The sequence below is a fragment of the Podarcis erhardii genome (genome assembly GCF_964252035.2).
Source record: "Podarcis erhardii genome assembly, chromosome: 14".
Lineage (NCBI taxonomy): Eukaryota > Metazoa > Chordata > Lepidosauria > Squamata > Lacertidae > Podarcis > Podarcis erhardii.
In genome coordinates, this window is record NC_138503.1 from 36,053,306 (window position 1) to 36,194,895 (window position 141,590).

At 46.3% G+C, this 141,590-nt stretch overlaps 6 protein-coding genes across 15 annotated transcripts in view; 1 reads left to right on the forward strand and 5 right to left on the reverse strand.

Moving 5' to 3' along the window:
- Window positions 1-320: 320 nt before the first annotated feature.
- LOC309329294 (uncharacterized protein) lies at window positions 321-20,279 on the reverse strand. Of its 6 annotated transcripts, XR_014151068.1 has the most exons (7): window positions 20,146-20,279; window positions 18,367-18,507; window positions 17,309-17,402; window positions 16,426-16,585; window positions 14,119-14,271; window positions 1,615-1,847; window positions 321-637 (listed from the first exon to the last, which is right to left on the reverse strand). XR_014151068.1 is itself a non-coding variant. In XM_081840088.1 (6 exons), exons 2-6 carry the CDS (start codon window positions 18,495-18,497, stop codon window positions 1,792-1,794), a joined length of 594 nt encoding a protein of 197 aa, XP_081696214.1. In that variant the 5' UTR covers window positions 18,498-18,507; window positions 20,146-20,279; the 3' UTR covers window positions 947-1,791. The 6 variants fall into 6 exon arrangements, 5 of the variants coding, with proteins under 5 accessions (XP_081696214.1, XP_081696215.1, XP_081696211.1 ...); XM_081840088.1 differs by lacking the exon at window positions 321-637 and having other exon boundaries at window positions 947-1,847; XM_081840089.1 differs by lacking the exons at window positions 321-637; window positions 1,615-1,847 and adding an exon at window positions 4,106-4,507.
- A 276-nt stretch (window positions 20,280-20,555) lies between these two features.
- STUB1 (STIP1 homology and U-box containing protein 1) lies at window positions 20,556-34,267 on the forward strand (the record flags this gene model as incomplete). Its single annotated transcript, XM_081840044.1, has 7 exons — window positions 20,556-20,798; window positions 24,030-24,228; window positions 25,341-25,506; window positions 27,270-27,360; window positions 28,751-28,807; window positions 30,354-30,470; window positions 33,192-34,267. The coding sequence occupies 7 exons, from the start codon at window positions 20,556-20,558 to the stop codon at window positions 33,315-33,317; spliced, it is 999 nt and encodes a 332-aa protein (XP_081696170.1). The 3' UTR covers window positions 33,318-34,267.
- Window positions 34,268-35,562: 1,295 nt separating this feature from the next.
- JMJD8 (jumonji domain containing 8) lies at window positions 35,563-48,962 on the reverse strand. Of its 2 annotated transcripts, none has more exons than XM_081840052.1 (10): window positions 48,853-48,962; window positions 47,816-48,037; window positions 46,710-46,802; window positions 45,257-45,305; window positions 44,754-44,850; window positions 42,283-42,351; window positions 41,157-41,276; window positions 39,174-39,241; window positions 38,800-38,934; window positions 35,563-37,944 (listed from the first exon to the last, which is right to left on the reverse strand). In XM_081840052.1, exons 2-10 carry the CDS (start codon window positions 47,929-47,931, stop codon window positions 37,864-37,866), a joined length of 828 nt encoding a protein of 275 aa, XP_081696178.1. In that variant the 5' UTR covers window positions 47,932-48,037; window positions 48,853-48,962; the 3' UTR covers window positions 35,563-37,863. The 2 variants fall into 2 exon arrangements, with proteins under 2 accessions (XP_081696178.1, XP_081696179.1); XM_081840053.1 differs by having other exon boundaries at window positions 48,827-48,856.
- A 3,921-nt stretch (window positions 48,963-52,883) lies between these two features.
- KLHL10 (kelch like family member 10) lies at window positions 52,884-64,172 on the reverse strand. Of its 2 annotated transcripts, XM_081839758.1 has the most exons (5): window positions 63,026-64,166; window positions 60,782-61,271; window positions 58,525-59,142; window positions 55,403-55,552; window positions 52,884-53,300 (listed from the first exon to the last, which is right to left on the reverse strand). In XM_081839758.1, the coding sequence occupies exons 1-5, from the start codon at window positions 63,211-63,213 to the stop codon at window positions 52,926-52,928; spliced, it is 1,821 nt and encodes a 606-aa protein (XP_081695884.1). In that variant the 5' UTR covers window positions 63,214-64,166; the 3' UTR covers window positions 52,884-52,925. The 2 variants fall into 2 exon arrangements, with proteins under 2 accessions (XP_081695884.1, XP_081695885.1); XM_081839759.1 differs by lacking the exon at window positions 55,403-55,552 and having other exon boundaries at window positions 63,026-64,172.
- Window positions 64,173-64,517: 345 nt separating this feature from the next.
- Window positions 64,518-74,978, reverse strand: WDR24 (WD repeat domain 24). Of its 3 annotated transcripts, none has more exons than XM_081839701.1 (10): window positions 74,835-74,978; window positions 72,191-73,100; window positions 71,732-71,909; window positions 70,162-70,834; window positions 68,882-68,997; window positions 68,321-68,442; window positions 68,111-68,215; window positions 67,655-67,992; window positions 66,698-66,882; window positions 64,518-65,062 (listed from the first exon to the last, which is right to left on the reverse strand). In XM_081839701.1, exons 2-10 carry the CDS (start codon window positions 72,669-72,671, stop codon window positions 64,894-64,896), a joined length of 2,367 nt encoding a protein of 788 aa, XP_081695827.1. In that variant the 5' UTR covers window positions 72,672-73,100; window positions 74,835-74,978; the 3' UTR covers window positions 64,518-64,893. The 3 variants fall into 3 exon arrangements, with proteins under 3 accessions (XP_081695827.1, XP_081695828.1, XP_081695829.1); XM_081839702.1 differs by lacking the exon at window positions 74,835-74,978 and adding an exon at window positions 74,666-74,792; XM_081839703.1 differs by lacking the exon at window positions 74,835-74,978 and adding an exon at window positions 74,672-74,785.
- An 11,312-nt stretch (window positions 74,979-86,290) lies between these two features.
- FBXL16 (F-box and leucine rich repeat protein 16) overlaps window positions 86,291-141,590 on the reverse strand; it is a 60,290-nt gene continuing 4,990 nt past the window's right edge. The window contains exons 2-6 of the mRNA XM_081839865.1: window positions 102,049-102,770; window positions 97,978-98,486; window positions 94,279-94,363; window positions 92,778-92,841; window positions 86,291-91,696 (exon numbers count right to left, since the gene is read on the reverse strand). Of these exons, the coding sequence (XP_081695991.1) occupies window positions 91,548-91,696; window positions 92,778-92,841; window positions 94,279-94,363; window positions 97,978-98,486; window positions 102,049-102,756 (1,515 nt within the window). The 5' untranslated portion in view covers window positions 102,757-102,770 and the 3' untranslated portion in view covers window positions 86,291-91,547. The remainder of the gene's footprint in view (window positions 91,697-92,777; window positions 92,842-94,278; window positions 94,364-97,977; window positions 98,487-102,048; window positions 102,771-141,590) is intronic.

Here is a 141,590-nt window from a genome sequence, read left to right on the forward strand (position 1 = left end):
TCCATTTCTCTCTCCCCATCACCAGTCTGAGTTTCTGCAGTCCTGCTCTGAAACAGCCCCCTGAATCACCAGTAATGGGTTACGCCCCCACAATCTATTGGGACACACACACAAAATAATCAAAAATTTTACAGCACTAGACAGTCTTGTGGTATTTGGCGCTATGGCTTCTGTATCTTGGAGGCCTTCCTTTGCACACACAAGTATGCCAGTCAAACAAGCCCCAACCCTGTGTGTTGCTCTTTGCAGCTGTGGTTGCCGTGATATGTGTGGGAGTGGGAGCAAACAGCGTGCATCTCTCCATGTGGGTGGTTTGGGTTTTTTTGAAAAAAAATATTGTAGTTTATTTTGCCTGTGTGCGTGGGTGGACCCAGGAAGATAACAGGGTTCATGATGTGGGGTTTCTGAGATGCGGTCTGACAGGTAATAATTCCAACTAAGACAGATGCCTGAGATGCTGGGAATCCATAAAAACACTCTCCTGCTCCCACAGTGGGAGGGGAGGCCTTTTTGAAACACATTCCCCACCCCCTGGGATTCTTAAGGGGTGAGCTTTGCGACCCAGGGCAGAAAGTGTCCTTTCCAGAAGGAGGCAGAAGACAGCCTGGCGACCAGAGAACACATGAGAAGACCTGTGCTGAAAGGGAAATGGCAGGGTTTTAGGGAGCAGAGTGTTACATTTCAATCTAGCAGAATTTTGGCATCATTGGATCTTTCCGGCTTTCACTAAACACCTGCCCCAGATTTCTGGCAAGGCCTGGCCTCTCTGTGTCACGATCAGTGCTCTTTCTTTTCTGCTGCAGTTCAGTTTCTGACAAATAGTACTTTGTTTACCTTGTCGTTCACTACTTAATGTAAGCAATACATTTATTTTATTTTATTTTATTTTATTTTATTTTTCCTTTTATATCCCACCTTTCCGCCAAAGAGCTCAATGGGGCTTCCCACCTTTTGACATGGTTTTATTTTACATATATTTACCACCCAGTCTTCACCAGCTCATGGGCGGATTACAGAATAGGAAAAAGAGATAACCAAACAACCAAAAAAATAACACTGACACAAAAGACTATTGTCTTTGTTATCTCCTGCTCTGAAGGACCTAAAATGCATCAGGTGGAAGCAGAGATTGGTCCATTAGGGCAAAGGACTCACCAACCTCAGTCTACTCTCAGCAGGTCTCCACCAGCCCGCCTTCTTTCTTACAACCAAAATAAAAAAATTCCTTCCAGGAGCACCTTAGAGACCAACTAAGTTTGTTATTGGTATGAGCTTTTGTGTGCATGCACACTTCTTACAACCAGTTTGGGGTCCCCATGTGGCGGAAGGAGGCTGTCTGGCTGTCAGCTTCCTCCTCCTCCTCACTTTCAGTGTTGCCCCTTGTGGAACTCAGCAAGGAGGAACAAAACTAGAATTCGTTGGCTCTGCCTGTCATTAGCTCTGGCGCCCCCTACTGTTGGGCTCCCTGCCATCCAGCCCACCAGTCCCAATGAGGACTAGCCATCACTGCTGTTAAGGATGGTTCAGTGTATGAAAGATGGAAAGGCCATAATGGGCAAATGACTTGACTGCTTTTGCCATGTATGAGGTTCTCTTGAAGCTGCCCTCCTTTACCTGGTTGGGAGCTGCGCAGGAGGGCAACACCTTTAAGAGCTTCTGTCTCTTCCAGCTGCGTCATCCTCATTCAGTTCCTTCTTTTGCTGGTGTCAGGAGTGCTCAGCCTGCTAATGCTAGATTTTCTGTTTACTCCTCCAGCCAGTGGGCATGTGACAAAGCCATACACTGCCAGCGTCATCCTGTGGCAGAGTCCATGGCTTGAGCAGGCACTGCTGAACTTAGGATATGTGCTGGAAGAAAAGAAGAAGAGGAAGAAGAAGAGGAGAGGGCCACATGAACCAACATAAGCTCCCTACATAAGAAACAGAACTGGGATACCTTTTAAGATATATAATGCTACAAGAGACACAAAAGCCTCCTGTGGCAGGGAGTTCCACAGTCTGAGCCTTCGGCACTCAAACCAACCATGCCTCCCTCACTAACATCCCTTCTGATGCAAATAGTCTGCTGAGATTTAGTTTGGCCCTTAGACTGCAAATCTAAACACACCTCCTAGGGTTGGAATAGGGCAACCTTTGGCTTTTCACATGCTGTTGGGCTCCAACTCCCATCCCTGCCCTTTGACTGTGCCAGCTGCAGCTGATGGGAACAGGAGTCCAACATCTGAAGGGCCACAGGTTCCCTACCCTCAGGTCTATTGATTTCAATGGGTAGGCTCTGAATAATAATAATAATAATAATAATAATAATAATAATAATAATAATAATAATTTATTTATACCTGCCCTTCCCGGTTCAAAAACCGGGCTCAGGGCGGCTAACAACAAATTTAAAACACTTAATTGATGCAACAAAAAACAGCATAAAATACAGTATAAAACGTGAATTCAGAATTCAAAAATCAATTTAGGGGGGAAATCCATCCAATAAACATTAGATGATCACCAGGGTTAGCTGGCTAAATTAGTCCTATTTGGGCCAGCATGGAGACCAGGGGAGAATTAGCTGTGGGATCCCAGAGCAGGTAATGCCCTAAGTCACTTTATCAACCGTATTTGCTTGTAGGTCAAATAAATTTGCTGAATTCCATAGTTTTTTAAATTAATAAAAAGTATTTTTAAATTATGTAATAAAGGATGAACCCCTGAAAACCACTGGGAGGGGGGAGGGAACCTCCCCATGCAGAAAACCACTTGAAAGGTATGTAAAGAGGCACAGAAGAGACTGCTTTAGATGAAAAGGCAAAAGATGTTCCAGGAGGAACATAGAATGCAGCTGGATACAACCCACTGTCAAATCAGACCTAAGGCTATTGAGAAGCTGCATGGTGTAGAAGAGGCATCAGCAGGAACATCACGGGAGGAGTGCGTCCAACTACCACACCTCTGGCCTTCGGAAGCATTGACGCTGCCTGAAGGGTAATGCCAAAAAGCCAGTGACCCTTTGAGGAAGCTGAGACCTTGATATTTGATCAGACTAACTGCATTCTCAGCTAATTTGTAGTGGGCACAGAAGCTATTTCTATTTCTAGGAGGTGCAATGTTATTACATTTGTTGTTTTTGTTGCATGTTGTTGTTTCATTATAGCTGTTATCATGAAATTGTTATTGTGCCTGTTGATTTTTCAGTGATGTATCACTGCTTTCATTGCTGAAAGCTGCTCTGAGCACAATTATTTTGTGGAAAGACAGCGTACGAATAAAAGGAGGAGGAGGAGGAGGCTGGAATGACCTTTGGTTGCCAGCTCCCCTTTGCCCTTGCCATTCGATCGAGAGAGGCTTTGGTTTTTCCCCCCTGCACAGCAGTCACTTGGCAGCACTCTGACTTTTAACAGCTACCCGGAGAATGGAGAGACCTAATTATTCATGGTGAAAGTGGCAATCGGGTCACAGCGAGGTTACGGGAAAGGGAAACAAAACACAGGGCATCTCAGCTGACTGCACACACTGGGATGTGGTCTGGTGTAAGTGCCGGTTTTATTCGAATGTATTCTATTTCTTAGCTGGTTTCAAAAAGAACAAAAAACAAAAATATGAAGTAACCCAAAGCGACTTCCAACATAGTCCAACTTTCTTTCTTTCTTTCTTTCTTTTGGTAGTTCCTATGTTTTTATTGATGATAGCTGAGAAGAGAATGGATAAATTAACATGCACTGGGTAAGCGACAGCTTTTGTGGCTGATGGGAAAGGCAACTGGGCTTAATCAAGGTTTTGTAACACTGACTTTATCCTTAAAGAATAGTGTATAGATAGAAGTACCCGGCCCCAAAATGCTAACTGAGCTATCTTTATCATTAAGTACAGTGGGTTACTGCTGTGTACATTCATACAGGTTTGCCTGTTATTTGATTTTTTAAAATGTAGATTTCATAAGTTCTATTCATTAAATGCACAAAGCTTCCTTGGGAAGGTCCCCCCCCCAACAGATGCATCAATAATAAAAACCATAGTCCAACTTTAAAACTTAATTTTAAAAAAACTGGAACAGAATAAAAACCTCAAAACACACCCACAACATAGCCTTCATTTGCACTATACATTTAAAGCAGTATTGTACCTCTTCAAAGTCATGGCTCTCCCCAAAGATTCCTGGGACAAGTTTTGGCACAGCACTAGGAGTGCTTAAGAATTTAAGAAGAGCCTGCAGGGTCAGGCCAATGGCCCGTCTAGTCCAGCATCCTGTTCTCGCAGTGGCCAACCAGATGCTTGTGGGGTCTGAGCACAACCCCAGACTCCCCATTCATGAGTCCCAGTAATTGGCATTCGGAGCCATAATGCGTCCAACAGTGGAGGCACAACATCATGGCTGGTAGCCCCTGATACTTATCCTCCATTCATTTGTCTGATCCTCATTTAAAGCCATTCAAACTTCCCAACATGGAGAGGCAGTGATGGAGGGTGGGGAGGGGAGAGAGAATCTGCCCTTGCTGATTTTCCTACCCGTCATAAGGCTGTAAAAGGAGCAGGAACATCTGTCCATTAAAAGGCAGCAACCCTAAATCACGATAGTCAGTACCGGTCTAGATGACAGATAAGTCTGCCAGCAGCTGTTAACTGTGTTTTGCTAAATACCACTTTCATGCACTGAAGCAATCTATGTCTTCTTTTTCAGATCAGATTTATTTAGAAAAAGTAAAACAAAAACAAAAAAGGCCATCCATTGCAACCGAATGAAATTAAATCTAATTTCATGATGCAATTTAACTATATCTAATACACCCCATAGGCTTACATTTAACACAGCCCAGAAAATAGCCCAAATATCCCTGTGAATATTTTACTGGAGTTTGGTGTTGTTCCAGTACAGTTATACCTCGGGTTACAGATGCTTCAGGTTGCGCGTTTTCGGGTTGCGCACTGAGCCGAACATGGAAGTACCGGAACGGGTTACTTTTGGGTTTCGGCGCTTTGCGCACACACCGAAACGCGACCCACATGTGCGCAGAAGCGGTACTACGGGTTGCGAACACTGCAGGTTGCGAACGTGCCTCCCGCACGGATCATGTTCGCAACCCGAGCGTCCACTGTATCTAAAAAACTGGAGCCCATTCTATAATTAAGAGTCATTCCTCTAGTATAAACCTTTCCACTTATCATCATCATTTATACTTTTGATGATCCGAGTGTGAATAACGTTCCTTACATAGGTAAGATGCAGCTGTCTTGCATTTCTCTATCAGCAGACTTCAGGGTGGGGAGACCCGGAGGATTACAGAACAAGAACAAAAAACCTTTTAGAAAAAGACACACCCTCCACAAACCCAGTCTCATTAAGGACTGGACATGGTAACTGATCATTGCCTCTTGACTGCTGGAGGGAGGTGGGGAATGAAAGCAGGGTGGTAGTGGAATGGAGACGCTAGAATCCTGAACAGGAGCGCTCCACACTGCAACATTTTGTTGCAGATCCCGTCTGCAGAACTTCTAATAACTGAGAACTCTGCTGCAATTGCAGGTGATGTGGGGAAAAGGCCCACCCACTTGTCTCTATAGCAACAGGGCAAGCTCTTTGGATATGTAAATAGAGGTACTTGGCTGGCCAGCTCAGGGCATTATCTTGAAGGGGAACATGGTTAATAAGGCCTAGAAAGGCTACAATCTTACAAAGAAATGGTCTCTAACAGATTGTAACCTCACAGATCACAGGTTTGGGAAGGGACCCACAGGTATCATTCAGACTGACCCCACAATGTTACAACAATGTGTTAAAGCAGTTGAAGGTATCCAATAATTTTTTAATAAATAAACGTCCGGGGGGAGGTTTCTCATTCTGACCATTCACAACGCTGGTCCAGATGCACCTGGGATCTAATGTGGGATCAACCAGCTTTCTCTGTGCGCATACGCAGTTGTGGTTTCCGACACAGTCTTGGGCCTTTGGGATCTGTGATACCTTAATCTGCGGCATCCTTCTCAAAACAGAACAACATTGTTAATTGCTTCTGATTTCCCCTCAACAAAACGCAGCCACCATAGAGGGGACGGATGGGGAACGGAATGTATCAACATCACATAATCCTTTCGATTCTCAGTGAGGATTAGGGAAAGTAATGCATTGGGGGATCCTCTGGGACTCTGTGTGTGGCTCGGCATTTCAGTGTGACAAACTAATTGCTTGATGTGATTGTGAATAATTTACTCAATGCTGCTCTTTCCACCCCCATGCAAAGTCCCCAGCTTTTCTTTAATTGCGGGTGTTGTGTGGAGGGATCTCTTTTAAAGATGGAGACAAGGGTGGATAGAAAGACGGAAAGATGCTGGCTGTCTCTCAAACAACAGCTGGAGAAAAAGGAACGCAAATGCCAAGAACAAGACACTTTTGATGAATGAATAACGAAACGGGGCCTTTAACAGTGGAAAACATCCTACCCACCATGCTCTGCAGTTGGGACTTCTGCATGTCTGGTAGAAGGGGCTCCGCAGCCACACTCAAGAGCAGGGGTAGGCAAACTAAGGCCCGGGGGCCGGATCCGGCTCAATCGCCTTCTCAATCCGGCCTACAGACAGTCCAGGAATCAGCATGTTTTACGTGAGTAGAATGTGTCCTTTTATTTCAAATGCATCTCTGGTGTGATGGCCTGGGAATCAGATTCAGAGGCTGAACCTGAGGAATCCCAGCCTGCACAGGAGTCCCCGCCTCCAGAACCAGCTGAGCCAGGGCTGGGGCTTGAACCTGAAGGGTCCTCACCTGTGCCGGGTCCTCAGGTGCAGGCACCAGCTGAGTCTGCTCTGGCTCCAGAGGTGATCAAGGACCCATTGCCTGCAGGTGCTCCACTCTCAGCCCTGTCAGGGGAAGGTGAGTCTCCCCCTGGGTCCAGTAACCCTCCAGCCTCTCCTGAGCTGCAGAGGCTCAGGGCAGAGAGGCGGAGGGAACTAAGTTCTTGCAGGAGGAGTGCTCGCCTCCAGGCCAGGAGAGGCGAGTCACCTGTGGACTGGGGCCGCCCTATGCCTCGGGGCAAATAAAAGCCAGCCAGCCCAGTCCCAGGTTGTGGGTGCAACATTGTTGGTAACCTGTTCCTGCTGGCACCCTGTCCTGCTCTTCTGTCAGAGTTCCTGACCACACCCGACTCCTTGCCTTGGACCCTGCTTCAGCCTTGACGGACAGCCTCCATACCACACCCTTGACCTCAGACTAGACCCGAACCATGCCGCACGGTAACCCCCTGGGACCAGCACATCTGGGTTATTTGTGGGGCATAGGAATTTGTTCATTTTTTTTTTATTTTTTCAAAATATAGTCCGGCCCCCCACAAGATCTGAGGCACAGTGGACCAGCCCCCTGCTGAAAAAGTTTGCTGACCCCTGCTCAAGAGTGCGCCAGGTGCAGCAGGGGTGAGCTAGCTTTTTCATCCCGAGGGCCACATTCCCTTTTGGACTGCCTTCCAGGGGCCTCATGCCAGTCGCAGGTGGGAGCAGAGCCAAAAGTGGACAGAGCAACATTGGCACCATTATTGCACCTATGCAAAGTAGAGCGGTTTATACTCGTCCTGCATCTCAATCCTCCATCCAGGTGAGCAAGAGGCAATATGAGAGCTAGGCCACAAACTTCTGGGAGGCTGTGAATTGGGGCAAGCCAGAGATGTGGCCAGGGCATGGCTAGGAAGGAAGTGTGGCCTGTGGATAGTCCCATGGTCCTTAGAGAGAGGGCTGCATCTGGCCTTCCAGAGCTGAGATAGAGTGAGGGGAGAGTGCTGTTGAACTCAGGTCCTGCTTGTGTGTCTCCTGGTTGGCCCCTGTGAGAACAGGATGGTGGACTAGATGGGCTTTGGGCCTGATCCAGAGGGATCTTTTTACGCTCTTGTTAATTTTCGGTGGCAGAAGAAGCAGAAAATGGGCAACCCTGACTGCAGCAGCAGCAGCAGCAGGTCACTCCAGGGAAGCCTGCTGTGTATTCAGTGACAGCAGACATGTGGAACGGCCCAAAATAAGGGATGAACAAAGCGCAGAAGAGGTCATGGGACACCTGCTTGCAGACTTGACGCCCGCGCTGGATGTCGGGGTTCCTTGCTGGAAAGGGTGATAGGAAGAGGGCTGGGAGCAAAGTGTCAGCGAAGCAATACCTGAGGGGTGGAGAGAGCCACACTTCTGCTAGCTCAAAACTAGGTCAGTTGCTCCGCTGTGTTAAAAACTAGTGCAACCCCCGGTGTTGACATGTTTGCAGCACCCAGCTTTCCCTGCGTCAAGCCTCCTGCTTGAACTAACACTGCAGCTCCAACGGTAGCTGAGCTGAAGGCAAGATGCCGCTCTGCGGGGGTGCCCTTCTCCGTTTCTGGGAGGGGAAAGCAGTGCAGCATCCCAGATACTGAAGCTGCAAGATTACTGACGGCAGAGGAGCTTCTGGGTCGTTGTCCCCGTCCCCCCCCCCACTCCCTTGGTCCTTCCCAATGAGGCCCCCAGACTATGAAATTCCACAAGTCCTCTTACCTGTTTATTTGAAATCAGCACACAATTTCCATTCAATTATTTTAGGACTCAGCATGCCAGACCTGCAACAGAATGTTGCCGTGTGTAAACCCGCCTCCCAAGACTTGTGCTTTTGTTTTGGGACTCCAGCCGGACAGTTAAGACCTTCCTCCAAAATATTCAGTTCCACTGCCCATGTTTTATGCAGAAGCCCATCCACATTGGCAAGCCATGGCTTTTGAGATGCTTAATTCAATTTAGAATGATTTCTAAAATGGGCTGCTGATTTTTTTTTAGGGTTGACGGTTGGTTTTTTGTTTGTTTTGTTACTTCTGCAAAACCTCAGTGTTTCCCCAGTGGATGTCAATATCCCTCCCTTGTTTTAGTGCCAATGCTGTCGGCACTCAACACCAGAGGTTGGTTTGGCTTTTTTGTTGTTGTTTTTTTGCTCTTGGGGTACTTAACTACAGTGGTACCTTAGGTTAAGTACTTAATTCGTTCCGGAGGTACGTACTTAACCTGAAACTGTTCTTAACCTGAAGCACCACTTTAGCTAATGGGGCCTCCTGCTGCTGCTGCGTCGCCGGAACACAATTTCTGTTCTCATCCTGAAGCACTATTTCTAGGTTAGCGGTGTCTGTAACCTGAAGCATATGTAACCTGAGGTACCACAGTATTTGCTTTGATGCTTAACGATGTGTTGCTCTTTAAAGGGGGCAGAACTGGAAACTAAATGCTGGGTTAGGAGGATCTTTTGTCTCTTATATAGCCAGCCCAATAGTCTATTGGAAAGCTAATCAGTGCAAGACTCACTAAAACAAAGGGAAGGTTCCCAGGGACACTGAGCTTCCCATGGTGCATCTGCAGCAGCACAACCAGGCGCCTTCATCTACCCCACCTGCAACAAAACATCTCTCTCCTGTATCCGTCCCCATAGCAACGCTGTAACTCTCCAATGGTTTGACTTCACTCCCAGAGGCACACTCCTCCATTGTCTCCCATGACCGACGGATGCCAACCCAACCCTAGTGCACAAGGATCGGATGGGGGCTGGCTACTTGAATGGGGGGGGGGCACCCTCAGGTTGTGATTTCAAGATCATTCCCCAGCAGTGACTGGCAAAGCATTTCACTCTCACTTTCTATTCCTGCTCTCGGGAAGCTTTCCCCACCCAGGACTCACAAAAGAAATACAAAAGCACACAGTCAAAAAAACAACAAGAGCAAAATTTCCAGGCTGTGCGAAGGACAGAAAACGGGGGACTGCAGGCACGGGGACTTTTAAGCATCCAAGGAAAAAAATTACTGGAGCAGAAAAACTCAAGCCAGCACAAAGCCAGCCAGAAGGCAAATTCCTGGGCTGCAGCAGCAAGCTTTGCTAACCCTTGGCACGGGGAGGGGGGGGAAAGCCAGACGTTTCGACATGGCAGAAGAGATATCTGAGGGGTTCCACTCCATGGCCAAGGGCTCCAGCAAAATGAGGCTGCACACCACTGCCTAGAGGGCCCGTGGCCTATTTTAGAGAACCCTCACAGCACAATGCTATAAACCCATCGACTCAGAACTAAGTTCAGCGAGGCTAACTCTCAAGGGAAATGCATTCAGGATTAGAGTCCAACTTGCCCCCCCCCTTTTTCTGGTTTGCCTTTTTGACGTGGGAGGGGTCCATTTCCAGTCAAAGAAAGCGCCACATGCCATTCCCATTTTTTTCAGCCAAGAGATCCTTTGTACATCTGCTAAGGAACTACTGTGCGGTGCAAAGGATTGTGAGGGGCTCTCACACACAGCTTGGCCAAGGCACCAATCCAGCTAGGCCTCACCCTACCCCTGAGTGAATTAAGAGGGTGCTACACAAGGACCTACCGCCGCCCTGCGTCGCAAAGAAAGACGGGTGTAGAAGTCAGAGGGAGGTCACAGAAATGGAGGTGGTCAATAGTCTATCCAAATTGATGTGTTCCGGAAGATCATATTTTGAACGGCTGGCAGACTTCCGGAAGGCTTCTGGCTGACCATTGGGAGAACATGGGCCACTGGCCTGATCCGCCAGCCAGGCACTTCTTAGGTTGTTAGAAACAACAAGTAAATTTGTAGGAAAATAAGGACTTTATTTGAAAAGAAATACAATGAGAAATGCTAGGATAATATTCAGAAATATAGCTTCCCTCTGTTGTAATGCAGCTGGGCACATATCTCATATTCACTGTGTGTGAGAGTGTGAGGGAGAGACTATGGATGATAATGTATTTAATTCTTGTTGCTAATAGCTTAAATATCTATTTTGCTAATATAAAACTTGATTTCGTAAAGCAAAATCGGATTCCGAAAATAAATTGTGCTTTGGTTGTGTTTATTTCACTAGCAGCGACAGAGCTGGGGAGGCAAAGAGGATAGTCAGTCAAACACCTCCGCTTCGCTACATGTCAGAGAATCTGGATAGCAGAGATTTCATCCATTAATCCGTTCAAAGTAGACTAGAGTAGACCACAATCTTACAGAATGCTTGCAGGGGAGGGGAGTTTAGAAGGGAGGGCATTTCCAGTGGAGGTGCTCCCCCTAGTGGTACCCAAGGAGCAAATTGCTCCTGACGACACAAGTCAGCCAAACCTTACATTACATGGAAAGATAATCACTAGATAGGCGTCAAACTGGAGGCAAAACTCCTCCCCACCCACAAATATAAAGCTCATCCCAGATCCTGAGCAGCTGTGAGGCTCCAGCCATAAACCACAAGCTTAACATCAGGATGCCCAATCTGTTTTATGAGTGACTTACCATTCTCGAATTATTTGGGGTGGGGCGGGCGGGGAGGAAGGCTGATCTACATTTTGCCATGTGCTGCTCCACATTGTAGGCAGTGAAAGAGAGTCCTGAGAGGGAAGACCAGTTTTCCACAGCTACGCTATTTGCTCCAGAGGTTCAAAGGTCTTGAATGATCACTGGTGCAGACTCTCCTGGCGATTTGTCCTGGTGATCCAGGATAACAGCACGGCCTTTTCGTGTGTGTGTGTGTGTGTGTGTGTGTGTGTGTGTGTGTGTAGTTCAGCTTCAGTATTCATGCACCAAGGAGCAAAGGTCAATTCTAAAGCCGCAGCCCTGGAATCCTGGAATTTTTCATGATGTTTTCCTTTTCTTCTTAGGCCTGCCTGCTTCTGCCCCGTCCCCTGCCTTTGCGCCCTCTCCGCCTAGAGCCTGCAACGAAGGCAGCTGCAGCTTGCTGCCAACGGCCCAAGCCCAGAGGCACATCTCCACATGGTGAGGCATCCAGGCCTGTTCTGCATCAACTAGGAAATGGATCAAGAACGAGGAATCGGTTGAGCTGTGTGCTTTGAGGATGTAGAAACCCTGAGACTGGGTGACAGCGCCCCTTCCCAAATCATGCCCCTCACTGGCCCTGCCCTGAGCCCTGCTTGGGTTCTGCTGCACAACTGGAATTTGTCCTTGAGCTGTGATCTGGCTTCTTGTTTGCCTGGACGGAGGCGGGGGGGGGGTGTAGAAAGAAACACACCCTTTGTGAGCACTGCTCACTTCTGCCTCTGGCTCAGTCCCCAGAAGGTTGTCTACAAGGGAATATGGCTCTCTGACTGAAAAAGGTTTCCCCAAGAAATACTACCGAGCTAAATGTTTTTTTTTTTTTTAATAATATTTATTAAAATTTTCCAATTAGTTACAAATTAATAAAACATCCAATTTCAAATCTTTTTCCAATTACATCCTTTCAGGACTTCCCCTTCCCTCCCCCCCTTGTATTCCAAATCTCTCAAATGATCTCAACAAGTTCTTCTCCTCAATTCAGACTTGTTATCCTTAACCCAAATTTTTTTTTTCTTTAAAAAAAAAACATTATTTTCCATTCCCCTAAAATCGGCTTATTCCCACCACGAGTTCCCCACTTTAGAATACCATGTAGATGTATATAGCCTAAATAAAACATAGTTTACGCCCTTTGGATTCCACATTTCCCGCCCCCCCTTTTCCCGGTTGCGTTCCCAATGTTCCTCAATGACCGATATTTCCACGTCTCTCTAGGTCATAGTCCTTTGCCAGTCCTCTTTAGTTTCGAATGTCCAATCATGGAAGGATTCTGTCTCAAAGAGAGGCCCATTTTTTCCATCCAGATTTTTATATCCAGGAGTGAAAAACTCCAAATTATAATCCTTAAACTTGTCAAATCTGGATGTCCCAAATGTCCCCACTTTTGACTTGGTCCAATTCTTGTTGTTTTGTTGTTCTTATTGATCACACTCCTCTTTCTATTTCTTTCTGTCCCTGTTTTCCTGCACAAATGTCCTAATTCCAAAAGTTAGTTCCTTTACAGAGGCCTGTTATTCAGAAACAAAACATTACGTCAAGTTCCTTTCATTCCACAACAGATGATTCCATTGTCTTCTTCGGTGTAGTGGCCTCTGTAGTCATAATAATGTTCCATTTCTGCAGTTTCCCAGGAGATAAACAGTTCAGTTCCAATTTCCAGCTAAAACCACTTGTAATATCCCTCGGCTCCTCTAGGTGGATTGCAAAAACTGAGTTCTCTTCCAGATCACGTCCATTAGCCCTAGTAACTTTATAATCCTTATTTAAAACAATTTGTATCCAATTTATAACAAATATAACCAGCAAAGTCCTTGTGACATAGTCTCTATCTTATTTTCCGCTTTGACAGCTCTTTGACAGCTGTCAAAACTTGCCTTTCTCCTCTCCAAACTCCGTCATCGATCGCTCCCGGGGTTCCAGGGGGGGTTGTTTTTAAGTCCAAATTCTACTTTCCTCCTCCAGCTCAATCTCATATTCTTCACTCGTGAGGTTAAAAACTTGCCAAAATGATGTTACTCCGATCTTAGTTATCAGATCCTTTGCTTTGACCCTTCTACAATGGAGGGGGTGGCTGACTTCCTTTTTTGCGCCTCCCCCGCTCGCTCCGAAATTTTTTAAAATTTTTGTCCCTCTTTTTAGTCCAAGTTCCAATTACTTACGGGTTGTTCTTTTAGGTCCGAATTTTCAAAGGAAAAAGCCAGCGCTCTCCGCCGAATGGCATGCGGCTTCGCACGGCAGGGATAGCAGAGGACTCAAAACACCACGCTTCTCCCCGGCACCCGATCCGTAGCCTTTAAAAAGGCTCCTTCACGAGTCGGGAGGGCGCTAACGGTGTCAGCCGAGTCTCCATGTCCACGGCCCCCGTGGCCGTGGTTTTTAAGGGTCCCCGCATCGCCGGTGCGGTAGGACCCAGCCCCTGCCGTGCAGGCTCCCTCCGGAGCTCGGAGGGAGTCCGCCATTCGGCGATGGCGCCGACCCGGAAGTGCTACTACCGAGCTAAATGGACCAACGGTCGGATTCAACATAAGGCAACTTTCTATGGGAACTGGACAAAAAGCCGGAAACACACAGGAACAAATAACTGCAGAACCAGAAGAAACTTGACTTGTCTTGAAGCTTTAAAATAATTATTATTTTAAGTGAAGAGGCGGGGCTTTAAAGGTGGAGACAGAATCCTATTGGTGGGCAGAGAGGAAGGGTTTCTTCCTGGCATATATGGTAGCAATGGAATGCACATAGGTTTCTGTGAGCTGGAAGTCTGTGTTCAGTGTTCTAGCTCACAAGGAGAACCCTCCACATCCAGCAGGCATCCCTACCTGTTCAGAGTGTCCCAACTTCTCCCGCCTTACCTTCGTTTAGCTTCTTGACACAGCTCTGGATTCCATCAAGGTAGAGCAGGTAGTGCTTGAGGGTGTACTGGACAGGGACAAGGCCTGGCAGAGACTCTACTGCTTCATCGGCCATAAAGGCAGCTGCTTCCGGGGCTCCGGAAGTCAGAATCGCTGCAATGGGAGCAAAGGCAGATGTTGGGAAGGATGGCAGGAGAGCAATATCACACATGAACCTTGAGCTCTCAACACCTTCAGGGTACTTCCGAAGCTACAAGATTCTTAAAGAGGGAGAAGGAAATACGAGCAGAAGAATCTGCATTATGCAGAGTAGGACCATCCTGTCAACTCCATCCAAAGCAGGTTGAATCCTCCCTTCATGACTCCTAAGGATCCAAGTCTCACTGTCCCCTCCTCAGGCCATGCCCCGCCCTCGAGTGCTGTTGCCTGGCTGGAGTGCCTCCTTCAGCTGCAATCATAATACCTCTTCCTTGCTTGACTTTTGTGTGGCTGGGATGTTCAAAATCTGACTTTGTATAAGGCAGCCTCTTACACCCCCAGCAGTCCCAGTCAGCATGACTAGCCGTCAGGGATGACGGTCCTCGTAGCCTAACAACATCTGGAGGGTCACAGATTATCCACCCCTGCCCTCAAAAGGCTGGAATTATTTTTATTTGTAAAGCACCGCTGCTGCTGCTCATACAGCTTGACAAGATTAAACCCCGTGGATCCTGGCTGAAAGCTTAAACAAACAAGCAAAAAATTTAGACCAATATGTAGCAGTCTGTAATAAACATGGGGCAAGAATATGCCATCTGGAATACGAAACTCCACTCAGGCAGAGCAGGGTGGACTAGGCAGCCACATTCTTGGTTGTGGTCCCATCTACCTCATTATGCTACTTTAAACAGCCACGGCTTTCCCCAAAGAATTCTGGGAACTGTAGTTTCTTAAGGATGCTGAGAGCTGTTAGGAGACCCCAGTCCCAGAGTGGTTTCACAGTCAATTCCTCTCCTCATGGAACTCTGGGAATTGCAGCTCTGTGAGCAGAATTGGGATCTCCTAGCAACTCTCCACACCCTTAACTAATTCCCAGGATGCTTTGGGGGAAGCCATGACTGTTTAAAGTGGTATGAAACAGCTTTAAATGTAAGGTGCAGATGTGGCCTTAGACAAGGTTAGGTGAGGAATGAGGGAAGCTCTTGATATTAATTTGAGCCCTATTCATGTTACTTCTGCATAGGGCATACATGGGCAGAGTGGGACCCCCTCTTGTTCTTTCACTAAGCATGTATGTGTTGTGTGCAAAAAAAAATATAAAGCCCAACATGCAAGATCCAGATACTTAATTATTCAGGTTTTCCAGTAGCATAGAATCCCTGCTCATGAAGAAGCAGCAACCCTGCAGGCTTTCTCATTTTCTTTTTTAAAGCTGTGGAACACATGCTGTCAAACAGGCAAGCCACTGTTTATTTCTGTATCCCTCTTGTTGGGGGAAAAATGTTACTACCTCCACTCCCAATAATAATAATAATTCTTTTCAGGGGTTGTGAATGAAGTGATCCAAATTTGCATTATGTGCGTATAATTTTAATTCAACTGCACTGACTTTCTTTCTTTCTTCTTGTATGTTATAGAAGTGTCTGCCCTTTCTTAAATAAATAAAAAATCAAGAGAAAGAGAGAAATTCAAGTTCTGAAGAATCACAGTTCCTTAGATCATCAAAGACAGGCAAGCTTCTCTGAAGGGTGGCTTCCCTCTTGCGGAGCAGGTGCTACCTTGCCTTGTATAGCCACAGAAGACTGTTGTGTTGGTTCTATAGGAGACCTGGCAGGCCATCATCCCAGAATCCTCTGTACCACACAAGAGTTTGGTGGCAGAGAGGTGGGGGAGCTTCAGGAGGCAAATGGCTTTGAAAAAAATCACAGGATTGCACAAGTGTTTGAGAAAACCCAGGCAGCACTCGGGCCAGGCCGAGCTGAGCTAATGGAAGGGGCCTTGCTGTGTCTGCAAATGCTCTTCCACATGGGATCAGTATCTGGATCAGTATTGCCAACACTGGATCTATCTGGATCAGTATTGCCAACACTGGTTGGCAGCAAATCTCCAGGTTTCAGAGTGGGAACGTGAAGCTGGGGCCTTCTGTGTGCAAGGCAGATGTTCCTCCACTGAGCTACCACCGTTCAAGAAGAAATGTTTTGCTGTGATCACGTTAAGAGAACGTTGGGTGAATGAAAGAGAACAATCATTGCTCAAACGCCTTTCAGGATGTGTAGGCAAAGAAATACAGGAAATAAACAAACCTGCAGGCTTCAGGGCCTTTCCTACCTGAAGCTGTGGCGGGCCCCACAGCCTTGAGTTTGCACAGCTCAGTCATGGCAGCTGCTACGTCAGGGAGGAGCTGGAAGGCTTTTCTGGTGCAACTCTCCACCATCTCACTGGAGTTAGTGGCCACCAGCTGCTGGAGTCGAGGGCGAAACTTGCCTCTCTGCAGGGAAGAGAGAAGGCAGTCATTCCCACTTGGGCCTACACTGCTGACTTAAAATTAGTTCTGAGTCTCATATGCTCACTCAGGACAGAGCTACGCTATAGAATGCTCTCCCCAGTGAGGTCTGCCAGGCGCCTTTATTGTGCTGCCAGCTTTGCAGTGCCAAGACCTGCCCCCCCCAGGCTTCTGAATAACTGAGCTGGTGCTATTTTCCTGTTATTGGGGCACTTTGTGTGTGTAAAATATAAAGAGAAATTGCAGGTCTTCTGGATGAGTTCTGTTAATGGTATAGTATATTCATGCTTATGATTTTAAATGTTTTTTTTAATCTCTCAGAGACCTTTTGGAAACAAATTATAAAGTCCAAAAAGTAAAAATATATTACCATTATTATAATGTGATTACTGTTATTTCATTTCACAGGCATTTCCCGTTACCTAAACAGTCAGTGAGTATTTCTATTTTATTTTTAACTTCCGTGAGCAGATGGGGTGCGTGAGGGGTAGACATTCTAAAACAGGGATGGGGAACGTGGCCCTCCAGCTGCTGTTGGTCTCCAACTCCCATCAGGCCCTGCCAGCGTGGTCCGTGAGCAGGGATGGTGGGAGCTGTGGTCCAGCTGTATCTGGAGGGCTGCAAGTTCCTGTGACTAAGCACGATCATGCCCCTGGGTCCATGCTGCCTCTGCTCCACATGGCAACCGACTCTGGCAGAATTACTTACGGAAAGCTTCCATTCCATCAGCCTCACCAGCTCTTCTTTTGTCAAGTGTTTGTCCTTCCGCCCGGAAACAGCAATTGGCAGCTCCTCTTGATACCTGCAAATGGTAACACAGGGAAGGGAGTAAAAACAATAAAATGGTTTTGAATAGCACTGAAAAGATCAGAGAGGAGAAACACATTTCCCCCCTTCTTCAATTAAATTGATTCGGGAAAAGCTCACAAGAGACAAAAAGAGAAGAACTGCACAGGCCAGAGACTTGTCCAATTCATTGTTCTGGGGACTGGCACTGCTCTGCTGCAGAAGTCATATTGGACTATACGATTGGCAGGGGAGAACTTGGTGGCTCTGTTGCTGCTGCCCCCAAGAAGGGCCTTTTCAGTGGTGATTCCCTGGATGTGTAATGCCTTCCCTAGTGAGGTGTGCCTGTCTCCATTATCATTAGCTTTCAGGAGGAATTTAAAAACATTCATGTTTACCCAAGCATCGGGTGGCTAAAGAATTCTGTTCCTAGCAACCTTGAGATCACTGGATACAGGAATGTTTTTAACAGAAGCTGATTTTAGATTGGATTAATTGTAATCGTTTCAGAATGCTTTTGCTTTGTTTTTAATTGTGCTTCTGTTTGCCACCCTGGGCTCCTTGGGAAGGAAGGGTGGGATATCAATTCAATAAATTAGCAGTTCAATAAATAATCTTAGCAAGAGGCCCATTCAGTACGACATAAAAATCAGAGGGGGCAAGTAAGGATACACATAAAACAAAGTGATAAAAATATTAAGGGCACGAATAAGAAACAAGTGTCATAAGATTCTCCAGCTCTGCTGCCAGTTATGAAAAATCATCACAGTGTTAAGGCTGCAACTGAAGCATCAAAACATAAGAAGAGTCCGGAGGCCATCACTATACATCTTCCATAGTTTATGTGTTAAGAAGGCTTTCCTTTTGTGTGTCCCAAATCTTCCAGTGTTCTGCTTCACTGAATGTACGAAGAGAGAGGGAACCCCCCAGACGCTCTTTGCTGTAGCAGGTGTGCTCTGCTACCTGCTGAAAACGTTTACCATTTATCCAAGGCAATGGTTTTCCCCTTCTTGCTCGCTTTGGCCATGACCACATCCTGGTAAACATTCAAAACCGCTCTCCAGTATGCAGGGTCATCACATCCATAAAGTCCTCCTTCCAGCCCCATCATTTAAGGTTTCCTGAAACCAAAGGCAAAAACAAAAGCAGGGAACTAAGCAGCAGGGCCTTGGAGAAAATAATAATAACAACAACAACAACAACAACAACAACAACAACAACAACAACAACGGCAGCATTTACACCTCACCTTTTTTCCAAAGAGCTCTAGATGGGCCTCCGCCTCTTAGTAACTAGATCCTATTTTAATGCCTGATGGCAGTTTGCTATTTTATTGGTTATAATGTGTATTTTATTTGAGATTATAATATTGGAACAGGCATTTTATTTGCTTTTTGTTTACCAGCTACTTAGAGAGGCCATTGTACTGTAGGGCAGACTTAACCTTTTAAAAAATCCTTAACATAATAAAAAAACGGATTGCACTGCAAATTTGCATATATGAAAGTGACCTTACCCTGAAAACTATGGGGCTCCCCCCTCAATGATCCTGCTTGGGAAGAAGGTGGCCGTTTACCGACCAAGGATGTAAACCTAGCGGAGATCCAACTTCAGGTTGTATCCAATGGTAGTCATACTCAGAGTAGACCCATTGCAACTACTAGACATGACTTATGCCCATTAATTTATATGTCTACTCTCAGTAGTAGTACTTAGCTAATACAACCTTTAGTCATACATACAAACACCCATATAAATCACGGTGTATATTATGGGTCTTTCCCCATCTAATTATGACTGAGACCGGATCCAACCTGAGGGGTTTATTCCCAGAGTAAACCGCCTTGCTGAAATCCTACACAGAATAGCAGTACTGTTTAAAAGTGACCTACCCCACTAAAATCACAGGTCTTCAACAGGACAGATCCAAACTTAAGCCATTCAGTAGGCTCACTGGCATCCTCATTAAAATCATAGGACTTGTGTGAGGTTTTCTCCAATGGGATGGATCCAATCGTAAGCCATTCTAATAAGCAGATTCATGGTAATCATGGGACTTCTCTCTAATTATGACTAAGACGAGATCCAACCTGAGGGCTTGACTCCCAGAGTAAACAGCCCTGCTGAAATCCACAGGGCTGTCATTTCCCTCCGTAAACCTACTTAGGAGGAGGAGGATAGCAGTAGTTTGTTAAGTTTACTTACCTGGATATCAGTCCCACGGAAACCACAGGATATATGGGTCTTTTCCAATGGGTAAGTCAAACTTACAGCATCGTGGGAATTTTGGGTCTTCCAATCTTAATCATGGCGAAGCTGGGACCCACCCTGAGGGGATGGCTGGGTCTTGGGATTCAACCTCCTTAAAATGCCAGAACTCGTGAGATCTTCCAACAGGTCGGATCCAAACGGGGTGATGTGGGTGCTTACTCCCCGAGTAAACAACCCCAGTGAAATCCAAGGGGCTTTCATTCCCCCCTTACTTGTACTGTGTTAAGTTTACTTACCCCCATTAAAACCCCACAACTTCTGGAATGGGAGGGATCCAGCCTTAAGCCATACTTACGAGCAGACTCACTGGCATCACGGGACTTGTGGGTCTTCCTATTTAACTAATATGACTGAGCCAGGATCCGACCTGAGGGGTTTACTCATGGGGTAAAGAGCCCTTGCTGGAATCCACGGGGCTTTCATTTCCGCTCCGTAAACCTAACTTGGAAGGAAGAAGCAGCAGCGGCGGCGGTTTAGCCTAGCCTCACCTAAGCGGGAGCCCTGGGTCAGCCAACGGGCCTTGCTCGCGAGTAGCCCCCCCCCCTTGCAGGATCGTGGCCGTTTGCCGCCTCCCGCCCCTCCCGGGCCCTCGGGCAGGCGCCGCCGTGCGTCCGGCCGGGGTCCAGGCGGCGCTCTCGCTCCGCGGGCCGCGCTTCCTCCGGCGCCTGGGCCCGGCCCTTTCCGTTCGCGCGGGCCCCTCCTCCCGCTCGGCCCGCCCTCCTTCCCCGGCTGCGTTGCCTGTGCTGCGGGCGGTGCTGCTGCTGCTGCTGCTGCTGCGGGCGATCGGGGCCCGGGCCGGGCTGTGGCGGTGCGGCGAGGCCGGGGCGATCGGTGCCCGCCGGGCTCCTCCGGGCGGGCCGGCAGCGGCGGCTGCTGCGGCTGCTTCTGCCTGGGCGGCATGAAGGGGAAGGAGGAGAAGGAGAAGGAGAAGGAGAAGGAGAAGGAGGGCGGCGGCGGAGGCGGAGGCGGCGGCGGCGCGGGGCTGCCGGGCGGCGGACCCGGTGTGGGGCTGGTCGGCGGCGGCCTCGGGGGCGGCAGCCCGGAGAAGAGCCGCAGCGCCCAGGAGTACAAAGAGCAGGGCAACCGGCTCTTCGTCAGCCGAAAGTACCCGGAGGCCGCCGCTTGCTACGGGCGGGCCATCGTGAGTCGGGCCTCTGTTGGGGGGGGGGGGGGAGGGCGGGCGGGCGGAGGAGGAGGACGGCGAGAGGGTCCGGGTGGCCTCTGAGCATGGGCAGAGTGCGCTCACTTGAGAGGCTTGGTCTCGCTTTCGAGGGGGCGAGAGGGGGCTTCGTTTGAGCTCAGGCCCCGGACATTACTCTGAGTCGGAGGGGGGCGAGTCGTGAAGAAAGGGAGTGTGTACCTCTGAGCATGGACTGAGGGCTGAGTGTTGTTGTTTAGAGGCTGGGCGGAGCGTGGGAGGGGCGGAGCGAGAGCTGGAGGAGGAGGCTCAGGCCCGTGAGCCTTATCCTGGGAGAATATATGAGAAGTGGGGAGAATGCCTCTCTGGGCATGTGCAGAGGGCCTGCTCTCCGGTATGGTGGCATAGGAAGCAAGCTGCAGGGTGACCAAGACTCAGTGTGAGTCTCCCAGCTGCTCCCCAGTGTTTTGGGTTTACCCCAAGAATAGCTGAAGGGGAGTAAGAAAAGAGCCCTCTGAACATGGGCAAAGTGCATGCTATGTAGAGCCTGGCATCAGTCTGCAGGGTAGGAGGACACTCAGATGATGCAATAGTGGTGTAGGAGGTAAGTGTCCTTTGGATCGCTGAGCCTTTTCCTTTGAGATATGAAGGGAGGTGTGACCAAACAAAATGGCCCTCTGAGCACCAGCAGAGTGCTTGCCCTCTTGAGACAGATGGGGGTGAGGTGGGGAGAGGAGATAAATTTAGGCTTACTCTAAAAATAATTTGAAGGTGCAACGCGGGGGGAAATGGCATGGGCACTTTTCTCTGAGCGTGGGCAGATTATTATTCTGGCCCTTGATTTGACGGGGGCAAGGTAGGGGGAACAGTGGACATTAAGAAACAAACCTGGGTGTGTGACCAGGGCTCTATTTTTGCCAAAGCTCATCCTTCTCTTCCCCCTGCCAAAAAAACTTGTTTTAATGCTCAGTTTTATCTCCAACAATGTGTGATAGGAGGCAGTGAGGAAAGGCAGCATTTCTGAGCATGGACAGAGAGCATGCTGCTTTTGGCATCGATTTGGGAGGCGACAGGGATGAAGCAAGCAAAGTGGGAAAGGGCCATAGCTCCGTGGTACAGCATTTGCTTGCATGCAGAAAGCCCCAATTTCAATCCTCAGGTTGGGTTTGCAGAGAACCCTGCCTGAAATCCTGGAGAGCTGCTGCCAGTCAGTGGAGACAGTACTGAGCCAGATGGACCAATGGTCGGACTCAGTATAAAGCAGCATCCTATTTGAACCTCCAGACTTGTTTTTCACTGCAAACTCACTTGGCGACCTTTTGCCAGCCACCCTTTTCTGTAAGCCTCAACCCTTCCTACTTTGGACAGTGCTGAATAAAGGTCCCGCCTTCCTTGTTTGAGGAATTAAAAATGAGTTCTTAGGTTGTCTTCAGCCAGATTTCACTACATGTGCCCCTGTCCATGGAGCAAGGCTGATAACACCACAGGTGCACATTTAACAATTAGCACTTAGTGGCACGTCTGTGGCTGCACATTATTTCTATTGGGACTCAGAATACATGATTCTCTGGTTGCAATCACTCTGTCTCCAGGGGTTTCCCTGAGATCTGCACCACTTCTCTTCACTGTTTTGAGTCCTGTGATCTACCTTTCAGATTAAGCTGCTGCACACTACTTTTTAAAAAATGGTAGCCGCCTGCCTGGAGAAATAATGATAAATAATCAGCTGCTCAAATGATACAACCTCACAGACAAGATGGGTAGCTCAGTCAGTAGAGCATGAGGTTCTTAATCTCAAGGTCATGGGTTCCAGTTGCAGGGGGTAGGATTAGATGATGCTTGTGATCCCTTCCACCTCTACAGTTCTGTGATTCTTTAAAGATATACTGGGGTTTAAGCCTTTTTGAAAGCCATGGCTTAGACTTGGCAGCCCTTTATCTGATTCTAAATGGATTGTAGGAAATGCACTCTGCCCATGCAAAACAAAACAAAAAGACAAAACACTACTCTTTGCAGGGTGGGGCAAACTCAAAATCTGACTGTCCTTAAACCACTCCCTGGTCCAAGTTGAGAGATCAGTAAGACGGAACTTGCCTCTCATTCTGTAGCGGTTGTAGCCTTGCCCCATACTTCAGTGGTTCCACTCTTCTAGGGCTGTTTCCAAGAGGTGGTCATGGGAAGCTGCTGTTCAGCGCCATTGGAGTTGTCCTGTGGTGTCCCGCAGGCTTCCCTCTTGTCCCCCATGCTATTTAACATCTATGTGAAGCCTCTGCGGACTGTCATCCAGAGATTTGGAGGGGAGTGCCACCAATATGCAGATGTCACCCAACTCGTATCTCTCGGTTCCATCTGAATCAGCAGAGGGAGTTGAGGTGTTAGGCCAGTGCTTGGAGGCAGTGATGGGCTGGATGTGGGCCCATAAACTGAAGCTGGATCCTGAAAAGACAGAGGTGTCATGTGCCCTGAGTTCTCACTTCTGGGAGGTTGGCTGCCCTGGATGGGGTTGCACTACTCCCCTAGAGGTGCATGTGGCACCTTCATTATACAGCTCCCAGTGAATGCTGAAGACACACCTCTTAACACTGACTTTTGACACTTGAGGTGTCTATTTTTAGAACCTTCCTTATTTTTGAAATTGTAAGGTGTTTTCAATTGTTTTTCATGTTGTGCTTTAATGCTGTAATCTGCCCTGGGACCTTAGGGTGAAGGGTGGGTAATAAACAACAACAACAACAATAATAATAATTTAAGAAGTAGAGACCCGCCTGAAAATATCAAGGATATGAAGCTGCCCTGTTTGACCATTTAGCTTGGTAGTGTCCACACTGACTGGCAGTGGCTCCTTTAGGATTTCTCTGGAGATTCCCCCCCCCCCCCCGCCTGAAGATGCTGGGGTTTGAACCCAGAACTTTCTGCATGTATAGCATGTGCTCTGCTTCTGGGCTATGACATGTCTACTAACAAATAAAGTAAGTTTCTAGTCCTCATGAAGAAAAGGCTGTATTAACCCGAAACCCAGGAAGCTGCCTTATACCAAGTTCGAGCAATGGCCCATCTAAGCCACACTGACTGGCAATTGCTCACCTGTGAATTTTAGATGAGGGTCTCTCCCAGTCCTACCTGGTGATTGGAGGGATTGAATCTGGGGCCTCACCTTCTCCCATAGATCCCTTGAGGGCTGTTTTCGTCTCCCATCTGGCCCCTCATGCTTATGTTCTCTTTCTTTCCTTTTAGAACCGGAATCCCTTAGTGGCAGTCTATTACACCAACCGCGCCTTATGCTTCCTTAAGATGCAGCAGCACGACAAGGCCCTGGCTGACTGTAAGCATGCCCTGGAGTTGGACAGCCAGTCCGTGAAGGCGCACTTCTTCCTGGGGCAGTGCCAGATGGAGATGGAGAACTACGACGAGGCCATTGCTAACCTTCAGAGAGGTAAGCTGGCTCTCGTTTCCAGGCTAGCCGAGTGGGTACGGGTGTGTCTTTCTAGGTACCGCCTTTCAGTGCAAGGTGGTCACAAGATGACCAATCAGTTGAATAGAATCAACCATAGCTGCCTTGCACTGAGCCAGACCATTGGTCAATCTAGCTCACTACTTTCTACACTGTCTGGCAGCCACTTTCCAGGATTTTAGGCAGGGATTTCCCCCAGCCTTTGCCAGGGTTTGAACCAGGCATCTGCCCAAGTCGAAATGAATTCTGTATTGCTTAACAATCCGGCAAGGACAGCTTTGTCTTTGGATAGCAGTTTTAGCCAAGGAGTCTAGAACAGCCACATGTCTTTGACTTGAGAGCAATTGTGGGGCCTAGCCTTTAGGCATCCAACTTGTACACAGTCAGAAACTGTGGTTTCTGTTTTCGTAGAATGAGCCAGGACCCAGCCATGCTTCCAGTCTGGCTTCTTCCGAAACCACAGCTTGAACAAGCTTCAGTTCCCTCAGTTCAGGCACCACCACCACCATCATCATTAATTAAATTTATATACCGCCCTATATCCGCAAGTCTCTGAGTGGTTCACAGGATAAAATCAGAATATAAAACCACAAAATATATAATCAAAACAAAAGCAACCCTGTAACAGCCCCCCCAACAAATTTTAAAAGGGCATAGGTTGTCAGTCAACCAAAGGCTTGGTTGGTTTGATTAAAGTAGAAGTGGAGTTTCTTTTCTCCTTAGAATTGTAGATTTGTAGAGTCATCTAGTCCACCCCCTGCAATGCAGAAATCTTTTGCCCAATGCAAGGCTCAAACCCACAACCCCGAGATCAAGAGTCTCCTCTTGTACCTACTGAGCTATCCACAGGGCTGAGAAAGAAAAAAGGAGCGGGGTATCAACTTGAAAGTCATTCAGGTTTGTTCATGTGTATGGGCAGTCAGTGCAGACTTTAGTGCCCTAGAGTGGCATGCCAGCAGTGGCCTGTCCCCATCAAGACAGCCTAGTTTTGCTCTAGCTGGAGCCTTTGGTGCAGGCCCACATAGAGCACACTGCATTGCAAGATCTTTATTTCGTCTCCTCCTCCTTGATATATATATTTCCCTCTACTCCAGCCTACAACTTAGCCAAAGAGCAACGACTGAACTTTGGGGACGACATCCCAAGCGCTTTGCGGATTGCGAAGAAGAAGCGCTGGAACAACATTGAGGAGAAGCGGATCAACCAGGAAAACGAGTTGCACTCCTATCTCACCAAGCTCATCATGGCAGAGAAAGAGAGGTAAAAGAGAGGATGAAAGAGAGGGAGTGATGGCAGATATGGGTGGAGAAACTCTTGAAGAACAAAGGGGACTTTGAGTGTGTTGGGTGCATAGCTTGTTTTATATACTACAGTGGTAGAGAAGCTTTTTCAGCCACACTCCTTTGTTGGGCAGCATCCAGGGGCCATATGCCAGAGGTGGGCAGAGCAATGGATGCAATGCGTAGCCTTTGTACAGCAGGTTGCGCTACAACCACCCAGAAGCCAGAGGTTTTTACACATCCACCAGGACACCCAGCTCTCCATCCAGGGAAGCAAGATGCACTGTCACAGTCCAAAGCCCCTTTCCAGGCACTTGAGGACCTTGCAGAGCACATCAGTGAAGGAGTGGCCTGGGGAGATGGAATGAGCAAGGGCGGGGTGGGGATCCTCAGTCCTCCAGATGTTGTGGGGCTACAACTCCCATCAGCCCCCGCCAGCATGGCCAGTAACCACGACTGGTGGAAGCTGTAGTCCAGAAGCATCTGGAGGGCCAGAGGTTCCCCACCTGTGACCTGAAGAGAGTCCTGAGGGCCTGACTGAGAGGTCTGAAGGGCCATATTCATCCGTGGGCCTGAGTGCCTCTTCCCCACGCAGCTTACTAACTACATTTCTGTGCCCGTCACTAGAGTCCTCTGATGGTGGTTTACAAGTAGAAGTTAAAACCATAAGATAAAAAGTGGAAATCTAGAACAGACTAACGTGGCACAGAGTGAAACCAAAGTAAAGCAGGTCTTTCACAACAACGTGAAAAAGGACTTGGAATTTTAAAAGCTGCCTCGGAAGTCGTAGGAGTTGTCTACTCCCACTGAAAGCAGCTATCTTGCTTCTCAGGGAGATGAGGTTCTTTCCCATCAGCCACTGAGTGTCATGGGCTGGAGCTGAAACCTTTGCATGTGCTGTGACCCCAAGCGACGGTGCCTTTCTACAACTTGCGGTGGCTTCTGACCTCCCTCTCCCAATCGCCGTGTTTCTTGATAAGTGACATAAGATGGGGACTCTAGATCAGGCCAGTGGTCTGACATCCTGTTCTCACAGTGGCCAACCAGATTCCTGTGGGAACTGGCAAGCAGGACCCAAGCACAAGAGACCTGCCCCCTCCTGTTCAGAAGGATTACTGCCTCCAGTGGTGGAGGTAGGGTATAGCCATCATGGCTGGTAGCCTTTGATAGCCTTGCCAAGCTCAAGGTGGAGAAAATCCCATCACTATTAGAATGGCAAAGCAATCTCTGTGAGTTTGTAGAAATAGCAAAATTGATGGCAATTATTAGAGGCCACTCAAATCAAAGAATAATTAGAGAGTGGGATGGAGTGAAGGAATACATGAAAAAATATGGTTCCGGAATTGAAATATTAATAGAGAATGTGTAAAACGTGCAGGGGTAAGCAAGAAAATAATAATAGAATCAATTGAATAATTATTAAATTATAACAACACAACAAGATGGAAGAAGTAAAATATTGAGATCACACATGGGTGAAGGGGAGTGGGGGTATATGGGAACCCATAATATCATTTATAATATAATTTGCTAATTGCGTTGTATTTACATATAGCCAAGGGAAGCCTAGAGCAATTAGATATATTTTAATTTAGGTAATCTATGTAATAGGCTGTTAGAAAATGAATATGGATTTTGAATTTCATGTTTGTAATTTTTTTTGGCTTTGAAATAATTTTTTTTTTAAAAAAAGATATCCTTGCCAAGCTCCATGAAGTTGCCAAATCCCCACTTCTCTTTTAGGGAGTTGGATGAATGTCGACGGGCGCAGGAAGAGGAGAACGTGGAGGAAAGTCGGAGCCGTGTGCAGCTGGCCAACATCGAAGCCAAACATGTGAGGACCCTTGTCAGTCTTTGCCTGGGCTCAGCCTCTCTATTTTAAGGGCCCTCGGTTGACGGTTTTGTTTGGGTTGTCACTGCTTGGTGTCAGCAGATGTGATGGGGTGAGACATCTGTCCCTCACCCCCATTAACTGGGGGGATCTGCCAGGGTTCAGCCCTGCTCTCACCTCAACCTGAGGGAGGAGCAAGGGAATTGGGACCCTTTGGCAGTTTTCTACACTGCCAGTGTCCCAGAAATGCCAGTGGAGTGTCTCTTGCTAAACGTTTGCTCCAAGTAGACCTACTGAAGTGGCTATTCAATGTTCATGATAGAATCCTAGAACTGTAGTGCTGGAAGGGACCACGAGGGTCATCTAGTCCAACCCCCTGCAATGCAGGAATCCTTGGCCAATGCGGGGCTTGAACCCACCACTTGGGAGTCTCATTCTCTACCAACTGAGCTATCCAACCCCCTACAATGCAGGAGCCACATCCCTGACAGATGGCCACCCCACTGCTGTTTAAAAACCTCAATTTCAGTGGGTTTGCTCTGAGTAAGCCTAATCTTGGCTGCAACCCAACAGATACAGGTAAATCCCTGTCCTAGGACTGGGTTGCTGTCCAGCCCCCTGGCCCCGAGATGTCCCCCACAGCCAAAAGTCAGGGGGAACTTAGCAGGATTGTATGGGGAGCTGTTGAAAAGCCCAGGATATGCTCAGGAGAAAGGTGTGACAGCATTCCACGCGCAATTTAGGAACACGAGTTTGGAACTGTACGGAACAGGTTACTATTGCGCAATTTGTACTGATACGGAAGAACCGGACATACCTGTCTCTTGTTTGTTCCCAAGGAAGGTGTCTAGAGTGGCACGTGGACTTCCTGTTCTGTTCAGGGATGTATACACAGGCTGGCATAGCTGAGCTGGCTGCAGTGTTTGCATCCCAAATTAAAACGCTTTGTAAGCAACTTTTGCAGCAGGAGTGGAAGAACCTGTGGGCCTCCTGATGTTGTCAGACTCCATCATTTCTGAGTGCTGGCCGTGCTGGTTGGGGCTGATGGGAGTTGGAATCTGACAACATCCGGAAGGCTGCAGATTTCTCCCGCCCCTGTTTTTACAGAAGTGCTAAGAGCTTTCAGTTTCTGTACTAATCTTGTTCGAATTTTTAACAATGGAAAAATGTATTGTTTAAGTTTTTTTTCTGTGTGTGTGTAAATTTGGAGATCTATGGGCCATTCATAAACTTGACCTGAGCTGCTGTTTTTTAAATTGTCCCTCCTGTTTGTCTGCGTTCATCATCCAGATATGACCGTTTGCCCCATCTATAGCTAACTGCTTAAGTCCCTCACCTGCTTTCTGCGTTGAGCCTCTGCTCCTTCCTGCTAAGGGATCTGTTTCTCTTTTAGGAAAAGTACCTAGCAGACATGGATGAGCTGTTCTCCCAGGTGGATGAGAAGCGAAAGGTGAGGGCAAGCTCAAGCAGAGGGCCATGCTCCCCGGCTCCATTTACGTATTTTCTCAGCTTTTATATTCCACCATTCTTCTGTTATGGAACCCAAGGCAGTGTCCATGGGGGTTCCCAGACAGCTTGGGAAGTTCATTTTTAAAAGGGACGAGTTCGACATGTCCAAAAAAGGAACAAATTCCAGTTGACTTTTGTCCCTTTACAAAATGAACTAATTTGGTTCATGTTTCATTCAAAGTTCAAATTCATCCAAGTTCATAGGAGGCCCCTAATCAAAGTTGATTAGTAGCATGAGTTTTGGCTGGCCCAACCTGGGTAAATCGGCACATCAGCCCTCTCAGATCGGCAAGTGAAGCCTTGTTGGTGTGGCTCTGACTTGTGATAGGGCCTTTTCAGTGCTGACTCCCCCGGTTGTGGAATGCCCTCTGTCTCCATCATTATTAACTTCCAGGAGAAATTTGAAAACATTTTTGTTCACCCAGGGATTTGATGGTTGAAGGACACTGTTTCTGCCAACCTTTAGATCATAGAATAATAGAGTTGGGACCCTGAGGGTCATCTAGTCCAACACCCTGCAATGCAGGGATCCTGCCCATAGCTCTCCCTGGGTGGGCTCAAATCCCCAGCCTTCTTGTTAACAGCCAGATGCACTAACCCATGAGAAAATGTTTTTAACTGATTTTAGAATTTGTTTTTAGAATGCATATATATAGGATGAGTTTGTCACCCTGGGTGCCCTCTTGGTAGAAGGACAGAATATTATCATCAACATACTTATTTCAGGCTGTTAAGATCAAATTTATTGTTAAGGCAGCCAAATACAGGATATAGCCAAACACAAACATAAAATATACATACATAAAATAATAAGAATTATACCTGAAAAACTGGACCTATACAATAAATAGAACGTTCATAGAAAACAGAATCTTAACTCTCGAGAGCGGCCCCATGACCTTGCCTAAGGTGAGCTGCCTTCACTGCTAATTCAGTCATATTAAACATTGCACACTTGTCTGAACCAAACAACAGATAGTTGATTTAATTTGACTGTTAGAAAAGAGCGAGCTTGACTTTAGATGATGTGCCCACATGTTGCAGGGACCATTCTCTTTCAAGAGCAATTCCCTCGTATGAGAGAAATAAGAGTGTGTGCCTGCTAACCACATTATTATATGAAATTCTTATGCTAAAATAATTTTTAAAGCTGCTATGTTATTGGAGGTCCCTTTTTAAACAGTCAAAAGGTTTGAGAGAATGACTGGCCCAAAGTCATCTGTAGCTGAACAGGAATTGGAAACCAGGCTTCTCCACTCCCCATCTCGCTGTTCCATCCAATACCCATCACATACCCTATAAGTGGAGATGGGGAACCTGTGGCCCCTCCAGATGTTGCTGAACTACAGCTCGCATCAGCCTTGACTATTGATCATGCTGACTGGAGCTAATGGAAGTTGGGCGTCCCAACAGCTGGAGGGCCAGAGGTTTCCCCTCCCTACTTGAAATCTGCCTAAGTTTAACTCTGGTTTTCTCCTTTGAGCCAGAAGCGTGACATCCCAGATTACCTGTGTGGGAAGATCAGCTTTGAACTGATGCGAGAACCCTGTATCACGCCCAGCGGGATCACGTATGACAGGAAAGACATTGAAGAGCACCTCCAGGTAATTCAGGCCTTTTGGCACGATGGTTGCGCAGGTGTGATGGTAGTGACAGGGTTCAGAAGGGGAGGTGCATTGACTTCCTAATATAGAACAAATGCAACAACAGCTTCCTAAGCCCCACAGCTTGTATTTGGAAGGAAAAGTTGAGTTTCTTGCCCAAAGAGCACAAAAGGGAAACTTTTGGCCCTCCAGCTGTTGCAGAACTACAACTCCCATATCATTGGGCATTGGCCATGCTTGCTAGGTGCTGATGGGAGTTGTAGTTCAGCAGCATCCGGAGCGGCAAAGGTTTCCGCCATGCCTGCCTTAGAGCTGAGAAGGTGGAGACTGCGAGAATTTCAGAAGCCAGGAGGGGAACTGGACAAGGGGACTGGTTTGGTAGGGTGAGCCTCAGTGCCCCGCCCAGGCGACTGGCAAGACCAGAGCAAATATAAGCGAGTTCTAATGTAAGACAAAATGCAAAGGCCACCAGAATAATTTCTGCAGAAGAGAGAAATGGGGGACAGCTGCATGGTTTTTATATTAGCTGTTAACCTTACATTCAATCAACAGAATTGCATCATATTTCTGTGCAGACACCAGCTATACCACAAATTGGTAGAAGGGGCTCGGATATCTCTCTCTCTCTCTCTCTCTCTCTCTCTCTCTCTCACACACACACACACACACACACACACACACTGAAAGGATGTGCAAGAGGGGCCACTCTGTCTCTGTATTCAGCTGGCTGCAAAGGGGTGTACATGCATGTAGATGTACATGTGTCAAGTTCCCCCACATGAGGGGATCCTGACTGGAGCAGGGTGTGTCTCTTCAGCCCCACTCCTTGTGTCAAGGAGCTCCACACGCATACATGGGTGTTGGATAATAAGGTGGTATGAGAAACATTTCACTTGGGTAAGCAAAGGCAGGAGCCCCAAGTGCCTGTCCCTAGAGAATGCCTGCAGTATCTCTGGATGAGTTACTGCTCTGGCCAGGAACCCTTCCAGGAGGCCTCTGAAGAATGCAGGCACTTCTGCCACAACTTTGCACCAGGTTTGATGGGAACGTTCTGTTATCCACAGTACAGGGATCCAGATGCAGCAGGGCTTTCTGCCCTCAGATAGTTCTCACCTCCCTCTGAGAATTGCACCTCCAGTCCTTTCAAAGATGAAAGAGAGGACATACCGTATTTTTCGCTCTATAACACGCACCTGACCATAACACGCACATCGTTTTTAGAGGAGGAAAACAAGGGAAAAAACATTCTGAATGAAACAGTGGATGTATCATTTTTGGGCTTCATGCTGTGGCCACAGACATGTGATCTGATGGTGAATTTGGGGTGACCCAATGCCAAAATCCTGAGAATTCCTGTGGATCCATGCTTTGTAACCACGTTTTTGCACCATTGCAGCCCCAGGCAACAGTGGGTGCGTGATTTTTTTGGTGCAGGCTGTAGCCATGGATATGCTATGTGATCTGATGGTGAATTTGGGGTGACCCAATGCAAAGATCCTGAGAATCCCTGTGGATCCATGCTTTGTAACCACGTTTTTGCACCATTGCAGCCCCAGGCAACAGTGGGTGCGTGATTTTTTTGGTGCAGGCTGTAGCCATGGACATGCTATGTGATGTGATGGTGAATTTGGGGTGACCCAATGCAAAGATCCTGAGAATCCCTGTGGATCCATGCTTTGTAACCACATTTTTGCACCATTGCAGCCCCAGGCAACAGTGGGTGCGTGATTTTTGGGGGGCAGGCTGTAGCCATGGACATGCTATGTGATCTGATGGTGAATTTGGGGTGACCCAATGCAAAGATCCTGAGGATCCATGTGGATCTATGCTTTGTAACCACATTTTAAGTGGGGAGCGAAGGAAAAACAAAGAAGGGACATTAGAGGGGTGTGCAGAGAAGCAGCTGGCTAAGAATGCAGGAGAGGGATTTAACGGGTTGGAGGAAAGAAAGGCAAAAGTTTCCCCCCACCCAAGCCAGCCATCTCTCTCTCTCTCTCTCTCTCTCTCTCTCTCTCTCTCTCTCTCTCTCCCTCCCTCCCCCTCCCTCCCCCCTCTCTCTCCCTCCCCCCTCTCTCTCTCTCCCTCTCCCCCAGCAGCACCGGAGCTTGCCTGGAGGGGAGGGGCTTTCCCTGCTCTTTGTTCCGTTTCAGCAAACACAGCAACGAAACAGAGGGTGGGCAGTAAGACCCTGAGGCAGAATGCAGGAAAGCAGCCGCTTCCTCTTTTCAGTTTTCCCTTTTCCTTGAAGCTTCTCGATGTGATTTTTGCCTGGTTTTTCGGCTCCAGGGACCACACATTCGCTCTATAACACGCACAGACATTTCCCCTTCCTTTTTAGGAGAAAAAATCTGCGTGTTATAGAGGGAAAAATACGGTAGTTTTTGAAAGGTCATCAAAGGCCTAAAAAAATAGGGTTGGTGTCCAGTGCTCAGGGTCAACCTGTTGAAATGAACAAACAGAACTTAGGTTTACTCATTTCAGCAGGCTTACCCTGATGAAACATTAGTTTACACCCTTAAACCGTTTTAGGGATTTTAAAAAATGTCTTTGATTTCAATCCAGGTAGGATGGGAACGCTGCCTTATGCAACAGATTTTGGGGGCAGAGGGGGCCCTGAATCTGACCATTTTGGGGCTGGTGGGAGCATTTTTGTTGCGGGAGGCGGGAGAGAGACGCTTCCTGGGCAGCCGCCTGACTGACTCTCTTCTGGGTTCTTTCCAGCGCGTCGGCCACTTTGACCCCGTGACCCGCAGCCCCCTGACCCAGGACCAGCTGATCCCCAACCTTGCCATGAAAGAGGTGATAGACGCATTCATATCGGAAAACGGCTGGGTAGAAGATTACTGACCACCGCAGGGGAGAGGCTGTGCTTGCAGCCTCCTCGTGGCGTCCCCCAGCCGCGGCAGCCAAGGCCACCGGACTGCTAGAGACTGGCTCTCTGAGCTTGCTGGGCCAGCGCCATGCCTTACTCACTGTCTGTCTCGCTTTCCCTCCTCTTCCTGCTCCGGCTGGCCGGGCCGCCTCATCCTGTGCCAGCTCGGGGCCCATCCGTCACCTCCCTGGGGTGGGCCAGAGCTGCAGAAAAGCCTCCTTGGCTTCGGCTTGGTCCCAGGCCGCTTTCCAATACGGGCAAAACCGGGAGCCTCAGGCCTGGCTCTGAGGTGGCGGGGAAGGCCAGCCCTGTTTCAAGAAGAGAGGCGAGGAGGGAGGCCTGCAGCAGCACTTTCCCTGAGGGCCACGAAATGCGTTGTGTGAGGGGCAGACACCCCACAGTGGCATATGAAGGATACCACGTCGGCCCCGCAAACTGCACCCCACAGCCCTCCAGCAGATGGACACATTTCCCTCAACACACACACACACACACACACATCCCTTCCCACTTTGACTATGCTGCAGTTGTTGGGCTCGGCCTTTGCAGCAAGCCACAAGCTGAAGGGGCTGGACTGCCCCCCTCCCGGTTCTCCCCAACCCCCCCCCCCAGCTTGGCTTTGAGCTTTCTTCCCACTCCTTTCTCTCTCTGTACAAAGTTTTAGGTTCCCCCCCTTCCCACCTCATTCCATTTTCCTGCCTGCCCAGGATAGTTGGGTTTATTTTTATTGTTTGGCCTCTTTACTCTGTAAATAAATAGCCACATATTTGGGGCTGGGTGGTGGAGGTGGGCACAGAGATCTAATAATTATTATACAGACGACTGGAATTTGGGTTTGGTTGGGGGAAGCACCTGCTTGTGTGGGAAGCTGAGCCCCCCGGCTCTGTTCCAGGTAGTTGTTTTCCCATTAAACCACTGAAAGTTCCTCCTTCTTGTTGTTGTTGTATTTAAAACTCCTCCCTAATAACAAAGGGATATTTTGAAGCATAGTTAATATTATTGCGGGGAGTTTTGGTCCTTTAAAAGGGGGCAGGGATTAACATGCAATCTCTCCAATTTTGGTTACACTGGTAAATAAATATCTGAGCATGAAATTTTGAGGAGGGTGGTGGTTTTGTGGGCGAGGGCAGTTTCTGTTTAAGGTGGATCTCTTGGCTAGCTGTTAGTGTGGTAGGTATCTCCCAGCTAATGTACAGTGGTACCTCGGGTTACTTAATTCGTTCCGGAGGTCGGTTCTTAACCTGAAACTGTTCTTAACCTGAGACACCACTTGAGCTAATGGGGCCTCATGCTGCCACCAGAGCACAATTTCTGTTCTCATCCTGAAGCAAAGTTCTTAACCTGAAGCACTATTTCTGGGTTAGCGTAGTCTGTAACCTGAAGCGTATGTAACCTGAGGTACCACAGTACACCCAACATTTCCTCACTAACATTATGAATGAGACTTGAGACAAACTGCTGCAGTGTGTGACAGGCTTTAGTTACAGGTTCCCGTCAGCCACACTGTCTTTTGGGGCCTCCATTACATTTCCCACTGTCCCATTTTCCCCCTCCGCAGTCTGCATCCTGTGCCCACTGCCGTTTTGGTTTTTTGAGGGGGGTACAATTGTACTTATGCAATCCATGGGGTTCCCCCAAACCTGCTGCTACCTCTCTGGTCTGGGTGCTGTTGTTTTGACTGTGCTTCAGTGGGGGGGGGGGGAATGAGTTTGTTCTTACACTCTAGGAAGCAAATGGAAATGGAGGGTGGGGTGGAATTTCTTGTAGGCCTTGCTTGAGAATCATCTACTAGCCCTCCCTATCTCTTTATCCTTTTCACCCCTTCTGTAAAGTGCTCCCGGTTTTGTTGGGCAAGCACTCCTATTATCTCTGACCATTTGGTGTGCTGGCTGGAGCTGCTGAAGTCTAACAATTTCCAAAGGGGTCACAGGTTCCCCATCCCTGCTGTAAAAAAAGAAAAGAAAAAAGCATGCAATTCTGCATTATTAAAAGAACTCCCTGTCTAGAAAGCCTTACCTCCCAACAATCACAACCTGTTTACTATATACTTGGAGATCAGAGTTCCTTTAGCATTCCTTTAAAACGCCCACACAAACCTCAGCAGTGCAGCCTCTCTTTAAAAACTGAGCACTGCCCTTGTTTTTAATGTATTTTCCCATTTATATCCTCCCCCCACTCAGCCCCCAGAATAAAACTACGTGAAGACCACTTTACAAACAGTTCAGGTTTTTGAAATATATTTTAAATCCAAAAATGAAGTTGACTGCTTTCAAGAAACAATTGCATTTGTTTTGTATCACTTGCAAAGAAAAAACAGTTCAGCGTGAGTCCAGACTCAACTTTCAAAAGCACTTCTTTGGAAATTGGTCCCATCCACTCCCTGCCCATCCCTCCACTGTTATTCCTAGGTCAGCATGAACAACAAGGATCATCCAGCAAATGCAGACAGTGAAGGCTCTCAAACTCTATTGCTGAGATTTTCCCCATACAAGCACACACATGTAGCCCAGCTGTTCTCTATAAAATGGGGGCACTCCGCTGGCAAATGTTCCACTTGCTGCCTTTGTTCCATCTTTTCTGAAAAGAACTTTGCAAAACAAAACCCGTTTTCTTTTTTATAAAAAGGTAAAACTTTGAGAAGCAAAATGGTGTTAGCAGATCTAATTTAATTTGAAGAGGGGTAAACCACACCTGGGGAACTTGTCGCCCTCTAGATTTTGTTGGGCTCCATCTTCCATCATCCCTCACCACCGGCTATGTTGGCTGGGGCTGCTGGGAGTTGGAGTCCAACGGCAGCTGGCTAGCCACAGGTTCACAACCCCTGGTGTAAACTGCCCTGCTGGAACGGCGGAGGCCCTTTTGGTCCTGCAGTTTATCACTTGAGCACCATGCTCAAGCTGAGAAGCCATGTAGGAACTCCATGGCAGCCACCTTCCGTTAAAAGGGCTGATGGGAAAGGCTCTTATCTGACTGATGGAGAGTTGCTGCCATTCACTCAACAATCCTGGGCTGGATGGGCACACAGCCTGACAACAGCTTCCCATGTTCCTATGAATGCATGTGAGTGACCTAAACCTGCAAATCCAATTTGGCATCAGAAGCAGGGCTGAGTCTGCCTTTATCGCAAACTAGTGAACTTTAGAGGCAAACGTGTTCCTGGAAAGTCTCATGTAGCTGGAGAAATCATTTAGACAGCATTTGTCCACAAAACACTAAATTGCAGCTTGGGGAATGCATGGCCCTCCAGCTGTCATTTAGCTAGAACTTTCATTATCTTTGACCACTTACCATGTTGGCTGGAACTGATGGAGCTGGGGGAGTCTCAATAGCAGCTGGAGGGCACAAGACCCCTCATCCCTGAGTTACACCTCTGCAAGTGCATTTGATGTGATCCCCGATTGCCTTGGACAGAGGTGTGAAACCTTTGGCCCTCCGGGTATTGCTGAGTTGGAGCTCTGTCATCACCCGAGACTATCGGCCATGCAGATGGGAGGCCCATGAACAACTGAAGGGCCAGAGGTTTCCTGCCAGAGACGATGAATGACAAACAAAAAATGGAACTGGGGCTTCATGGCAGGAAGCGAAGACGAGAGGAATCAACGGGGAAAACTTGGAATAGGTCATATTTTTGTGGTACAAAGAAGATCTGTAAAAACTCGAGTTTCCCCAAACCTTGCATTTGTGGGTGAGCCCTGCTCCCCTATCTAACATCAGCCTGATATGCAGAAATTCACCAGTGAAGCTTTTCTTAGCAGAGACCCAGCTGGTGGGAAAGAAAGAGAAACAACATCACCAGCTTAATTTTTTGCACCAGCTAAACCAGTTAGGAATAGGGCTTATTTAAAAAATAAATGGGCATCCAGCTGTAAAGAGCACCCTACTGTTGTTTATCACAGGTGACTACATGCAAAGAGCCTATTTAACTTCCTCTGAGGACTCTCAAAATTTCAACTCTTAAGTCATTTGGAAGTCACATTTCCTTCCTGGAATGTAAGGCTATAATTAGAGGACCTGCCTATTACAAAGGGTGGTCACTGGAAATTTCTGATTCATCATCATCTTGTCCATTTTTTACCCAGGAATGGGGAAACCCATGGCTACCCAGATTATGTTGGACAACAACCCTCCACATCAAACCCAGCTTACAGAACCAGTGGTCAAGGCTATTGGAAGATGCGTTCTAGTAGGTTCCAGATTAGAAAAGGCTACAGCAAGTCATCTTTCAGACGAGGGGTAGGTGACATTGTCCAAACATCTGGAGGGGATCAAGACTCCCATCAGCCCTAGCCAGCATTGTCAGTGGGCATGGATCATGGGAGTTGTAGTCCAAAACATTGGGAAGTCCACTAGCAGACCACCACCTGCCTTCTCCTTAATTCTGTGCTATGATCCAATGAGAGACTGGGGTGGCCCCACCATCACTAGCCCCAGATTCCCCAAATGTTGTCGACAAATCCTGCTTCTTCGTACACTATCGCAGTAGTGGCAAGAAGGCCAAGGAGGAGCCACCATGCAGATCTGCTAACCCAGGAACGTGGAGATGAAAACGCTGGTGTCCAGATTCAAGGTAGCATGCCACCATCGGTCTGGGAAGTACAGGACCTGTAGGGAAGGTAGAGAAAAGGGAGAGAACAAAGCAAGGACTAAAGGGGCCTGGCAACACCATGCCTTGCTAAAGTCCCTATTGTTACACACCCCTGCTGTGAGAGGTTTCAGGGGATTGTGCTATCACTTTTAGCTTCCTTGCAATGAAAGAACACTGGAGACTTGAAGCAAAAGTGGAAGCTAAGCAAGCAGTCCGAGACAAAGCAGATCTCCTAAAGAACAATCCAAGTCAACCTTCTGAGGCTGCAGAGCGAATTTCAGAGCAGGTGACAGCAGTGGGCCCAAGACACCTGACCAAAGATGCCACACAAGCTTGTGGCAGGCTAGGTAAAGGTAAAGGGACTCCTGACTATTAGGTCCAGTCGTGACCGACTCTGGGGTTGCAGTGCTCATCTCGCTTTATTGGCCAAGGGAGCCAGCGTACAGCTTCTGGGTCATCTGGCCAGCATGACTAAGCCGCTTTGGTGAGCCAGAGCAGCACACGGAAATGCCATTTACCTTCCCACCGGAGCGGTACCTATTGATCTACTTGCACTTTTTGGGGTGCTTTCGAACTGTTAGGTTGGCAGGAGCAGGGACCGAGCAACGGGAGCTCACCCCGTCGTGGGGATTCGAACCATCAACCTTCTGATTGGCAAGTCCTAGGCTCTGTGGTTTAACCCACAGCGCCACCCTAGAGTGCAGCAATTTGTGTAGATATGCACCAGCCAGGATTTCTGCCTGAAATTCTGGAGAAACACGGCCAGTCAGTGCAGGCAACACTGAGCAAGATGGACCAACAGTTTGACTTGGCCCTAGAGTAATGTAGGCAAGGGCCGGAACTTTGGAAAACGGGCCACAGCCGTGACTCACCTCTCCGGGGTGGATGGTGCACTCGAGCGGCTTCTCCCACGAAGGCAGAAAGGGGTATGTATCCAACAACCAAGACAGTGTTGTTCTGTTGGGATGGAACTCTGGCATTTTCTCTGGAGGATACAGAAACCAGCGCTATGGAGACAGAGAGAAGGGCTTAGCTGGCAGGAACAGTAAAAGGGATGGGGAACCTGTGGCCACCCAGATGGTGGGTGAACAGGCTCTTGAAGAGCATCCAGTCCAGTTGAGCCCCCCACCCCACCCCGCCCACGGCTGATGTCTCAAACAAGACCACCTAGCAGGTGCAGGCTGACCACCTGCATGCAAAGGTGGGCGATCACAGCCCCTCTCATTGCTCCAGCCGAAGCACTTACTTTCCTGCCGAAGATCACCTCTGAGTAACCTGGGCCGTGCCAATGGAATGGGACTCCCGAGCCGGGGCCTGCAAACGACCGCAGAAGGGAAAAAAAGGGAGGAAATTAGCATTTCTTTTCAAGGAGCATTACCATCAAGACATAGATCACAGAATTGTAGACTTGGAAGGGACCTTGAGGATCATCTAGTCTAGAGCTTTCCAAACTTTTCATGTTGGCGACACACTTTTTAGACACTTGTACTAGCAAACCAGAGGTTAAACTAACTCCTTCCCAGTCCAGCGCTCATGTCACACACTGCAGCCGACACACTTAACACAGGCATTGGCAAACTCTGGCCCTCCAGATGTTTGGGACTACAATTCCCATCACCCCTAGCTAACAGGACCAGGGGTCAAGGATGATGGGAATTATTGTTTGCCTATGCCTGCACTAACATGTCACGACACACAGTTTGGAAAGCTCTGATCTAGTCCAACTCCCCGTAATGCAGGAATATGCACCTGTCCCTTACAGGGATCGAACTTGCAACCTTGGCATTATTAGCACCATGCCCTAACCAACTGAGTTATGCAGGCTGATTCACGGTACCCAATGGCTGGGCTGCTTATAGACTATATTTCTGATTGACAGTGTGGTGCAGCGATTGGAGTGTTGCATTAGGGCCTTGGAGACATGGGTTCAAATCCATGCTCCACCATGAAGTTTGCTGACTGGCCTTGGGCCAGCCACTGGCTTTCAGTCCGTTTACTGATATTATTAGTTAATTCATTACCTGCCCATCTCCCTACTGTCCCAGGTCGGGTTACAGCAATTAAAACACAACATTAAAAGATCTGCCTCCTGGAGTTGTGACGACAAAATGGGGGTGGGGGTGGAGAACACTACACTGTAAATGTAAGAGCTACATATCTTGCTTTTCTTCCGCTACGAAACTCAAGGACTTGCCTCCAACCTGGGCTGAGTAGGATCCAGGTGTTCAGACCATTCCCTTGTCTCAGAGGAAGGCTGATGGCAGCAAATGCCACGGGAATAATCTTGCTGCTGCTTCAGGTTCTCTCTGCTCCCATTACCAGACTTGGATGTTTTGCTCTTGTTTTCTTCTTCACACCATAAGGTTTCGATATAGGAGGGTAGATTTCTCCTTTAGCCAAGCACTTCCCAGCACTGGAGAGTGTACCCACTGTTAGGGCTACACAGCTGCAGCTGCTGAGTTTTGCTGCACCACTATGACCTTGAACAATCCTGCAGCCGTCTCTCTGCCCAGGTGGCAAGATAACCAATTCACTGGCACTTTTCCCTCAGAAAGGCTATGCCCGGAATCCCATGACCATTAAAAGAAAAGCAAGCAAGAAGCCTTCAAGGACACATTCCACAGCCAGGCAAAAAAATTCAGGGAGAGTGCAAAGTAGCGTCGGTGAGAGGAATGGCCTGGAGGGAAGGGGCATGACCTGGAAAGAGTCCCAAGGGCCAGACAGAGAGTGTTGGAGGGCCACATTCGGCCCCAAGGTCTGAGTTTCCCTATCCCTATGGAAGACCGCGAAAGAAAGAAATCGAGGGTGAAGGCCTGGGGTCTGCCTTGAAACCAGCTGAAATTCACAGAAATGAAAACCCCAATAGAGCCTGAGAGGCAGTGTGGTGTAGTGGTTAGAGTGTTGGACTAGGAGCCGGGAGGCCAGGGTTCAAATCCCCACTCAGCCATGAAACCCGGTGAGCTTCGACCAGGTACTGCTTCTCGGCCTAGCCTACCTCACAGGGTTGTTGTGAGGAGAAAATGGAGAGGGAGGAGAAAGATGTATGCCACCTTGACCTCCTTGGAAGAAAAGTGGCGTATAAATAAAATAAAAATAAACAGAGCAATTGGGGCAAAATATCTACATGAGTAGGCTCGGGGTGAGGATCAGGCCCCTTCAAAGCACACATTGAATAACAATTCCCAAGTGCCGGCTGCCTTTCCATCCCTTTGATGCACCAGTGACTGACCTGCAATCCCAAAACTGTAGGCTCCAGTGGTGCCTGGGATCCGGAACGGTGGCGGAGTGTACTTCTGGAAGAGAGGGCCCCACTCCGTGAAGTTGTTGTCCCCAAAGAAGTAGAGTGTTTCTGCAAGGAGGACAGAGAGCACAACCGTAGACCTTTACTTAACAGAAAAAACATCCTGTAATCAATTTTGTGTCCCGTTCCGAAAGCAAACTGTTGGATTTTCATGACGGTGGGACATGTTCAGTCCCTTGAACAAAGAGCTGGGCTGAGAAGAGAAGCTTAGCCTTCCTGTTGCGCCAGCAGCAAGTGGAGCCTTGCTGTCTCAAGAGCAAAAAGGTGGCACTGCCAGTTGTGCAGGGAGGAGAGGGGGGAAGCAAGGGATCGGCCCCTGAATACGACCCACCAGGGACTGCATGGCAGGATGGAGGCCAAGCTCAGCTCTTGAGGCAGGAGTTAAAAAGCAGGGGAAGGAATTCTAGAGTAGGATTGCATCTATTAATCCTGTAGTTGGCAAGAGGAAAGCCAGGGCATGGGCAAGGTGGCTGGATTGGGGGCAAAAGAGGTTTGTGCAGCATCAGTAAAAACTAAAGGCAGCATATAGACAGGACAGCTAGGATTCATGGAGGGGCAGTATTAGCTGAAGGAGGCTAAGGGAGAGCAAGGAGGCTGCTCCAACTCTCCTGTGACTTCTGAGCTGTCCCTATATTCTCCCCTTAGCCTCCAAGAACAAAACAGTACCGAAGACCATAGGAAAAGCCTGCTGGATCAGACCAATGGCCCGTCTAGTTCAGCATCCTCGTCTCACAGTGGCCAACCTGTTGCCTATGTGAACGTCCCAGAGCCCTCTCCCCTCCTGAAATTTCCAGCAACTGGTATTCAGAAGCATTACTGGCTCTAGAAGTGGAGGCAGAGCTGAGCCACCATGTCTAGTAGCCATTGGGAATCTGCCCAATCCTCTTTTAAAGCCATCCAAGTTGCTGGCCTTCATTGCCTCCTATGGGGACAAGTTCCGTAGTTTCACTAGGCACTGCATGAGCAAGTCCTTCTTTTCATCCGCCCCGAATCTTCCAGCGTTCAGCTTCATCAGACAGTCCCGAGTTCTAGTGTTGTGGGAAGCCCTACTCACCACTCCCCAAAGAGGTCTGGTCCTGCGGCTCCAGCAATTGATCCACATACTCCTGGAAGGGCAGGTCAACTGCAAAAAGGAAGTCAGTGATGCTGAATGTAGGCAATGGGAATGCATCTCCCTCAAAGAGCTGTCCTACTTGGCACGAGACCAGAGATGGAGGAGACCTGTGGCCCTCCAGGTGTTTCTGAAAGCAACTATCACCTCTAAACTGAAGGAGCATCTCCAGCCCCATCGTTCCGCCCGGACACTGAGGTCCAGCGCAGAGGGCCTTCTGGCAGTTCCCTCACTGTGAGAAATGAAGCTACAGGGAACCAGGCAGAGGGCCTTCTCAGTAGTAGCGCCCGCCCTGTGGAACGCCCTCCCATCAGATGTCAAGGAAATAAACAACTATCTGACTTTTAGAAGACATCTGAAGGCAGCCCTGTTTAATGTTTGATACATTACTGTACAGTCATACCTCTTGTTACGTTTGCTTCATGTTACGTTCTTTCAGGTTACGTCCCGCAGCGACCCGGAAGTACTGGAAAGGGTTACTTCTGGGTTTTGCCGCTCACGCATGCGCAGATGCGCAAAATGACATCACACGCATGCGCAGATGCAGGTTGCATTCCTTTCATGTTGCAAATGGGCCTCTGGAATGGATCCCGTTCACAACCAGAGGTACCATTATATTTTAATATTTTGTTGGAAGCTGCCCAGAGTGGCTGGGGAAGCCCAGCTAGATGGGCGGGGTATAAATAATAAATTATTATTATTATAAATTATTATTATTAAACACTGGCGCTGCTGGCTGGGGATGATGGGACTTGGGAGTCCAACAACATCCAGAGAGCCACAGGTTCCCCACCTATGAACTACTGACCATTTTCCATTCACAGTGGAGCAACTGGCCTTCTGCAGGTCCACAGGCTGCAGCTTCAGAGCCAGTTTGTTGTAGTGGCGAGTGTCAGAATAGGACCTGGCAGACCAGAGTTCAAATCCCAGCACAGCCAGGAAACGAATTTGGTGACTTGGGCCAATCAGGCCTTCTCAGCCTAACCTCCCTAAGAAGGTTGTTGTGAAGATCACTAGAGAATGGGAGAGCCACGTAGGCCACCTTGAGCTCCTTTGGAAGAAAGGTGGTTGATCTAAATGTAATTGCAAACAAACCGTTCCTTAAGTCCGGCAGCAGTTTCAGGCTCCAAGCAGAATTACTACTGTAAAACTAACTCCAGGCCAGTGCTGGTGGCTTGATTCAACTGAAACAGAGGGAGGCTGAAAAAAGGTGTGTTTGGTGGCTGGGCGAGGTTGGAAGTCGGCTGCTAATTCCTATCCTCTTTACTTCATTATAGTTGCTTCTCTTCATATCATGCAACTCAATGGAACCAGGAAATTGACTAGACTAGACTGTAAACAGTCACCTTCACTCTTAAAGGGAACAATTGTATAGCTTTAACCAATTTTCATTTCCACTGTAACTGTGTTCTTTACACAGTGAATAGTGATTTGTGTAATTAAGTGGCAGAGAAATGTCCTAAATAAATAAAATACTACTACTACTACTACTAATAATAATAATAATAATAAGCACTTTTTAAAAGGTTCTTGAAAAAGGTTTGTTCATACTTTCACAGACTTAATATATATTTTTAAGCCCTTGAAAAACTGCTTCAGATGTGGAAAAGTATGAAGAAGCTGCAGGAAAGGCAAGAAAGGACATTGGGTCACGGACCACAAAAAGTTTCCTTTTCTGCCTCCACTCCTCCTCCACTCCTAGTAATTTCAAATAGCTTTCTTTAATTGAATTGCAAATGTTATTTTTATGATTGCTTTTATATGCAGCCTTGGAAAAGCAAACATTCAGCTTGGTGTGCATGCCTATTATCGCATGTGTTTGTAAGGGGTCCACAACCTTTGGGGCTCTGTGGAAAATTTAGAAATCTAAGGCCAATCTAAGAGTTAGGAATTTGGAAAAATAATCATTGTCATGGTTGGGTTTTGTTTTGTTTTTTTGCAATTGTCCTCAATGTTATGGAGTCTCTCATCTCTCTCATTTTGTGCTGCCAGCCACTTTTATCAATATATGAATACTGGCACCTCTTTTTTTTTTTTTTAACCAAAGAGCAGTAGTGGTAAATAGCAGGACTACTACTACTACTGCTTGTTGTTGTTGTTTAGTCGTTTAGTCGTGTCCGACTCTTTGTGACCCCATGGACCAGAGCACGCCAGGCACTCCTGTCTTCCACTGCCTCCCGCAGTTTGGTCAAACTCATGCTGGTAGCTTCGAGAACACTGTCCAACCATCTCGTCCTCTGTCATCCCCTTCTCCTTGTGCTACTACTACTACTACTACTACTAATAATAATAATAATATCAAGTAAGAACAGCGTCCTTTATAATGAGAGTGCCAGATCTGGGCCAAGCTGCACGGCTCAAGCCCAGCCCACTCCAGTTCCTTCCAGAAAGCATCTTGGCCACCCTGCCCTCACCTTTGCGGTAAGAATAGGTGTTGGCGGTGCTAAGACGGACAGGGCGGTCCCCAAACCTGGTCAGCAGCTTGTCCTTGGTACATTGGGCCTGGAACTCCTGTAGGTAACAGAAGGAGATAAGAGTAGAATCAGAGTTGGAAGGAATCTCGAAAAATCCCAGATTCAAATCCTGCATCTCCAGATACCACTGGGGGAAAACTCCTCTCTGAAAACTTGGCCAGCTGCTGACAGCATTGACAGTGCTGAGCCAGATGGACCGATGATCTACTTTGGCATAATAAGGCAACTTCCTGTGTTCCTAAAGGAAAGGGCCACAGCTCAGTAGCAGAGCATCTGTTTGCTTTGCATGCAGAAGATCTTAGGTTCAATCCCCAGAGATCTCCGGGTGCAGGACTGGGAGAGACACAGGCCTGAGACCTTGGAGATCCAGCTTATGAAATTCGGCCAGCACCAAGTCTTCTTTCTAATGTTTAACCCGAATGTGCAGTTTTGGGGACACTCACCGAGTTGTCTGTTATTCCTTGGAGTATAACTGGCCGAGAGAAGGCATACCTAAGAAGCAAATAAGACAGGTACAGCTGTTGTACGCAAAGGCAGATCTAGGGGGAAGTGACCAGTGCGATCTCACTGGGTGCAGAGCTTCTGGGGTGCTGCAGGGGGCGCCACAACTATGACATCCAACAGAAGGCAAGAGATGGCGGGGTGGCTTGCTGGATTTTGGCACTGCACAGGTGCCACTGAAATCTGAGACACCAATGTCAGCCACTGTTGTATATAACAGGCAGCTCTTATTTTCGTTTCATTTATGCACTGCCTATAAAACATCTCAAAGTGATTTAACAATAAAAACACAGTTCCAACAATCTTACATTTAAAAAACAATTGCATATATTAAAACATTTTCATGTCAAATGGGAAGGCATGCAAGAAGTCACAGGGTCAATCCAGGGAGGGCTAAAAATGCCCCCTGCTTGAAACCCAGCAGAGCCACTGCCAGCCAGTGTAGACAATATGGAGCTGGATGAACCAAGGAAACTGACTAGATATAAGGTAGCTTCCTATGTACAGATGCAGATGGGGATGAAAACCTCCACTTTCAAGAAGAAAAAGGAAGATTTTGAAGAGGCACCATAACAACAACAAAGACACGCCTGTCATTATTCCTGGCTGGAATTCAATCAAGTACATGCAAATTCATGTTGAGCAGATATAGCTGATTGGGAGGTCTTGTGGAACAGACCTGAGGAAGTTCAGTCTTTTTGAGATAAGCAAAGTGATGAGGAAATGTACTTGAAAGTATGGGATAACACTTGCTTATCTGGCTTATCACCAAACAGATCAGAATGAATGCTAATTAAATAGCCAACATCCTCTAATCTCTTGGCAAACAAATCAGGACGAATGCTCAGCCAACACATCATTCTGGAAGTTCCCTAAGATTCAACACTATATTTATAATAGGAACAAGGAACCTATGGCACCTCAGATGCTGTCCAAGGAATAAAGCAGGGTATCATGTGGCTACTCAGTGGGTCTTACTAATGAGTAGGCACGCACAGGACTGTGCTGCTCATAAACAGCAAAAAGGTCACCTGTGATAACCTTGTGTATATGTGGAAAAGGATGGAAACCCTCCAAGCCTGGATAGCCAGGCATTTAAAGGTTTTTGTCCTGGCAACCTTGAAATTATTAGTCTAAGAATAGGTGATTGCTTTTAGGAGTTATAAACTTCTTTTTAGATGGCTGTTTTGCACTGTTTCTTTTCTTTTTTAAAATTATCTGTGTTACTATTGATATGTTTGCTGTCCTGGCTCCTTTGAAGGAAGGTGCAGGTATAATGAAGATGATGATTTCACAGACCTCTCCCTCCCTCCCTTCCCAAGAATGTGGACCCCACCTCCAGCCCCCTGATTATGACCAAAACAGGTAAGCAGAAAAAACACCCCTGCCACTTACTGTTCAATGAACTGGGAGTAGGTTAGTGTGGCATCCCTCCTCTCAATGGTACAGCTGTCTTCTTCCATTAACGCAGAGTGGCTGCTTGTCAACCTGAGGGGAGAAGAGGTGGAGAAAGGCAGTCCTTAAAATACAGGATATTTTTCATATCCATTTATAGCAGGGGCGAGGAGCCTTTTTACAGCTGAGGGCCTCATTCTCTCAAGAGTAATCTTTCTGGGGGCAGCATGTTATTATTAGATTTTTTTTAAATAAAAAATTGTGTGTGCCACCCTTCATCCAAAGATCTCAGGATGGTTCACAGCATAAAAATACAGAAAACCCCCCCAGAGTACATAATAAAAACCAAGAACAGAAACAAAACAAAACAAAAACCTCCCCTCCCACAAATATATTTAAAAGGACACAGAGTGTTAGGCAGCCAAAGGCCTGGTTGAAGAGGAACTGTTTTCACCTGCTGCCTAAAGATGTATAATGAAGGCGCCAGGCGAGTCTCCCTGGGGAATGCATTCCACAAATGGGGAGCCACTGCAGAAAAGGCCAGTTTTCGTGTTGCCAGACCTCTTGTGGAGGAGGCACATGAAGAAGGGCCTCAGATGACGAATGCAGGGTGGGGGCAAGGCAAGGCCAAACCAATAAAAGGTGGATACAGAGCATTCCCCCCCCTCTCTTCCTGACACTCCCCATTCCCCTCCGACACCCCCTATTCTCTGACACCCCTATTCTCACTTCCCCTCTCTCTGACTCCCCCTGAATGAATCAGACCTGAGCACTTGAAAACCAGCTCCAGCTCATTCTTTGTTTCCACATTCTACAGGTCCTGCTTTCTCAAGGCTATTAACACAGTAACAACAAGGTCATGCTAAAGCGATCACAATTAAAGTTTAACAAATAAAGACACGGCCCTAAAGCGGGGAAAGAAGACTGTGCAACAATGAGTGAATTAAACAAACAAACAAACAGGCCATTGGTTGAAATTGAGGCAAAAATGTGATACAGGAGGATGGGAGCCTTTCAAAATGTGAGTTCATGCATGAAGGGATTATATACGAGGGAGAAGCCACCCAATTCTCACTGATCCATTTTTTGACTGTGTCCCTACTCACCAGCCTCCATCAGTGTCCAGCAATGCTAAATATCCAGGCAGAAGGAAGATCATCAAGAAGGGGAAGAGCAAAAAGTGCTGGCCCCTGGGTCCCATCTGCTCCAAAATCCTACACATCTGTCATTCCAAGCAGTGATCCTTTGCAGGCTGAGCTTGCAGTGGGAGAACCTTGTGATCAACCTCCTTCAGGAAAAATGCTTTAAGGCCAGGTGCTCAGCTGCATCTGGAAGATGGTAGAGTGCGGGGAGCAGTTTATACACAAGAAAAGATCCAGGTTCAAATCTACACTCAGCTGCGAAACTTGCTATAAGGAAGGCGGACCCTCTCGGCTGATACTGTACCACAAGGGGTGGTTGATAAGGTTGGACACAGGTTGACTGTTGCATGAGAATTGGCCACCTCACAGGATCATTCCAAAATACTCACCCAGCAGCCCTGGCTGCTTCAGTACACTGCTTAACACCTTTCCTTTTCCCATAACGAGGGGGATTAAAAAAGATGCAAAATTATAAAGTGCATGTAAGTGCATTACATTTTCATACCCATGCCAGAGCGTTCAGATTGTGATAGTGTGTGTCTGTGTGTCCCCTACTTTACAAAGGACAGCCCTCTGCTGAAGAGCTGCCTGGTCCCATTGTAGCTGAAAGGTAAAAAAAACAACCGCAAACCCCATCAGAAGCAAGAGCAGTGTGGGGAGGGCTTGAACTTGCCCACCCCCAAACCGCAGGCTGGCAGCTGACCTGTCCAGTTTCCCCCCACTATGGCGAGATGCGTTTTATTCCTGGTTTAAATTACAGCAATTATTTCTAAATTTGCATCTGTATGCATAAATTGCCACTTGCAAATTGTAGGCAAATCTGTATCCTCGTTTGCCCCAGGGCAATTCCCGGCGCTGCATTTCCTCTTTCTTAGAGACACGTAAGCGGCTTCATCGGACTGATGGCGAGCAGACGGTCTCTAGACGCTCCTCCCGCCTCTCTCCTCCCTGCATCCCTCCACCTGCTCGGCCCACCTGCGTCTCCATCCCTCCCGCTTTACCTCGCCTTCCTTTTACCACGCCGGTAAGCCCCCTGGAACGGGCAACCCTTCCTCGCCCCTTTGGATCTGGGAATTGTAGTCCGTACGTTGCAGCCACTCCGGGAAACGGAGTCCTCACCGTGAGAACCTCTCGACTTCCCAGCCAGGCAACACCCAACATTATTTCTCGCGACGCTGGCCGCTTTCCAAGTTGGAAATGTGCAAAAATTAATCCCAGCTGTAGCAGCGCAGGAAATGAGGAAGGACTACATTACCCAGCAGGCACAGGGGTAAGGCAAAGGGAGACCCCCCCCGCAAAAGAATGTCGAAAGCCGGCTGTTTTGGTATTGGATACAAGGGCTAAGACTACATCACCCACAAAGCATTGCAGCTGAAACGCGCACGCTTTCTTCTCTCGACGCACATGAGTTTTCCCTCTGTACTCTTACCAGAGAGGGTGGCGTTGTATGGAAGAGAACGTAGCATCCCAAAACCACACATTTTCTTTGCCCTGCTCGTCGTGTTAGAATGTGCCACGACTGTAAAGCCCACAGTCACGTTACCTCAGTGTGGGCTTGCTTCTCCTAACGCACACCTCCTGATAATTTGTGATTCAAATAAAAATTACATTGATGCTTTTGAATTATGTTGCTGGAGGAGACTCTTGAGAGTCCTATGGACTGCAAGATCAAACCTATCCATTCTGAAGGAAATCAGCCCTGAGTGCTCACTGGAAGGACAGATCGTGAAGCTGAGGCTCCAGTACTTTGGCCACTTCATGAGAAGAGAAGACTCCCTGGAAAAGACCCCGATGTTGGGAAAGATGGAGGGCACAGGGAGAAGGGGACGACAGAGGACGAGATGGTTGGACAGTGTTCTCAAAGCTACCAGCATGAGTTTGACCAAACTGCGGGAGGCAGTGGAAGACAGGAGTGCCTGGTGTGCTCTGGTCCATGGGGTCACGAAGAGTCGGACACGACTAAACGACTAAACAACAAGTTTGGGCCCATTGGGGGAGAAATCCAAACATTGAAGAAGTATAATCAAATAGTTTTGGGATCCCTTAAGACTTACACATTTATGGTATAGCCTGATGAATGAAGGTACAAATATACATGTTTGTGAGGATTGCAGTGAGGTCAGAGGGAAAGGAAGCACAGAAAAGTACAGGTGGTGACAATTGCCTTATTAACAGGTTAGACTACTGCAACACGTACATGGGGCTGCCTTTGAGGCTGGCTAGGAAACAACAGCTGGTGCAGGAAACAGCTGCTAGGCTGTTAACGGAGACAAAACATGAATGCTTAACTCTGGTTCTGGTCTGACTGCACTCTCCACCAATTTGTTTCTGGTCTCAAAAGTGCTGGTACTGTATTGACTTTTAGAGCCGTATATGGTTCAGAACACCAATAACCAAAGAGCTGCCTTTCCCTTTATGAATCCATATGGACCCTGAAATTGTCATATGCCATTTTTTGCATGCTTCCTCCAAGGGAGGTCTAGAGGGTAGCAATGATAGAACAAACCTTTTCTGTAGTAGATCCCCACCCCTAGGAAGTGCTCTCTCCGGGGAGGCTTTCCTGGAACCAACTTTGTCATTTTGGCAGCAAAGACATCACCCCCTGCAGTGGACATTCGGGTACCAGTGACTGGATGCTTACACATTTTTAGTATGTATTTTATTCTTTTCGTAGATCACTTGGAGGCTTTTCATCGTGACAAGCAATTAAAAAATGCAATAAACCTAAGCAAACCATTCTCACCCAAAATGTTTGATAGCACAATCCTTCATCAGTAACTCATTTAAGACATGTAGCATGATATAGTGTGTACACAGCCTTTATCTTTAAAACACATCCCCCCCCTCAAAAAATTATGGACCCTGTAGTTGGTTAAGGGGTTCTTGGGAATTGTAGCTCTGTGAGATATAAACTAGAGCCCTGAATTATTTGAGGAAAGAATGTGCTTTAAAGGGATAGTGGGCAGGTAGTTGTAGTCCTTCAGCCCACAAGTGATAGCACTGAACCTCTTGAAATACTGCAATTCAAAGGCTTCACAATCTGCCTTTGAAGTTCCTTTTCCCAGTAATGGTTACCTTCAGATCAGCTGCAGACTGTTCTGGGAGACTAAAATGCATAGCTGTCAACTTTTCCCTTTTCTTGTGAGGAATCCTATTGGGAATAAGGGAATTTCCCTTTAAAAAAGCAAAATGTTGACAGCTATGCTCAAATGTTCTCCCATTGGCTTTAATAGGGCCAAACAAAGTCACAACACAGAAGTGAGCAAGCTTTCAAGCTTCACAAAAGTCTTCCTCAGTTAAGATATATTACACAAAGCCAAAAGTGTGGGCAGGAGAGAAAAAAGATGTTCCTGGGCATGATGGAAAAGGCCAAGGCTACAATCTGCAACAGCTTTCCAAGGTGGAGCACTCCAGATATTTTAAACTACAATTCCCAACAGCATGAGTCAAATAATGAGTGACATTAACACCTGCAGTTGGAAGACCACTCTGTGCTCGCATTAGTGCTATTTGAAGAAAAGAGGTAGGAGGAACTAAAGCTGAACTTGAAGGTTTCTTTAGAGAACTAGGTATTACAAGCAGGGCCTGCAGCAAAATGTTGCATGGCATTCCCACCATCTTAAGTCAAGGATGGGGAAACTGTAGCCCCTTCAGAAGTTGATGGACTTCAACTCCCTTCATTGCTGACCATGGACCATATTGGCTTGATCAACACTATTCCCTATCCTTGCTCTAAGCAGAGAGCTGTTGTTCAGGGGCCCAACCAACTGAAACACAAGTTCTGTAGTCCTTTCCAGGCTCCGAAGGGAAGGAAATAGGACCCCCCCCCAACTGTCACAAAAAACCCTTCTCCTGCTGTGCTAAAAGGATCAGCTGGCAGGTGATGCGAAAAACTTATGCATGAAATTAGACAACCACAGCCAGGCAGAGTAGACAATGCCATGCTTGCGTTTGCTGATCTGTTATTGGAGTCTATGGGTGGTAGTCAAGGTTAGTCCTACTCAGAGTAGACCCACTGAAAGCCCACTTCTATACACTGAGCAGAAGGTCTGAAGGGGGGAATGGTATATGCACCTGCAAGCTCCCCACTTCATCAGACTTCCCGTCAAAGGCATGGAGGTCTGGAGAGAAGAGTGTAAGGACAGAGGATGAAGATACAGCAGGCAGGGCCAGCGCATACAGCCCAACTCCACCACCTACTCATGACCGGGAGGTCACACAAGCTGCAGTAATGCATATTGCTAGGGAAGAGGAGACAGAGCACAGGGTTGCTGTTTCAGCGGCAGATGCACATTCCCAGGAATGTTTTGGCTTAACTATTAGAAACATTCAGTGCTCCATACTTTTTCTGTTTATGAAGATTCTCCTAAGAAATTACACATCGTGCCAGAATTGCTGTATTTTGAAATTTTAAAAATAAAATCTGTTAAGTGCAACTAGGTAAGCCAAGTGTCTAAAGAAAACTACAGATTGTAACAGGGACATGTTGTGGAATGCCTGTTTTGCTTGGCAAGGTCTGTTACTGCTGTTCTCAATAAGAAATGGAAAATGGGTAGTCTGGCTGAATGGGTTTTATTGGATCAGCTTCTACTGCGGCAGGAATATGCAAGCTTCCTACTTACAAACGGCTCTTCATCTGGCAGAATGGAGAGTAGGAGTTATATCACTGGATACATATAAAGCAAGACTAACCCACAATCAACATTTTCCTAGTAGTAGCCTTTGCATGCTTTTCAGCATTTCTGAGTGCCTTGAGAGTCCTCCCCTACTACTCTTTTTTGTGTGTCAGAGCAATAGCAGCACAAATGGTAAATCCCTCTTTCCCCTTCGTGGCTCTTCTCTGAATCCCATCACTGTTCTCAACAGCTTTGTTCATATCCTATAGGTCAGCTCTATGACTTCCTAAAGGATAAAATAATGGGATTGGTTAAGGTCCTGAGCAGGGGAGGGACATATGCCACCAGCTCACCCACAAGGACCAGTCTCACAGCTTAAGGTGGAGGGGGAGAAAAAAGGTGAATCCACCTGTGCATATAGTTCTTGCTAGAGGGCTTTATTAGTCAAGGAGAGCTTTTCACACAGGTAGTGTACTTGTGGATGAGGAGTACTTGACCTCATCTCTCTGAGCTGACCCCACGTAGTTGTCCCGCCTGGCAGCGTACTCCCCAACGTTGGGCAGCCCTGGCACCACGCAGCAGCTCAGGGCACTGCGGTAGATACTCATGTCGTGGGCGTCGTACCACTCGTCCGTCTTCTCATCATAGCACTCAACGTTGAACGTTGTCGTGAAGCCGTTGAAGCCACCCACCACAAAGAGCAGGTCGTCCACCACTTCGATGCCAAAGTTGCTGCGAGGGTTGAACATGGTTGGGATGGTCCTCCAGGTGTTGGCGATGGGGTTGTAAGCTTCTGCGCTCCGAAGGCGGTTGGCTCCGTCAAATCCGCCCACCTGTGAGGCAGCAAAAAGACAGGGAGTCATTTAGAGGAGGAGGAGGAGGCGGCTGCTTCACACCAAGTCAGACCACTGATCCAGGCAGATTAGGGAGGCACCGTGCAGATGCTGGGCCCAAACTCCCATCAGTTCCATGCAATAGCAGTAGTCAGGGCTGGTGCAGAAGGACATTTTATTGCCCAAGATGAAGGACCAGATGGCACAAGAGGGAAGCTGCCATAGGGGCCAATGACCAGAGAAGAGAGTTGTTGTCATCTGATCAAGTCTTCTGTGCACACTGAAAGCTTGCATAGCACTAGTTTAAATCAACACAAATTGTTCCAGTAGAAGACTTCACAGAGGCATTTGACTCCCTACTTTAAATTACACCTCGGCATGGACTCACTACATGCCCTATATGCAAACTACAATTGTAGCCTTAACTTTACTGTGGGATAAAAGCAAAGACCTGCTATAGAGGGTTGCTGTACGGGTCACCAATACAGAACTTTAAATGCTTAAACTGGTGTACAACTGCTTGCAAATATGGTTATTCCATAGGCTACAAGAAATCAGCAGATGGATCCTAGAGCATCTGCACTGCATGCAGAAGGCCCCAGGTAACTCCAGGTAGGACTAAGAAGGAACCTTGCCTAAAACCGTGCAGAGTCTGTCAATGTAGACAATAGTGAGCTGGACAGAGCAATGGTCTCATTCAGAATAAGGCAGCTTCCTGTGTTCCTATGTAATCCATTACATCTGCACTCAGCTATTTGTTTTGACTTCCCCATTTCCTTCCTGGTGCAGCCCAAGCAGTATGAATCAAAGCCCTGTCAGGCTGAGGACTTTTTCACTGTGGCTTGGATTTCTGTGGTTTAAATTGTTTTGTACGTGTTTTGGAATTGTAAGTTATCAAGAAGAAACTTTAATGGATTTTTTAAAAAAAGAAACACCCTGATACATAAAAGCAATACGACATGGAGAGGCTGAAATTATTTAGGCAGAAGTCACAGGTAGCATTTAATTTTTTAAAAAAGAAATGTGGTATATGAGGACTTAAACTGACCAGTCATGTGCCCCTAATACAGGAGCCTAAGAAATGGCTTTGCCTTGATAAGGAAGGACAGTCACTCTGAACATGCTCAGAGGTTCTCTTCCTTCCATACAACCTGCAGGTTGAAACAGAAAAAGCCCCCCACAACACACACGTGGCAATGCATGGTAGTGTTGGGAGTGTGTGATTTAGGAGCTTGACTCCAACTTCAGTGAGAGACTGTGGAAGCAATAGTTGCAACCCTCAGCATCAAACTGATCTCTGGGAGAGGGTGGAACACTGTGAACTATGGACAGGCCACTGGAGGCCCTGCTTTCGGGTTTCCCTTGCTCTCAGTGTAGCCCCTGATCCCAAAGCCTCCTGAAAACATGCACTATTACACACATAGGCCATGCAGAAACACAGGCGATAAGCTGCCACATCTTGCCTAACAATAGGTGTAATATAAGGTATCTGATAATTGTAAAGGATGTGCGGGTACAGGTAATGTTGCTAGTTAGCATTAGTGATACCTGAGCTATATAATATGCACCAAACCAAGTAAAGTGTTCTTTGTTATTCAGTAATCTCAGAATGTGTGTCGGCAACTTCCTACATTGGCAACCTCCCACAACAGAACAGAACTTTGGTGTGAGTAGTGGGATGAGGATTCAGCAGAACCACCTGAAAGAATGGCCCAACATTGAGTGTAATTGCATATACTTAGTGATTACCAAATAATATGTATGTTACAGTAAGGCTGGCCCTGCTGCCATCACCACCAGGACAGCTGCAGCTTGGAGGTCTTAGTGCCAGGCATTGAGATCCCAGTAGCTGTCTGAAGATGCCAGCTGTTGATACCAGGCTGAGAAGATCGCCACACCCCTCAGAAGACCACTAAGATACAGCATTCTTGCCATTTTGTGCCTATCCACTTCCTTAAATATATGCAGTTCATGAACAACAGCTTGGCCAGCACTTGTTCTACACCAAACCAAAAGGAGGCAGCATTGTTCCAACGACTTTACCGCCAAAGGGTGCTGCAGGCTTGCCTGCCATTACGGGCACAAAAGGACCCTGGCCTTACTGCGTAGACGTGTTCTCCGTACGCTATCACGCCAATGCCGCTTCGCCTGCTTCTCATGGGTGCGATCAAGCTCCACTGATCAATCTTGGCGTCATACACTTCTGCTGTGAACAGGCACTCATTTCCGTTGAACCCACCACATATATAGACCTTTTTTAAAAATGGAAAGGAAAAAATAGGTTTGTGAAAATATTGTTGAAATAAATTCAATGCCATTGTAGAAAGAATTGTTGGCCCTGTCCACTTTACACGCATATCGGTCTGATGGCTTTTTAATTGTTATAGTATCCTCCAGAGGACCCTGGGGATTGTAGTTTGGTGAAAGCGCTGAGAATTCTCACAGGCTTCCTAGGCCTCCAGGTAAAACTACAGCTCCCATGATTCCTTGGGAGAAGGAATGACTGTTGTTAAGTGTGGATTATTAATTTTTTAATCTTGGCCTTCCTCCAAGCTCCTCAAAGCAATGTACGAGGTACCTCCCTTGTAATTCTTACAACAACACTGTGAGGCTAAGTTAGGCTGAGAGAGAGGGAATGGGACAAGGACACTCAGTGAGCTTTGTGGCTGAGTGGGGATTTGAAGCTTACTCTTAGTTCTACTATGACCACGAAACCCACACCAGCTCCTACCCTGGATACACTTAAAAGTTTGTATCAGGGTTTGGGAACCTGTGGCCCTCCAGATGTTGCTGGACTCCATCAGCCCCAGTTGGTATGTCCAATGGCCAAGGATGATGGCAGATGGAGTCCAACAACAGCTGGAGGACCACAGATTTTTCATCTCTGGTTTATATTAACAGAAACCAAGATTGTTTTTCCTGTTGAAATAGCTGGCTGGATAACCTCTCATTGCTTAAGATGTTAGAGCAGGCCTGCACAACCTGCAATTTATGCCTGATATGACGGTCCACCAGCAGCTTAATAGATGTTCTGGGTTACAGCCTGCCTGACACTGCAAAGCCAGCTGGGTTTATCCGGCACCTGGTAGGTCAGTTCATGCAGCCGGTGGGCTGTTTCCAGCCAGATGTGGCAGAAATCATGCAGGGATTACAACAAGCCAAATTGAAAAGGACGTTGGAAACTGCCTTACACTGAATCAGACTATTGGTCCATCTAGTTCAGTATTGTTTACACCGACTAGCTGTGGCTCTCCAGGGTTTCAGAGGTCTTTCCCAGTCCTACCTACAGATGCCTGGGATTGAATGGATGCTTCACCCCCCCCCCCAGTTACAGCCCTATTCCTTAAAATTATTTAAGATTCTTAAATATTCATGCTCAGTTTATGACCCTATATCAGAGGAACTGCTCAAGTATGGATACTGCACCGTGAGATTCACTAGACAAGGCATGTGTGGCTGGCAGTGCTTATTGTTATCTTTTTTCAAAAAAGATCTCAAGTGCTGATTTATTTCATTTCATTTCCAGAGAGATAGCTGCTGTACAAAAACAATGAAAGTCTTATGGTGTCTGATGAAGTAGGGCTCTAATTCATGACCACTCATGCCATAATACGCTTGTTAGGGTTTAAGATGCCACAAGTTGCCACCATTTATCTTGCTCTGCTCCTCATCTGACAGTGTTCCCAGAGCAGCGACCAATATAAGCAATAAAAAGTATATCCATCAATAAAACAATAATGCCAAGCAAACTATCACAATAATAAGCATTGCAAACAGATACTGAAGGTTTTAAAAATCTAACATAAAATACACACAGCATTAAAAGGCCTAGACAGATTTTCATCTGGTACCGAAAATAAAATAAAGATGTTTATTACTTCACTTGATGGTAGAGCAGGGATGACCTCAAAGGCTGGACAGCTTTTTGCACTGGGGCTCCAAGCTATTTAAGGATGTCTAGGTTAAAATCAGAACTTTCCATTCTGAACAGAAACAGTTAATGTAGCTGACTTAAGATTGACATAATATGTTCTACATGAGTGGTCCCAATTAATGAACATACTGCTATATTTTGCACTAAATGAGGCTTCAAAGCATCTTTGTGTACAGGACATTGCAGTGTTCTAAACAAGATGTGGCCAGTGTGTGGATAACTGTGGCCAAGCTATTGTCATCCAAGAGGGGTCACAGCTTGTACACCAGCCTCAGCTGGTAAAATGAATTTCAAGATGTAGAGGCCACTTGGGCCTCTCTAGATAAGGCCAAATCCAGCAACACTCCCCAAACTGCAGTGATCACCACCTCTCAGGTCACATGAACCACCAACTCACAACACCTTCATCTGAGGTTCAGTTTATGGATCCCTCATCCCCCCCGCCCCAGTTCAACTGTTTTGCATTTCCACAGCATTTCCACGTGGATTTGATGAAAAAGAAAAACAGAGCTTGGTGTCATTAACATTTTTGCTATTTTCCCTCTGTCCTCAAACCGTATCTGTATTGTTGTCATCTCTACAGAAAGGAACAAAGGCTGGAAAAGGGGGGTAGTTTACAAAGCAGCTCAGGATGGTGAGGGGCCTTGTGGACACCAGTCTAGCCTCGTTTCCTAATCTTCCCTTAAGATTTAATTTCTTCTCTGGAGGCAACCCCCCTAAGTTCTGGGCATCACAGTTGAAGAAGGACACTGACAAACTGGAACGTGTCCAGAGGAGGGCAACCAAAATGGTCAAAGGCCTGGAAACGATGCCTTATGAGGAACGGCTAAGGGAGCTGGGCCTGTTTAGCCTGGAGAAGAGGAGGTTAAGGGGTGATATGATAGCCATGTTCAAATATATAAAAGGATGTCACATAGAGGAGGGAGAAAGCTTGTTTTCTGCTGCTCCAGAGAAGCGGACACGGAGCAATGGTTCCAAACTACAAGAAAGAAGATTCCACCTAAACATTAGGAAGAACTTCCTGACAGTAAGAGCTGTTCGACAGTGGAATTTGCTGCCAAGGAGTGTGGTGGAGTCTCCTTCTTTGGAAGTCTTTAAGCAGAGGCTTGACAACCATATGTCAGGAGTGCTCTGATGGTGTTTCCTGCTTGGCAGGGGGTTGGACTCGATGGCCCTTGTGGTCTCATCCAACTCTATGATTCTATGAAGTTTCACATCCATCCCTGTGACCTGTCAGCCTTAGCAGCTGGTTACCTTTTATAAACACTGGCCTACTTTCATTCTCATTACCTTTCCATACAGGGTTGTAGCACTTGCATCACTCCTCTGCTCATGCATGGGGGCTATCAAGGTCCACTGGTTGGTCTCGGGCTCATACCTCTCAGCTGTGTTGAGACGCACATAGCCGTCAAAGCCACCCATGGCATAGATGAAGTTATCAAGGACGGTGACACTAACATAACAGCGTCGTGAGTGCATGGGTGCAACCTGGTGCCACGTCTTCTTGACGGGCTCAAATCGCTTGACGCTGTTGAAGTAGTCCACACTGTCAAACCCCCCAATGATGTAGACGTAGCCCTTTAAGTAGGCGGCACCATGGTACGCCCGGGGGCTCTCCTGCTGGCACGTGACGTTCACCCAGCGGTCTGCACGGGCGTCATACGTTTCGATAGCATTGGTTGGGCTCCCACCGCTCCAGCCGCCAATGGCAAACAAAATGGCATACGGCAGACGGGGTCTCGTCAGCGGGTTGGTGAAGTCGGAGCTAGATGGTCCGTTCATGTTGAGATCGTACATGGCTTTCAGGGCGTCGATAACAATGGGCTTGCACTCCTCGCTATCCTTCACATAGTCATGCATTTTGACATTGTTCATAAAATATTCAGCATGCATCAAGGCCAGGCGTACCTACAGAGAGGGGAGTGAAAGGACTGGTGCTAAACAAGAAGCCTAATAGGAACGAGGCACATTCCTGCCTTGTTACTCTCAAGTTCATGAGACAGGTCTGTTTCCCCACCATCACTCAGCCTGTGAACCTTGCCCACTGTGTTACAGGAGTCTTATTATGAAGTGGTATCCTCTCAGAAAGGTGGAGTATAACTAAAGCTGCATTTAACTGTCTAGCAGTGAGATCACGGGGAAGGTCTCCATGACATGAAGAAAAGCTATGTTATGCAGAGCTGATGCTATGATTCATAACATCCGAATCAATTAGGAGACCAGTTATGAACACTTTCTTTTTACTGTGATTAACGGCTGCCACTGGAGGATCCAGAGAGCAGCAATCCTCCTTCTACCAACGTAATAATTTTATTTTATTGCAGTACAGGCATTAGGACAGCAACTGTTTGGTGTTTGTCCAGCTGATGTTTTGGGACTCAGGAGCATCTCCAGGACGGTTGAAACCCTGGCTGCTGAGAATTCACTGGATCACCAACAGAAGATTCCACCAGCTGCATTAATTGCCGATTATTAGTTTTGCGATGTTATGTTTCAGTGATACTATATGGCTTATTGTATATTGTTATTGTACTACTGTATTTAGATTTAGATTTTTGCATGAACTGTTTTGAGAAGTGAGGGGTTGTGCATGTGATGCAGGTGCCCTCCCACTGAGCTACAGTGGTACCTTGGGTTAAGAACTTAATTCGTTCTGGAGGTCTGTTCTTAACCTGAAACACCACTTTAGCTAATGGGGCCTCCTGCTGCCGCCGCGCCACCTGAGCACGATTTCTGTTCTCATCCTGAAGCAAAGTTCTTAACCCGAGGTAATATTTCTGGGTTAGCGGAGTCTGTAACCTGAAGCGTATGTAACCCGAGGTACCACTGTACAGCTCTCCCCCAATTTATGACGCTTGTATCCTTGCGGTCAGCCAGTTGCCCCAACGGGAAGCCCACAAGCAGGACCTGAGTACAACAGCACTCTCCCCACTTGTGATTCCCAGTGACGGGTAGCAACATCAGCCTTTCAATAATAAATACATGAATGAAACTCATGGTGACATATGTAACAGACCAAGAGCCTCCTAGAGCAGGCCTATGGCCCATCTAATCCAGCATCCTGCTCTTACAGTGGCCAACCAGATGACGATGGGAAGCTTGCAAGCAGAGCCTGAGTGGAACAGCTCTCCCCACTTGTGATTCCCAGCAATTGGCATTCAGGAGGCATACAGCCTCTTGCACCAAAAGTAGTACACAGCCATTATATGAATCTGATTGGGAAGTTAGCCAGCACTGTAGATCTGGAGACACAAGGGGTTGGATTCAACACCACACTATTACAATCGTTCTGTCAGCTCACACAGTTCTGCTTGCCAGATGGAACGATTCCACCCTCTCCTCCCTGTGTGCCATTTTGGGGGTTCTCCCAAACCACCCCCAGAGCTTATGGAGGGAGGCACAGTGGGGAGAAGCGGGGGAAAGCCCTGTAGCGCTAATGGGAGTCCTTGCACTGGCTCCTGCTAGCACAAGTATTTAGTTAAATCTGGTCCTAGATACCTGAAGGACAGGGGATGGATGGACCCCCAAGATATTCAAAAGGGCTAACCTTAGGGAGCAGGACTGCCATGTGCTGCTTTCGGTTTGTGGGATCGTGGGCAATCCACTTGAGGATGGCCTCAAAGACGGCGTCTTCCTGTTTCACATTGAGTTCGTCCTTTTCAATGATGTCTTTAAACTCATTGACCGAGAGCTCCAGGAATTCAGTAGACGCTTTTACCATCTCCTCAAAGTTGTGCAAGATGAACATATAGGCCGCCTGCCGCAGCTCCGGACAGAAGTAGTACTCTGTGAATTTGCAGATACCAATACAGTTCTCCAGGCACAGCTGGCATTTCATGAAGTCAGAACAAGCCCTGACGATGCCCATCACATTAAATTGGTCAGCAGCCACAAGAAGCCTCTCCACATTGTCCACGGTGATGGGCACTGTCCTTGTGTAGGCGTATTCGATAATGAGTTTCATCATATCTGGAGTTATGCCAGGAATATTATATACTCTCTTCTCTGAGTTGTTCCAGCTACTGGTAAACAGAGCTCTGAAAAAGAACACAACTATTTCTCATTGGTCTTTGTTGCATCTTGGGGTCCTGTTCCTCAAGGGGATGGTGTTGGGTCCACCGGGATCCTCCAGCTAACCCACTGAACCTCTATAGCAATCCCCACAACTTTTTGGTGCTCAGGACAGCTGCAAGCCTCATATTGCTTCTAAAAGTTGAACAAGAATTGGCACTACTACGGGTGCTACGTAATACCCATTCGGCATTTGTAAGAACTCAATTGTTTAGTGTGGCAGCGCCTGCACTTTGGAACTCCTCGACTATTGAGATCAAGCAGACGCCTTCACAGTACTTGTTTTGGCACCTGCTAAAAACATTCTTGTTTAGACATGCCTACCCAGATGCTTAGAAAGTTGATGTGATCTGTTTTAGTATTTAGGGCACACCTGCCTGACTAGGAATTCAATGCAAGACTGAGCAACCTTGCACTAGTTCCTATGAACAGGCACCACCTGTCTACAATGCTGACACTGTAACCACACCCATCTTTAGGCCAGACTGCCAAAAAATAAATAAAAACTAAACAAAAAAAAAATATTCAGACCAGATTCTCTAACATCAGGTCTGGGGTGCAATAAAAGTTGCAACAGATGGAATGCCCATCAAGAGGCACATCATGGCTTCAGCCTCTGGACCTGGTTGCCAGTGTAAACTATTGTTGACAATGACAGCTCTTAAGTCATGCTGATGCACTGGCAGCTTATTATTTTAGTACTCTACATACCTCAACTGAAACATATTCCAGCTCACATTTGATAACTTCCTTGGGCTAGAAGAGTTAGGTCCTCAGTAGCTACTGGGCTGATAATGCGACAAGATTTTGCTCCTAAGGCAAGAAGTACGGTCACTTGACTGTATCAGCAAAATCTCAGAAACCGTTACTCAACAGAGCTAACCAGATATTAAACAAAAACCTTGTTTGCTCAAATAGCACTATGAGTCTCCCAATACTACAAGTCAGTAATGACTCAGAAGAAGTGTGGGCTCTGTATTTTATCCTAGATGGGCATGAAAAGCCAAGGATGGTAGGGTCTCATTATTCAAGCAAATCCTTGCTATGGAATCCACTGTTCAAACAAATTAGAAACCTAGACAATCTTACCCCCTCCTGTCTTTTCTACTTTATTCCTATCCTGTGGTGTTTCATTAACCTTCTTCTTGACTTATTTGGCTTTGATAAAAGACTCTGCTTCTGAATTATGCTTTTGGATGCCATTTGGCACCCCCTTGACTTGAAGACACAACCTGAAACTATTAATTGGTGGACATGAGTTAAGAACACACTCATTTACCTTTTAAGACAATTTGATTAAATGTTGCTGTAACAGAGAATGAAAGTTACATTACAATATGGTTCTCAACTATTCTGGTAGTTAAAAAATAAATAAATAAAATAGAAACCCTATTCTGGTAGTTTTTGTTTTACTAAATTTATCATTTAAATGGGAACCTATTCGGTGGTTTTCGCAATATGATCACTTGAGTTTAATTGATCAGTTAAAAGGCAGATGAACAACTAATAAATTTCAACTGTCTGTCAACCTACTAATTAGTGGATATGACTTCCACACAACTGCAATCTGGGATAGAGAGGGTGAACCAGCAGCCAACCACATCTTTGAAGACAGCAGGAACTCAAGCATCTATTACTGAATAAAATGAGCCCTTAAATCAAGACATATTCCTGGGAATTTTGCCAGAGAAACCAACTCTTGCCTGTTAGAAGCACTGACCTAAAATAGGAGCTACAGCTACAGAGGATGTTCTTGTGGGCATTGAACTCGCACCCATTGACCTTGATGATCACGTCACAGAGCTTCCCTTCCAGTCGAAGTTCGTTGAAGACTGTACAAGCCATCGCACTCATCTTCCTCTCCATGTGGCGGTGGGAGTACCCCGCCGAAGCAGAGGCATCATCCATTTTTTCAAGGTGGGGGGAGGCAGCACAAAGAGCTGCCAGGCCTTCCACTTAACCCTCCTCTTGGAAAAAGGGTGTGATTGGTTCAGAGGTTCCAGAATCCCTCCCATAATGAGACCCTTGACATGACCAGGTTCTAGAATCTTGGCTGTCCTCTGAAGCAAAGTGGCCCTGCTCACAGTCAACAGCAGCATCTGAGGTTTGGATACCCTTTCCCACACAATTTAAAATAAATTTAATTGATGCGCAGACAGCTTTTGACTCACAGTGGGCCACGATTTAAACATCTCAAACTGAGGGTGAACCAGAATGTAATCTGTTCATGATTGTCCTAATTTATATCCTGAGATATTAAAAACCATTTAAATAAAATGGCAGCACATTATATTAAACAGTTCTTTTGCATATGATATGAATGCTGGCTGCTTCTGACCTAATCCATATTTAATTTTTCAACTCACCAACAGATGATTATTTTTACATCTCCTAAGGGCATGGTATGAGATATAAAGCTTAGAGCAGCAGCATGGGCATAAGGTAGGAATAACTGGCCAGGCAAGCAGCACCAAGATTTAGGGATCATTTGGATCAATAAACTGAACTTGACCAACTATGCTATCCTGTAGCATGGAAGGCTGATGTTTCAGATTAAATGGAAAGAATAGCAGTACCAAAGACCAGGGGAAAACAACAATATGGTTTGACTTGGCACTTGTTAGATATTATGTGCAGTAGTTCCAATTTGCCTTATGTTAATCTATAAGTTGGTATTGACCTTTAAAGCCCTTCACAGTTTAGGACCAAGATCCTGTTGGATTGCCTATCTCCTCAAGAGACTAGGCACTGACATCATTAGGTGCTCCCACCACAGAAGATATAGCTGTACTTTTTGTCTTCTTATTGCTGCTAGGAAGACCAATATGCCAAACTAATGCACTGGGAGTAAACTCCACTGAACATCATGGGACTTACTTCTAAGTAATAGTCATAACCATTTGTTCCTTGACTTGCAGAAGCTCATTAAGATGATCTTTAGAGAACTCCAGTTCTTGCATTTTATCAGTCTGCAATTTACTACAAAGTTCTAAAAGTGGTAACAAATATAGTATTCCCTTGCTGGCCAGTGGTTTATGCTCTGCATCTGGGAGCAGGAAATTTAAATGTTGCTTAAAATTACACAGCTGAATACATATCCTGGAAAGAGATTTCCTCTTTGAGGAAGAAATTCAGATGCTGTGCCATAGCTCACTAATTTTAGGAGCATTTATGCAAAAGGATTCGGGAACTCTATAGAAAGCAGCAAGCAGTAAAGTTCACTGTGTTCTTTTAATTCAGTATAAAAAGTGGAATGAAACTCAAAAGTGTCTCATGGTGCCATCTTGGCTCATTAAGAAGTAGGTTTGTGCAGAATCGTGATAACAAAAAAAAAATATATTATGCAGCAGTAAAAAAGGGGGAGGATGTAAGTGACCAGAAGCTTTCAAGAAGAATCGCCTGAGCGTTTAAAGTTTCACTGCTTTTTGTGAAGTAACGAAGGTCACCTTTCCTTCACAGTATCCTACTCACTAAGTTCTCTTGTGCAACTATGCCTCTAATGCCTCCCATAAACAGAACTCAGTGCCAGTTCTAAGCAGCCAGTGCGTCAAGGTTTTGCTTTCCAGCGGACAAAGACTCCCATTAGGTTCAGGTGTATTCACAGAGGTGACCACAGCCTGCAGGGCAATGGGAACTGGTCTCCAGCCATTTCATGATGTGCTGCAGGTGGCCACCATGACTGCAGCCCTGGCACCACACGAACAGACCCTTCACTACGTGGTGGCACACAGCACACATGCTGGCACACTGCCGACATCTGAAACGAGACCACAGAATGAATCAACCAGAAGAAAATGTCTTATCTTAGCAGTCAAATGCAACACAGATTCTGGAACATAAGAATCCCAATGAGAGCTAATGTGATTACTGATGGACAAGGAGTAGGGAGACCCAGGTGCAAGTCCCTCACTCAGCCATGAAGCTCACTCATCCTTACTTACTTCAGAGGGTTGTGTGAATAAAATGGTGCATGGTCATGTGTGTGAGAGAGAAACATGCAGGCCAGCCTAAGCTCCTTGGAGCAAAAGTAGGAAATAATTGTAAGAAATACAAAAAATAAATAAAATGTGAAAAGCAGTTATAGTCTCTGCAGCTGGTAGGAGCATGGCTCACCTGAAATTATACACCAATTCATTTTTCACCACTATTGGGAGGTGCATTATTGGGATGCATAAAGTTCGCAAAAGGTATAGATATGAGATCCATTCTGACCCACTGAACCAGCACATCAGTCATGAATGGATAGGAGCCCATCAGGAGCTCAAAAAACTTCTGTTTTGCTGCCTTATGACCACATTGTAATCAGGTGCCTGGGATGTCTCTGTTGGCTTGATGTACCATAAATTGAGGAGGTCTGTTCTAAATTTCTGTATTCCACTATACTTCTTAAACTGCATGAAAAAGGATGTAAGAGTCATGAAGTGATTTTGTTTCCCAGGAATTTTTAAAAACACTTTTGCTACACCACTGTGTTGAACCAAAGGCGAGATGTTCCAGAAGCTCTGCAAACACCATCTTGGTAGTCAAGATAACGCTACAATTAATTAGTCGTTTTTGCAATAATGAGCTGATGTATGTTTATATTCACTTGCTCTGATATATGCAAATTGGCTTGCTTAAATGCTATGCTTATCTGTGGACCCTGGAATGCTGGGCTCTCGGCCCAGAGGGGAGCTATCTGTAAGCCTTGGATAACTGCTACCTATGGCCTCACCAGCCAGGTGTGATGTGAGGTTCAAGGTAAATTGACGTATGCTGCTTTGTGCATAAAGGATGTATATACACATTTGCTTGGGCGCTGACAAGTCATGACGACCTCTCACTGTTGTGGTGTCCATTCCGCATCTGTAAAGGCAGTGAGGCTCTGCACACTGTGCTGCAAATTTACACTTTTTAAAAATAAAGCACCCAAACTGGCCATTCTGGCGTTTTTTTCATCCTCTTTTGGGCATCCTTCAAGAATCAGTCCACTATCATAGGTCACATCATATGATCTTCTATAAAATGAGTAAGGCACACCTAGCTTCAAAAGCCTTCATGTAATCCTGAGTGTGGGGTGGTAAAATGATTTTTAGCTCCTGGAAAACAAAATCACTTCTAGCTTCACTTCAGGAAGTATGTATGCAAAGTGCTACTTAAAAGAGGGTCAATAATTTAAGATGCTTTGGGTGCAGGAGATCCCAGGTTCAATCCCCAGTCCTGAGGGTTGGAAAACATCCCTGCTTGTGATCTTAGAAAGCTACTGCCACCAGAGTAAGCAATTTCAGATCAGATGAACAGTTGTCTGACCTGGAATAAGGCAGATTCATATAATTATTCCCAGCATGCCACAAAACTAAAACCTCTATATGTGCATACATGCACACAGTGTGTCTCTGCACAGGCCGCTCACCTGTCACAAATCCAGCCTTTGTTGCTCATGGGTCTTTTGCAATTGCTGCAGTTGATGTGCAGTGTAGTGGAGGCCTGGTTGAGGCAGTTGATGGCTCTGCACGTGCTCAGTTTGATCACCTCATTGGAGATGTTCCACAGCTGGAAGCGCTGCAGCAAGTCAATGTATGAAGTGTACCAGTGTTCCTGTGGGGTTTTAAGGAATTGCACACAAGTCACTTACAGTATTCGTCTCCAGAAATCTCTTTCAACCTCTCTCTTGCGACTCAAACCCTTTATTTTATTGAAATACTCATATATTGCCTTTTCATTTTTTTAAAAAAAAGATGCACTCAAGTCTATGAACTCCTTTTTTTTTTTAAGAAGTCTATGAACAACTTCTAATGCAGGTGAAATAGAACTCAAAATTCATATGGATCTTTCAATGTTCCACAGATGGATATTTTAAAGTTGGCCCTGGCCCATCAAATTGGAAATAACTGGCAGGTGTTTTGATAGCCAGACAATCTAGACCAACTTCACTTAATATACTACCACAAGCATTAACATGAAGAGAGCTATTTTATTTCACACACTTGCTGCCTTTCAGTAAACATGGAATTCAAGGTGGAGTATAAATGGATCCTGGGAAGACTCCCATCCAGGCCTTCACCAGACCCAGACCTCCTCATGGCCACTACCCATTCCACATGCCTCTCCTTCTGTGCCTGATCAGCACCAGCTCTGATAGAGACAGAGGATAAGTTGTGCAGAGCTTACTACTCCTTCTCCTTGTATCTCTTGCTGCTTGCTCACTTGGGGAGGGCAGGTGAATAGGCAACAACAGTTAGGAGGAGGCGCAGCAGGATAGGAGTTTTTGTGGATTGGGATGGGCTCCTTATTGAGTGTGCAGCTTTCAGCAGGTATCTGGTAATTATGACCACCAATCCTAATCCTAAAATATAGAACAGGGAGGTACCTGTGCCTGGTCATCAATCTCCTTCCGGATACGATCCCCCAACACGATAAGTACAGACACCGCCATCTGCACATCCCCCTGCTCGGCATAGAAGAGCAACATGTCACGGACAATGGGGCTGAAGAAGTCAGCAGGCAGACGGCTGTCATACAGAGAGTGAGAGATGGAGATCAGGGAGAAAGATTCCACAGGTGTCAGCGACACAGTCTCTGCCTCATTGCCACTGACATGTGGGGAGTCTGCTTTGTCTTGTAAGTGATCCAGTGCAGAGGGATTGTCCACAATCTCATGACGCAAAGGGAAGGCCTCCTGGGGAAGGATGTACTCTTGCTCCTCAGCTGTTAAGAAAACATGGACCCATGAGAGGGAAGGCAGACGGGGAAAGATAAACAATTCCACCCAACACAGAAAGGGGAACAGGAAGGACCAACAGTTCTCAAGAGTATATATACTCACTGTGAGGATTCTCATGGTCTATCATGTACAGGTCATCTTCATCTCCTTCCACATCCCCAAGGAGATAATCTGCAGGGACATCACTGCCTTCAGTCTCTTCGTTCTCTAGACATCCAAGAGTAAAAAAAAAGAGGGAAGCAGAGAAGGAAGTGAGAAACGGTTCTCAGGTTTCTATGCAGTGTTGGGGGAGGGGTATGTCACCATTCTCACCATCGTTATTGATCAGTGTGGAGGAAGAATCCATGAGGATGTTTTCAGGTCGGTTCTCTCCCTTGCTCCTCTCCATCCTTGACTCACTGCCTATCCCAGAAGGAATATCTTTCAAGTTAAAGCTGGAAGGGAAACACAAATCTGTGTTACACCCAGGTAAAACCTGATGCTTCCAGCTTCCCTTCGACATCCTGGCACCCAAGTCCCCCACTGGTTGCAATTCCTGGTAACCAAGTAACCACACAAATATTGTATCATTAAGATTTTCAGTTCAATTTTTCTCACTGCTCACACGAGAACATACTGAGAGACCAGTAGCACTTCTGAACTTATCAGCAAGGTGCATTTTTTCTGCCCTGTTGTATGCCCTATTTCCAAGGGCTCAAGAGTAGAAATGCGAGTCTTCTCACTTTTATCCAGATGAACACTCTGCCTAATGCAAATGGTGCTGGTAATGTGTAAATGAGACCTCTCATGCAACCAGCCCACCTATATTTGCCACAGTCAACATTCTACCTCCCACCTCACAACCAAGATCAAGGATACTGAAGCCTTTTTTACCTGTTCATGAGTGGAAGGCTAGAACTACTCTTCCCAATGCTGTGATTAAGGTTTGAAGAGGGCACAGTGCTAGGGCTAGAGTAAATAATTCGGAGCATGGTCCATGTCTGAGCAACCTGAAAAACAAGAGAAAGAACAGAAAGAGTTAAACTATCAACAGCCATGTCTTTCAGCTAAGGAAAAGGAATAGAGGCAAATGAGACACAAAGAGTGAGGTATTGGGCTGGAGGCCACCACACACCACCAAAACAATTTCAGGTAATGTCTTATGGGAGAGGGGCTGAACATAGCCCTGGACTCCTCTTTACATGCCAGGAAACTCCTAGCTCTCTCTCAGGCATTTCAGGACTGAGACTTAGTTCACAGCAGAGGAATAACACATGCAACATCAGCCTCTACAACTGGTAAAGGTAAAGGGACCCCTGACCATTAGGTCCAGTTGTGGACAACTCTGGGGTTGCGGTGCTCATCTCTCTTTACTGGCCAAGGGAGCCGGCGTACAGCTTCCGGGTCATGTGGCCAGCATGACTAAGCCGCTTCTGGCGAACCAGAGCAGCGCACAGAAACGCCGTTTACCTTCCCGCTGGAGCGGTACCTATTTATCTACTTGCACTGTGTGCTTTTGAACTGCTAGGTGGGCAGGTGCTGGGACCAAACAATGGGAGCTCACCCCGTCGCGAGGATTCAAACCCCCAACCTTCTGATTGGCAACTGGTAGGAAGTATAATATCTCTGGATTGGTAAGGTCTCTTATAAAATACTACAAGTATAGACTTCTGCTCACTACACATTCTGCTTGTGCCACTTAAGGCATTAGGAATGGGAAACTTATGGCCCTCCATCAATTGCACTCAAGGCAGACTCACTGGAATTAAAATTAGTCTTGACTATTCATTTCAATGGGCTTATTCTAAGTAAAAGTTACTTGACTAGAGCCCCATGTGTTACTGGACAGTAACTCCCATTATCCTCAGCCACTGGCCACACTGGTTGAGGTTGATGGGAACTGGGAGTGCAACATCAGAAAAGCCATAGTCTCCCCGCACTTGACTTAAGGCTCTAATTCAGGCCCGTGTTCTGGCTTCATCACAAGCCACCAACCTCAGCAAAGAGACTTTTGGTACTCTGAGTTGAACATATATGCTGCAGGTTTGGATTCCAATACAATCAACCATGGCATCTCCTTCCTGGGTGCCCATTGGGACTAGGTTATGTTGTAGCCCCCTCCCCAAATCTACCAAAGTATAAGCGAGTAACTCCTGCACAAAGGGAGCCCTTACCTGGTTGCGCTTGAGCTCTTTGGCTACTTTGGCATTATGGTCACACAGCTCTGCCAGCGGTCTCCCTGTCAGCACATACTGCTTGGCGGTCCGCACAAACCAGTCCATGCTACCAGCATCACACTCTGTGTCCGCTTCAAATACACTTAGGGCACTGGAAGAGGAGATGAACTCAAACTGTTCTGTGGGGTCTAGCTTGCGCTTGAAGAAGATAGGATGGCGCCGATCACGCTTACGGTTAGAATCAGAGGAGATGAGGCTCTCCTTGGCAGCAAAAGCCAGGTCCCCAAAGAGGCTGTAACAAAGCCCCTCAGGGTTAGCCCGGTCAATAGGCTGGATGGCATCCTTGAAGATATGCTGGTAAAGAGTGCTATCCTTAGAGCCAGACAAGAGGAAGTAAGGATCGTGGAGATGACGCCACACAATCCCTGTGGTGACATCTTTGTGTTCCTCAAACATGGCAGAGGGGATGAAAGGCCGACGTACATCCCACACATAGATGTTGTGGTCCACCATCATGGAGCATGTGGCAATGTGGTGTTTGCATTCAGGCCGCCACTTGACCCTTGCCACAGAGGCTATTGTCTGCACACAGTATATCTCTTTGGCCCGGTTGGTGTTCATGTCCCAGACCTTTACCATCTTATCTCGGCCCCCTGTGGCCAACCAGCCCCTAGATGAAGAGAAGAGAAGCTTAAGTGGCCAGTAAACAGTTCAGCAACCACCACTTTTCTTATACATGATCTACACTGACCTTATACCCAGCTACCAACTCACAATACTGCTAAAGCATGAGGGGCTAACCTGTAGCCCTCCAAATATGTTCAACTACAACTCCCATCATGCCTGACCAGCAGTCATGCTGGCTGGAGCTGATGGGAATTGGACCCCCCATGTCTCTACTCCTGAGAGCTTATAGCGAAGTCATCAGTGACAGTGAGGGGTGGGGTGAGCACACATCCCGATCCTTGCTCTCACACAACTGTAAGTCTTCTTTACTTATCTGCATGACAAAACCCTCATACATCCCAAAATGCTGTTGGGCTACAGCTCCCATAAACCTTAGCCAGCATGGCCCCTAGTCAGGAATGACTAGAGCTAGACGTCAACAACACCTGAAGGGCCACAAGTTAGGAACCTGTGCTGCAGTTCTTAGCCTAGAATTTCAAATTTAGGAAAATAATTTATACAGCATACTAACAAAAACAAGTTCTTGGAGAAAGAGCTTTGAGTTTTCTAAGATGCATTTCTATAATATAATGCTTAAAAACAAAGCACTACACGGAAGATTTTTACTTGAGGAAGGCAATCTTAAGAACAGTAAGTTCTCCATGGCTGTCTAAAATAATGTTTAAAAATAGGAAGGGAAAACTGCATATTTAAGAAGGAAGAATGTTCCATGGGCAGGGAACAGAGAAAGATTAGCTACAGAACAGAGAATCCTAGTGCACAATGTGAGATGGCGCCAAAGGGAAAAAAGGAGCGTGCATAAGAATAAAGTGAGATGAGGATATGCTTGAAGACAAAGAACAAAATTTTAGTGCAGAATTCTAGCCCCTGCTGTCCATACCTGTCTTCCGGGTGCCAATCGCAACAGAATACGGGCCCATTATGGGCTGTGAACATCCTCTCGTAGCGGTCAGGCCGGCGGATGTCCCACAGCTGAACATTTCCATTCTCAAAGGTTGCAGCAAAGGTAAAGTAATCACGTATACTAAACTGGACGTCACGGACACTTTCTGATTGACCTGAAAGATAATGCAACAGACAGCATATTTAGCAAGTTTCATATCTGGCAGCTCATCTAGATGACATTCACCATTTGTAATCATACTCTAGCACAACAGATTTCAGGCTCAAGGCCCAAATCAGATTCTCTCTCAATAATTTGGTCACATCTTGCTTTCGGCCCAGCCCCAACAAACTCATAGCACTGCCCTTTGACTAGGTGTGACTAGAAAAAAGTACTCTTGACCATTGCTGAGAGTGTTAAGAGTCAGGCACGGCAAATTCAGAAATGACTCCTTACCTGAGAATGTGCTAACAGAATCTTTCTTGCGCAGGTCAAAGCATTTCATGTAGCCATCCTGGGAGCCACTGAGAAGCATGTACACCTCTGTGGGGTGGAAGCACACCTTGTTAACTGTTCGTTTGTGCTCGGTGAAGAGCTGGTCCTGCTTGTTACGAGATGGTTTGCCGAGGTTCCAGGTCACGACGACGCCATTGGTGGCTGCTGTGGCCAACAAGTTCTCATCCATCTGGTGCCACACCACGTCAGCACAGCTGAAGTTCAGGGATGGCTTGCGGCCAACACGCAAGTTCAGCTTCTCCACAAACTGGTCTTCTTCTATAGAGTAGATCTTAAAGATGTTACGCCCAGCTACCACTACCTGGGCAGCATCACGACATACACTAATGGCATTGGCAGGGGCATCCAGGTGGCAGAACATGGTCCGTCCAGTGATAGTATTGCCACCGAGGGCAGTGGTCACCCTAGCCATTTTCTCCATGGCTGCCTTCTGAGGGGATCTCTGTGGTTCTGAGGGATCTCCCAATGACCACAGAGCAGGAGTGTCTACAGCTATATCTTAATGGACAACTTCACAAAATTAAACTCAATCTTGCAAGCTCCTTATCACTAAAGCTTCATTTTAAAAAAAGGAATATTCAGCACTTGAAATAAGGTCCTACCCAGAAATGGGCAGCATCTTAACACAAGGAAATGTCATGAAGTGATCACATAAAGCCAACGCTTACAGCTCCAGAGTTAGTTGCAAGCTCTTCTAATTTGCATTGAAAGCTTACTTGGCTTTAGGTCTACCTTGTGTGGAAATTTCTTTGTAAACCATCAAGCACTTCTTTTCCTACTTTCAAGCAGACTCTTGACAGAAACTTTTCACTTGCAGGATAGCTTCTGGCCGAAGAAATTCAGCAAAGTTCTGCAATACAAGACAGAATTGTTCAGGATGCAGACTAACACACACACACACACACACACACACATAGAGAGAGAGAGAGAGAGAGAGAGAGAGAGAGAGAGAGAGAAAATTAGTTAAGCAATAAACATCTCTCTCAAAGCATTGGACACTGAAACAAGACCAGTACCCACCATTATAGAAGTTGCCATTTGCTTCTGAGAAGAACCTGCATAAAAGAAACTGACACACCACTAAAGGCAAATGTTTTAATGCCTTTCATATTTTATTTATTTGCTGCCATCCGTCTGTCTCAAGAGAGATGGAGTGCGCCTCCGGGGGGTGAAGTCAAACTGCTGGAGAATCACAGCACTTGCCGTGGCTGCAGAGACCAGCAATTAATAACTGCTGTCCGCCCCCATTCTTATTGTTGCATTAGCAGCACCAAAGTGACCTCCCTAGGGTACAAGCCTGGCCAGTGTGCAGTCCAGGAGGTCCTGGACTGCCTAGAGGACAAGACCGCCCTCTCTGCCTTGTTGATGTGGTCCAAAGGGAAGCAGAACAATACATTTGGCACCAGCTTGGCTGCAGGAGTTGCCAGAAAGTGTAGAAGACGACATCCCACCAACCGCCTTAGGGACTCCACTCTGGATTTGTGTAGGGTTTACTCCTTGGCCTTTTCTTTTCCCAAAGATGTCCTGCAAAGCAGCAGGTAATTTATTTATTTACTGAATATCCCACCTTTTCCTCACTTGAAACTAGAGCTGAAAACAAGCATTACCACCCCAGTTGAATATATTGCTGGGAGAGATCAATTTTAACTGGGAAGACTGACAGTTAATGGCACATGTATTTTTGGGATCATCCACACTAACCTTTTGCCCTGCGCTTTCCTGGTCCATGTCCAGGCACTTTTTTTTCTCTGCCACTTTCCCCAGGAAAACCCAATCCGTACCCCTAAATCGGAGCAAACGGCAATTCAGGTTTTAAGTGGATTCAGCACTAAAGAGCAGGTTTTTGCGGCTTGGACAGGAAGCTTTAAATTGTGGAGCCGTGCCTAGAAATGCAGAGCAAACGTTAAGTGTGGAAGAGTCCTAAATGTAACACGAGTCTCCTTATGATGCAATACATGTGCAGATCTGGACCACCGCTTTAATGGAAAGTGAACAAATTATACCTGAATGCTACACTATCAAAAAATAAAGCACAACTTTTTCTGAAGTTTGGCATCCGTTTATTGAATACATCAAATTAAAGCAACATGACCAGCAGCCGCTCTCTTCTCACGGTTTCCTTTGGAAAAAAAACTATTATTGGATAACACGCCTATGAAGAACAATAGTCTGGAATTCTAATGCTATTCTGTTGTAATACTACCCTCCTCTCTCCTCCCTTCACTCCCCGCCCCATATCGTTGTGACCATTGGTTTTTTGCGTATTGGAAATGAAAGCAAGAACGATTACAAAAAAATAAAATAAAAAAGCCAACACCACAGATTAAAGTTTGCTTTAAAACTGAGCTTTGGTTAATTTAAAAACAACAACAAACCAACCCGCCATGCAGTGTATTCAATCCAGCATTTCCTCACCCTTACATGTCTCGGGAGCTCAAAAAGATGCGCTGCGTATAGAGATACGCAGCAGTTTTCGTCCCGCGCGAGGCCTACCCAGCCTGGCCTGGCTTCCCGCAGCCTTTCACGGGCGAGCGCCGGGCGAGGCGCTGAGGGGAGAAGCCAAAGCAAACGGGCGGCAGCTCACCTGGCAGCGGGCCGAGGCCGCCAGGCCAACGGTTTCACCGATCGCTGCTCCCGCGGCCACTCCTGGCGGGGCCTCCGTCGCTCAAGGCAGCCGCCTCTCCTTCCGCCGCGGAAACCCGGCCCGCCTCGCCCGGCCCCTTCCGCCCCCGGCCCGGCCGCTCCGCCCTTGCTTGCCTTCCCGCCGGCCGGCCCCCCCCCACCCCCTGGCCGCGCCGCCTTCTCGGCCCTTCGCCGGCGAGCCCGCGGGGCGGGGGGCGGGAGGCTTCACCCGTCGCCCCCGGCTGCGTTTTCCCGCAGGATCGCGGGCGGGGGGCGGGGAAGTCGCGTTTTTCAATGCTCCCGTGTATTTTATTTATTGATAATCCTGCATGTAGAAAACTAGCACAGCAGGGAGTGGTCTGGGTTAGAATCGTTCTCCCGGACAGGCTGCCTTTCCAGAGCACGAAATCTAACTGTCCACTGGTTTTCACTGGTTTTACAGTTCCCACATTTTGGGTACCTGGATGCAATCCCCGCCCCAGGTTTAAACTGGGTTTACTTGGTAATTTCGTTATTCTGTATGGGACAATGACAATAAAGATTATCATATACAGTATAATGGTTGCCACCACACTGGATGAGAGCCTGATGGGAAGCTGTAAGGTACCTCTTACAGTTGCTTCTGGACGATGGTCACGCTTTGGAACACTTCGCCCCTGCCATCTCTGTCCGCTGTTGCTCCACCTGTATCAAGGAGTTTTGGGTTCTTTTCTCCCCTGAGATTCTGTTGCCCATGTTTTGATGGAGTGGGAGATCAACGCTACACTCAGGGGAAAGGCCTGAGCTTTGTATGCAGAAGATTCTAGGTTCAATCCCCCAGCATCTCTAGGCGTAGGACTGGGAGTCGCACAGTTCTGAAACCCTGGAGAACTGCTGACAGTCAGTGTAGTCAATACTGAGTTAGATGGACCAGCCTCCATCCTAGTCTGACTTGGCTTCCTACCAGACTTTTAAACGACATCTGAAGGCAGCCCTGTTTAGGGAAGCTTTTAATGTTTGATGCATTTCTTTATTTTAATATTGTGTTGGAAGCCGCCCAGAGTGGCTGGGGAAACCCAGCCAGATGGGTGGAGTATAAATAATAAATTATTATTACTACTATTACTATGTTCACAGGGCTTCAACACTCCAGGGGGACATATTGGGGAAATGCTGCATCCAAAATAGTGGCTTAATTTTGCAAGGAACCCTTTAGCCCCTTGCATTAGTGTGCCCCCTTATGCATACTGGGAACAGCTGTCATTGTGAGAGTCCTACAGTACACATTTTTGTGTAGGCAATAATATGCAAACCATGCATTGACGTAGGCAGGGAGGGGCAGCTGCCCCTCAAATCAATATAAATCAATAAAGGTACATAACAAACTGAGGTTCTGCCTCCCCAACAAAAGGCCTGCCCCTCCCCAACAAAAATCCTGGCTACACCCATGAAACAATGTGTGAATCATCACATGTGATGCTTACAGATGCATGTTTCCCACTGCATGGGCATTCATTTGGAAGTTGCACGTTCTTTCTAGCACAGGAAGTCCTCTTCCCCCCCCCTTTTATATAAATGTTTTGTGCAATGTTCTGCTGGGGATGCTGTACATTGAGCAGTAGGTTGGACGAGGGCTGCATACACATCAAATATTTAAAGCACATTACTTTTCCAAATAATCCTGGGAACAGTGGTTTGTTGAAGGTGCTGGGAATTTACCTCTGTGAGGGCTAAACTACAGTTCCCAGGATTCTGTAGAAATAAGTAATGCTCTTCAAATGTATGATGTGGACACAGGTGTCTTACAAGGCACCCGCCAACTCTCTGATTCAGCCCTGTGCTGTTAGATCTTGAATTTGCACAGGTAAGGTGGTCAGCTTCAAGTATATTTTTATATACATTACCATACAATGACGTGGGTGTAAAAAAGTAAATCAGATACTCTGTATTTTTAAATTTTTTAATATATATTTTTATAAACAGATCACGTGATAAAATAGCACAAGAAACACTTACCAAATATAAGGTTATATCTTCAGAATATACAGGAGAAGGAGGCTTGTATGTACAGTAAGAAAATGGTTTTCAGAATTTTATTTTTCTTTCCCCTTTTTATAGTAATTTGAAACATCTCAGCTTCAATAGCTTTAAATAATACTTTGGACTAATGGACACTTTAAAACAGGGGTGCTAAGGAGAACGGCAGGCACAACCCACTGAAGGTGTTCCTTTGCACAAGCCCGGCTAAAATGAATGAGCAATTCTCACTGGTGTCAATGCGGCTTGCCCAGGAGAAATTCCTAACGAGTTATGCCCTAAATTCGGACCGATACATTGTCAGAACTCTTGCATGAAGTGGAGTCACCTTTCTCAGGGAGCAATCCTATATCCACTTATTTGGGAGTAAGCTCTACTGAACTTAGTGGGACTTACTTAGTGGGATGCACTGTCACCCTGCTCCATAACACAAGTAAATCAGGATATTGCAGTTGTATAGAACAAGTGACTGATCTTAAGCACATTTCTATCCTTCATATCTTTCCCTTACAATTCCCCCCCACCTCCGTGTCTCTGCCTGATACCTTTCCTCATCTCTTCTTTCAATGAAGGCCCAACAGTGCACATGGAATGTTCCCCATCTCCTAACCATATTTAAGAGAACATTTCCCTATGTTTATGAGAATATTTTGCTTTCCTGTTAATTACGCTTCTCTAAATGAGGATATTATCAGAATTGTAATGGGATATAGAAATGATTCAAATAAATAAATAAAATTATTGCATATGGATTATCACTCTCTTGCTCTTCCTAGCATACATATATTAAAATTAAAAATTATATTCCGTTCTCATCTAATCATGGTGGAGCAGTACATTATTCATTTTAACCATAGTTAGCTCCAGGGCTTTTTTTTTTAGCCAGAATTTGCCGAAACTGAGTTCTGGCATCTCTAAGGTAGGCTCCATTGCCATTATAAGAGAACAAGGGAGACATTCATAGTGAGTTTCAACACCTCTTTTTCTAGCAAAATAGCACTGGTTTGCTCAAACCAGAGTTTGCAAACTGAAAGGCTTAAAGCTACTACCTAGGCTGATATTTAAGCCAATGGAATTCCCAAGAATGTGTTTTCCACTGAACTCAAATAATGGTGGAAATACCACTAATGATTGGTTATTATATTATAGTATAATAATAGATGATAATTAAAAGGAACATCAATAAGTTTCATGGTTGCAGTAGACAGGATCATTAGTAAAACCCAAAAACATTTAAATGTGCAGAAATGGCCATTTAAAATAATCTATAAACAAAACTTAAAACAATTTTGTAGCAACAATGATAAATAGATTGCTGTTAGCAATTTATTTTTTAAAATGATACCCCAAATCACAGCAATTTATCAAAGTTGGAATGCAGTTTTCTGAAACAATGAGAGTTGCCCAATTTGTGCTCAGTCTGAAATGCAAATAGTTTTTTAGCTGATCTCTCTCTCTCCCCCCCCTCCCCCACTTCAGGCTGCTTTGGATAATAAATGAATGAATCTTTGCATTCCTATGAATTCTTGTCCAGATTAGAATGGTAAATGCCTAATGAAAGAAAACTGGAATGGACTAAAATAGAGAGTGAATTAGCACTCTGCATGATTGTGTGTGTGTGTGTGTGTGTGTGTGTGTGAAAAGACACACTGCTGAAGGTTCTACTCTGAATCCCCATTTTGGGTAACACTGCAGTGGCCTGATTTACAAGCCAAGCAGCTGTTTGTCCTCTTAATTAAAGTTATAAGTATAGTCGTAACAATATAAGTATTCAAACTATGCATTGGTCACCGCCGTGTGAAATGGTACTTTGCATTGCAAGGCTGGCCCAATGCGTTTTCCTGCCTGAGGCGAAGGATAAGGTGATGTTGAATTTATTACCCACCTTTCACCAGGAGGTCCAGGGGTGGGTTATGACAATTTAAAATTCAAAACAATGAAAACAGATTACAATCAAGGGAATAAGGTGAGCCCTGTAAACACATCTTGGGTGCCAAAGGCCAGGGTAAAGAGGTACATCTTCAGCATTCATTGAAAGTGAAGAAGCCAGATGCATCTCTCTGAGGAGGGAATTTGACAACTTAGGAAATGATGACATGCTGCTACCCCTGCCATTCTAACATATAGAATCAGACCAGACTGGCAATTGAATTTCACTTCCACCATGGCATGGGGGGCAGTTTTCTCCACTGCACTGAAGACAGCAGGGCAGCTTAGAGGTTATAAGACCAGACAGAAAATCAAAGTTTGCTGATGCTAGCATGGAGGCTCAGGTGTGTGTCACCTGAAGTGTCCACCTCACTGCCCAATGATGGGGCTGGCTTGGGAATTCTCACGCCCATGCACATGCAATTTACCAGAATGTGTGTTAGGGACAAGATTCATCCATCACCCTCTCAAGATGCTTCACATCCGGAAACTGGCAGGGAGAGATGAACCCTGTATAGAACGACAACTTTAGCACTCGCAAATTTTTAAGAAGGCACTTCACAAAAGGCCAAAACACATTAGCCATAGTGGATTACCAGGAATAGGAATCGGAGAACAGGGGCAGCTTGATAGAGGCATACACACTTTTGGGGGATTGTGGTGGGGTTTTTTTGGGGGGGGGGTTGTAAGTTTTAAAAACTTTTCCTTAGTGTTGCACTTTAAATTGTTATAATCTGCCCTTGGATTTTAGGGTGAAGGACGGATAATACATCGTAGCAACAGCAGGAACAACAACAATGTTCCAGTGGGTCGTGTCTGATTTTGATCTGTGTGAGGAGGGCTGTGTGTGCACCATGTGGATTTTCTCCTTCCGATTCAAAATGTATTGGTGTTGCTCTGCTTTTAAATACTATTTTTCTCCCATAAATTTCTTTTTCACTAGCTAGCAATAACACAATTTTATCTCTGGAAAGCTCTTTGTGTCCCTCTCATGGCCCTTGGACCACTGCTCCAGGAGGCAGATTAAAGCAAAAAAATAAACTAAAATGCTTTGTGTGCATTCCCTTCATTGCCAGAGCTTCTTCAAGGTCACTCTCTCAATTATTACAGCAATTAAGGCCTCTTTAACAAATGTGGCATTAAAACAATGTCAGTGCATTTAGACTAATAAAGTCTTTAATGGGTTTGATATAATATTAACTAGGGGGAATGTGTCTGGCCTGTAAATGACAAAATGGCCAGACTCAATTATTCCATTGTCCCATTTTGACCTTCGGATCTATTTACATCTAATGAGCAGAAAATCACGGACCAGTCCCTTGGCTTATTGCTCTCCCACTCCAGGATCATGGGCAAGGTGGCGTTTGTTTGTGCATCGCAAAATGGGGAAATACTTCACACACGCACTTCCAGAAGATAAAACACATCCGCACAAAATGTGTGCATGCTAATTTACACATATAGATGCATAGATTTGGAACTAATTGAATTCAATTTAAATAGAAATACTGTACAATCCACCACATCCTAGTCAGGAAGACTGTGAGCAGGTGCCCTATGTGGTTGCTCAGTTTGCTCTCCAGATGTGAACTACTGACGGGTGACCTCAACACCCCTCCTGCCTTCCCTTCTTAAGAGTTTTTAAATATCGAAACAGGACCAGATGACCTTTCAAACAGAGGACATTTTCATATCAAGGGATAACCTCCCTAACAGGACACAATGAATGGTATTCAATTCAGTTTTACTTAGAGTAGACCTACTGAAATTAGTGGATCTTTGTTGTGTTAATTTCTGAGCTGCACTAACATTGGATACAACCCTAGACATGATCTAAATGGGGAAGCTTTGCAAGTTTAAGGCTGCAGTCTTGTGCATTTACCCTAGACATGATCTAAATGGGGAAGCTTTGCAAGTTTAAGGCTGCAGTCTTGTGCACACTTACTCGGGAGCAAGACCTGTTGAATGAAGTGGGAATGCAATTCTGAGCAAACATGGATATGAGGCCTTAAAGATGCAGAAAGGGAGAGAGAACAGGGGAAAAGGTTGAGCAGTCTCAGGTCACATCAATCCCATACATTTAAAGCACTCTTACGGCACTTTTAACTATCGTGGCCTCCCCCAAAGAACCTTGGGAAGTGTAGTTTGTTAAGGCTGCTGAGAGTTGTTAGGAAACATCACACAGAGCTAGAGTTCCCAGGATTCTTAAAGGGTGTTAAGACTGTTAAAGGATGTAAGAATGCCCCCCATGAAACATAGAAAGAAAGCTGCCTTATTTTGCAGACTATTTATCTCTCCAGTCCATGGTTGCCTGCTGTAAATGATTCTTCAAGGTCTCAGGTGAAGACCAGGAGTTAAGACCCCTCCTCCAATCTCAGCTGTAGGAAGCGTTGTTGCTGGGAACCCTTGCCCTCCAAGTTTTGGACTCAAACTCCCACCTGCATACCCAATAGTCAGGGATAATGGAAGCTGAGGTCCAAAAACACCTGGAGGGTCCCAGGTTTCTCATACCTCTCCTATAACTTTTTTTTTGGGGGGGGTGAAAGGTATTTAAAGGAATGATTCTAACAATAAGACAGTACTCTAGTGAAACCGAACAAGCAGTGACAAGATCAGAGTTCTAAGAAAGCGTACAGGAAGAGTGTGACGGTGTTCTCGAAAGATGGACTCACCCACACCATATATTTGAAAGACATTTAGCACACACAATTTCCCTCCAAAGAAACCTGGGAACTATAGTTAAGGGTGCTTGGAACTGTAGGTCTGTGAAGGGCCAACTGCAGTTTGCAGGGTTCTTTGGCATAAGCTATGTGCTTTAAACATGCTAACAAATTTATGGTGTTTCCAGTAACTCACATATGTTATATCTCGGTACTGCTGTCCTCAAAACACAAATGGGGAAGCCAAGCATGAGATGGATCATCCTGCTAAAGCTGCCCATCAGGTTCATGGCAAAGGCCAGATCTGAACCAGAGACTTCCTGGCTCATAGCTCTTAGCCAGTCCACCACAGCAGTCCTCACAGTTAAGATTATAAAAAGAGCCCTATGGGATCAGACCAAAAGGTCCCTCTACTCCACCATCTGTTCTCACAATGACCAGATGCCAATGGGAAGCCTGGAAATGTGATCAATTATTTTCATCCGTGAGTTGCAGGAGAACATTATAGTTGTCCCAGAAAACGTGCCAACTTACTGTCATCTCAAAGCATAACATGGCAGAAAAAACTATGGCATCCACTTTCATTTAGTGGCATAGCCTGCTTTGCCTGGGACTCGGCCACTGACTCCTCCACCGGGATGTTTCATTACAGTGCCTCCCTTGTCACCAATAATAATATGGTTGACTCCAGCGAGAGAAAGTGATTTCCTGGAAAAACTCTGGTTCAATAATAAATCCTGATAGCACCCCTCTCCTTTAGAAGGAAAAAAATAAATACACGCACAAACATCCTTTCTGAAGGCACTCTCTGCTCCATGGCTTCTTGTTCTGCACCCCCAACCTCAAACCTTCCTTGCCTCTCCCTCCCCATGAGAGTCTCAAGTGGGGCCATGGAAAACTCTGAACATTGTGGTGCAATTGACCCATGTGTTGTATCAGGTGAGAGCCAGGGCTGCTTGGCACATATAAACTCACAGAATTGTAGAGTTGGAAGGGACCGTGAGAGTCTTCTAGTCCAGCTGTCTCCAATAGAGGAATATTTTGCCCAACATACAGTTCAAACATGTTTGTTTGTTTGTAGCTGTATATCTAAGATCAGGGATGTGGAACCTATGGCCTTCCAGATGTTCTTGGACTCCAGCTCCCATTCTACCCAGGTAGCATGGCCGAAAGCCAGGGATGATGGAAACTGTAGACTAGAAACATCAGATAGGACACAGTTTCCCCATCTCTGCCTAAGATGCTCTGGATGTGCCCTTGAAAATGACTAGGAATGGGCAAATCTGTCAATTTCAGTTTCTCTCAGTTTCTCCTTTTTCCAGTCCTAATTTCAGTTCTCTACATTTCCACATCAGTTTCATTTTTAAAGTGCTCATGAAAACACATCAGCATTCTTTGTGTGGATTTATGCACATTTAAAAAATTGAATTGAATTTATCCCCCACCCCCCTATTCACGGTGGATAACTGAATGTGTGAATGAGCTTCCACTGAAAAACACCCAGGATACAGTAAAAGTCCTGCATGCAGTATTATATCTGTGGCAGTCCAATCACAAAGGGAGAAATGGAAAGCTGGTCCCACCCCAACAGCTCTGCGGAGGTCAGTTCCATTTGGCTCCTCCACTTCCAGAATTTTAAGAACTGTTGCCTGAGTTTGCTTGTTTTCCTCTTCCTTCCATGTCCCCTTTCCCTTTTTCTTGGTATCTTTTAGATTGTACACCTGTGGGCAGGGAGTGTCTTTTTTGTTATTGATCACATGTAAGTTTCTCTGGGATACTTTTTGGATAAAGAGCAGAGCGGAAACGCTTTTAGATCAGTTGCCTGCTTGTTGCATTCTACAGGGGAGGCCCTGCTGGCAATTTGGCTGCCGAGTGAAGTTTTGGGAGCAGCGATGCACAGCAGGGTGCATTCTGTGGTGGCCCCTAAATTGTTGAATGCTATCCCTTCTGGGCTCATCACTGTATACCAGTGGTGTGCGGTGAAATTTTTCATAGGGGAACAATTAGGGCCAGAGGCACTAGCTTGTGAGGGGTGGGGTGGGGTTGATGTCATGCACTGTGATGTTGTGACATCCTGATGTCACGCACATGAGCATCGCACCTCCCTCTCGGGCTTTGGGAAGGAGGTGCCAGGGCTCTGACAGGATGCTGGAGTCTTCCTGCCTCCTTCCAAAAGCCGGATGGGCTTTGGGAAGATGGCAGGATGGGTCCATCAGAGCCTCGTGCCTTCTTCCCTAAGCCAGGCAAAAGCTTCCCAGGCTTTGGGAAGGAGGCCCCAGGGGAACATTTAGGGGACTAGCCTAATCCCCTTAGTCCAATGGCCACACGCCACTGCTGTACACATTTTGACATCAGGTCAAGGCCTCCATTTTGTACTGGCCTTTGGGTGTGGAAAATATTCTATGCAGTATTGTTGTGTGTTTTTTTTTCAGGGGGTACTCAAGGGTACGCAATACTGGCACCTCTTTTTGTTGTTGTTGTTAAAATGTGTGGCACGTACTGTAACAACTTCATGTTGAGTGCCAGCACCTCTTTTTGGTTAAAATGTATGACACCTACTGTAACAACTTCATAGTGAGTACCGGCACCTATTTTTTCTAGGAAAAAACCACTGATTGTATAGATTAATTGTATCGAGTTGTCTGTAACCACATATTGAAGGGCCACATACTGAAGGGCCTATGAAAAAAACAACAACCTGCTGTTAGAGCCATCAGCTGATGAATGCACATATGATTACTAGCTTGTTATAGCACAGTGGTGGGCTTTTTCCACAGGTAGCACCAGTTTTCTGGAATGCTCCTCTGCTGATATACGAGATGCCCCATCAGTATTGGCATTCCACTGGATCTTGAAGACACATCTGGCTAAACAAGCATTTCTCTGATCTCTCGCTTGAATCTCCTGCTTTAACTGCTTTGCTGTTTTAATGGGCTTGTTTTTGTTGTTGTTTGATTTTATTGGTGGCTGTTTATGTTAACGTTTTGATGATGTTGTTTTATAATGTATCTTAATGATGTGTCTTTGTTTATTTTTATATTTTGTTTCACACTTGTAAATTACTTTGAAGCCACCTTGGCAATTAAGCTGCATTCAAATATATCAATCAATTAACTAAACACCTACCAGCTCTAAGATCTGCTGGCCTCATGAATATTGTTATGACGTAAGAACATTACATGAGTTTTTAAAGCTGATAGACGGAGAATCTAAAGTTTTCTCCTTTTCTTTTTTCTTCTCATCTTTATCTATTTTCTTTTAATTTTTATGTTAAAAATGCTTGATATTTGATATTTATTTCTTTATCCTTTTTTTCCTTTGTTCTTTCAAGCTTTAATAAAAATTCAAGGGAGGGGAAACAATCTGCTGGTTTCAATGCGATTAAAACAATTTAACTGCCTGGTTACCAGTGTAAACAATTCATAGGGTGAAATAAAACTCCATTATAGGAATGTTCACCCTATTTCTACATTAGAGACAATGGGTTTTTTGCATCAGTGACCAGAGTTTTCCAATGACCCAAGGTTTGAGAAGCCTGAAGCTGGTAAAAATCAGATTCATTTCCCTTCTCTATTTATCATTGATTCAACACTCCCACCAACCAAACTTCAGGAGAGTTCAAAGGGCGGGAGGCAGCTCAAATTATGTGACTAGCAACCTCAGCTATGGCCCACAACAGACAAGAACCCCGACCTCAGTCCCACACTTAGCCCACCCAAACCATCATGCACTTGGGGCAGGATGAGGAGGGCAGATTGAAAGAGCAGGAGGTTGTAAAACATCATCTTAAAAAATAGCTTAAAGCTTTACAAAGATGTTATGGCAACGAAATTTCTTGTAGTTAAAGTTCTGTTGTTGCTGTTTAAAAAAAGAAAGTGGTTGTCAAACCAAGTTTGTTCGTGTGAGTCCCATACAAATGAAAGAAGCCTCTGTGTGTCCAAACACATCCTTTGGAACGATGCAGGACCACTTTATCGCCAAGCACAGGAGGTCCATAGTCCATCCAGGACAGGTGGTTGCCTTTTGCTGTAATCCTGCCCAGGTGAGGTTTGCGTGGAGAAGCTGGGCCTCTGTGCGGTGGCAGAGCTGAGCCAGTTGGTTGGCCCAAGTGGAGGGTTTATCAGATGATGATTGGTTGGGATGGATTTTTCCTGTTCACAGAAGATTCACAAACAAATTGAGTCTCCCCCCCAGCCCATCCCTCTTCATGCAAAATGACCCGCAGCGCTTCAACCCTCCCCCCCTCCCCAAGCTCTTTGAACTCAGACATCTAGTTGGGGTGTATCAAATGGTAAACATGGAATATCTTTCTTCTCTGTGGTCTCCTAAGCACCCCCAATGAGCAGGGAGCAAACCCCATGGCACCCCTATGGGGACTTGCTTCTGAGTAAACATGCCTTGGAAATTTGTAAAACAGGTTGGATGTGGTTAGCATTAATCTCAGTGTATAGCAGGACTTTTAAAGATGGTTTCATTCTGGTTTCATTACTTTTTTTAGCTGCCTTGAGTCTCTTTGGAGAAATAGGTTGGGCAGAAATGTCTGAAATAAACAAACTAGGCCTGCATGGCTAAACAAGGGATGGAGAACCTGTGGCTCTCCTGATGTTGCATTGGCCATGCTAGCTGGGGCAGATGAGAGTTGCAGTCCAACAACATCTGGAGGGCCACAGGTTTACTAGCTCTCAGTTAATCTCATATTTATTTTACCTTATGTCTTTATCCAAACAAGCAGGGTGTTATGAAATGCTGCATGAGAGGGTTTTCCTTATTTATTTGTTTTTTGAAAAATGCAAATGATTCTTTTTTTTAAATGAATGAATGAATGAATGACTGGATATAACCTTCCTCTAAATCAGCCTTCAGCAACCTGGTGCCACCCAGAAGTTTTGAACTACAATTTCCATCAAACCCAGCTGTTTGTAGTCCAGAACCTCTGAGATAATTTCTGGGGAATCCACAAAGAAAGGAAGCACTCTAATTCTGCTAAGGAGATCTGCAGACATAGTTAGATCCCTGGCCAAGGATGATAAAAACACACACGAATTGCCACTGAATTTATAACAATCGAGCCAGAGTTCCAGGAACACATGGGAACTCTTTCTTAACTGTGAGAAGGAAAGATTAGGTAGACTCCATCAACCTTTACTTTGGTTGGTTTACTAGTCACTCCCAATGGCTGTGCTGGATGGAACTGATGGGTCCAAAACATCTGGAAGGCGCTAAGTTGGGAAAATCTCCGTTATACCTTTTGAGGAGATTCAGGGTCTTCTTGATAGGGTTTAATTTATAATAATCAAGCCATTGAGATATTGCAAATGGGTCATTGGCAATGGGTTTGGTTTTTACTTAATGGGTTTTCACCGGAAAGGTACAGCTGAATTAAATATGGGCTGGCAAGTTGATGTCGGTAACACTGTCTGGACTCCTGCATGCATGAAGAGCTCCAGATCCCACAAGAAACACCCATCTGGAAACACCTTTAGCTGGGGAGAAAGGTTTAATGTTCTGAGAAGGCACCAGCTGGAGCTTGTTCATCCTCTGTTCTCCTCTGCCAATAGTGATGCCTGGTGCCCACCGGGGACTAGTGAGGCAGAAATCAGGGGAGTCCAACAAGAGGCAGAGCTAAAGCCAACTCATTCTAGTTTTGTCCCCGTCCTCCTACTCCCTGCTGCATTCTGCAAGGGCAACACTGAGACTAAGGAGGAGGAAGCCAATAGACAGTGCTGGCACCTCCTGGGTTGCATGTGAGTAAGAAGGTAGGTGGGTGGAGACTGGCTGGGGGCAGACTGGGGTGGGTGCCCCACTCACCGTGATGGACAAGCCTCCACTGCAATATATAAGGAGGAGGTGCAGCTGGGTTGGGAGAGGCCAGGGCTCAACGTAGGACTAAGAGCTGCTGCCTTTGAGGGCTAAAGGGAGGAGGAGGCTGTAGCAAACCAGACCTATCAGTTAACCTTGAAGAGGGAACTGCTTGCAGGGTATGTGGGAAAGCTACTGATAAGAGAAGTGAAGTTAACGCCATAAATATGAGACAGAATTGTGAGGGGTTCTGCAACTAGAAAAGGGCAGGCAAATGCAGTGCTTGCTATGTGTGATGCAAAGAGTCTCAGGCTTTCTCCTGGAGGACCCCACCGGGACCACTTCATGCAGTAGTAGAGCTCTGAGGATAACACTGAACCTAAACAGAGCTCTAAAAACTGAGAGGAAGGCAGTGAGTAATCTCATAGCTGCCAAAAAGAAAGAAAGAAAGTTGCTCTGTATATGTTTGAAAACCTTTGATCTGTACATCTTTTAAAAGATGAATGAAATAATAGATAGTCGTACAGTGGGGAAAGAGGGATGAGCAGGGAGTGGGAGATGGGGTGGGAGACTGTCCTCCTTTAGTGAGCAGTATCAATATAAAATGCATTACTAGTGCTGGAGCTGAATCCTCGGCTCAAATTAAGCCCCAGCGCAGTGATAATGCTGGGAAGATTCAACAGAGGTAGGGCTGGACAGTGCCTGTGGTCTCTTTCTGCTGGTATTGGGGATGATGGCTTAGCTGCAGGAAGAACGATGGGGACATTAGAATCAGAGGCCGCTTCTTCGGCATCACACATTCCTGTTTCTCCAAGCCACAAACTAGAGGAATATTGTTGTTTGGCGGTGGCTGGTGCCCATTGGGACTGGTGGGGCAGAAGGCAGGGAGGTCAACAGTAGGTGGCGCCAGAGCTAATGGCAGGCAGAGCCAACTAGTTCTACTTTTGCCCCCATCTTCCTGCCTGCTGGGTTCTACAAGGGCAACACAGGAGGGGGAAGTTGACAGGCAGTGCCACCTGCTGGACTGGTTGTAAGAAAGAAGGCAGGCATGTGAAGGCTGGCTGAGGGCAGACTGAGGTTGCCCTAATGGACCTGCCACCACAAAACCGTAATGAGAAGGCCACCAAAACACCATGAATAGGAAATGGCACAGTGTGTAGTAAAATATCTGGGGCTGGCCCAGAGCAATAGGTCAGCTATCATCAACCTGGCACACTCCAGGCGTTTCAAACTACAACTCCCATCAGCCCCAGCCAGCACCAGGCGGGAAGGGCAGCAATAGGCAGTGCAGGTGGTTGCTTTGGGTGTTGGACTTCCAAGCGAGCCAGGTTAATTCGGGCAAAAGCCACTAGGGGGAGCTTAGACCTCCTTTCCCTAACCTTTGGGACAATGTTGCCTGGGTTGCGTGTACCATTTGCAACATCCCCTTTCTCTGCCTCTGAAGAACAGGACGCAACAGGCGATCAGCATCCATTCCTGCCCCTTTGCTTGTCCCGCCTGGGTGGAAAAAGGAAACAGGGCTGCAAACACCTGGAAAACCCGCAAGGAGGGCACGCACATGCCCCATGCAACAGGATGCAAGAAGAGAGGCAGAAAAAGTCTTCTGAGCCCTCCCTGAAAAATCCCTCCTCTCATTTCTGCAGAAACACGGCACAAATCATGGCTTACATCCCTCAGTGCAATCCTAAGCATGCTTAGTCTGAAGTAAGGCCCACCATGTCCAACAGGTCTTACTCCCAGGTAAGGGTGCACAGGACTGCCACCGTGGCGACTTGGGTTAGGCTGCGGACACACACTTGCACCATCCAGTGAAATTGGAAGTAGCTCCTCTTTCTACCATTCCCCAAAAGGAGAAGGAGAGAAGCCTTCGCTGTTTGGAGGCAAGCTTCCTCCCTTTCCTTCCAAAGCAGTGAATCAGCCAGAAGGGTGTGGGTGTGGGTGTACAGGTGCTGGAGCGAGCGGCAATGGCAAACGAGCATTGCTCATCAATAAAGCAGCGGCTCTAGCTGTCCCGACAGGAGATCCCACCACCAGGATACAACGCGTCCTAGCTGCTCCAGAGGTGCCTGTCCAGATCCTGTAGATCCTGTGCCTCTTTGGGGTGGATCTCCATGGTAGCTTGCAGCAGGGGTAGGTGGATGGTTGGGAGTGGAGTGCCTGAGTTATTGAGGTTGCCCTCCAGCACCCAAGGGCCAACAGAGCCCCAAAAGGACTTTGAAAAGCTACCAAGCAATGTTTAAAAAGAAGTCAAGGATCATCAAGCAATGGCCAGCCCGATCCTTGACCCAGGAGAGGGCAGGGCAATAGACTCTGGAGTAGGGATGGGTAAACCTATCCATTTTGGTTTCTCAGTTTCCCAGTCTTAAACCGAGTTCTCCACATTTCCACACCGGTTGGCGTCTCTTCCATTAAAAAGCCTTCATGAAAACTCACCAGTATTTTCTTTAGTGTGAATTCTTCCTAATATACATTTTTTTTTTGCAAAGCAGTTTTCCTTGCTTTAATGAATTTTCCTACGTTATTTTCACTAACAAATGCATTGTTATGCACTCTTCACCCCAGTATATGCATATTTAATTTGCACATTTACTTGGCTGTGGAACTGCATTGCAAAATTCAGAGAAGTGCGAAGGAGAGCCATAGTTTTGGTTTGCGTATCATTACAGAAAGTGTGGATTAGGTAGATTTGTATTCGAACACAAACTGAATCTAATCTCTCCCTCACCCCTACTCCGCATTGCCCACTTCGGTTGGCAGGATTGCGTAAGGAAAGGAAGGAACTGGTGTGTAAGGGGGTGGTTTGCGGGAGGTTCACGGAAGGAGATGCCTCCATCTCCACTGGGCGGAAGCAGAAGACACAGCTGAAAAATCCCTGTGCATCAGTAAATGGAACGTGGATGGAAATACAAAGCCACGCCAGCTTTACACTGGAACAGACAAGCCGAGCCCAGGGTCAAGGCTGCTGCCCACAGCCCTGCCCAAGACGAAGCAAAATCCAGAGTCTACCTTACCACAAGACGGAAGCAAGCGAGCATGCAAAAGCTGCGGGTTTGTTCCGAAGAGAGGAAGAAGAGAAGAAGGAGAAAAAACCCTTCATCATTAGCAAAATAATAATAATAATAATAATTTTTTTAAAAAACCCAGAGGGAGGCAGATGGCTGTCTGCCAAGCATGGCATGACCTCAGGGTCAGCCGGGATTGTTCAGATGACTGTTTGTTAAATCCATTTCCTGGGAAACATTTGCTCCTTGGTTTGCTCTCTTCATGTGAAGATGACTTACAGTCAACACACCAGCTTTTGCCTGTGGGAGCACCCATCCACCCCGGTCTCCCAAGAGTCACGGGGACAAGGCTTTCTTTCACAGCGTTGATCGGTTTGCTTATTCTATCATTTTCTTCCCTCCCTTGTCTCCTCCTATAAACACTTCATTGCAGCGTCCCATTCTTGGAATCCAGAGGTGGAACCCAACACGCATCCGTAATCGCTCCATTATTCATCCTTAACTGACCTTCCCCTATCTCTTTTCTTCAGCTTTCCACCTCTACCTCGAATGACGCCGACTGTTTCAACCGAAGGCTCGGCCATCCAGAATCCATACCTGGGAAGGCCATCAAGGGGGTCTCTCTCCCCTTATTCTTGCATTACAACCCACCCAAGACTGGGCAGGGGGGACACAGGCGAACCTCTACCCAACAGCACTTGGCCGGAAACCACTTTTGATCCAGCACTGAGCGGCAGCAGCTTTTGCCACCAACTTGCCAATCTGCCACAGCGGTTTCTTGTTTCTTTCCATATACCACTTTCTTTGTTTTTCATTTGTGTTTTTGTTTTTTTGTTTTTTTTTGTTTTTTTTTAAGCATCGTTATTTTTTTTTTCAAAAATTAAGATTTCAGGACAGATCACTACAAGGAAGACGGGAGGTGATGGAGGCATGGGGATTTTACAAACTTGAGGAGGGATTTCTTCCAAGTTGCCACTGCCACGGCTTCATGGGACGTGGACGCACATGCAAAGTGCGCTGGTCACTCATACGCACGATCTAACTCTTGGCTTATGATTTGCCACACGTTGCGTTGATCTCTCTCTCTCTCAGTGTACATGTGAGTGCATGTGTGGTTTATAAGTCACAGCATCTCTCCCGGAAAAGAAAATATATATATAGATATATTAAATGAATAAATAAAACCATGACTCTGATTGGTTGGTCAGTGCTGGGTTGGGATTGGAGGACCTGGCTCCAGACGATGGTCAGATTCTTCCAGGGAGCGGCTTACTCGATCACCATGCAACGGGGCAAGTGTTGGGAAAAATATTTGAAAAGCTCTGGAGTGGCCCCTGGACAATTTGTCAACTCGAGTTCTTCTAAGTCTTGAAGCTGGACGAGGCCCGAGAGCCCAGTTGTGGTCAGGAGAGGACAGCCTGGAAAGACCAAAATCAGAGAGCACCCCATGAACAAGAAACAACTCATTCAGATGACCACAACTTACAGCAAGCAAGGCTAACAATGGTCACATTCACACGTCACATTTAAAGCACTCTGATACCACTTTTAATAGCCCCCTGCAAAGTGGGATTAACTGTGAAACCACTCTGGGAAGTATAGTTCCAGGAAGGGAACAGGGGCCTCCTAACAACACTCAGCAGCTCCCAGAAATCTTTGGGGGAAGCCATGCCTGTTCAAAGTAGTGTCATAGTGCTTTACATGTGTGGTGTTAATGTGGCCTCAGAAGTCATCCCCATTGAATTCAGCTGAAGCTAACCTAGGGACACGCAAATTTGTTAGTTTTGGTTTCTCTCGGTTTCTCATTTCTCTAGCCTCAAGTTCAGTTCTCCACATTTCCACACTAGCTCATGATTCTTTTAAAAAGGTTAGCATGAAACTGCATCAGTATTTTAGTGCAAATTTATCCTAATATACACATTTTATGCAATTTGGCCGGTTACACATTTTTGTATGCCATTTCCTTGAACACAATGCATTTTTATAATATTATTTTCACAAATATGTGTTTTAATAGACATTTTACCTCAGTTGTATGCATTTTTGTGCACATTATTGTCGTTCTCATGAGGCAATGCAGCCCTTAGGCCAGGCTTCCTCAACCTTGGCCCTCCATATGTTTTTGGCCTACAACTCCCATGATCCCTAGCTAGCAGGACCAGTGGTCAGGGATGCTGGGAATTGTAGTCTCAAAACATCTGGAGGGCAGAAGTTGAGGAAGCCTGCCTTAGGCAGAAAAGGGTTTTCCGCCTCTGAAGTAAAATGACCAAAGAAATGAGTATTATCAATTCCCTTTTGCCACTTTCAGCTCTCTGGGGAGAGGGTGAGGTAGTGTCTAATCCCTAGCCAAAGTTTCCCTTATTTTCCTTTTGCCCTGCCCCCACCCCACACAAAAGAATGTGGTGACAGTGTTTGTATGAATGAGTTTCTCAGCAAAGTGGTGGGTTCAAATGGATTCATGACATGCATCAGAAAATTTCCCCTTAGTTTGGCTCTCACCAGCAACAGACAAAAGGCGTAAACTTCTCATTCCCAGCAGATGCTTCAGGCCAAAATCTTGAACCTGAAACAGGAGAGAAGGAGGGAGGATTTGTGAGCCTGAATTGCTATTACTTGAGAAGCAAGTGGGTTAAGTCTGTTAACTATGCTCGTTTTTAAGACCTGAAGTCTTGCTAATATGGGGGTATTCTATTGGCACGGGTGCCAACTGTGAAATGACCATAGCTGTCAACTTTTCCCTTTTCTTGTGAGGAATCCTATTCGGAGTAAGGGAATTTCCCTTTAAAAAAGGGAAACGTTGACAGCTATGGAAATGACCTTTCTAGAGAAGTCTGGGGCAATCTTTGGCCCTTCAGATGTTGCTGAACTACAGCTCCTATCAGCCCTGGACACTGGCCATGCATGCTGGGGATTATGGGAGTTGTAGTTCGGTAACAACTGGAGAGCAGAAGGTTCCCTACACCTGGTCTAGGCAGACATAATGGTGGCCTTGAAAGGTCTGAATGGCTGTTAGGCGGAAGATGGAGCAGACTGGTTCTCTGTTACTGCAGATGACAACATTAGGAGAAACTTCCTGATGGCTAGAGCTGTTCAGCAGTGGAACACTCTGCTTCAGGAAGCAGGGAGCTCTCGTTGACTTCAGATCTAGCAGTAGAGGCCTACCCAAAGATACCGCAGTTGCATCCTGTATTGTAGATCTTACACTGAGAAAGAAATTGGACCAGATGACCAACTCTATGTCTGTCCGTATTTTCATCAACGAAATATTGGAGTGGTGGAGGCTGGTCCATTTGGGAAAATAGGGCACTGTCCCACCAGCCTCAGTCTGCCCTCAGCCAGTCCCCACCTGTCTGCCTTCATACCTACAGCCCATCCAAGATGTGGCACTAGCTGTCAACTTCCTCCTCCTTAAGGCCCGGTGGTTGTCCTTGTAGAACTCAGCAGGGAAAAGGATGGAGACAAAACTAGAATTAGTTGGCTGTGCCTGTCATTGGCTCTGGCTAGTCCCAATGGGCACCAGCCATCACCGTTGTCAGTCCTTCAAATAGAGGACTCACCTCCCCAAAGGTGAGGCTCCAGGACAACCTGAAGCTCCGGAATATTGTCATTTGCCCACTGACCTGGCAGCTGCCACTACTTGCCAGCTGTTGGGGGAGAGAGCAGGAAGCAGGGATTGTTTAAAGGGAGACCCCCAGAATCATTCCCACCTACCCCACCTCTTTATAGCCTCTGCCAACAGATTGAAGGAACCAGGCTGTTCTTTCCCCATTACCAGAGGATTCTTGGGGACTGCCCAAGAGATTTTGCCCCTTGAAGACAAGGTGGCATCCCACCCTGCTTTCCACACATAGAAGCTGGCTAGAGCTGCTATTGAATTGTACTTCAAGCCTAACAAAGAAAGTCATGTCAGGGGGAGAGCTGCCTCTGCTGCCCCTCAACATTTGCCGCCAGAGGCACTTGCATCAGTCTATTAGTAGGGCCCGCCCTATCTATTACCTACCTGGCAGCACCAACGGAGGTATAAGTTCCTAAGAGATGACATGGTGGACAAGTAACTGAGCCCGGTATCTGTGATCCGCACACACCTGCAGAAGAGTTGGGGAAATCGCAACTGTTAGGAGGAAAGCATGAGCAATAGGAGCAAGGGGAAAGGGGGAACTTCTCAACTGCCCAGTCCCTTTTTATTATTGATATAAAGTAGCAGTATAATTGATGTTTTTAAATGCCTTTTTTATGCTGAGATGAGTAATGTATGGATTCCATATTTTGAGAGCTGGAATATTAGAAAATGTACCATAATACAAATAAAATAAAATAAATAAATAATTCTATATAATCTATATCTATCTTTTGAAGAGTTGTTTCTCTGTTTGCTCCGTGTCTGGACAGCTCTTAATATATCCTAACCCAATTTTGCAGGATGGATTCTTCAATCAAGGAGCAGGTTTCATCTGTGTTTGGATAAAGTTGGAAGCCATTTGGAATCAAGATGGCGGGCCACACCTTTCAAAACTGTACTGATCTTAACAACTGATTTCAAAACTGAATCAATATTTTCCCCCTTAGAATTCCCTAGCGAAGCCAAATATGAGGCTGCCAGTGTGATATAATTCAATAGATTTTATTTATATGATGTATGATGCTGTTGATGAATATAATACCTATATGTACTAAGTACTGTATGTGCTGAAATACTGTATGCACCATATTTTTTAATATTAGTAATACTAGATACAATTTTTAAAAAGCTGGAGCAGCAGGCATGGGGGGGGGGAGAGAGAAAGCAGGGGACCTTTTGATGGTACAGTTTCTAAAACCATCAGGTTGTATCCAATGTTAGTTCTACTCAGAGTTATGTCCATTCATTGCAACGAGTGTACTCTGAGTAAAACTTAGTTGGCTACACTTCAGCCTTTCCAAATGTGTTGCCATGAAAACCTGGGCAATGTGCATTTTAAAACAAATTGACACCACATTTTTAATGAAACACCAATAAAATGAACAGCAGCAGTTGTCAGAGGACCAAACTAGACTAGGCATTAAATGCATGTATGCATTGCTATGCATTTTGTACTGGAAGGAAGGAACCTGGGAGATGGGGCGGGGGGGGGGTGTTTCTCGGTGACATCAGAGCGGACAGCCAATCAGTGCTGTGAAGCTTTCAGAACTGTGTCGGCCAATCCTCTCCATAAGAGCTCCATTCTGGAGAGGCACAAGTGCATTTTGAGCTGACTACTTAGAAGACATCTCCATATCCAGAACAGCTTCCAGATGAGGACTTAAATCTGGAGACAGGTCTTGGAGAAATTGCACATGGGTTATTGGCAAAAGGCTTTTTTAAAATCAGATTTTCTTCTACAAAGGTAAATCCAGATTAACTTGGTGGCGAAGGCATACAAAAGTTGGTATTTTGATGCCAACGACGCCATGTGGACACTGGCATGATTAAGGAGCACCCATCACCCCAAAACAGGTCTCTTCCAAGTGTCCTTTTTATTGTGCATTCATGATGATTTGTGCTCATGATGTTTGTGGGATGGTCACACGTGACCCTACATTCATGACTGGTTGCACCCGTAGAACCTTTGGGGCAGCCATACTGCTTCATTTCCAGGTAGCGCATCTCCTGCAACTTCCTTGTTGGCTTTGCTCTGCTTCCATAGTCAGAGGCATTGTGCTCCTGAATACCAGTTTTCGGAAGCCCCCAAAGAGGAAGATGCTCTTGTCCTGCTCAAAAGTTCCCATAGGCATCTGGTAGGCCACTGGGGGAACAGGATGTTGGACTTGGACCACTGGTCTCATCTAGCATTTATTCTTATGTTCATAGGAGCATTGGCCTCTGCCTTACTCCAAGTCGGACAATTGGTCCATCTAGCTCAGTGTTGTCTATACTACCTAGCAGAGACTCTCCAGGATCCAAGACAGGGTTATTTCCTATCTGGAGATGCCACAATGTTCTGGAATGGGTGGGGAGGTGTTGCCTCACTTTTGTTGCACTTCTGTACAGGAATAATTTGGTAGCATTGGAAAAGCACCGCAGAACAGCTAAGCAAGCAGAATAAACTTACCACAAATGCCCTATGATTGTGTCAAGCACATGTTGCGGATTACACACACTATAGTCTGGAGAGACCCACAGATTCTCTGCATGTGCTAGGATAACTCACAAGGGGGCAGCATTGAATTAGAGAAGCTTCACTGACTGTGCAGTCCCTAGGCTGAGGGGAGGGCCTTTCCAGATGCCCAGAGATCAGAAGCTACAAGCACAACTGGTACCTGAAGTTATGGTGGGGAGGCAGCTGAGATAATTAGTGCCTTGGCATAACTGGAGCCAGCCTGGTGCAGTTGTTAGGATGCCAGGCCAGGACACAGAAGAAGAGGGTTCAAATTAGCCCTGAAGCTCATTGGTGGGCTTTGGGCCAGTCAACATCTCTCAGCCTCACCTACCTCACAGGGTGCTTGTGAGGATAAAACAAGAAGTATATAGTCCACCATGAGCTTATTGGAGGAAAGGTGGGCTAGAAACATAATCTCATATAAAGACGTTGCACCAGCAGGGTCATCTACAGCAGCAAGTGGAAATGAGCCACAGGTGTTTGGAGATCAAGGCGAGAACATTGTTCCTTGAGGCACTGCAGTTCCCTGGAAACCCCTTGGTCTCATGGTGACCAAGCTGCATTGCAGGCAGATAGACAGCTGCCTCATTGTATTGATCAGGCCACTGGTCCACCTAGCTCAGTACTTGTCTACAATGACTGGCAGTGGCTCTCAAGGGTTTCAGGCAAGAGGGCATTCCCAGCCCTACCTGGAGATGTTGGGAATTGAATCTGAGACCTTGTGCATGCTAAGCAGGTGCTCTACCCCTGAGCTATGGGCCACCCCTGGTCCCCACCTTGCCTGCTCTGACTCTGCCCTATCAGCAAGTGTCTCTGCTGCAATCAGCTCCCCCTGAGCCTTGAGTTACGAGGGGAGAAACTGCTGCACAGACATCTCTCCTTGTTTTGTCCCTCTGGAAATAGGCCCAGCCCATTTTAAACCACACCATTAGCTTCTAACCCTTTCAGCGGATCTCAACCTGTGGGTCCCTAGATGTTGTTGGACTACAACTCCCATCATCCCTGAGTTCTGGCCTTGCTAGCTAGGGATGATGGGAGTTGTAGTTCAACAACATCTGGGGACCCACAGGTTGAGAACCGCTGCAGATTGTTGTGTGTCTGTGCTAGAACCAAGCCCTAGGGTTGTAGGAAGCCATTTAGCTCAGTATTGTCTACAACAATGGTTGTCAACCTGTTACCTACTGCCCACTAGTGGGCGTTTCAGGATTCTAGGTGGGCGGTAGAAGCTGAATCCTCCTTCCATCAAACACTGGTGGGCAGTAAGGAAGTTTTACCATCAAGAAAGATGCATTAGTGGGCAGTAGGTATAAAAGGTATAAGAAGGTTGACTACCCCTGGTCTACACTAACCAGCAGCAGATCTCCAGGCTTTTCAGACAGGGGAAATATTCCTACCTGGAGGTGATGAGTATCAAACCTAAGACCTTCTGTATGCCAAGCAGGTGCTCTGCCACTAATCTATATGGCCTGGTTCCTGAGCTCAGCTGAGGCCTGGGAAGATATTTCTCCACTGCTGTGTAGCCACGCTTCAATCCTCCATCCCAACCTCTGTGAAACTTCAAGAGGGCTCAGTTCTCCACCTACCTATCAAGGACCAGCTCCTCCAGCTTGTGCAGGTCACAGGCAATGTACTCCAAGGCCATGTCTGTGATCCGAGGACACCATGACAGGTCCAAGCTTCGGAGTTTGCGGAGGTTCTCTGCCACCAGCTCCACACCATCGTCCGTCACCTTAGAGCAGCCAGAGAGGCTGAGGACACTCAGGTTAGGGAGGCTGTGCACCATGTTGACCACCCCGTGGTTTGTGATCTCCCAGCAGGAGTTCAGGCGGAGCGTGTGGGTTGTGTAACCCTGCTTGGCAGTGAAGTAGGCTAGGGCCGTGTCCGTCACATGATAGGCTTGGAGATTCAGCTCGGTCAAGTTGGGCAGGAGCTGGGAGATGGCGGCAATGGCGTCGTCGGCCACGTTGATGCAGTCGCTGACGCTCAGGGAAGTGATGCGGGCATTCAGGCTCGACCAGAGGCCAGCTTCGGTGAAATCATTACAGCCGGACAGTTCCAGCCGCAACACCCCTTGCATCTGTTCCAGCATGACCTGAGAAAGGGAAAACACAGATTTCATTTTGGGGGAGGGGATCATAGGGTGGCAAAGCTGGAAAGGACATTAGAAATCGTCTAAGCCAGGGATCAGTGGGCATCAGGCTTGTGGGTGGAGACAGAGGTGTAGTAGTCTGAGGTCACTTAGGGTTAGGTAAAGGTAAAGGTACCCCTAATCATTTGGTCCAGTCGTGACCGACTCTGGGGTTGCGGCGCTCATCTCACTTTATTGACCGAGGGAGCCGGCGTACAGCTTCCGGGTCATGTGGCCAGCATGACTAAGCCGCTTCTGGTGAACCAGAGCAGTGCACGGAAATGCCGTTTACCTTCCCGCCGGAGTGGTACCTATTTATCTACTTGCACTTTGATGTCCTTTCAAACTGCTAGGTGGGCAGGAGCAGGGACTGAGCAATGGGAGCTCACCCCGTCGCAGGGATTCAAACCGCCGACCTTCTGATCAGCAAGTCCTAGGCTCTGTGGTTTAACCCACAGCACCACCTGCATCCCCACCTAGGGTTAAAGACCTGTTAATATTTCTCCAGCAGGGTCTCTGTCTCCAGCATCCTAGAGCCGTCCAATCAATAGGAAGGGGAGCTTTTTAGCCAGTGAGAAGAGGTCTTCCTGTTACTTTGTGCTGATTGGAGCCAATCAGAATGGGAGGAGGTGAGCGGCCCAAAGTAATGGCTGAGTGGGGATTGGAACCTTTGTCTCCCAGGTCTGACACTCAACTACTATGCCACACTGGCTAAGCAACATTGGGAGGGCCAAAGGTTCCCCACCCCCCTGCTCTTTTGAACCAAGTGGGGCTTACTCTCAAGCAGACACATGTAGGTGCGTACTGCAAATTACCTACAAGGTATGTGTACTTGGAAGTAAGTCCCACTGAGTTCAAAGGTGCTTCCTCTGATGCAACTGTACAATAGTATTGCAACTTTCACCCACCCCATGCACTCTCAAAGAGAGAGAAAAAATGAAGAGAATCACACTCTACAGATGCTCAAGAAACTGAATTTCCTTGAATTCCATTGGGAATAGACTTGATCTGCGCATTCCGACCTTATCCATGGATTGGAATGAAATTATTCTCCAGATTTTGCACTTCTCTGAATTTTGCAAGACACTCCTCAGATCCCAACAGTTATTTAAATTGCCAACAAGCCAACTATTACAGTATTTAATTTGCATATTTTAGGGTAAGATAGGTTTAGAAAGGCATACACCTAGAGACAGCTTTTTGGGAGGTGGTGCTCCTAGGAATTAATTTAATAACAAAACAAAATTTGATACCAAGCCCTCCGTAAGAATTACTGGGGATATGAGAGGGGCCAAATGAAGATGATTTGGTTAAAGAATTGACTCTGTATCTTTCTCTTAAGAATTGATTCTGTATGTAGTGTTAGCTGCTAGGATGGTTATCACAAGAAAATGGAAATATTTAGAGGAGTTCAATAAGGATTTATAGTGTAGTCAAATCTGGTCCACAGCTGTTGCTGAAAAACTAATTCAAAAATTAAGGTATACTAGAGGACAATCAGAAAAAGATTCAATTTCAACTAAGTGGCAAAAATATATATGATGATAACAACATTCAAATGCCTCCTGTGAATTATGCTACTGTCTGGAACTCTTAGTAACATTCAGCTTTCCTGATATTTATGAAAAAAGTAAACTTTTTTTTAAAGTTACTACCCTGCAACACCAAGAATACCCACCCCCCAGGAATGTGATTAAAATTAACTGAATTTATACTTTGTGCGTGCATGTGTTTAGTTTTCATTTTCATTCAATTGAATTGTTTTTCTGCATTTATTTATGCTTGTCTATTATTGAAGTATATGTAATTGTTTAAATAAGCAAAACTGTGATAAAAGGAATGAAGGAAGGAAGGCAGGCAGTCAGGCATATTGTGGGATAAAAAAATATTTTTAAGCATGCATTTCATGGGAAGATATGCCTTTAGATAGGATTTTCTCTGCATGGTTTTTTTTTTAAAGTAAGTAATCAAAGCTAAATGGGGCAGAAGGGCTTACAGAGGTGCACTACCATAAACACCCATCCACCCTTACCTCTCACCCCATCAGCCTGCTCAGTTCTTTCTGTGGATCGGGGCTCTCTTTTGCCCAGGCTGCTCAGCTCCTGCAGGCCACCTCTGCTCTGCTTGTCTTTAGACCCTCCCCTTTATTAAAATAACAGCAACCATCATCATATGGTGTTTTGGGATTGATTTTGTACTGGATCTGTGTTTCCATCGTTTGCATATGTTGGGTGGTTTTTGTGATGTTCATATTGTGCGTACAATATGGTTGTGGCTGAGTCACATTGGAATAACGGTTTGTCCTTAAAGACAGGGTGTAAACAAGCAAACAAATAAGGTCGTATCTGTACTATGCAGCCTTAGACTTCCTCATGGAAGATGTATTGATTAATACAGCACTCTGGGAATTGTAGCTCTGCATGGGGAATCGGTGTCTCAGCTCCCCGTACCCTGAACAAACTGCATCTCCTAGGATTCTTTGGAGGAAGTCATGACAGTTTAAACTGGTATGGTGCTGCTTAAAATGCATAATGCAGATGGTGCCTAAATCAAGACACCCGATGCTCAGACATGTTGTAGACCAACATATGGAATGCCGCACGTTCCCCAGCCCTGCAACAGAGGAAAGCAGACCCTCCAAGTGTACCTCTTTTCCAGGGACACTCCCAGATTTACAGAAGCTGTCCCAGTTTCTCATTTGATCCCAGAATGTCCCACTTTTCCTTAGGATGTCCCTATTTTCATCGGAGGAACGTTGGAGGGTATGGGAAAGGCTATCTCAGCATGAAGGCAGGGGACCAGGGGCAGGGGACATACTGCACCGCGAGGGCCACATTCTCTTCTGGGTAACGTTCTGTGGGCCACATGCTGAGTGTTGGGGTCAGGAAGAGAAGCAAAGCTGGATAGAGAAAGGTAAAGAGTTGGTCCACTCGTGGCCAACTCTGGGGTTGCAGTGCTCATCTCGCTTTATTGGCCGAGGGAGCCGGCGTACAGCTTCCGGGTCATGTGACCAGCATGACTAAGCCGCTTCTGGCGAACCAGAGCAGCACACGGAAACGTCATTTACCTTCCCGCCGGAGCAGTACCTATTTATCTACTTGCACTTTGGCGTGCTTTCGAACTGCTAGGTTGGCAGGAGCAGGGACCGAGCAACGGGAGTTCACCCCGTCACGGGGATTCGAACCGCCGACCTTCCGATCAGCAAGTCCTAGGCTCTGTGGTTTAACCCACAGCGCCACCCACGTCCCTGGATAGAGAAACACATGTAAAAATGACTTTCTAAGTAACACCCACACACCCCTCTCTATCCTCTATCCAGGCAAGCAAAAGGCATTACTGGAGTTCAGGGACACATTCCAGCCACGCAAAAATACCCAGAGGATAAAGTCCGACTGGCAAGGGGTGTGGCCTGGGGAGAGGGGGTGTGGCTGGGGGAATGAGGGTGTGGCTAGAAGGGGGTGTGGCTACCTGGAGGACTGTCTGTGGCTCCTGGGCCTGAGTTTTCCCCTCTGTGCAGGAGACCTACCTCAAGGCCTGCGTCTGTGATGGTCGATCTCTTAAGGCTCATGGATTTCACTCCTTTCTTGGACAGAGGATAGTTATCGATGAACTCACAAATGTCCAGGTCAGAGACGCCAACCAGGCAAAACCCCTCAAAACCCCTGATAGCAAAACCCTGGAGGTTGACAAACTCCTTGTCTCCACTGGGCAGGACGTTGTAAAGCTCTTTGGTGTGTAGCACCGGCGTCAGGCCCACCCAGAACTTGGGCTGGTACAAGACCCTCCTCCATGCCTTGCAGACCTGGGCCAGAACACACTTCTCGCAGGCGGAAAAGTACATAAACAAGCGGTTGAGGATCTTCTCGTCCACAGCCAGCTGTCGTTCACTGGGGGAACCGGAGAGGCCTTCGAGGGAAGTGACCTCCCCGTTTGTCGGGGAAGCCTCGCTGGAGTTCAGTCCCACCATGGCAGCTCCAGAAGGAGATGGCACCCCAGCCAGAGCCGCCAAGGACAAGGGCGGTGCCAGTCTGGGGATGGGCAGGTCGCTGTGATTTGCTAAGGCTGGACCAATGAGAGCAGGCACAGATGAAGGCTGGCACAAGCGGTTTTTCATCGCTGGGGTCCCTTTGGTGATGCTGGCAGAGCCGAGTCCATTGGCCTGGGCGGGAATCTTCACAAGTCCGTTCCGGGGTAAACATGGAGGTTTCGTATCACCGTTACTCTGGTTCGACATCTTCCAAAGTCACTCTGGAAAAACAATGAGGAAGGCTATTAGGGAACTGGACCCATGGCGCACCAGGGAACATCCAGCTTTTCACTGAATCTTCTTGCGGGAATAATTGCCCCCCCTTTAGATGGTAATGGGCAGAAGTGTACTGGCCAATGACCACAGTAGGTTGAAGACCCATTACAATTTATGCAGTAGGGTACTAGCAGCATCCCTGTTTGCAGCATCCCAGGGCCACCCAATCAGCATGGAAGGGGAGCTTTTTAGCCAATAAGAAGAAATCGTCTCACGCTTTGTGCTGATTGGAGTCAGTCAGAGTGAAAAGAGGTGAGTCAGCCACTGAGGATTGACTCCTAGGGTCACTCCGTAGATGGTGCATTGGAAGAACACCATAGGAAGAGTTGCTCCAAAGCTAAGCATTTAGAAACACAGAAAACGGAAGGGGAGCTTGGGTTTAAAAAAGAATCGTGTTCAAGTTCTGTTACATAACTTAAGTCACTTCAAAACACAACTTAAGTCACTTCAAAGGAAGATATTGGAACACTCCAAACCATTTGCCCATGTATGTCTACGGAAAATAGTAAATCTGGCTGAAAGGCAACACATGGAAACCAGCAGTAACTGTTGCAACGCATCCCTAATTAATATTGTATAACAGCAGTATTGTACAACCTTAGAAGGTTGCATAATCTTAGAAGCGGGTACGGCTTTGAGGGGGCATGGCTGTGACTGGCAATGGGTATTGCTTTGCTTACTTCATCAGCATTTGGGTGTGAATTTCTCCCATCTTTGCATACAGTTTCGATGAAATGTACATCTTTTTGCAAAGCAACTTTTCCTAATATAATGCATTTAGGAATGTTATTTTCACAAATACAGTGGTACCTCGAGTTAAGAACTTAATTCGTTCTAGAGGCCTATTCTTAACCTGAAACTGTTCTTAACCTGAGGTACCACTTTAGCTAATGGGTCCTCCCACTGCCGCTGCACCTCCACCGTGCAATTTCTGTTCTCATCCTGAAGCAAAGTTCTTAACCCGAAGTACTATTTCTGGGTTAGCAGAGTCTGTAACCTGAAGCATCTGTAATCTGAAGTGTGTGTAACCCGAGGTACCACTGCATATTAATTTTCATGTGGACTTTCCCCTATAATATATGCTTTTTTGTAAACTTTGATTGCTTGGAAAACTGCACCCAAAAATTTACGTATGTGCAAATTTTCAAGAAGAAGAAAAGGAGGGGGAGGAGTTTGAGTTTGGATTTGATATCCCACTTTATCACTACCCTAAGGAGTCTCAAAGTGGCTAACATTCTCCTTTCCCTTCCTCCCCCAAAACAAACACTCTGTGAGGTGAGTGAGGCTGAGAGACTTCAGAGAAGTGTGACTAGCCCAAGGTCACCCAGCAGCTGCATGTGGAGGAGCGGGGAAGAGAACCGAGTTCACCAGATTACGAGACTACCACTCTTAACCACTACACCACATGTTGGTTCTCACAGTGATACGGAAATTGCAAGTTTGATACATTCCCCTTTCAGTGAATTTCTTCCCCATCCCTATCAATGGGGAATGTTTTACACGAAGCAGCATTCCATCAACCAAGCTCCCTCTGACAGCCCAGAGATCCCTCCCCCTCAGCGAGTGCTAGTCCTGAGTCTGCCGCTCTCTCCAGTAAACTAAGCAGAAGGCTGGAAATTGAGCCAATTTCCCTTTAGTGAAGTCTTTGTTGCTGAGTTCGTCTTGCTCTGCTATTGTCATGTGAATGAAACTTTCCGGCCGTAACCACAGCAACCAAAGGTGGCAGCTTTGATAGCAACTTAATCCTGGGGCTTGCAAGAGTGGGCGGTGGTGGTGCAAGGGAAGCCCACATGTTTAATATTGGTCTTCTAGGAAAGAACTAATTAGGAAGCATAGGAAGTTGCCTTACACATATCAGACCACTGGTCTATCTAAGCTCAGTATTGACTGGCAGCAACTCTCCAGGTTTTCAGGCAGAGGTCCCTACCCAGAAATGCCACAGACTGAATCTGGGTGGAAGATGGAGTCAAAACTAGACTGAGTTGGCTCTGCCTGACATGGGCTCTGGCTCCCCCTACTGTTGGGCTCCCTGCCTTCCACCCTACCTATGCCTACAAGGGGCATCAGCTGCCACTGGATTGAAAGTGCCTTGTTTCCAAAGAGTCTTCATCCTTTTTCTTTCCAGTTACCTCTGGCCATAAGCATTGTCACCATTTTTTATTTTTTTTTTTAACCCTCATGATTTATCTACTGCCTTTATTTATATGCTGGACCCAATATTACTAGAACAGGAGGATACAAATATTTTACATATTTTTAAATCCCACACTTTTAAGGTCACACTTCATTTTGCATATGTGTTATCCATTGAACCTAAATTCAGAATCCACACACGCTTGGGTAGCTTTTCTGGTTTGTTTACAGGGGACTGTTTTACCCAGCTGCCTGGCAGGACTCCTAATGCAGGCCTGCAGCAGGGATTTCCCTGAGCCAAGAGATGGATGGATGGGAAGACAGGTGTGGAGATTGGCTTGTGCTTAGCAGGTCACGGCACAGATAATTCACAGGGCCTGACTTCAATACAGTGTGCAACACAGTGCCCTGCTGGACCAGAGGGTTTGCAGACCATAGTTGTGATGCTCTGGCTGCTAGAGGGTGCCATCTTGGTTACAGAGCCTGATCACTTAAAGAGCTGAACAAGATGATGTGGTAAAATATATTTCCAGCCCTGTCCCCCAGTCCAGAGAATAGTGTGGCCCCAGAGAGTCCAGGCACTGGCCAGCTCTGAACTAAAGTGCACACTTGCATATTGAGGTATACACAATCGATAAAGCCTTAGCTAATGTAAGCCATTATCAGTATCTTATGCGCCTCAGTATTGCATTCAACAGAATTTCATGTTTAATAAGAATGGGGAGGGGGGCGGCGATGAAAAAAACATAGCACAAGCAATAGCTCAAACGTGCAGAAAGAAATCAGAATTTGTAGACTCCAAATGGTTATTTCCAGTACACGAAACTGATTGACAAACAGCCGGCTGTTGTCAGGAGTTAGAATGTGTGTGGGACCAAGATAAACTGTTGCTTGGATTTTCTTATTTCCCTCTGCCCTCTTGCTTCCTCCTCCTCCTCTTATTGAACTTTTGCACCTCCCCTGTTCTCCATTAGTGAACCCATTTGCAGAGGGGTGTGTGGGTGTGGGTGCGTGTTAGGGAATTTTGTTCTTTTTAAAAAAAAAACCATGTGCTTCTGTAAATCTTGGGGGTCCCTCTGAGCATGCAGACACCTCCCTTCACTGCATCTATAAGGCCAATTGCCATCCATAGTGATCCTCAGGCCCTATCCAAGTTGGCCGCTAGAGGGAGAAATCTGGCTGCCACCATCCCACACGTTAACACTCCTTTGCTGGAAAAGAGCAACACAGTGGAGGCTGGTCCTTTGGAGCAAATGGGGCACCCACCTCAGTCTGCTCTCAGCCAGGTCCCCTCTTACAACCAGCCCCAGGGTGTGGCACAAGCCATCAGCTCCTTCCTCCTTCGTTTCAGTTTTGCTCTTGCAGAACTCAGCAGGGAGGAGGATGGAGTCAAAACTAGAACCAGTTGGCTCTGCTTGCCATTGGCTCTGACTCCATCTGCAGTTGGACTCCCTGCCTTCTGCCCCACCAGCCCCAGTGGGCATCAGCCACCTGTGCAGCCATGACAACTGCCCACGGCACATAAAGCAATTGCTGCTGTTTTTCTTCATGAAAAGGATGGGAGCCAGGGAGAGAATTGCAATTTTAGACAGAGGAGGCAGGGACACTTCTTTTCTTCTTGTGTTGCCAGCTGACCTGAAAAAATCACTTTGGCCTGCTCTTGTGCATCGAACAGCAGATTAAGGTGCAGAAATTGGCAAGGGAATATTTTGATGACAAAAGCAACCCATTATTACCTCCTAACACAGGTGCGGGGAACATTTTGCAGCCCGAGGACCACATTCCCTTCTGGGAAACTTTCTAGGGGCCACATGGCAGTGGGGAGCAGGGCCCGGGGCCAAGGGGGCAGAGTAATGAATGTGAATTTAACTTTTGTACCGTAATCTAGTTTCTATGCACATTCACACACCCCATCTCTATCGATAAATTCAGGCAAGCAAAAGGCATGATCAGAGCTCAAGGGCACTTTCTAGCCAAGCAAAAGCACCCAAGGAAGGAATGGAATTGGTCTGCTGAGTGGGTGTGGCCAAGGGCCAGACAGAGAGGCCTGAAGGGCTGCATTTGACCCTTGGGCCCAAGATACACCATGCTCTAACACCTGCACACCAACCTGCCACTAAGGCACAGCTGAGGGAGCTGGTTGAAAAGTTGGCAATGGCACTGCCTTCCCCTTGCCCTCGCAGGATGTATTTCTAAAGTGCTTTTTCAGTCTATAAATAAGCCCATGAATTATTATGGGTGCCTTCCACTGGCCAGGCCTTGGACTGGGAAGGCCCCAAAATGGCAGCAGCCCCACAGCCTGTCGCATCCCATTTGCCTTGGGAGGTGCACCCCCCCAAAGAAAAACCTTGAAAGGGAGAGGGAGGGAGGAAGCAAAGAGACTGCATCCCAGGAGACTCGCCGGCACAGACATGTTTGAAGCAAGGCTAGGATCTGTTGTCTGCCGGCCTGAACGCTGCTTGCAATCACGTGCCAATGCAGATGACTGCCTGTTTCTATGCTGAGCCAGCTGGCTTGGAGAAACCCCACAAAGACACACACACAGAGAGAAAGAGAGATGCTCAACAGTCATGCTTTCCTCTCCACTGACAGCCAACGGGCCTTCCTTCAGTTAAGGCAGCTGGCTGAGAGAGGAATGGAATACAGATGCTGCGTGGTTTCCCCCCCTTCTTCTGAAAAGCCATTGGTAGCCTCTCCATTTGCACCACCCCACATTCTGCCCCACAAGAACTCCGTGGCCAAAAGAACTAGATTCTGCACCCTGTTTAAATGGCACAGAGTAGTAAGGCGTGCCCTCTCTTAGGAGACAGGATTGATTTTGCAATGTTTACTATTTTAACCAGGAGTTCTGGCACGGAGAGGGAACCTTTTTTCAGCCAGAGGGCCGCATTTCCTTCGGAGCAACTTTCCAGGGGCCACATGCTGGCATTTTGGCATGGGAAAAAGTGGGAGCAGCAATGAAGGTAAAATGTATCTTTGTGCAGTAGGCTAGTTTCTATAAACGCACAGAGAGAGATAAGCAAGAGGCATTATCAGAGTTCAGTGACATATTCTACCCAGACAAAAACACTTGAGGGGGTAGTCTGGGAAGAGCCATGAGGGCCGAAAAGAGAGGCCTGGAGGGCCACATTGGATCCTCATGCCTTGGATTCCCCACTAAGTTACAGGGATCCCAACCACTGAACATATGTTTCCATCACACTTCTAGTTTTGGATACTTCACCAGGCAGCTTCCAGCACTAGTATCACAACACCGAATCTTTGCCTCCCACTACCCTCCGCTCCAAAGGAGACCCCCCCAAAGGAGATTGACAAAGCTGACAACGGCCTAGGAGGAAAGGTTAAAGGAGTTGGTGTGTCTTGACTAGAGAAGAGACAATTAAGAGGCTGTATGATGCTGTTTTGGATGCTTTAGTTGAGATTCCTCCATTGCAGGGGGTTGGACTAGATGGCCCTTGGGGTCCCATCCAACTCTACAATTCTATGATAGCCACCTTGCCATGGTCAAATATATGATGGCGCAAATGTCTTTCCTACTGTTCCAGAGCAGGGATTGTAGGCATGGCACTCATTAGATGTTGCCGGACTACAGCTTTCATCATCCCTTACCATTGGCTATGGGTCTTAAGGCAGTTCTGCAACATCTAGAGAGGCTATTGCTGCCCTGGAGGTGAAGCCTCAAACTTAGCAGTTCAAATCACAATAAAAACGATAGGGTGAGCTTCCTGGCTGTGGAAGCTGTTTGATAGTAGAATAGACTGCCGTAGAAAGTTGGGGACTTCTTCATTAGGGTCATTACTCAGTGGTAGAGCACCTGCTCTAAATGCAGAAGGTCCCATGTCCACTCGCTGCCATCTCCAGGTAGGGTTGGGAGAGACTCATTATCTGAAACCCTGGAGAGCTGCTGCCAGTCAGTGAAGACAATATTAAGTTAGGAGGAGTTTGGAGGAGTTTGGATTTGATATCCCGCCTTTCACTCCCTTTAAGGAGTCTCAAAGCGGCTAACATTCTCCTTTCCCTTCCTCCCCCACAACAAACACTCTGTGAGGTGAGTGGGGCTGAGAGACTTCAGAGAAGTGTGACTAGCCCAAGGTCACCCAGCAGCTGCATGTGGAGGAGCGGAGACGCGAACCCAGTTCCCCAGATTACGAGACTAGCGCTCTTAACCACTACACCACACTGGCTCTCAGTTAGACCAGTTGTTTGACTCAGTCTAAACAGCTCCCTCTTAAATGACTTGGTAGAAGCTTGCATCCATCCCATGCTCACTTAGGTTGAAAACTGGATCATAGCACATCGAGTGTATGCTTGCTGTGCAAGAGAGCCCAAACTCTATTCCCATCATAACCAGTTCAAAAGCCTCTCAGGTAGCAAGTGATGGGGGAAAGACCTCTGGATTGAGATCCTGAAGAGTCACTGTCCTCTATTTCCATTTAAATCAGAGTCACACTTTCTAAACATGCACCTAGGTGCAGGCAACAGCATGGGCACAGCTCCTGCAAAAATTGTGTCCTCTTTTTTCTCTTGTGTGCATTTTGTGCATCTTTTTTTTGACAATGTGAAACTGGCAAACTCCAGTGTGCACATGTGTGTATGCTCCCCTAAGGGGATTATTTATTTTAGGCACATGGCAGGGGGTGCAAGGGAAGGGAAGTCCGCCGTTGGAATTATCCCGACCTCAAGCAGATGGAACATGGTGATAACTCCCAAGCCAGGTGGCGGAAGGGAAGGATGGTTTGTAAATAAATATGAATGAGTCAGATTATGTCTGGCTGGGTGGCAAGCTCATTGGGAAGCTTCCCAATGAGGGGACTGCCCACAAACCCTCTGGGTTCTTCCGGCCTCCCAGTAGCCTCTTCTTCCCATCCCACACCCATTTCTGATTGAAGAGGGAGGGAATCAGAGAGAAGGCCAAGCAAAATCTGTGTTTTTGTTGTTGTTTTCCTGCTTGATGTGGAGGTAGAGACTGGTGGAGGTTGCCACTTTCCATTAGCTGTCTCCTGTGCCTTTTTAACAGCCGCACAGAAGGTTGTCTGCAAACAACCTGTTTGTTCAGCATCCACCCTGATTTGCCTGCACAAAGCTTACAAGGTGGTTAGACAGTGGCTGGCCTTTATTGAGGATCTGCTCTGTGCAGGGCTGTTATATCAGACCCTCCAAGTGTCAATATTTTCCGGGGACGTCCCTGATTTAGAGAAGCCGTCCCGGTTTCTGATTTGATCCCGGAATGTCCCACTTTTCCTTAGGATGCCCCTATTTTCATTGGAAAAATGTTGGAGGATATGCAGTTATCTGACCCCACCCCCAAGCCGTCTGAAGGCAATCCTATACAGGGAAGTTTCTACATGTTTAATGTTTTATTATTATTTTTATGTATGTTGGAAGCTGCCCAGAGTGGCTGGGGCAACCCAGTAAGATGTGTGGGGTATAAATAGTAAAATTATCATTATGGAATGGGACCTCCCTATTTTCATCAGAGAAATGCTGGAGGGTGTGTGTTATATGGCAATGAGTTTCCACCCCGATTTGCTTGCAGGGTGTTTACAAGGGATGCCAAACTACCCAGGGTCTCCAGATTCACCTGCTGCTCCCCCAGGTGAATAAGCTGGTTTCATTACACACTCACACATCCCCTTTTCTCTTTGTCCTCCATCCAGGCAATTAAGAGGCACAATCAGAGTTCAAGGACACATTCCAGCCTATCAAAAACACTCAAGGAAGGCATGAAACAGAACCAGTGAGGGGTGAGGCCTAGGGAGAGTCTCAGAGGCCGGAGAGAGAGGCCTGGAGAGTCACATTTAGTCACTGGGCTTGAACTTCCCCATCTTTAGCTTATCTAGCTGTGGGTGGTGATTTGAGATGGGGGAGAAATTTAAATCAGCCTGCATTTACAGGTAAGCCTACCTAAATCACATTTTCTGAGATAACTACATAAACTGAAACACACTCATCCTTTGAAATTTGCACTTCTGTGAATTTTGCAATGTCATTACTCCAGTCAAGTAAAGTGTGTATAAAAATGCATATAATAATGAAAATAACACACAAAAATGCATGATATTAGGTAAAATTGCCTAGGAAAATGTGTCTATTTGAATAAATTCACACTAAAATGCTCATGAATTTTTATGAGGGCAATTAAGAAAAAATCACATGATGTGGAAATGTGGAGAGCTGAATTTAAGACTGGAAAAATGAGAAACAGGGAGAAACAAAAATGGACAGATCCATCCGTAGTAGTGACAGGCAAATGCCAAACTTTAAAAATATGCTACCCCTATGTAGTAAAGAACACATTATGGAGAAAGGTGTCAAACAGCCTGCTCCTTTAGATGCTAGCTAACTAGACTAAGGGAGTTTTTGAAATGAACATTTTGGGATTTGCAAGCAGACCTGCTAGATTTTCAAATGACCTTCTGTCCCACAGCAGTTACAGAGTTACACCAGCCTGATTTTATGAGAAGGAAGCAGCACTTCAACCATTGCTGGGATGATATGAGGCATGATAATTTTTGGATTATGTTCCTTGGTGTGTGTGTGTGCATGTATGCACATATAGTGTGTGTGTGTGTGTGTGTGTGTAAGTAAAAGGTAAAGGGAGCCCTGACCATTAGGTCCAGTCGCGGACAACTCTGGGGTTGTGGCGCTCATCTCGCTTTACTGGCTGAGGGAGCCGGCGTACAGCTTCTGGGTCATGACTAAGCCGCTTCTGGCGAACCAGAGCGGAACACGGAAACGCCGTTTACCTTCCCGCCGGAGCGGTGCCTATTTATCTACTTGCACTTTGACGTGCTTTCAAACTGCTAGGTTGGCAGGAGCTGGGACCAAGCAACGGGAGCTCACCCTGTCGCGGGGATTCAAACCACCGACCTTCTGATGAGCAAGCCCTAGGCTCAGTGGTGTGTGTGTGTGTATCCCCCCACATTGGTGGGGGGAAGCTACACAAACTAGCCCTCCCTGCACTGGAGGTGGAAGAGGAGTGCGGGGGGAGCACAGTGCCCCCAGCAGCGCGATCCCCGGGGTGCCATCATGGCTGCCCCCCCCATGCTGGGCACCCTGCCCCCACAGGCGGTGCGCCACGCCCCCAGGACACGTGCCACACCCCTGCGGGCGGCGCGCCCTGCTCCCGGGATGCGCGCCAGCCCCCTGCCTGCTCTCCTCCCCCCCCGGTGCCAGAGCATGATGCTTCGCCACTGCCTCCCCGGTGTCCTAGTTTACGACATGCATTCCCCCCCCAAAAAAACCCCACCCTCTTCCATGGAGAAAGTATTCACAAATATGACACTCACACCCTCGGTTGCATCCGAAAGTGGTGCAGTCCATAATTCCACCCCCCTGCAGCCTGCCTAGTGTGCAAATAGGTTCTCATCTCCAGCCGCCTCCATCTTTAGTGTGGGCGTGAGGCCTGAAGCAACTCTAGGACTCATCACACTGCAAAGGGGAGGGGGGATCAGTGAGGCTGTCTAGGCCCATTTTGATCTCGGAGGCCGTGGGCTCTGCAGATTCCAACCAGTGCCTACAATGCCATCAGGCTTATTAGCACAGATCCTCACACTCCCAAGTGGAAAAAGCTTTAGGCTCTCACTTCAAAGGAAAGGTGCCAATTATGGGCTCACATCCTCCCACACCTCTCTGCTGCAGCACTGGCAGCAAGCACATCGTGCGAGCCCAGCATGGGAGCCGAAGATTGGGAGACAGCACTATTACCCACAGTCTTGGATAGAGGCACAGTTTTCCTGTGATTACTGTGAACAAGCAAAGGGTGGATGGGGCGACCCTTTGCATAACACCATAGAAGAGGCAACGCATCAACGCGAAGCGAAGCGAAGAAAAGAAGGCTCAGATTTGCAGGAAATCTGTGCCTGCTCCTTTATATGCATGGATGCAAATTTAGAAACAACAGAACCACACAGTGCATTTCCCATGGTGAGGAAGATTGTGGTTTGTTGCCTTGTGTGTGCATTCTCTGCCTGCTGTCCGTGGTGCTGAAACAGTTGACCAGCAACTGTAACCCTCCACCCAGCTCTCCCTTCTTACGGTTCTTTATTTTTAAATCATACTTGATTTTGAACTAGAGGTATGTTCTCTGTAATGCAGAACACAATTCCTGGCATCTCCAGACAGGGCTGGGAGAAGCCCCTGCCTGAAACCATGGAGAGTCACTGCCAGTCAGTGTAGAGAATGCTGATGTGGATGGAGCAATGGTCAAGCTCAGTATAAGGCAACTTCCTTTGTTGCCTTTTGTGATAATATTCTAAGCTGTTGCTTATGAAATGCTAAAGGGATGGGCATGGCTTAGGTACAATCAGAGAAAGTCAGGATGTGGGGCTTGCAAGATTGACTTACCCCATGCGTAGGCAACCTAAGGCCTGGGGGCCGGATGCAGCCCAATCGCCTTCTAAATCTGGCCCACAGACAGTCCGTGAATCAGCATGTTTTTACATGAGTAGAATGTGTGCTTTTATTTAAAATGCACCTCAGAGTTATTTGTGGAACATAGGAATTCATTCATTTCCCCCCCAAAATATAGTCCAGCCCCCCACAAGGTCTGAGGGACAGTGGACCGGCCCCCTGCTGAAAAAGTTTGCTGACCCCTGGCTTACCCCACATGCGCCCACTCAACTGCTTCCATCTGCAGAACTGGCGCTGTTGCCACATAATACTTATTCTGTATTTGTAAGAAATGAAGCTTTTAATGTGGCCACACCTACACTTTGGAACTCCTTGCCTATTGACATCAGGCAGGTGCCTTTGTTGTACTTGTTTCAGCACCTGCTCAAAACGTTTTTGTTTAGGCAAGCCTATCCCAACATATATAATAGCAACATGTGCTTTAATGTGGTTTTCAGCCTCCCGCACTCCTCTGACTCCAGTCAGTCCATGACAATTCATCAAGCTGGAGGGCTTCATCTTGAGGGAAGGACCATAGCTTAGTAGTGGAACATTTGCTTGACATGAAGAAGGATCCAGGTCCAGTCTCTGGCATCTCCAGACAGGGCTGAGTGATACGCCTGCCTTAAACCCTGGACAGCTGCTGCCAGTCAGTGTAGAGAGTACTGAGCCAGGCCATTCCTGGAAGCTTATACTGAATCAGATCATTTGCCCATCTAGCTCAGTATTGTCCATGCTGACTGGTGGCAGCTCTCTGAGGTCTCAGATAGGGAATCTCTCCCAGCTTTCTAGAAACTGAACCTGGAGTCTCCTGGACGCAAGACATGCACTCTTCCATGGAGCTACAGGATGGAGCAGACTTCTAGATGAACACATGCGATAGTTATATGCATAGAAAACAGATTCACCCATTCATCTACCTCTAAGTCCAAGACTGCTTGCACTTCTGTTCTGGGCACCTGATCCACCTTTGATTTTGATTTTTCACCCTAATAGGTGAAGATCAAAATGCAACCACAGGAGAGTCTAGAACTGCCAACAGTGTAGTTTTCCCTCCTGCAAAGTCACAGGATTCAAGGGGTTGGTTTGATCCATCTGCCTCCTTTTCAGGTACGCTAAATTTACTTGGAATCAGATGAAGTAGGAGGAGAAAGGGAAGGGGGAGGATGTAAATGCAAAAAAAGAGAAAGGGAGAGGGAGAAGTCAGCTGAGCGCCTAGCAGCAATTAGAAGAAATGAGCGGCACAACATGCAAGGACGTCTAAATTAGAGGGATGCGACACAAATCAAAACAGATAATTATGGCACAGTCAGCACAAAAGGCAGATGACATGGCGTGGAGAGCCTGCAATTTGTGGTGGCTGCGGATGTCTGGCAGGGAAGGAAGTGGGACATGCTCAGCAGAGGACAGCTAGGCCAAGAGTCAGGCATTTGGTCCTCCAAAAGGATGCTTGTGGCCTATCTGCACAGGTTTAACAGTCAGCTGCTTTCCACAGGTAACCCTGGGAAATGTAGTTCTGTGAAGGGGTGGGCTAGAGTCTCTGAGAATTCTCAGCATCCTTGCGAAATTACACTTCCCATGACTCTCAAGGGAAAGCCACAACAGCTACACTGGTGGAAAACCCAATATATGTATGTAGCGCAGATTAGGCCTGAAGGACTAGGCAATGGCGGCTGATCCATTAGGGCAAATGGAGCATTGCCCCAGTAACCTCAGCCTGGCCCCCAGACAGGCCCCACCTGCCTGCCTTCCTACTTACAACTCATTGAACATGTGACCCTAGCTGTCAACGTCCTCCTCCTTAGTTTCTGTGCTGACCTTGTAGAATTCACCAGGGAGGAGGAGAATGGGGACAAACCAAGAATTAGTTGGCTGTGCCTGTCATTGGCTCTGGCGCCACTTACTGTTGGGTTCCCTGCCTTCTGCCCTACCAGTTCCAACGCACACTGGTCACCACTGGGGGTTGTCTTTGCTTAAACCCAGAATGGCCAACTCTTTTTGCACCCAGTTGCAGCCAGTCTGCAATGGCTCATGCATGGTGCAGAATCAGCGTGTGAGATATTGCACTGCCAGCTTCAAACTACAAAACTTATTTAAAAAGTTATTGCGAGCAAATATCCAGAAACTTAGAATGACCCACCTTGAAGCAGCACAAATAGATTGGTATGTCTCCCGCAGTTAATTGGCTGGAGAAGAAGAGACTAAGAACCCTTCATGGTGCAATGTGAAGTTTCAGCAAGACAAACCTGGAAACAAACTGCTGGAGATCATTAGACCCAGCTGGGAAGCACAGCTACAGTGATGTTTGGCAGTAAATAACATTTCCGGAAGATGAGGGAAACATCCAATTACTACATTTCCTAGAAGCCAGAACTTAAAAGTCTCCTCGGATATGTGCAGAGAAACCTGTTTAGTATGGTCCTTCTGCAGTAACAGAACAGACAGCGAATAATCTTCCCTTCTACAGTGACTGTGTGGACCCAGGGTAGAACCCCCATGCAACTGAGCTCAGAATGGACACAGGAGGTTTCTCATGCAATGGAGCAGGAAGATGGAGATTAAAGGTGATGCTGATGGACAGGCGCTGCCTATGGAGGAATCAATTAGGAGCTCAGGAAAACATTCCCCATGGGGATGCTTCCCTTCTAAGAGCCTGGCTATGTGTTAACATTCATCACGTCCAAAGGAGCCACATCTGTGCCAGGACCTGACAGTTGAGAACTGATTGAAGAAACCCAGAAGGCAGACAAAGGCAGCTGGAGGGGATCAAAGGGCCGAGCCCACAAGGAACCAGGAGACCCTGACCACCTTTCTGCCATTCATCTCTGCTTATCTTCACTCTCTTGGAGCAGCTGATTGTCCCCTGCTCCCCCCTCCCAATCCCTAGAGAAATTAGCTGCTAAAAGAGCAAAAAAGCATAAGGGTGGGGGAGCAAATTGAAGAAGCGGATGGAGCAACATGGTCAAGGGCTTGTGTTTCTCTGTGTGCATGATCTCTTCCATCTTTCTCTGCTTTTCTGCAAGGAAACTTCAGAATTCTCAGCCATCAGGGTGTGTGGGGGGGAAGCATTCCACACAGTGGCAGCCATGTCTTTTGAGAGGCAGTGTGGTGTAGTGGTTAGAGCATTGGACTAGGGCCCGTGAGACCACAGTCCAAATCCTCACTTGACTACGAAGCTCACTGGGTGACCTTGGGCCAGTCACTGCCTCTCAGTTTAACCTACCTCACAGGGTTATTGCAGGGATTAAAGGAGGAGAGGGAGAACCATATAGGCCACCTTGAGCTGCTTGGAGAAAAAGGTGGGATAAAAATACAGCGAATAAACAATAAATTGTTCCTGTGTTTGCGGGCATTTATAAAACAGGGCAAGATAGAAGATGTTCAAAGTTGAGCTACAGAATTGGCTCTTAATGATCAGCCAGCACAAATTGGGAGACAGGCTAGGTGATGGAATTTTCCTTGTCCTACAGCAATAAAAGGACACAAAGTCACTCGGCATAACAAAATTATTCCTGTGGGTAAACCCACCAATCAAAATGGCCTGTTGTGGGATCTAGGATCTGGCATGTGTTTCCCTGCCTCTTCCCTACCACTATTGGAGCACCTGATGCGCAGAATTGACAGAGCCTTCTTAGTTGTGGTACCATCGGTATGGAATATCCTCCCATAGGAAGGAGGTCTATCCAGCTCCATCTTTGCTACCCTTACAATTTGATTTATTAGGTTTATATACACAGTACCCCAAAAAAAGTCTCAAAGCAATTTAGTAGATAGATAGATAGATAGATAGATAGATAGATAGATAGATAGATGATAGATAGATATAGATAAAACTTCATACAAAACGTATTCAGACAATGCATGGTATCAGTACAATAGCAATGGAAAAAACACACACTGTGAAGGTTGGATTGAGGAGCTGTAGCAACAATATCATTAATGCTCCCCACATGCCCAAGAGAATAAAAAGGGTTTTACCTGACGCTGAAATGATAGTAAAGTTGGCGCCAGGCATGCCTCCCTAGGGCACTCATTCCAGAGACAGGGTGGTTGGGAGGGGAGCTATTACAGGGAAGGTCCATTTGATGGGCTGAGAAAAACCTTTTTATTCCAACAGGCATTTGAATCTTTTCAGTGGACTAGGCCTTTTAATATGCTAAGATGCCTTCTGTTTTTTAGGGGTGGGGTGGGGCCTTTGATTTGCTCTCATTCATTTCTGTTGCATTTATCGATGTGCTATACATTTTCTCCTAAGCAGAAAAGCAGGGTACACAACGAATGGAAATAAATGAACAATGGTGATGAAATATCACAATGCTTTATATCCCTGTCCAATCACTGAGATCGTGGGTGGGAGGTTCTCTGTCAGTGGCCCCGTGACTCACAAGCAAAGTTCATTACTACCAGAAGTTGTGCATTCCATGTTGGGAGCCTAAGCCTGTGGACTGCCCTCTTGACTGTGATTAGACAGTCAAGTTGAACTTTAGGTGCATGATAAAATACTTTCTTATTCCAGCAGGCATTTTCAACTGGTGTTCGGGTTTCTGCTTGGTTTTATGATTACTTTTTATGATTTTATTTTCCATGTGGTTTATTTTTATGCACACCATTTAGAAATGCTAATGATTAAGCAATATACAAATGCCATATATATATATATATATATATATATATATATATATATATATGCATTGGGCAAATTAATTGAGGATAAGCCTATCAAGGGCTACTAGCCACAATGGCTCTGTTCCACTTTCATGGTTGGCAGCAGTGGTGCTTCTGAATAGCAGCTGCTGGAAGCCAGAGGAGGGGAGAGGGCTTTTGTGCTCGTGTTGTGCTTGCTTTTTTTCCAACAACCATCTGGTTGGTCACTGTGAGAAGAGGATGCTAGAGTGGGTGGGCTATTGGCTGGCTCTAACAGGCTCTTCTTATGTTGTTATGTACTGTCTTGTCTTGGAGAGCAAGTTAGGAATAAAAGGATGGTGAATGAGGACAACTCAGAGAGAATTAGATGCCACAGGAGAGTTGGGAGCTGCTGCTGCTGCCCCAGGCCTCCTTGCACTCTGGAGCCACTCACCCCCCAGCATCTTTGAACTAACACCAACCCTGAATGATGCCCTGCTGACCTGGCTGTCCGTTCACCTGTAGCTTTTCTTGAAACTGCATGAACCTGTTTTGCCCCCAATCCAGCCACCTTGCACATGCCCTGGCTTTCCCCTTGCCAACCACAGGATCAATAGATGCAATAGGTGTGCAATTTGGGCCCACTGGCACATACCACCCTGTGGGCCCTTCTCCTTACTTGCTCCTGCCTTCAAGGATATCATGAGTCAGTTTCCATCCATGTGTCCGGCATGCACATGTTACAATAGTGCCATATGACTCGGAGCAGAAACAGGCATCCATTTGATCTCAAGCTTCAGAGTCTGGATGCAGTTCTCTACAGATGGGGGTGGGCCAGGAATCGTGATCCCTTTGTAGTGCTGAGGCTGCCCGGAAATGGAGAGCCTTGCATTGGAGGATCACCTTGCAGTCTGCAAAGTGGCACAATGTGAGGCAAGCGTTCTCTCATCCTGAGCTCACAGCTGGCAAGCATCCTCGGAAGAGAGATCAGCTTACAGCCTCTGGTTAAAGCGGCCAAGAGATACAAGCCTGGCTTCTTCAGAGGCAATTGCTCAACATAACAGTCATCTTTCATAGGAATATGTACAGAAGGAGAACTCTCACATTGCAATGGAGGGGGGAAGGGGGCAACACCACCTGTGCAACCTGCAGATTTTTCATGCAAAGATCCAGGAATCATTAGTAAGTTGGTGATCCATATCTATCCATCTATTGTAATCTGCTTTGTGTCTATTTTATAAAGAACAGCAGAGATCCAATCTGGCCCTTAGAGACTTCCAGCCTGGATCCAGAATATCCCATGATCTCAAGAACAAAGCTTTGCTATGTAGAAGTACGTTCTGAACCAAGATGGTGACCTGCTCTACAGTTTCCCAACCCTCACCTCACACCCTCAACAGCATCAATCAATAGGACTCACCATGTGAATCAAGGCCACATGGATTTGCCATCTTACCACCAAATGACATTGGAGGCGGATTATGAGCACAGACACTCCCAATGTTAGGTGAGACCATGGGTCAGATGTAGCCTGCAGTCATATTCCATCCAGCCCTCTGGATCCTCTCCTGCCCATCAGCTGTTCAGGGGGAAGCAGGGAGAGGGAAAACACCTTTGGTGTTAAACATAGTGTGTGACTGCAGCCCTTTCCTCAGCAAGAAGATCAAAGTAGGGGGAAATGTGTCAGCAGAGAGGTGGACTAGTGTTCCTTGCAAATATTCAGAAAGCTGTATGTGCATTTGCAATTGTACCAATGCAATTTTTAGGATGCAGTTCCATTTTGAAGTTTGAGGCTTGGTGTCAGTTGCTGTAAGTTAGCAGGGTTCACAGTTCAGCTGTATATTGACTTTATCTGAATCCTTCTCCTGGGATGACTGGGATTTGTTTTGCCTTTTGTGCTCTCAGGACACATAAAGGATAAGCGGAGTTTCTGGGCATTGAATATATGCTGGTTTCCATAGGAAATACTGCTCTCTGTTTGAGAAACAGAGAGAAGGGTGGGGGGAGGGAAAACTAATGGATTGTGCCCCCAATACCTTGTGGTCCTTGGCCTGAAAATATTGCCCCACCCCTGCCCATCATGACAGCCCTGACTCATGTGCTTTCCTTACTCTGCCTTTTTCAAGCAAAAGTCTCGGCATTTACTCCTGTGGCGTTCAAAGCAGCTCTCATACGCTGCAGGCACAAAGATGTTCCCAGGTAGCCTGGTGAGATTCCAAGAAACATGTGAACATCTTTACAGTGTGAGCATCTTTGTAAAGTGAGCATCTTCCTATCTGGCTGAGGCATACAACACAGATGGGATAGTACTGATCTTTAAAAACAAACAACCGCCACAGCTATATAACCACAGTAGAGCCAGAATGCTGGGCTTTGAGCTAATGATCATTACTATTATTTATATATGTAAATAGCACCTCTTATTCCATAACTGCACCCACTCAGCCTAAGAGAGGTCATAGAATCATAGAGTTGAAAGGAACCCAAAGGTCATCTAGTCCAACCCCCCCCCTGAAACGTAGGAATCAAAGCTAAGTGATTCTGGAGAGCCAATAATGATATTACTGGCACTATGTATTATCTTTCCGGGACTTAGCTCTGCAGTCCAAACAACCTATCCATGATGGAAGGTGCAGGGCAGACATTTGCCCATCCCTTTAAAATAATTGAAGCTCCAGAGGGTTTAAAGTTGGGAGGCACCCCCAGGAATCTAATAACTTCTCAATTTTTGTTTTGAAGGGAACTTTCTGGAGAAGCAGAGGTTGGATGGCCATCTGTCAGGCCTGCTTCAGTTGAGATTCCTGCATTGCAGTGGTTTAGACTAGATGATCCCCAGAGTGCCTTCTAACTCTACAATTCTATGATTTTATTTGTTGTAAGCTACTTTGAGCATGGTTGTTTTTGTGTGTGTGTGTGTGTGTGTGTGTGTGTGTGTGTGTGTGTAAAAGTGCCATACAAATAAAATGAACGAGTGGATGGGCCCTATAGGAGACCCACCTCTAAGCTATTAAAAGGGACTGGCCAGGTTCCTGCAACTTCAACAGCCCAACAAATGGGTAGCAGCCCATTGAGTAGCACTGCCAAATTGCTCCTCTGCCAGTTTTCCATAGCTCAGTGGTAGAGCATCTGCTTTGCATACAGAAAGTCCCAGGTTCAATTTGCAGCATCTCCAGGTAGAGCTGAGGGAGACTCCTGCCTGAAACTTTAGAGAGCTGCTGCCAGTCAGTGTAGACAATACAGGATGAACCAATACTGAGCTAGATGGTCAGACTTGGTATAAGGCAGCTTCCTATGCTCCCTCTTTGATCCACTGCAGTTTCCCACAGGCTTTCAGGCCACAAGAGCATAGTGGCGGTAATTTCAGCACCTTGGACAGCATGGCAAGTGCTTGGCTGGCATTTAAGCACCCTGGAGAGTAGCAAAAAGTTCAGTAGGCCAAAAACCCATTTTCGTGTCTTTGCTGCATGGCTACTGGCTGCAGGAATGAACTAAAGAGAAGTCATGAAGAATAAACACAGTCTTCCCTCAAAGCACACAAAAGCTCTCTGGCTTTCAAAGCACCCAGGGGCATTCAGAGCCATTTTACACTCTTGATTTCCTTCTCAGTTTCTACACAATCCTGGCTAAAGAGCCCACATATTTATTTTCTCCAAGAGTATGTGGGGGTGGACTGAGATACTGTATTTTATGTCTGCAAAGTGCACCCATTTTCCCTTGCCAATATTTTGAAGCCTGGGCCCCAGTTCCATTTCTCCTTTGGCTCTTTCTTTCTTTCTCTCTCTCCTTCTTGTCCACACATTAGGAAATTCAAGTGCTGAATTTCATTCCCACATTTATGCACCAAGGAGATATTATATTATTTAATCACAAAAGTTCATACATTTGTAAGACTGCCTCCTTCCCAGCAGTCCCTCTTGGGTGTTATGATAAGCAGAGGGGGGCTCCTGAGTAGTGCCACTGCCCTCAGAAGTTGGGAGTGGAGGTAGTGGCCGATGAGAAGGTTCTTCTCTGTAGCAGCTCCCATGTTGTGGAATTCTCTCCCCACATTCTCTCCACACCTTCATTATATAGCTTCTGATATATGCTAAAGTCGTACTTCTTTACCTTCCACACCCAAGATACGTGTTTTCAGGACCTACCCGACTCCTGTAATTTGTTCTGTTTTCAACATTGAATTTTAAATTGTTATAACCTTAGGACCTCACAGTGAAGGGTGGGTACTGCATTTAAAATGATGATGATGATGATGATGATGATGATGATGATGATGATATGAAGGGTGTAGATGTATTTCAAAGGCAGATTTCCCCTTAAAACACACAGAAGCAGAAGGCTGTTAAGTTCTTATATGTCTCATGTCCATTTAAAGAGGAAAGCTACATTTGAAACAAACATTTTTCGTGCTTATGTATCAATTGCATTCACTAAATAATTGCCATTATAAAGTGGTGGTGACCAGAAGTGGGGGAACTCTTATACAGCACCCCAGTTAGCCATGACTCTCACTTCGTGACCTTCGGCCAGCCACTCTGTCTCAATCTAACTTACTTCACAGGATTGTTGTGAGTCAGAGGCTCTTAAACTGTGGTTTCTGTCCCCTGGTAGCCCACAATCTCTATTCAGGTGATCCGTGGAAAGGTTGTGGAACATTTTGCTTACAAAAACAGGCACATCCATCACACTGGAAGAGCAAGGCTACCATTATTAAAATATGAATTATGGATGTGCTGTGGTTTGTAGAACCAAAAAAAAGTTTATTAAGTGATCCACTGAGACCCCCACAGCAATTTTCAAGTGGTCCATAGGAGAAGAATTATGACTACTGGTGTCATGAGAGAAGGGGAGGGTTTGAGCTTCTTGAAGGAAGTATAGTATGTATATATATATATATATATATCACCATTCTTCCAAAGAGCTCAGGGAGGGAAGCATACATCTCCCTGCCCCCCCCCTTCTCACAATAACTCTGTGAGGAAGGTTACACTTACTGCACCAAAGTCACTACACAACTCAGCAGCAATTTGAACCCAAATCTTCTCCAACTTAAATCCAACACTACAGTCTCTAGACCAGCCTGGCTCAAAGTGATGTAGCACAGAGGTATTTAGGCAGCTGAGAACCCCTACTGGAGTACAGAACTTCCTATCTTGTGGGAGGCAGTATATGGGCACACAGGAAGATATAGATGTAGGCAGACTGATGGTAAAGATATTTCAAGCTCTCCTTTCTCAGCCATGTTTCCTGAAGACAAGTGTTCTGTTTGCCATCAAATAAGCATGATGGCACCTTGTATCTTTATGTATATAGGAAGATAATGGCAACCTTCGGGTGAAAGCATCTAACAAGTCATCATCATCATCATCATCATCATCATCATCATCATCCCATATTATAAGTTGCCACTTAGAAAGAGTGGCCATCTCTAATATTTTCTTTTTTCATTCTCTATTACAGAAACACACCGGAACCAAAGTACTTTCCAAGTATGAACACACAGTGGGGCTTCACTCTTTCTAATTCCAAGGTACCCTTTCCTCATTGACTTGCTTTGCCAAGGGATCTGGAATTCAAGCACGTTGCAGAGGATTCTGGAGCATATGCCAGACAGCACACTCTGCTCCCAAGAGAGTTTGCCTAGTCCTGCCAGGCCTCACTATGCCCTCAAGTGAAGTCGGAGCACAATATGAAACACAATACATCAAAATTGTGTTCTTCAACCTTGGTTCTCCCAGAAGTTGTTGGTCTACGGTTCCCATCATCCTTGACCATTGGGGATCAGGGGAGTTGGAGTACAACAACATCCAGGGACGCAAGCACTGTATTCAAGCACACATAGGGGAATGAGTCAGCCATCACTTTCCCTTCTCATTGAGGAACTATGGAAAGTTGTAAGGGTCTCAAGAGCACAGCCTGGAAATGGTGGGAGTAAATCTTTAGTTTATTAATCTACCCATTGAAGAACACAGCCCCAATGCAAATACACAAAGGGTTATCATCAACTGGCTTCATGGCTGCAGCTCTCAGCTTTTGCTAATGTTAGCACTTCAGGCTGCTCTCAAGGAGAAAACAAAACAACCACTGAACTAGATAACTCTGTTTTCGAGAGGGGGAATAAGAGAGGGATAAAGACTTATCTGGATCCTTTGACGAGTAGCCTGGGGGGGGGGTCTAATAACCGGTAGCTGTGCAGTTAAGCATTCAGCAAGCTTTGGGTGGTGAACCTCACTAGGCATATGGCAAGAATAAAGTCATTCTCTGATAAATAATGCACCTCCCTTGTATCCTTTTCGCAGATGGTGCTGAGCACTCTGTAAGCTGATGTCATCCAGTTGACCTCTGCTCCTGTTGTTTATTTAGGCAGATCAATATATATTATCTGTCTCAAGTGTAAGATCCCTGTCAGGTGCTTGGAACTTATGGGGCTGGGAATGTTGCAAATTCCTGGAAAGGCGGCATGTGAGTGTGCTTGTGTGCATCCATGATCTCATTTCCTTCCTTCTACTGTTGTATTAAGCCATTTCCATACTTTTAACTGTGACCCCCTCCCCAAAGTAATAATGGGGCATGTTTAGGAATGATTGTGGTTCTGTACGGATATGGTTGCTGAAATTCTCTTACTGGTCAGATAAAGACTTCTCTAACTTACAGCTATTGTAGGCACGAACTCCCCACCCCTAAATTTCACTGGATGTTGTATGTTTCCAATTTTTTTCTACCCCCAGCAATATCAGGAGGGTGCAATGGCTAAATGTGCTTGACTGTGTTAGGCTGCAGGCACAGGGCCAATCAGAAGCTGCAATCATGCCCCTCTACCTAGCCTTCTGCCCTTGCTAAGCCTCAATGTGAGCTAATATTTAGCTTTTCATCAACAATTATGAAAGTTCCACACTAAAAAGAAATAATAACATCCCATTATCTTATTCAATTAAAGAAACCCAAACAAGCCGCCGATGCTCGCCTGCTTAGGGACTTAGTTCAGGTTGCACTCAGGACAGATGTTGCTGTTGCTGCAGCTGGGCACAACCAAAGATAGAATACAATCCAGGCTGTTGTGCAGCAAAATGGCCTTTAATTTCAGGTGTAGGGAGGGCTGCAGTATTTGGGGTTGGGAAATAAATTTGAATTTATGTCAAAGTGCATCAACATGACCCAGGCTTTCAGTTTTGTGTATTGACTGCTTCGGTGATAACAAGCCAATTAAATGCAGGTGCTTTTTTTCTGACCCCATATCAGCTAAATAACTAATGAAGCAATCTGAAGGTACGTGCAAAGGGGAGAGAGCTATTTTGTGGCAGAGGAGGCATTGTGGCCTCAGCCGCCTTGGCTCACTCTGGCCAGGACCGAAGGTGGGGGTGGAGATGATTTTTCAGTTCCCTCTTCCCCAATCCCTGTACAGTGGTACCTCAGGTTACAGATGCTTCAGGTTACATACGCTTCAGGTTACGGACTCCGCTAACCCAGAAATAGTACCTCGGGTTAAGAACTTTACTTCAGGATGAGAACAGAAATCGTGCTCCGGCAGCGTGGCAGCAGCAGGAGGCCCCATTAGCTAAAGTAGTGCTTCAGGTTAAGAAAAGTTTCAGGTTAAGAACGGACCTCCAGAACAAATTAAGTTCTTAACCTGAGGTACCACTGTATTGCATTTTAAATTTCTGCACTTCCCATTGATGTCAAAAGCAAAAAAAAAATCAGTGTGCCAGCCTCAGGGCTATTATAATATCCAGCCCTTCTCATAGGCAAGTCAGGGGATAGAGGAGACTTTGGATTCTCTAGACCCAAGGCTTTCCATGAGCCCCCTATAGCACACCCTCTTTGAAGCCCCACTGCTGGTGAGGGAAGCACCACTGGCACTAAATCGACCCTTGGGGAGCTTTCCCTTTGGGGGGTGTGGCGGCACTGTTAGAGGTTCTCCTCTCCACCAATGGAATGGCCCTTACACCACACCTAAGGCCTCTCAGCTGGCTTTTGATGGCCATTATTTTTTCATAGATCATAGAGTTGGAAATGAATCCAAGGGTCATCTAGCCCAACCCCCTGCAATGCAGAAATCTTTTTGCGCAAAGTGAAGCTCGAACCCATGTCCCTGAGGGTAAGAGTCTTGTGCTCTACCAGTTGAGCCATTTGACAGGCTTTTTACATATATCCAGACATTCTTGGCAGTTGCTGGTGCTATTTTATATTTAATTGCCCCACAAACTTATCCGTAACCATGTATCATCACGGACTGCGAGTTGTCATCCCCTGCTTCTCTTCATTAGTGATCTTGCTGCGTTATTTGGTGTTCTTTCTTTCTACTGCCTGCAATGTTTGACAATTATTACTGTATTTTAATATTTTGTTGGCAGCCGCCCAGAGTGGCTGGGGAAGCCCAGCCAGATGGGTGGGGTATAATTTATTATTATTATTATTATTATTATTATTATTATTATTATTATTATATTATTATTATTATTATTATTATTATTATTATTATTATTATTATATTATTATTATTATTATTATTATTATTATTATTATTATTATTTGGGGGGGTTTGATCTTGAAATGAAACACAGGAATCTGCCTTATTGGTCCCACACTCACAGCACTGGCTACACAGCCTGGCAGTGGCTATTCAGGATTTCAGACAGAGGTCTCTTTTAGTCTTACCTGGACATGCTGGAAATTGAACCCAGGACCTTCTGCATGCAAACCAGGTGCTCTGCCATTGAGCTATATAGCCTTTTGAGAGCCAAAGTGGAACTTTGCTGCTTAAGACTCTCAACCTACCCCCTCTTCCTCAAAAGTCTCTCATCTCCCAGGCCCCATGTAGTTTCAGCAGCCTGACAATGAAGCAACAGCCTCTCACCTCCAGATAACCCATCAAATACACTGGGGGAAACCCAAGGCTGGTTCCTATTTGCCTGCTATTTATAGACTCATCTGAACTCCACAAATCAAAGATCGGAGACAGCAAGGAAATCTATTTCTTTGGATTCGCTGTCTCTGCCTTTAAATTACCAGAATCCACATGTCAGTTTTAAAAGAGAATGTCCATGTGATACTCACATAATCCTCCCTGAGCTCATAATGGGCGCTGCAAGTATTTTCTCCTCTGCCCCGCTCCCCTTCACGTTCCTGCTCATCCATGCAGATTCAGAAAAGAATTTGTAAATTTTTGAGGAGGGGAGGGGCTGTAAGGATACAGTCGTGCCCTCCCCTACTCAAGCCCACCACTTAAGAGCAAGAGGCTACTTTGACTCAAACCACGCATCCCTTTTGCTTTGGAAAAGTTATTTCAACTCCGCTGGGTTGCTGTTTGATTTAAAGGGTTCCCAGCTTTGGGCTCCCAAGACCTCAAGCAACCTCCCAGCTGCTGGCATTCCACTGCCAACATATAGATACAGTGGTACCTCGGGTTAAGAATTCGTTCTGGAGGTCCGTTCTTAAGCTGAAACTGTTCTTAACCTGAGGTACCACTTTAGCTAATGGGGCCTCCCGCTGCCGCTGCGCCACCGCCAAGCGATTTCTGTTCACATCCTGAAGCAAAGTTCTTAACCCGAGGTAATATTGCTGGGTTAGCGGAGTCTGTAACCTGAAGCGTCTGTAACCCGAGATACCACTGTACCACTATCTCTGAGTTATTTTGTCACAGCCCTGATAGCTTAGCCAAATATGAGACATGGTTGGATTAAGCAAACTTTATTACTACAGTAAAAGCTGGCTGTAACAGGTTCTAATATGATTTAATAACAGTGTTGGGATGCTTTGAATTTCAGCATGTGCTTATAATTCTAGTCCCATTCCTATCCTGCCTGCTCTACCCCTTACTCCTCAGCACCCGCCCAGCCACCCTTCACTCACTTCCACACCCAACTATCCTGCCCCCTCACCACAAACCCCTGTTCTGTCACACTCCAATCTCAACTAATCAGTGTGCAGCACACACCATGGTGCTATCCCTCCCTCCCCTGGCACTCACCTTACCTTGTATCTTGCAAATATCTCCCCACACAAAATTTTACCCTCCACCACTTAATAGTCAAACCTCTACAAGTCTACAAGTTTGTGCTCTGAACAACCAACTGGTCATTGGCGCCACCTAGTGTTGGGCTCCCTGCCTTCTACCCTACCAGTCCCCCTGGGCAGTAGCCATCATTATCAGCTGTAGGGGCAAAGGGCTGGGCTCCAGCCCTGACATATTGCCCTGGCTGCACCATGGCTTGGAGCAGATGACATACAGAGGCCTTTTGCTTTGGCTATGAGCCAGGTTTGATTCACTTTCTCCAACTTCCCACTTGATTCCACTGGCATTCTGAACCCAGAGCCTTGGGGGGGGGGGCATTTAGACATCCCATTCCCTTGTCCTCCAATGTGGGAGAGGGCTTTGGAGAGCCCTTCCTGCTTCTCGTTACACAAAGAGAACGCAGCTGTGAAGGGGGACAGGGAGAGAGGGAATTTGTTTCCAAGCAAAGTCCATTATTTTATTCTTCCCCTGTATCTCTGGAATAGCTTTTGTCCCTCTCTGAGTCAGCTGGCTATAGAAATCAGATAATGGATCTCAGCATGGGTCATGAATCTAGACCTCCGGGGAAGGAGGAACAGAAGAAGAGGGGTTGCATGTTAGCTGGTGCAGGGGAGCGGGGAAGGACAGTGCTTGCTCTGGTATCAGCAAACACACACCTCTGGAAAAGTGTGTGGCTGGTTGGTCCTGCACTCTTGGCTGGGTGGGTGAGGTTGCCATCAGTGAGCAGAGTATCGAAGATTCTTGGAACTTGCTGTAGTTAAATAGAATTGCCAATAGCACAATGCTTTTTGACAAATCTGCAGTGTAGTCACACTGCCCTACACTGAGTCAAATCAATTGTCCATCTAGCCCAGTATTGTCTACCCTGACTGGCAGCAGTTTTCCAGGGTTTCAGGCAGAAGTCTCCCCCAGCCCTGCCTGGAGATGCCAGGGATTGAATATGGGACCTTCTGCCTGCAAAGCAATTTTCTGTGGCAAGAGATTATGGCTTTGGGTCACATGACAGCTCAATGGAGCCTCCAGGTCACATCCTAGAGGAACTGGGAAGACCCCTGTTAAGGCATGAAGGCCGGAGTTCTCCCCTGTAGCTGGGTACTGGGTATTCAAAGATCATGTCTGCACCATTCATTTTGAGAGCATCGCTTATCCCAAAGAATCATGGAAACCATAGTTTGCTAAGGGTGCTGTAGTAGCTTTGAGAGGGGCTAAATTACAGTTCACAGGATTATTTTTGGGGGGGGGAGTTGTACTTTAAATATATGTGCGGTGGCTGTGACTAGAGGCCTTCCTAGAGGGCTGGCTGGGGCTCATGGCAGCTGTAGTCCAAAACAGCTGGAGGGCACCAGGTTGGGGAAGCCTGCTTTACATTTTCCTTCTACTTCTACTCTAGTTCATCTCCATAAATCTTTAAACCTATCTACCCCAATGGAAGCACACTCACTAAGTCAATGGATGCAAATCTTTTACTTTTGCATAATAACCATTTCCAAAAATCTAGATGAGTTGTGGTTTTTTTAAGGCTTTGAAAGGGACCAACACCCACCTCATCAAAAATGCTAGATTCCCTTCACATTGCGTGAGCTGCATCTGGGTACCAAGCTATGCAAATCTCAACTGGAAAGAAAAATGCCCCATGCAAATTTCAGAATAACGGGGGTATTTATTTATTTTTTGTCTCTCCCTGTAGGAACAGTGTGGCAGTAACAAAACAAAGAGAGGGCCCTGAAGAGACGTGATAAGGAGTGCTGTGTTCACGAAGCTGGAGGACTGACCCCCCCCCCCAGCTGAATAGCTGCCTCGCTCTAGCAGGAAGATGGGCATCAGGCAACGGTAATCATTTCTCTTTTCAAATATGAATGAAGATGTAATTTGAAGTGTCATGCATGAAGCGTATGACGCCATTAGACTAATCAGCCACACACAATAGACTACTTGATTGGCCTGTAAGTATCTGTCTGGGATGCACAGTTGAATTCTGTTTGGAAGAACAAAGCAAAGGCTTGTTTCTCTCCAATTTGGATAGCGGTGTGAGCCAACACCTGGATTTAATCCTTCGTTCAGAACATCTGTACATCACTTTTCACTTCTGCGACAAACTATAAAAGCAGCTTACATACGAAACACAACACCATCTACTACAAATCAGTAAAACCAGATTAATAAAACCAAGTGAAAACAACAGGGGGAAATTATACACACACAAACATGCAAAGCCAAGCCAGTAAAGCAAAAATGATCAGGAAAATGCTGGGGTAAGTGAGTACTTTTTAGACCACCTAGCATTGAAGCAAACCTGATCTCTGCTGGAAAATCATTCTGTAGGGCAGGTGCCACCACTGAGAAGGCCCTTCCCCACACTGCAGTCAAATGAATGGCTCAGTCAGCCTCAGTAGATCACAGTGGTGGTCTATATAGGAGAAGGCAGTCTTTCTGATAGCCAGGTCTTTTAATACCTTGAAGCTCTCTCCATAGTGGACTGGCAACACAGTTATCCCCCCAAAATATTTGTAAGGGGGATTCAAGGCTGCCCCATTAGGGTAAATAAGGCACTGCCCCACCAACCTCAGTCTGCTGTCAACCTTTCCCATTTACAAGTGGTCCAGAGGGTGGGCCCTGCCTGTCAGCTTTCTCCTCTTTAGTCTCAGTCTTGCTTGTGTAGAATTCAGCAAGGAGGAGGAATAGGACAGAACTAGAATCAGTTGGCTCTGCTTGCCACTGATTCTGCCTATGAGCATCATTGGCTCTGGCTCCACCCATGGCTGGCTTCCCTGACTTCCCTAGTCCTGATGTGAATCAACTGCCACTGAGAGCTGTTTGCTTCTGCCAGCTTTGGGCACAGAGAAACACATATGAAAATAAGTCTGTGCAATAAGTCTGTTCTGTCCCATTTTCTACATTAATCTAACATTTTCCTTATTAAAAAATTCATATTTAAATGCAGTTTTCTCACAAAATTCACATTTGTAAATGCATTTCATCCTAAAATACACGTGGGGATATTATGAGTCGAGAATTGCACCATAAAATCTGGAGAAGTGTGAAATCTGAAGGGCAGCTGCAGAAGTGTGCCTAGGGTCTCTTGCAGCCCTGGCAAGGAGCCATATCGGTGCCTGCCAAAAGAGTGAAAAAATTGAACGCCTTTGTGCCACGGTGCAAGAAGGATGGGAAATTTGATCTCACCACATTTGATCTCACCATGACAGCTGCAGTGCAGAGCCACAGACATATACTACATAGCCTGATAGGTTATTTTTTTTGGGGGGTGGCGGTCTACCCCTCCCCCCAGGGGGCACTTTCCCCAACCCCTAGGTACACCTCTGGGCAATTGGAAGCTGATCCGCCCATTAGCCCTGAAGGTGCAAATCAGGTCAGATTGCAAATAATGATTTCCTCAAGAATGATTTCCTATATCAGAGGCTTTCAACCTTTTTGAGTCCACGGCTCCCTTGACCAACTACATTCTTTACGCAGCTCCCCTGTGGGATATCTGGTAAAAACTTGTGTAGTTTCATCATTTACTGGTTTTGCCCATCATTCCTTTAAGGCTTCAAATTTAAGCAGTACAGCTTTGAAAAGGCTTTTAAAAAATTATGAGCCATTCATTGCTTTGCTAAATGTTGCTTTTGAAAGTTGGGAGGAAAATGAAAACAAATTTATATAGCAATCAGAAAAAGATACAAAGTGCACTTTGAAGCACTGATATACCGCAATAGCCATTTAGTCTTCATAAAAAAAAACACACAGATCTCCCTGGTGATTGTGTGTTGTGTGTTTGTGTGCATGGTACATGTGTGGAGATAAGGAATTCCATTCCCTGCAATCCTAACTGTACCTACTTGAGAAAGAGAGAGAGAGAGAGAGACAGAGAGAGTATATGCCTTGGAACTTTACCCCATCTGAGGCAGAGACAGGGCTCAGGAACTACATTTCCCATCAGGCCTTGCAGGTGATGCAACCCTCACTTCTGCCACACACAGCCTCTTCTATTAATCTAATCTATCTATTAAGAGGAAGGCAGGAAAGAGGGATGGAGGCTGGTGCTGCCCGCGACTCCCCCCACCCACAACACATCTGACCATCTTACAAGGCACCCAAGGGCATGGTGGCACATCCGTTGAAAACCACTGTCCTATATGAACACATGCAAAGTACCCAACATTGTCGGGCAGTTGTCAAGGGCCCAAGCACCCCAACATGGCCCATGTCTGATGCCAGCCTTTGTGTCTTTGTGGTGAGCAGCTGCATCTGGAATAGGATTCCTAGCTCTTCCTTGTTTCAAGGAATGTTTCCTTATTTATCAAACCTCATTTATTTGTGAGATGACGGTGACAATAAAAAGCAACATAAGCTGGATACATTGCGCAGGTTGCAAACTAGTTTTAACTAAACATTTCTTCAAGCAGCACATAGTTAAGCTCTGGAATTTGCTCTCCAAAGGTTTACTTTTTTATTTAACATAATTTATATACCGCTTGATTGCTTAGAGGGTCTATTTTCAGTTTGCCCAAAAACAAAAAAACAAACCACACACCACACATTAAAATTGTCAACGCAAGACAAAGTTAAAAACATGCACTCAAAAACTCCAAAATATAAATAAAACAATTCATCTGAAAACTGATTAAAACACATGCCAACTTCTACACGTCTGGAAAGACTTGCCTGAACAAAAATGTTTTTAGCAGGCGCCAAAAGGAATAGAGCTGTGGGCTTGTCCACACACCTAGAAAGCAAGGGTCCAAGCAGTTTCCCATTTGCCCTGCTGCATTCCCTGGGAAAACACATTCTTCACTGCAGAATCAGAACAAATGTCGGTCTGTGGAAAAGCCAATTGCTCCAATTCAGTGATAAGGAGCAGGTTTTCCCAGAGGAAAGTGCGAGACAAGTGGCAGTGTGGACATAGTCACCAACATGGATGGCTTTCAAAGGGGATTAGACAACTTCATGGAGAAAGAGGCTATCAATGACTGCTACTCATTATGGCTGTGTGTAGTTCCTCAATACAGCCTCTGAATACCAGTTCTTAGGGAACGTTAGTGGAGAGCGTGCTGTTGGGCTCACGTCCTGCTTGTGTGGCACCAGGTTGGCCCCTGTGAGAACAGGATGCTGGACTAGATGGGTCTTTGGGCTGGTCCAGATGTTCACATTTTCCTTATTCTGAAGCTCCTCGGGTAGCATAACTCCCTCCACACACAATTACAGACATTTAACAGTATTTTTTTTTAGCTGAGACCTGTGATGCAACACCCAGGGAAGTGTGGAAACTGTTTGATAACTAGCTTGAGCTCAGTGGCTGAGCATCTGCTTTGCATGCAGAAGGTCCTGAATTCAATCTGAAGCATCTCCAGGTAGGACTGGGATTGCTCCTAGTCTGGAGGTCCATCAATACTGAGCTAGATGGGCCAATGGTCTGATGCAGCATAAGGCAGTTTCCTACTTTCCTAGGTTCTGATTTGCATGCTAGCTTAGAAAAGACAGATCAGATCAGTTTCACAGTGGACTTTGGCAAAAACCTAATCCCTCAAGCATTCCTAGTATGAAGCAACTCTGGTTGGGTGAACAGCCCTAGGATTGCTACCCTAGAGGGTATTATGTTGTTATTTAGTCGTTTAGTCGTGTCCGACTCTTCGTGACCCCATGGACCAGAGCACGCCAGGCACTCCTGTCTTCCACTGCCTCCCGCAGTTTGGTCACACTCATGTTTGTAGCTTCGAGGACACTGTCCAGCCATCTCGTCCTCTGTCGTCCCCTTCTCCTTGAGCCCTCCATCTTTTGCAACAGCAGGGTCTTTCCCAGGGAGTCTTCTCTTCTCATGAGATGGCCAAAGTATTGGAGTCTCAGCTTCAGGGTATTATAGTGACTTGTAATCATGGTGGGTGGGTAGACACAGCTGAAACACTCTGGAATACCTTGATCACGGAGGCCTTGGCTGTTTGCTCTTAGGATAATGGAACAAATTATCCTTAACTGTATGCAAACAAATCCTCTGCGTGGTAGACATTCCCCGCCATCCTGTTTTTACAGCAGGGTTTCCCCAGTGTGCAAATGTCTTCGTGATCTATATCATCTAACCAGCCTCGTGAGCAGGGTTTATTCTGAGTTCAGCATTCACCAGCACTCAGTTCCAAAACCCAAAGAAACCCTCCATTAAACCCAAACCCTTTGGAGGTTAATGGGAGTCGCTGTCTATCGCAAGAGTGAACACACCAGCGCCCTGCAGGGTTATTTACACAGAGAGGCCTGGCTTTCACCCTCTCTGACATCCCACTGCGAGTGGCAGAGGCAGCAAGCACAGCCCCTCCCCTCTCCCCATCCCCCTCTGCCTGCAAATTGCTGCAGCTTTTGAAAAAGCGAACATATGGCTCGCCTTCACTGGCTATCTGAGAACTTAAAGGCAATGCTGTTGTGCTCAGCAAAGGCAGGCTGCAACCTGAACACCCACACACCCCACATCAGTTTCCCTTTTGGGATCTCCTGCACAGTGTGCTTTCCAATGATGTTTGCATCTACCCAGCAGGGGTGCTACCCTATTCCTCTTAAAACGTATGCTCCAAATGGCTCCATGTTTTGGTTCGTGTCCCTAGTAAATTCATGTCCCCTGCCTTTTGGGGATGCCTTGTTACATTCCCCCCCCCCCCTTGAGAGTGTGAGTTGCTAAAGTCGTTCTTCTTCAGAATTCAGCTGCGTCCCCAGACTCCCTGGAAGTGAAACCTCTGAGCGGGGAGCAGATGCCTCCTCTCTAGTGTCGAGGCAGACATGAGGACACTGAAGCACTGTGCAGTTCACAGCCTGCCATTTCACACTCAGCAGCTGCTGAGCCGCATCTGAACTGCTGGTCACCTATTTTGGGACAGCTCTGTTTTGTTTATTTTGAGCAGAAAGGAACAAAACCCTCTTCTGGCTTTGGAATTGCTGGAGGAGAGAGGCGATTGCAAAGCAAGCAAAGAGAGCACAAGGAAGAGATAGAGTCAAGCCTTTAGCAATGGAAAATAAGGACGGTGGAAGGTCTCAGGACCACTCATTCTTGGGTCCTTCAAATGAGAATTGGCGTGTTGTGAGCATGTCCCTATTTATTATTATTATTACATATTAATGACTCAGTGCTGAGCAGAGAAGCACCAAGCCAGACAGATTCAGCAGATACCATCATCCTTCTCCCACAGTACCTCTGGGTTTCCCCACACTATTCCCACTTTGACCTGGAGATGCCAGGTTTTGAACCTGAGACCTTCTGCATGCAAAGCAGGTGCTCTACCACCAAGTTATGGCCGGTTTGCTAAAAAATAAAATAACGGAAGCTTCCAGTCCTCATGGCTATGATTAAAGGGCTGACACATCAATAGAAGCCTGGGAAGCTGGCTTATACCAAGTCAGACTATTAGTCCATCTAACCCAATATCAGGACTCTGGTCCTGGCATGCTCTGGTCCATGGGGCCACGAAGAGTCGGACACGACTAAACGGCTAAACAACAACAAACCCAATATTGTCAACACCAGCTGGCAGAAGCTCTCCAGGGTTTCAAGAGACCCCTGGAAGAAGCGTGCAAGGACCTGACTACCACAGCACTCTCTCATAGGAAGCTGCCTTAAACAGAGTCAGACCAACCATCCCATCCAGCTCAGTATGGCCAGAGCTGACTGGCAGCAGCCCCCTGGAATTTCAGGTAGGAGCATTCCCCAGTCCTATTTGGAGATTTCAGGGTTTGAACCTGGGACTGTCTGCGTGCAAAGCAGCTGCTCTGCCACTGAGCTATTGCCCACTTGCCCAGCCCATCCCCGTGCCATCACAAGCGATCAGGAAGATGAAGGCCTTCTCAGTAAGTTGGTGGTATTGGTGAAAGTGACTGTTTCTACATCACACACAAAAATAGGATAAGAGAGGGTGCAGAATTGCAAATTATATGCAATTTGTAAAGAATTACTATGATTTTAAAAGAAACACAATACTTTTCACCACAGTGGAGAAGACTCTGAGCAGATGACCTCTGCTGCAATATCTGGAGGGTCGAGGAGCCCCCACCTCCTTGAAAATCAACCACAAAAACAGACAGGTGTCCCTGGAAGGAATAAAATGGTTGGGGGTGGGTGGGTTCAGGGTTTGTTTGTTTTTGTTTTTGCATCTGATCACCTGCCATTAGCCACACTCAAGACTGCAAACTCTAGATTTATGAGGAAGAGAACAAGGGGCTCCAGGATGAAATTCTGCTGCAGAGTTGTTTGAAAAGAAAAGCCATTCAAAAAACTGAAGCCGTTAGTGACTCAGCTGAGGGCACATGAGGATAAAACCAAGGTTTCCTGAAGATGAACCACAAGACCGGACAGCTTCCTTTTGGTTTAGACAATTGAAACCAATAGTCGGCTGTTCCCCCACAATCACGTTTAAAAACAAATATATATACAAATCCAGTGAGATTCGAGAACCCTGTAGCAGCAGCAGATGAAGAACTTCTGGGTGTGGCAAACAAGGGACAGGACAACATGATCACCAGTTTCTTTTTTGAATATCAAGATGCAGTTAAAGGGTCAGGAGGAGAACCAACAAAAGCGATGTTGGCTGAACAAGTTTGATGCTCTCTAATACAGATGGCACAAGAGTGAGGGAGGTGGGCAAATGCGCCCATTTCATTTTTTCCTCATTTTTCCAAGCTTAAGTTCAGTTCTCCACATTTTCACATCAGTTTGCAAGAAAGAAAGAAAGAAAGAAAGAAAGAAAGAAAGAAAGAACAAGTCCCTATTAAAATTCACCAGCATTTTTGTGCGAGTTTCTCATACATATTTTTGGTATGCAATTTTGACCAAAGCATAATTTTTTGCAAAGCCATTTTCCCTAATATAATGCATTTTTGTATTTGTGTTCATGAATATATGTATTTTTATGCACGCTTGACCCCAGCATATGCATCTCCTTGCTTATGCAAGGATTGTTATCTTTAAAACCAGACTTGGAATGGATAGATCGGCATTTGAACAGAGCTGGGGTGGCAAACTAGTGGCCTTCCAGATGTGGTTGATCTCCACAGCAACCGGCATGGCCAGTGATCAGGGATGATGGGTGTTGTGGTCCAAAAGCATCTGGAGAATCACAGCTTACCCAGCTCTGAAACAGAGGATGTCTTCAAATAGAGGACTTTCCTCTGTAAAGTGGGACATAGGGACAAAGACTGCCATGTTCTCTGGTCTATGGTAGACATGTAAAATAGTAAAAGACTTCTGGGAAATAATATACAATGAATTGAAAAAAATGTTTAAGATAACTTTTATTAAAACAACAACCCAGAAGCCTTTTTACTAGGGTTAACAGGAGACGAAATACCAGAAGATTTAAAAAGACTATTTATGTACGTGACAACAGCCGCAAGAATGCTACTTGCCCAGAAGTGGAAGGAAGAGAAAGTCCTAACTAAAGAACCATGGATAACCAAGATGATGGACTATGCTGAAATGGCAAAGATGACCGTGAGGATCAGGCACCAAGATGACAAGAAATTCAGTCAAGAGTAGAAAAAGTTTATAGAATACCTTAAAGACCACTGTATATACTTAGAAACATAAACAGCATTGTTGTAACACACATAATGTAATATGAGTTAAGGAGTTCAAAAAGGAGATAATGTGGATTAGAAAAATGTAATTCTATATCTATATCTATATCTATATCATCTATATCTATATCTATATCTATATCTATATCTATATCTATATCTATATCTATATCTATATCTATATCTATATCTATCTATATCTAAATAGATATAGGGGGTGGGGGGAGTCCAAGGGATCTGAGTAATCCCAGAAATGTAGAAATTGAAAAAGATGTGGGTGTATAACAATATCGTCTTGAAAAATGAAAAATGAAATATTAAAAAAAAGACTGCCGTGTTCTCAGGCCTCTGTTCCCACCTCTGGTTCAAAGGAAGACTCAGAGGGGAGAAGGCATCACGCAGGGAGGCTTCACCTCCCGCTCCAGGACCTTCCTGGTCAGATGACATGGCTTCACCTGATTCATTGGACTAAAAGCCCCCTGCCCCATGCAATCTTCACTGCCCCTGGGCCCCAGGAACCTGCAATGGCCCTTTGAGAAACAAACAGGCCTTCAGAGGCAGGCAGGGCCCACAGCCAGTCAGACCAGTGACAATTCATAAGGAATCAGCCAGGCTGCTAAGACAACAGCTCTTCTTGGGAGAGTTGCAGCCAGCTTTTGCCACAGTGATCTGTCCAGGGTCCTGACAGACCTGCCTTGTTGTGATCCTGCAGAGCCTACCTTGACTCTGCTCTACCAGACTGGACTTTGCATTGTTATTGCTTGTGACTCTTCCTCTTCCTCGCATAATCCTGCCTTGCCAGGAAGTGCCAAATCCTCAACACAGCCTTCCCCAGAAGCCTTGAGCCAAGCTAGAAGAGGACATCAACAGGATAGGTTAGATAGTGCACCCTCTCTACGGTTTAGCCAGCACCTGCTGAAGACCTTCCTCTTCCAACAAGCCTTTCATATAGATATTTACATTGGAATGCTTTTAATATATATATATATATAGAGAGAGAGAGAGAGTTGTACCTTGTTTGTCGAATGGAATCCTTTCCAGAAGTCCGTTCGACTTCCAAAAAGTTCGCAAACTAAGGTGTGGCTTCTGATTGGCTGATTGGCTCCGGAAACAATGCCAACAGCCAAAAAAGACATTTGGCTTCCAAAAAACATTCGCAAACTGGAACACTCATTTCTGGGTTTGCGGTGTTCAGGAGCCAAAACGTCTGAATACCAAGGCGTTTTACAACCAAGGTACGACTGTATATGAAATTGTTTTTCATGCTTTTCATCGTTGATTGTTTTATCAGTAATGTGTTTGCTGCCCTGGGCTCCTCTGGATGGACAGATGGGATGATACAATAAACAACAACAACAAGGCATATCATCATTAAGGAAACTCTACTGGTCAGTTCACCTATGCATCACTTGCTGGTGGCAGCATCAAGCAACAGGTTGAATGTGTGAATGAGCCACCTATTGCCCACTTAAGAGTGTTCCTGTCACCAGATGCTGACTCAGAGGCAAACGCTTTGCCACAGAGGCAGCTCCTGTATGCAGCTATGAGAGCTGAGGCGGTTCTGTTTGGGTAATCTTACCATCTCTTCCCTTAGGAACTCGTTCAAACAACTTTCTTGTGAATACTGTATTAAACTTGGGAGGGTGGTGGTGGGGAACAGGTCTGATATTTTTGGAAGTGAGATACTGTGAAAATTTAAAGGTACTAATTTGTGACATTTAAGTGCAAAAGCTTTTCTGGCCTGAAGGGAAAGCTGTTTTGAATATCTCATTTTTTCAATATATATTCAGCAGAGTGAGCTACCGGGTTCAATTAATGTGACATCTAAACTGCTCACTGCAGCAATTGCCTCACTCCCCCCAAATATTTTGTGCAATCGTTTAGAGGTTTGCAAACTTCAGGCAAGTAATGATACCTTTCCCCCACCTCCTGAATTATACTTTTTTTTTTCTAAATTAAAGTTGGAGTGTAAGAACAGCCCTGTAGTCCAACACCCTGTTCTCATGGAAGCCAGGCAGGTGCCTAAGGGAGGCCTGCAAGCAAGACCTGAATGCAATAGCACTGTCCCTATAGGAATGGAGGAAGCTGCCTAATACCACCCCAGGCTAGCTCAGCATCATAGCTACTCTGGCAGGTCTTCTCCATGGTTTCAGGCAGAGAAGGATCTTTTGCATCACCTGCTATTTTGTACAGTGGCAGAGTATCTGCCTGGCATGCAGAAGGTCCCACGTTCAATCCCTGGCATATCCAGGTAGAGCTGAGAGAGACTTGCCACCTGAAACCCTGAGGAGGTGCTGCTGGTCATTGTAGACAATACTAGGCCCAATGGACCAATGATCTGAGTATGAGGCAGCTTCCTATGTTCCTATCTAACTAAAAATGCCAGGAATTGAACCTAAGGCCTTCTGCTTGCAAACCACATGTTTTACCACTAAGGAGTACAATGCTGCCCATTGGTAAAGTCAAAAGTTTTGTTTTCACTCTATTAATGTGCTACATTTCCTCAGAGGGACACCCTTTCCTCCAGGTGCTTTGAGAGGCAGAAACAGTAACCAGCTTTTAAAACACTTCTTAAACATACAGTATAGGATTGCATTCCTCTAATGCCCCATCTGCACCATTTGAAGCATCATCATACCACTTTAAACAGTTGTGGCTTCCCCTAAAGTTTCCTGGGAACTGTAGTTTGTCCAGGGTGCTGAGAGTTGTTAGGAGAAACCCCCTTCCCCTCACCCAGCTACAACTCCAGGTGTGGTTTAATAGTCAATCCCTCTTCACAAGGAATTCTGGGAACTGTAACATTGGACATGACCCCTCTGTGTTCACCCAAGCCGTCCTAGATTCTTGATTCCCAATTCTTAAACTTTTTCATTCATGCACTGCTCTATTTTATCTATGGTTGTTGTTGTTGTTTAGTCGTTTAGTCGTGTCCGACTCTTCGTGACCCCATGGACCAGAGCACGCCAGGCACTTCTGTCTTCCACTGCCTCCCGCAGTTTGGTCAGACTCATGTTTGTAGCTTCGAGAACACTGTCCAACCATCTTGTCCTCTGTCATCCCCTTCTCCTTGTGCCCTCCATCTTTCCCAACATCAGGGTCTTTTCCAGGGAGTCTTCTCTTTTCATGAGGTGGCCAAAGTATTGGAGCCTCAGCTTCACGATCTGTCCTTCCAGTGAGCACTTAAGAATGGATCGGTTTGTTCTTCTTGCAGTCCATGGGACTCTCAAGAGTCTCCTCCAGCACCATAATTCAAAAGCATCAATTCTTCGGCGATCTGCCTTCTTTATGGTCCAGCTCTCACTTCCATACATCACTACTGGGAAAACCATAGCTTTTACTATACGGACCTTTGTTGGCAAGGTGATGTCTCTACTTTTTAAGATGCTGTCTAGGTTTCTCATTGCTTTCCTCCCAAGAAGCAGGCGTCTCTTAATTTCGTGGCTGCTGTCACCATCTGCAGTGATCATGGAGCCCAAGAAAGTAAAATCTCTCACTGCCTCCATTTCTTCTCCTTCTATTTGCCAGGAGGTGATGGGCCCAGTGGCCATGATCTTCGTTTTTTTGATGTTGAGCTTCAGACCATATTTTGTGCTCTCCTCTTTCACCCTCAATAAAAGGTTCTTTAATTCCTCCTCACTTTCTGCCATCTTTATCTATGGTATATAGTTTCAATTCTGGTTTCATTTACCTTTTAAAAGGCATTTTATTCAATTGTGTATATATATGAAATTTATTTTTATATTAAGTAGATTTAAATATAGAGAGTTAAATAAATAAATAAATTTCTGCCTGAAGGGCTCAAGAATAAGGACTCCCAGTCCAGCGCTTCTGAGTGAATCACTGTGCTGGACCCACGTCTGCAGTGGAAACAGGAAGAACTGGGGCACTGACTCATGCCTGATCTCCTCTGAGTGTGGCTAATCTTGCTACCTCTCTGCAGCAGCTGTGATTGGGTCATCCAATCACACCTGATGCAGAAAACCAAGAATATAAACATAAGAATATTAAAGGAGCCCCACTGGATCAGGGCAATGGCCCATTTGGTCCAGCATCCTGGACCCAAGCACAA

What these genes read in the sequence shown, in the direction of transcription:
- LOC309329294 (XM_081840085.1), bottom strand. Translation starts at nt 18,497, where the DNA reads ATGATGGGGCTGGAAGGAGGACTTTATGGATGTGATGACCCTGCATAC. An exon ending in ACCATTGCCTTGGATAAATG is followed by an intron (nt 17,403 to 18,366) that starts GTAAACGTTTTC and finishes TACCATTTGCAG; the next exon opens with GTATCAAGAGGAGCTGCCAA. An exon ending in TGATGGAATGGAAGCTTTCC is followed by an intron (nt 16,586 to 17,308) that starts GTAAGTAATTCT and finishes TCTTCCCTGCAG; the next exon opens with AGAGGCAAGTTTCGCCCTCG.
- JMJD8 (XM_081840052.1), bottom strand. Translation starts at nt 47,931, where the DNA reads ATGTGTAGGATTTTGGAGCAGATGGGACCCAGGGGCCAGCACTTTTTG. An exon ending in AGGTGATCTTCGGCAGGAAA is followed by an intron (nt 38,935 to 39,173) that starts GTAAGTGCTTCG and finishes CTGTCTCCATAG; the next exon opens with CGCTGGTTTCTGTATCCTCC. An exon ending in GCACCATCCACCCCGGAGAG is followed by an intron (nt 37,945 to 38,799) that starts GTGAGTCACGGC and finishes CCTTCCCTACAG; the next exon opens with GTCCTGTACTTCCCAGACCG.
- KLHL10 (XM_081839758.1), bottom strand. Translation starts at nt 63,213, where the DNA reads ATGGATGATGCCTCTGCTTCGGCGGGGTACTCCCACCGCCACATGGAG. An exon ending in CTACAACCCTGTATGGAAAG is followed by an intron (nt 55,553 to 58,524) that starts GTAATGAGAATG and finishes TTTTTAAAAAAG; the next exon opens with GTCTATATATGTGGTGGGTT. An exon ending in ACGGAGAACACGTCTACGCA is followed by an intron (nt 53,301 to 55,402) that starts GTAAGGCCAGGG and finishes GCTGCCTCACAG; the next exon opens with GTGGGCGGATTTGACGGAGC.
- WDR24 (XM_081839701.1), bottom strand. Translation starts at nt 72,671, where the DNA reads ATGGAGAAAATGGCTAGGGTGACCACTGCCCTCGGTGGCAATACTATC. An exon ending in AAGAGCTCAAGCGCAACCAG is followed by an intron (nt 68,998 to 70,161) that starts GTAAGGGCTCCC and finishes CTTGTTTTTCAG; the next exon opens with GTTGCTCAGACATGGACCAT. An exon ending in AGATTGATGACCAGGCACAG is followed by an intron (nt 66,883 to 67,654) that starts GTACCTCCCTGT and finishes AAAACCCCACAG; the next exon opens with GAACACTGGTACACTTCATA.